The sequence below is a fragment of the Sminthopsis crassicaudata genome, chromosome 3 (assembly GCF_048593235.1).
Source record: "Sminthopsis crassicaudata isolate SCR6 chromosome 3, ASM4859323v1, whole genome shotgun sequence".
Taxonomy (NCBI): Eukaryota; Metazoa; Chordata; class Mammalia; order Dasyuromorphia; family Dasyuridae; genus Sminthopsis; species Sminthopsis crassicaudata.
In genome coordinates, this window is record NC_133619.1 from 293288 (window position 1) to 430567 (window position 137280).

The 137280-nt window shown below is 54.7% G+C and overlaps 8 protein-coding genes across 9 annotated transcripts; 3 read left to right on the forward strand and 5 right to left on the reverse strand.

Moving 5' to 3' along the window:
• Window positions 1-23065: 23065 nt before the first annotated feature.
• On the forward strand, window positions 23066-54931 carry RABEP1 (rabaptin, RAB GTPase binding effector protein 1). The gene is made up of 18 exons (XM_074297697.1): window positions 23066-23305; window positions 37157-37285; window positions 42607-42810; window positions 46574-46734; window positions 48380-48499; window positions 48660-48795; window positions 49425-49603; window positions 49682-49807; window positions 50383-50850; window positions 51424-51528; window positions 51728-51844; window positions 52117-52215; window positions 52561-52701; window positions 52810-52999; window positions 53106-53161; window positions 53241-53339; window positions 53595-53711; window positions 53797-54931. The coding sequence occupies exons 1-18, from the start codon at window positions 23263-23265 to the stop codon at window positions 53896-53898; spliced, it is 2592 nt and encodes an 863-aa protein (XP_074153798.1). The 5' UTR covers window positions 23066-23262; the 3' UTR covers window positions 53899-54931.
• Window positions 54932-55066: 135 nt separating this feature from the next.
• NUP88 (nucleoporin 88) lies at window positions 55067-67479 on the reverse strand. The gene is given in 18 exon segments (XM_074297701.1): window positions 55067-55234; window positions 55305-55423; window positions 55505-55631; window positions 55715-55795; window positions 55917-55982; window positions 56072-56174; window positions 56177-56196; window positions 56417-56575; window positions 56648-56749; window positions 57094-57184; window positions 57283-57381; window positions 58026-58179; window positions 58360-58546; window positions 60324-60500; window positions 61852-61938; window positions 65034-65159; window positions 65435-65604; window positions 66822-67479. Coding segments are annotated over 18 exon segments (2409 nt in total). The 5' UTR covers window positions 67299-67479; the 3' UTR covers window positions 55067-55170.
• Window positions 67480-67554: 75 nt separating this feature from the next.
• On the forward strand, window positions 67555-77459 carry RPAIN (RPA interacting protein). Its single transcript, XM_074297706.1, has 7 exons — window positions 67555-67972; window positions 72436-72609; window positions 72874-72934; window positions 76367-76478; window positions 76563-76626; window positions 76755-76895; window positions 77235-77459. Exons 1-7 carry the CDS (start codon window positions 67895-67897, stop codon window positions 77262-77264), a joined length of 660 nt encoding a protein of 219 aa, XP_074153807.1. The 5' UTR covers window positions 67555-67894; the 3' UTR covers window positions 77265-77459.
• C1QBP (complement C1q binding protein) lies at window positions 77357-81369 on the reverse strand. The gene is made up of 6 exons (XM_074297704.1): window positions 81072-81369; window positions 78902-79052; window positions 78569-78659; window positions 78171-78266; window positions 77887-78009; window positions 77357-77693 (listed from the first exon to the last, which is right to left on the reverse strand). Exons 1-6 carry the CDS (start codon window positions 81274-81276, stop codon window positions 77544-77546), a joined length of 816 nt encoding a protein of 271 aa, XP_074153805.1. The 5' UTR covers window positions 81277-81369; the 3' UTR covers window positions 77357-77543.
• A 2483-nt stretch (window positions 81370-83852) lies between these two features.
• On the reverse strand, window positions 83853-91431 carry DHX33 (DEAH-box helicase 33). Of its 2 annotated transcripts, XR_012487621.1 has the most exons (13): window positions 91160-91420; window positions 88757-88917; window positions 88291-88518; window positions 88045-88215; window positions 87724-87909; window positions 87315-87426; window positions 87001-87160; window positions 86812-86900; window positions 86590-86720; window positions 86295-86498; window positions 85799-85885; window positions 84732-84893; window positions 84157-84290 (listed from the first exon to the last, which is right to left on the reverse strand). XR_012487621.1 is itself a non-coding variant. In XM_074297702.1 (12 exons), exons 1-12 carry the CDS (start codon window positions 91365-91367, stop codon window positions 83982-83984), a joined length of 2046 nt encoding a protein of 681 aa, XP_074153803.1. In that variant the 5' UTR covers window positions 91368-91431; the 3' UTR covers window positions 83853-83981. The 2 variants fall into 2 exon arrangements, 1 of the variants encoding a protein (XP_074153803.1); XM_074297702.1 differs by lacking the exon at window positions 84732-84893 and having other exon boundaries at window positions 83853-84290; window positions 91160-91431.
• A 1335-nt stretch (window positions 91432-92766) lies between these two features.
• Window positions 92767-100109, reverse strand: LOC141560064 (uncharacterized). The gene is made up of 3 exons (XM_074297707.1): window positions 99574-100109; window positions 93601-93688; window positions 92767-92869 (listed from the first exon to the last, which is right to left on the reverse strand). Exons 1-3 carry the CDS (start codon window positions 100107-100109, stop codon window positions 92837-92839), a joined length of 657 nt encoding a protein of 218 aa, XP_074153808.1. The 3' UTR covers window positions 92767-92836.
• Window positions 99845-102808, reverse strand: DERL2 (derlin 2). Its single transcript, XM_074297705.1, has 7 exons — window positions 102651-102808; window positions 102430-102495; window positions 102133-102206; window positions 101706-101799; window positions 101267-101462; window positions 101063-101153; window positions 99845-100347 (listed from the first exon to the last, which is right to left on the reverse strand). The coding sequence occupies exons 1-7, from the start codon at window positions 102741-102743 to the stop codon at window positions 100242-100244; spliced, it is 720 nt and encodes a 239-aa protein (XP_074153806.1). The 5' UTR covers window positions 102744-102808; the 3' UTR covers window positions 99845-100241.
• A 384-nt stretch (window positions 102809-103192) lies between these two features.
• On the forward strand, window positions 103193-106106 carry MIS12 (MIS12 kinetochore complex component). Its single transcript, XM_074297708.1, has 2 exons — window positions 103193-103396; window positions 104923-106106. The coding sequence occupies exon 2, from the start codon at window positions 104956-104958 to the stop codon at window positions 105550-105552; it is 597 nt and encodes a 198-aa protein (XP_074153809.1). The 5' UTR covers window positions 103193-103396; window positions 104923-104955; the 3' UTR covers window positions 105553-106106.
• The last annotated feature ends 31174 nt before the right edge of the window (window positions 106107-137280 follow it).

Consider the following 137280-nt stretch of genomic DNA (forward strand, 5'->3'; position numbering starts at 1 on the left):
GGCCTACTTCTGACACTCCACACCGGCTGGGGGCGGGGTGCTCAGGGGAAGAAAGGGCCCATGAAGCTTGACACTGCCCATTTAGATTGGGGCCCAGAGAGGGACAGGTGTGGGGGATGCCTTCCTGGTTCTAACAAAGGGTTGAGGTAGAGTGCAGGCCCAAGAGACAAGAGGGGCAAGAGTTGGGTGTGTGAGAGAGGAAGGACCAGGTCCTATGTTCCTTTAATTGTTCAAAATCCCCATTTCCCTTTCCCATTGTGCTCCCTGCTCACATTCTGGAAGGGGACAATTCAAGAAACATCTCTCTGGGAGGGTGGCTCAGTTCAAGGGCTAGTGTTCTGTCCAGTAGGTGCTGACTGCTTCTTCTCTGGGCCTTCTCATGAGGGGTGAAGTCTAAAATAACTGAAGAAAAGAAGGTTCGAGCTTCTAACCCTATGGATGCAGTAAGCAATGCCTGCTGATTGCCTGACACAGGGGAGCAGGCCCCCTCCACTGTTCACTACAACCCAAATATGGGGGAGAGGGAGACAGAATGTCATGTATTAAAAGAAAACAACAGGTTATAAACCAGAAAATGGGATTATATTATCTGATTTTTAATTGGAGAAAAGATGACATATTCTCCAATTTGGCAGGAGTAAGAGGGAGTCTGAGTCATGTTGGAAGGTTAGCACCGGGTTTTGAGGTCTTTCTTTACCCAGATTTGGGAGATGCTGATCACTTATGAAACAATAGATAACTTATATCATCTAGTTTCCCATAAGTGAATAGTTTCCAGAGAAACAAGACAGAGGATAATACATATTGCAGCACAAGATGGAGCCGCATAGGATAGAATCTGATTGTTCTCTTGATTCCCACATCAAACCAACTCCATTTTAGAACTGATCTTCATGCAATCTCATCAATTCCTCACTTTGATTAATGGAGTTAGCCTACTTCCAACCCACTTTCCCATGAATCACTTCTCTATAAGCCAGCGTATCTTCACATATTCATAATCAGTATTATATACCAAGAAAAGACCATTGGAAAGTATCTTCTCACAAGGCCTGGTACAACAGCTAACACAGCACCGAAAACCTTTGCTAAACAGACCCTAGAGGCAAACGAAATCAGGCTACAGGGCAAACTACTCAGAGGGTTACAGTGGACTAGTTTTGAAAGAAGAGTCACATGTCACCAATAAAAATAAGAAAACTCAGCAAATACCAATCAGACTCCCAAGAAACTATTTTAATAACCTAGAAAAAATAACAACAAAATGCATATGGAAGAACAAAAGTTCGAGAATTTCAAGGGAACTAATAAAAAAAAAAATCAAATGAAGGTGGCCTAGCTGTACCTGATCTAAAACTATATTATAAAGCAGTGGTTTCCAAAACCATTTGGTATTGGCTAAGAAACAGAGCATGCAAGCAGTGGAATACATTAAGTTCACAGGACAAAATAGTCAATAACTATAGCAGGGGTTCTCAAAGTACGGCCTGCAGGCCAGATGCTCCCCCTGAGGACATTTATGCGGCCTGCCAGGTTATGGCAAATGGGCTGAGGGGCGGAGACGAGTGTGAGCTTTTGTTTTTACTATAGTCTGGCCCTCCAACAGTCTGTTTGAGGACCACTGAATTATAGCAATCTAGTATTTGATAAACCCAAAGACCCCAAATTTTGGAATAATGTGTGGAATAGAGAGATAAGGTAAAGAACTTACAGGAATGTATGAATTCTTTTTCTGTATTTTATTTTCATTATTTCTGTGTTTCTCCTATGACCTGTATAATATGTGTAGGTCCATATTTAGTTGAGCCTTGGTCAGCTATAAACATATTTAATTAACCTGAGTTGAAACATTTATCAGTATTTGACATTTATAGATATTTAGTCTATTAACTTGACCACTATCTGCTTGATTAAGCCTGAAGGCTAGATTTTCTGTTTCCTAGAAATCAGGAAATTTCAAGGAAACAGAAAGCTTCCATTCCAATCTCTCCAAATAGCAACAATTAGATGCCGCCCCCTCCCCTTCTCAATGCTCTCTTATATGTGATGTAATCTCTTGTATAAAAGCTTTTACTACTTCTTTAACCCTCCTGCCACTAGCTTTCTCTTTCTTATCTCGTGATGGGATGGCTCATCTTCAGGAGGTTTTTTTTTTTTTTTAATTTTATAATTATAACATTTTTTGACAGTACATAAGCATAGGTATTTTTTTAACAGCATTATGTTTTGTATTCCCTTCTGTTCCGAATTTTCCCCCTCCTTCCCTCCACCCCCTCCCCTAGATGGCAGGCATTCCCATACATATTAATATGTTATTGTATATCCTAGGTACTATATATGTGCAGAACCGAATTTTGTTGTTGTTGTTGTTGTTGCAAAGGAAGGATTGGATTCGGAAGGTAAAAATAACCTGGGAAGAAAAAAACAATGCTCACAGTTTACACTCATTTCCCAGTGTCCCTTCTCTGGGTGTAGCTGATTCTGTCCATCCTTGATCAATTGGAATTGGATTAGCTCTTCTCCATGTTGAAGATTTCCACTTCCATCAGCATACATCCTCATACAGTATCGTTGTTGAAGCATATAATGATCTCCTAGTTCTGCTCATTTCACTCAGCAGCAGTTGATGAGGAGGTTTTCAATAAACAACTTTTCTGCTTTTTACTGAATGATCTCTGAGTGGTCATTTTGAGTAAGTCTTCTACATCCCTCACAGTTGGGGTCTCGTCCAGGATGGGGGTTTTGGGGGGAGATGGATGTGTACCCTGAACAGGGACAGGCACTCACAGAGTACTTTTTTCCATGATCTCTAGCTCTGGGTGAGCAGCCTCCCTCCCCTCTTAGACAATGACCTGAGGCAGGGATACTCAGTGGAAGCAGAACTGAAGATTGAAGGAAGTAGAGTCTTGATGCCCAGTATATGCAGCCTGAAAGATATGTACACATGTAAACTCAAGGTAACGCTCTCAAGAGTCTGAGGGTCCATTTGCTAGGTCAAGGGAGACCCTGAAGGATTAGCCCTCCAAATTTGTTTCTGGTATGGACTGCTGTCGACCCCAATGATAAAGGACTTTTCCCAAAGAGGCTCTCGGATGGTGAGGGTAATGAAGGGCCTCACGCCAACACCTGGACTGGGTCCAAGGTGGTAAAATGGGATAGAAGCAGTCCAAGAATTTGTATCAGGATGTTAGCTAGGGAATTCAAGACTGGGATGAACTTCCCAGATATAAAAGGGAAGAAAACTGGGAGGATGTATATCACAGGACTATTTGAGTATATCAGACTTAAATCTGTATATAAAAGATGAAAATAGAGTTTTGCGTTTGTCTATGTGTGTATGTCTGCTTTGTATTACTTTTGCTCTGTGTTAAAAGTTAGCAAGCTCATAAGAGATAAGAATTCAGCCTCTGTATTACAGGCTTAGAAAAATATTAGGCTGAATTGTGGGAATTGGAATTCATTCAGAGTGGCTCAGAATATATTGGTAATTTAGGACATAGTTTTGGGCTTCTCAAAAAAAGAAAATCTTTTTCTCTCTCTCTGTCTCTGGCAAATAGCAACAACCAATTAGAAGCCTCCCCCTCCCCATCTCAATGTTCTTTTACTTGTGATGTAATCTCTTGTATAAAAGCTATGTATCTTTACTACTTCTTTAGCCCTCCTACCATGAGCTTTCTCTTTCTTATCTGGTGATGGGACTGCTCATCCTCTGGAGGTTTTCAATAAACAACTTTTCTGCTTTTTACTGAATGATCTCTCAGTAGTCATTTTGGGTAAGGGTCTTCTACATCTCACACAATAAGAATTTACCATTTGACAAAAACTGCTGGGAAAATTGGAAATGAGTATGGCCGAAACTAGGTATGGACCCACACAACACCATACACCAAGATAAGATCAAAATGGGTTCATGATCTAGGCATAAAGAGTGAGATTATAAATAAATTAGAAGAACATAGGATTGTTTACCTCTCAGACTTGTGGAGGAGGAAGGAATTTGTGATTAAAGAAGAATTAGAGATCATTATCACAAAATAGAAAATTTTGATTATATTAATTTTAAAAAGTTTTTGTACAAATAAAATGAATGCAGATAGGATTAGAAGGGAAGCAATAAATAATGGGAAAAATTTTTTACAGCTAAAGCTGATAAAGGCCTCATCTCCAAAATATATAGAGAATTTATTCTAATTTATAAGAAATCAAGCCATTCTCCAATTGATAAATGGTCAAAGGATATGAACAGACAGTTTTCAAATGAAATTGAAACTATTTCTACTCATATGAAAGAGTGTTCCAAATCATTACTGATCAGAGAAATACAAATTAATACAACTCTGAGGTACCACTGCACACCTATAAGATTGGCTAGAATGACAGGAAAAGATAATGATGAATGTTGGAGGGGATGTGGGAAAACTTGGACATTGATCCATTGTTGGGGGAGTTGTGAAAGAATCCAACCATTCTGGAGAGCAATCTGGAACTATGCGCAAAAAATTATGAAACTGTGCATACCCTTTGACCCAGCAGTTCTACTCCTGGGCTTATATCCCAAAAAAATACTAAAGAAGGGAAAGGGACCCGTATGTGCCAAAATGTTTGTGGCAGCCCTTTTTGTAGTGGCTAAAAACTGGAAATTGAATGGATGTCCATCAATTGGAGAATGGCTGAATAAATTACGGAATATTATTAAATGAGTAGGATCAGGAGATCATTATACACTTCAACAACAATACCACATAATCAGAATTGATGGAAGTAGCTATCTTTGGCAATGAGAGGATCCAATTAAATTCCAATTGATCAGTAATGAACAGAACCAGCTACACCCAGCAAAAGAATTCTGGAAAATGAGTGTAGACCACAACATAGTGTTAGGTTCTTACTAAGTGCTAATGAGATAATGAGATATTTCCACTCTTTATGTTGTTGTTTGCTTGCATTTTTGTTTTTTTTCTCAGGTTATTTTTACCTTTCTAAATCCGATTTTTCTTATGCAACAAGAGAACTGTATAAATATATACACATATATTGTATTTAAGATGTACTTTAACATGTTTAACATATATGAGATTACCATCTAGAGGAGGGGGTGGAAGAAAGGAAGGGAAAAGTTGGAACAGAAGTTTGTAAGGGTCAATGTTGAAAAATTACCCTTAAGTGGATATCTTCGACAAAGAGAAGATCTAATTAAGTTCCAATTGATCAGTGATGGACAGAATCAGCTACACCCAAAGAATGAACATTGGGAAATAAGCGTTTGCATATTTTTTTCCTTCCCAGGTTATTTTTACCTTCTGAGTCCAATTCTCCCTGTGCAACAAGAGAACTATTCGGTTCTGCACACATATATTGTATCTAGGATATACTATAACATATTTAACCTGTATAAGCCATCTAGGGGAGTGGGTGGAGGGAGGGAAGGGAACAGAAAGGAGTGCAAGGGATAATGTTGTAAAAAATTACCCAGGATATGTTCTTTCAATAAAAATTTATAATAAAAAAATGAAAAAAAAAAGAAAGAAAAATTACTCTTGCATATGTTCTGTCAATAAAAAGCTATTTAAAAAAACCTCAGCAAACATAAACACCATGAAAAGGCTACAGCTGTTACAATGATTATCATCAATATTAAATGAAGTCTCTGTGTATTCTAGAAACTCATTCTCTATATCCATTTAATTAGCAAATTTGGAGATCCAAATATTCTGCATGTTCATCTGAATCCTAGAAATATCTTTTTTTGGACATATGATTCATTCTGGGGCAGCTCTAAAGATTCAAAAACACTTGTTGAGATTCCAAATCTACTAAGACTTAAGACAATTTAATATAACTTACTATATTTGGTTTTCCAGAAATTACTTCATGTGGTAAAAAACAAAAGAAACAAACAAACAAAAAAAAAACCTAGCTCAAGTCTTCTGGAGCTGGTCCTACTAACAACAGAACTGTAATAACACCAAATTAGGAACCCATAATTCATATGGAGACTTTGGAGAATTCCAGTTTTTATATACCACTTGCTGTTTCTATCTTGATCTAAACCTTGTACTTGATATTAGAATTAAAAAATTTTAAAAATCATAAGGGTGTAACTTGTCGAATGAACCCTTCTGTTTCTTAAAACTAGCAGATAAATATTTTAAATGAGAAAATAATTTCACTTTCTTTACAGTTATCAATATAATACTATATGTAAAATCCTTAAAACAATTTTGAGAACTTATTAGTAAAATATAATCAAAGACTGAATCTGCATACTTGATTCATTTGGAAGTTAATCATATACATATATGTATATAGTTCTTAGAGAAAATAGTCTAATCCTGTGGCTTTCTCAAAATTTACTATTCCATTTAGTTAGGAAACCTTTACATTATATCTTTGTCTCATTACTTTGTCTAATTTGACTTCCCAAGTCAAAGGAAGGATGTCATCTCTATATTATAATTTCATCAAAAATACAGATAAAAACTGAAGGATTTCTCATACTTGCATCTTAGAGTAACCCAGAAATGCTGTAGTATCAATATAGTAATTAACATATTTAGTATAGTACTTACAAAACTTTTACTACTTACCTGTCCTGATGGTAGAACTTTGTTATAAAAAGAAAAGGAAGGATGTAGTTATATAGTCATAATTAGATAACATTATATAATAATGGGGGGAAGGAAAAGGGAATTTCCTAAAATTTGTTATATCTGAGTCATAGCTAAAAGTCAATTATAGCCTCACATTTTACACAGGATATTAAAAGCCAGGTTCATGATACATGAAGGGAAATATTCTATTTATTGAAGAAATAGCACAATGAAGAAACTGAGGCATGAGGATCCTAATTTAGACCATAACAAAGTGCTCTCTCAAATTTTCCCAGAAACAGACAGGCACTTATATCAGTTCTCAGACAGCAGTCATGACATTTTCTACTATTGGCTTCATTATAAATCAGACAACCATCCCTATAATCAAAACTCAAAATAATATTAAATTATAATCCCATGAGTTATTACTTCAAATAGAAAATATTCACTCGTTAGAGTTTAGGGCTTGAATATTATTATTAATTTTCTCATGTTTCCCTAACAGTTACATTTCATTTATCTTTTACTTATAAAATAAAACTAATCATATCCTGGGATTTCAGACATATAGCAAATACCTGATAGTTGATTCATTAATATATTTAAATTATATCTTTAAACCATCCTACACATTTTCATCATTTTTATAAATGAGAGCCAAAATTTTTCAAATGAAAACTCACTCTTTATTTTTGCAAACTTGTAATCCTTCTTCCCCATTTGACAAGGAGTGAGAAAGGGAATACTATTTTCTCAGTTTTAGGTTCTTAAACTTAATTACTTTAGATTTTTATAACATTCAGTTAATAGGTTAAATAAGATGTTATAATCCAGTCTGAATACAAAGTTTCAAGGGTCCTCACAGATAAGGATATATTAAGGGATCTGTGCAACTTTTCCTACCCCCAACAGCAATGAATTATTGTTGTTGTTATGTATTTTAAAACAAAATATACCTCATTAAATATTTGTTGTTTAGTCACTTTGTGACTCATGATAAAAATTCTAGAGTGGCTTTCCATTTCCTTTTTCAGCTCATTTTACTACTGAGAAGACTGAGGTCAAGTGGGTTTAGTGACTTGCCCACAGTCACATAACTAGTAAGTATCTAAGGCTGGATTTGAAGTCAGCAAGATGAACCTTCCTGACTCCAAGCCCATCCCTCTATCCACTGTGCTGCTTGGCTTCCCATTAAAGATTAACAGTTTCAAATTATCTATTTTTATCATATTCTTTTAACCACTAAATTCACATTTTAACTGCATCCAGATAAAAAGAGAAGTTATTTGCCTAACAGCATTTCTGATACAATCTGAAATTTCACAATATAAGAAAACAAGCTAGCAATACAAAGATAACATTTACAATGCTTTTTACATTTTACATTTACAAAGCCTTTACAATATAAACAACAAATTTATGCATTTAAAATTTAAAAACAAAACTTATCTGTCAGATGTTAGCGATTCAGCCAAATGCATTTCCAAATTATCTTATATAGAAAATCATTTAATTTTTATCACTTAGCATTTTATACTAATCACCTCTAAAATCACATTTATTGAATACTAGAAGAAAACCAAGAGATGGAATTAGAATTAGATAAGTCAAATCTAAAATTGGAACTAATAAAATCTGGCATAGAGTTAGCAAGTAAGAAACAATTACATCAAGTAGAAGAAATAATAATAATAATAGTAGAGATTTATATGGTACAGCAGGATGAATACAGAGAGGCTTGGAGAAACTTACATGAACTGATACTGAGTGAAATGAGCAGAACCAGGAGATCATTATATACTTCAACAGCAATTCTGTACGAGGATGTATTCTGATGGAAGTGGATATCTTCGACAAAGAGAAGATATAATTCAGTTCCAATTGATCAATGGTGGACAGAATCAGCTACACCCAGAGAAAGAACACTGGGAAATGAGTGTAAACTGTTTGCATTTTTGTTTTTCTACCCAGATTATTTTTACCAACAAAAAATTTGGTTCTGCACACATATATTGTATCTAGGATATAATATTGCATATTTGACATGTATGGGACTGCCTGCCATCTAGGGGAGAGGGTGGAGGGAAGGAGAGGAAAATTTTGTTACAGGAGTGCAAGGGATAATGTTGTAAAAAATTATCCATGCATATGTACTGTCAAAAAAAAGTTATAATTATAAAATTAATAACAAAAAAAGAAAATAGGGAAATACTATTAAAAAAAAAAGATTTATATGGTACTTATCTTATACTTTATGTCTTAAGCTCCTCGTAAGCACTCTATCCTTAGATCCTCACAATAACCCTGGGAAGTGGGAGGCAAACAGAGATAGATAACTTGCTTAAAATCACACAACTATCAACACCATGTCTGTGTCATAAAAGGAATTTGGTAGGACTTCTTCTTTCCCTATTTTTTCAAATAGTTTATATAGTATTGGAATTAATTGTCCTTTGAATGTTTGGTAGAATTCACATGTAAATCCATCCGGCCCTGGATATTTTTTCTTAGGGAGCTGATTAATAGCTTGTTCTATTTCTTTTTCAAAAATGGGACTATTTAAATAATTGATTTCCTCTTCTGTTAACCTGGGCAATCTATATTTTTGGAGATATTCCTCTATTTCATTTAGATTATCAAATTTATTGGCCTATAGTTAGGCAAAATAACTCCTAATTATTGCTCTAATTTCCTCTTCATTAATGGAGAGTTCTCCCTTTTCATTTTTGAGACGAACAATTCAATTTTCTTCTTTACTTTTTCTTTTACTTTAAACTAAAAGTTTATCTATCTTGTTGGGTTTTTTCATAAAACTAACTCTTAGTTTCATTTATTAATTCAATAGTTTTCTTATTTTCAATTTTACTAATCTCTCCTTTTATTTTCAGAATTTCAAATTTGGTATTTAATTGAGGGTTTTTAATTTATTCTTTTTCTATCTTTTTTAGTTGTAACCCCAATTTATAGATCTTCTCTTTCTCTATTTTATGCAATTAAGCATCTAGAGATATAAAATTTCCCCTTATAACCACTTTGGCTGCATCCCATAAATTTTGGTATGTTGTCTCATTATTGTCATTCACTTGGATTAAATTATTAATTGTGCCTATGATTTGCTGTTTCACCCATTCATTCTTTAGGACTAGATTATTTAATTTCCAAATAATTTTTGCTTTATTTTCTCCTGGTCTTATATTGCATGTGATTTTTATTGCATCATGATCTGGAAAGAATGAATTTACTATTTCTGCCTTTCTGCATTTGATGTTGAAGTTTTTATATCCTAATACATGGTAAATTTTTGCATAAGTTCCATGAACCACTGAGAAAAAAGTAAACTTTCTATCTCCATTCAGTTTTCTCCAAAGATCTATAATGACTAACTTTTCTAACATTTTGTTTACTTCCTTAACTTTTCTTATTTATTTTGTGGTTCAATTTATCTAGTTCTGAGAGAACAAGATTGAGATCCTCCACTAGTATAATTTTGCTGTTTATTTTTTTCTTCTTCTTATATCTCTCTTAAATCCTCTTCTAGGAATTTGGATGCTATACCACTTGGTGCATATATGTTTAGTATTGATATTGTTTTATTATCTATGGTACCCTTTAGTAAAATATAGTTTCCTCCCTTATCTCTTTTAATTAGATCTATCTTTGCTTTTACTTGATCTGAGATCAGGATTGCTACCCCTGCTTTATTTTTTTTTTTTAATTAACTCCAAACCAGGTAGGGTGAAAACAGAAAAAGAAAATTATAGCCCTAATGAATATTGATGCAAAAATCTTAAATAAAATATTAGCAACAAGATTACAGAAATTCATCCTCAGGATATACCCTATAACCAAGTAGTATTTATACCAGGAATGCAAGAATAGAGGGCTGGTTCAATATTAGGAAAACTATTAGCATAATCAACTATATCAATAACCAAACTAAGAAAAATCATATGATTATCTCAATAGATGCATAAAAAGCATTTGATAAAATCCAATACCCATTCCTATTAAAAACACTAGGAAGTATAGGAATAAGTGGACTTTTCCTTAAAATGATGACTAGCATCTATTTAAAACCATCAGCAAGCATCACATGTAATGGAGACAACCTAGAACCATTCCCAATAAGATCAATAGTGAACCAAGGCTGCTCACTATCACCATTACTATTCAGTATTGTAATGTTTGACAATAGTCAAACATTTCTGACAATAGTAGAAGAAAATACAATATACAATATACAAATACAAATACAAAATACAAAAATACAATATAGAAGAAAATACAAATTTCTGACAATAGTAGAAGAAAAAAAGATTAAAGGAATTAGAGTATGTAATGAGGAAACCAAATTATCACTCTTTGCAGATGATATGATGATATTCTTAGAGAACCTTAGAGAATCAACTCTATTAGAAACAATTCACAACTTTAGCAAAGTCGCAGGATACAAAATAAATCCATATAAATCATCAGCTTTTTTATATATTACCAAGAAAATCCAGCAGTAAGAGATACAGAAAGAAATTCCATTCTAAATAACTGTCCATAGTATAAAATACTTAAGAATCTATCTACCAATGGAAAGTCAGGAACTATATGAGCAAAACTACAAAACATTTTCCACACAATTAAAGTTAGATCTAATCAGTTAGAAAAATATCAAGTGCTCATGGATAAGCTGAGCAAATATAATAAAAATGGCAATACTACCTAAATCAATCTACTTATTTAGTGCCATACCAATCAAACTCTCAAGAAATTATTTCATAGATCTAGAAAAAATAGTAACAAAATTCATTTTTGACCCAGCAGTGTTTCTAGCGGGCCTATATCCCAAAGAGATCTTAAAGGAGGGAAAGGGATCCACATGTGCAAAAACGTTTGTGGCAGTCCTTTTTGTAGTGGCAAGAAACTGGAAAATGAGGAGATACCCATCAGTTGGAGAATAGCTGAATAAATTATGGCATACTAATATTATGGAATATTATTGTTCTATAAGAAATGATCAGAAGGATGGTTTCAGACAATAAGTCTCTGGAGAGACTTACAGAAACTGATGTTAAGTGAAATGAGCAGAACCAGGAGATCATGGTACATGGCAACATCAATATTATAAGATGATCAATTCTGATGAACATGACTCTTTCCAGCAATGAGATGATTGATGCCAATTCCAACGATCTTGTGATAAAGAGAGCCATCTACACCTAGTGAGAGGATTGTGGGAACTGAATGTGGATCCCAACATAACCTTCTCACTCTTTTTGTTGTTGTTTGCTTGCATTTTGTTTTCTTACTCATTTACTTTCTTTTTTTGATCTGATTTCTCTTGTGCAACAAGAGAATTGTATAAATGTTTATACATATTAGATTTAACATATATTTTAACATGTTTAATATGCACTGGATTGCCTGCCATCTCAGGAATGGGGTGAGGGGGGGGGAAGGAGAAAATCTGAAACACAAGGCTATGCAAGAGTCAATGTTGTTAAGTTATCCATGTATGTGTTTTGAAAATAAAAAGCTTGGGGCAGTTAGGTGGCACAGTGGATAGAGTACCAGCCCTGAATTCAGGAGGACCTGAGTTCAAATCTGGTCTCAGACACTTAATACTTCCTAACTGTGTGACCCTGGGCAAGTCATTTAACCTCAGAATGTTAGTTCTCAGAAAAGCCTCAGAAAAAGAAAAAAAATGAATGAAAATAAAAAGCTTTATTGAAAAGAAAATCAGACAACTAATACATTTCCAAGCCTGAAGTGTAACTCAGATTTCCCCACATTTTTTAAATAATTGTTTATTTAATTTTTATTTTATTTTATAATTATAACTTTTTTTTTTGACAGTACATATACATGGGTAATTTTTTACAACATTATCCCTTGCACTTACTTCTGTTCAGATGTTTTCCCTTCCTCCCCCAACCCCCTCCCCCAGATGGCAGGCAGTCTTATATATGTTAAATATATTACAATATATTCTAGATACAAATTATGTGTGTAGAACCGAATTTCTTGTTGCACAGGAAGAATTGGATTCAGAAGGTAAAAATAACAGTTTACACTCATTTCCCAGTGTTCCTTTTCTGGATGTAGCTGATTCTGTCCATCATTAATCAATTGGAATTGGATTAGCTCTTTTCTATGTTGAAGATATCCACTTCCATCATAATACATCCTCGTACAGTATCATTGTTGAAGTGTATAATGATCTTTTGGTTCTGCTCCTTTCACTCAGCATCAGTTGATGTAAGTCTCTCCAAGCCTTTCTGTATTTCTCCTGTTGGTCATTTCTTATAGAACAATAATATTCCATAACATTCATATACCATAATTTACCCAACCATTCTCCAATTGATGGACATCCATTCATGTTCCAGCTTCTAGCCACTATGAAAAGGGCTGCCACAAACATTTTGGCACATACAGGTCCCTTTCCCTTCTTTAGTATTTCCTTGGGATATAAGCCCAGTAGTAGTATGGCTGTGTCAGAGGGTATGCACATTTTGATAACTTTTTGGGCAAAATTCCAGATTGCTCTCCAGAATGGTTGGATTCTTTCACAACTCCACCAACAATGCATCAGTGTCCCAGTTTTCCCACAGCTCCTCCAACATTCATCGTTATTTGTTCCTGTCATCTTAGCCAATCTGACAGGTGTGTAATGATACCTCAGAGTTGTCTTAATTTGCATTTCTCTGATCAATAGTGATTTGGAATCCCCACATTTTTTAAGAACAATTTTTTTTTTTTGCATTTGATGCCACAATTAATAGAATTGCCCATTTCACCCCATCATAATATAGTTACAGAACAAGTCTCAACCAAACCAAATCTGGATTTGTAACCACAAAAATCAAAACCTCCATTTTCCAGAGCTGTCATTTACCTACACTTTAAAAATTTAAAGCCCAGAATTAATCATTATTTCCAAAGGTTTGAGGTAATGCTTTCTATATTCCATAAGCTTTTTATTTATTTTTTTTTCAAACATCACCCAAGAGTCAAATCGTTTTCTGTTCACAATCTAACTACACCTCCTCTTTCCCAAAGGCTTTTCAGTTTTAACTCCATTGAAATGATAGGAAGAGATTCCAAGTAGTAGTCTCAAATTCCTATCCCCTTGGTTTGGAACTCAGGAGGTTCTAAAGCCTGGGGAATATGCTTCCAGAACAGTTTTTCAGGGGCAGAATACTGTATTTTCTAATCACATCCAAACTATCTAAACAACTAAACTTTCTTCCAAAGAATTTTTCTTCTGAAAATTAGCTTAAAATTTTACACAACCACAATTAGTCATAATAATTTTACTTTTTTGAGTTCCTAAAAGCTTTTAAGATTTAAGAATCTATCTACCAATGAAAAGTCAGGAGCTATATGAGCAAAACTACAAAACATTTTCCACACAAATAAAGTTAGATTTAATCAGTTGGAAAAATATCAAATGCTCTTGGATATATGCATAGTTTCTTTCTCTTTTTGTTTTGTTTTTTGGTGATTTTGCTTTCAATTTACATAAAGAATTGGTTCTGAAAAAAACAAAAAACAAACAACCAAAAAAAGAATTGGTTCTGCTATTTTAATGACCTAGAAAAAATAACAACAAAGTTCATATGGAAAAACAAAAGGTCAAGAATTTCAAGGGAATTAATGAAAGAAAAAAATCTAATGAAGGTGGCCTAGCTATACCGGATCTAAAATTATATTATAAATCTGCAGTTACCAAAACCATTTGATACTGGCTAAGAAATAGACTAGCTGATCAGTGGAATAGGTTAGGTTCAAAGGAAAAAACAGCCAATAACTTAAATAATCTAGGGTTTGAAAAACCCAAAGACCTCAGCTTTTGGGATAAGAACTCACCATCTGACAAAAATTTCTGGGAAAATTAGAAATTAGTATGGCAGAAACTAGGCATTGACCCACACTTAACATGGTACAACAAGCTCAGGTCAAAATGGGTTCATGATTTAGGCATAATGAATGAGATTATAAATAAATTAGCGGAAGATAGGATAGTTTACCTCTCAGGTAAGAAGGAATGAATTTATGTCCAAAGAAGAACTAGAGATCATTACTGATCCACAATAGAAAACTTTGATTATATCAAATTGAAAAGTTTTTGTACAAACAAAACTAATGCAGATAAAATTAGAAGGGAAACAATAAACTGGGAAAACATTTTTTTAGTCAAAGGTTCCGATAAAAGCCTCATTTCCAAAATATGTAGAGAATTGACTCTAATTTATAAGAAATCAAATCATTCTCCAATTGATAAATGGTCAAAGGATATGAACAGACACTTCTCAGATGAAGAAATTGAAACTATTTCTAGCCATATGAAAAGATGCTCCAAATCATTATTAATCAGAGAAATGCAAATTAAGACAATTCTGAATACCACTACACACCTGTCAGATTGGCTAGAATGACAGGGAAAGATAATGTGCAATGTTGGAGGGGATGTGGGAAAACAGGGACACTGATACATTGTTGATGGAATTGTGAATACATGCAGCCATTCTGGAGAACGATTTGGAACTATGCTCAAAAAGTTATCAAACTGTGTATACCCTTTGACCCAGCAGTGAGTCATACTGGGCTTATACCCCAAAGAGATCTTAAAGAAGGGAAAGGGACCTGTATGTGCAAGAATGTTTGTGGCAGCCCTCTTTGTAGTGGCCAGAAACTGGAAACTCTGTTGATGTCCATCAATTGGAGAATGGCTAAATAAACAATCATATTCTTTTTGTACAGCAAAACAACTGTTTGGACATGTATACGTATATTGTACTTAATTTATACTTTAACATATTTAACGTGTATTGGTCAACCTGCCATCTGGGGGGGGGGAGGAGGGGAAAAATTGGAACAAAAGGTTTGGCAATAGTCAATGCTGTAAAATTACCCATGCATATATCTGGTAAATAAAAACTATAATTAAAAAATAAAAATAAAAAAGAATTGGTTCTGTTATATAAAGCTTTTTCTACTTCAACCTTCCCAAAAGAAATCCTAGTTCTTGATCATCTTTCCATTCCTTAATTAAATTTCACTTATTTTAAAATTGTTCCCTGATTTAAACACATATTTCTCTTTTTATGTTCATGAAAGGGTTATAAGAGGCAATGATTTAATTTTCAGAAAAATTTTAAAATGCAAACTATACAGTTATTTTTTTTCCTTTCTGGGTTACTTTCAAACTGGTTATGTTCTTTCATTACAATAAAATGGTTGTTGTCCTTTATTTATTTTTTCTGAGGCAATTGGGGTTAAGTGACTTGCTCAGGGCCACATAGCTAAGCTTTAAGTGTCTAAGGCCAGATTTGAGCTCAGGTCCTCCTGACTTCAGGTCTGGTGCTCTATCCACTGCATCAACTAACTGCCCCCTGTTCTTTTTTCTTGAAGAAGACGTAAATGACATCAGTATAATAGAGTGCAATTACATTATGTCTAACTGTGGCTGATCAGACCAAGAGGAGCTTGGAGTGCTCTGCCACAGGTTGGACACAGATAGTCCCTGTGAACATTTGGGGCGCTTTTCTAACTTTGTGCATCTTGCATTTCTTCCAATCTAGTTCCATTCTGCATGTCCCCATTTACCATGCTGGGCGGTCCTGTGCCAGTGTCTCCCATGTCATACAAGTGATTCTAAAATTCATAAGTGAGACCTTGAGAGTGTCCCTGTATTTCTTTTTCTGACCCCTTGTGAGGATTTTCTCTGTGTGAGTGCTCCAAAAAAGTCTTTTTAGCAAGTATATATTTGGCCAGCCCAACAAAACTGTGCTCTCTGCAGTAGAGTTGAAATGCTCAGTAGTTCAGTTGGAGAACGAGCTCAGTGTCTCATCCCTTCTCCTGCTGGGTTTGCCTCAGAATCTGCCCTAAGACAGTTCAAATGGAAGCACTTCAGGGCCTGGTGCTGGCAGACTGTCTATTTTTCACAGGCACACAATAGTGAGGCCGCCACAACGGCTCTGTAGACCTTTAATTTGGTAGTTGGTCTGATAACTTTCCTCTCCCTCACTTTCCTTTGGAGCATTCCAGACATTGGGCTAGCTCTGGCAATGTGTGTGCCAGGTTCATTATCAATGTGAACATCACTGGAAAGTATCCTGCTGAGTTAAGTGAACTTATACAAGCATTCAGAATTTCACCATTTGCTGTAACTGATGTGTCCACATGTGAATGGTGTAGTGCTAACTGATAGAGCACCTATGTTTTCTTGCTGTTAATTGTTAGGCCAAAATTAGCACACTAAAATAATAGCTCTCACTTAGTCTCTAAGGGATGAGGGATCTGTTTTTGTCTCCTGAATCTTTAACGGAATTTCTTTTTCCCCTTTTTTCCTACAGAGTGATAAGTACTCCAAAAACTCAAAAAGATATTCAACTTCTGCTAAGTGTCTTTTCATACAGGACAAAGAAAAAGGGGTGAGTTCCTAGAAGTCCTCAGAGTCCCAGTTCTCCTCACATTCTTAAAATGATTAATGATTAATCTTCAATGATCTCCTTAATCTCCAAACCTCCAAAATCCAAGATTTTTTTATTTTTTAATCAGTTATCATTTGATAGTCTAAGGGGGGAGTTAGTCCTGCATCCTGGGACACAGACTTTAGTATCAGATTGCAGAAAGTTTGGAGACTTGCTTCAGTTATGAAACTTCCTTAAAATCCCCCAGTGTACTAAACTCTTTGGCTGCATTTCTTCTGCAGTCTATCTGGCTGGCTACATTTTCTCCTCAGAAATCTTCCAAGATATGAGAATTTAAAAGTAGCAAAAAACACTACACAAGATAAAGACTCTCCTGCATTTTACAAAGACATAAAAACACATACTTGTTAGTCTCCTCTGTTATTCTGTTAGCCTTCTACTGAAAGTGGAATCTTAAAGCATTTCATTTGTACCAAATTTGGAACCCATTTAGCATCATTGGGGAACTCTACCTTTTAGTTACATCCTCCTGAATATCCTGTATAGGACATTGCAGGCCAATAAGAGAGGTCAATTGGACCATAAATTCTTCTCTTAGTCTCATTAAAAAAGAAACTATTTTCCAGGGGGAATCTTCAATATTTTACTATAATCGGAACCTATCATTCCATTAAAGGAAGTATCTCTAACCCCCTAAAGGGAGTATCTTTCTCCTGCCCCCTTTCCTTCCCCCCAGGGATAAACCTTACCCTTACCTCAGGGTAACCTGAAATTGAGGGTGTGTGTGTGTGCCCAGGAGCAGTCTTCCACAAAAAAATTCCTGTAGAGAAAACTTAGGGTTTTTCTGAAAGGCTACCATGAGGAAGGTGAGGGGGTCGCAACGCTGACTAACCTGAAAACTGAAGCGTGAGATCTGATATAGCTGAGGAAACCAAGGTTCGAGTTTCTGAGCACACTGATATATTAAGCAATGTTTGCCAATTGCATAACAAATTGAGAGCAGATCTCACCTGCGCATTTGAACACAAATGCAGGGGGAGACAGATTTTGATGCATTAAAAAAAAAATAATTATATATATATATATATATATATATATATATTAACGGGATCTAAACCGGAATACGTGATTAGGTAATCTGATTTTTAATTGAAGGAAAGATGATGGATTTTCCAGTGGGGGGATGGAGAATGAGTTTCAGTCATGTTGGAAAGGGTGCACCGGGTCTTTGCGTTGCCAGATTTGCAGATTAATGGCATTCACCTGTATTTATGGAACAATAGACAACTTACAAGATCTGCCTTTCCATGAAGATTGCAGAAAAACAACAAGATGGAGCATAATACATGTGGCAGCTTTGTGGGAGTAAGCCAGACTGGGAATGTGGCCTGTGACATCACAGGAAAATATAAACTACCTGGAGTAAATGTAGCCAGCGAAAGAAACTCCAACTGTCCCCTGGGAAAAGTTGCGCGTGACCCTGGGGCCTCCCTGGGAATGTCCCCTCTCCGTTTTATTTCTGTTCCATCTGGCGCGCCTGGAGTCGCTGCGGAGATCCCTCCGTCCTGCTGCCCCCCGTGAGAATTACCTCTGGTGAGGGCCCCAGCAAGATCTCTTGCTTCTGCGAGGGTAGCTTACCTGGCACAGCTGGCAGGAGCGGAGAGTCTGGCTCCTGCGGGCTGGAGGGGTGTTCAGAAAACAGCGTCTGGCCGGCTCTCAGTCCCTCCCGTCCTTCGCCACCCATCGCCCTCTTACCGGCGGCCAGTCCACACGCCTGTCACACACCTGCGGAGATCGGGACGCTCGGCCAGGGCCAGTCCACACGCCTGTCAGTCACACACCTGCGGAGATCGGGACGCTCGGCCAGGGCCAGTCCACACGCCTGTCAGTCACACACCTGCGGAGATCAGGACGCTCGGCCAGGGCCAGTCCACACGCCTGTCAGTCACACACCTGCGGAGATCGGGGACGCTCGGCCAGGGCCAGTCCACACGCCTGTCAGTCACACACCTGCGGAGATCGGGGACGCTCGGCCAGGGCCAGTGCACACGCCTGTCACACACCTGCGGAGATCGGGACGCTCGGCCAGGGCCGGTCCACACGCCTGTCACACACCTGCGGAGATCGGGACGCTCGGCCAGGGCCGGTCCACACGCCTGTCAGTCACACACCTGCGGAGATCGGGACGCTCGGCCAGGGCCAGTCCACACGCCTGTCAGTCACACACCTGCGGAGATCGGGACGCTCGGCCAGGGCCAGTCCACACGCCTGTCAGTCACACACCTGCGGAGATCGGGGACGCTCGGCGAGGGCCAGTCCACACGCCTGTCAGTCACACACCTGCGGAGATCGGGACGCTCGGCCAGGGCCGGTCCACACGCCTGTCAGTCACACACCTGCGGAGATTGGGACGCTCGGCCAGGGCCGGTCCACACGCCTGTCAGTCACACACCTGCGGAGATCGGGACGCTCGGCCAGGGCCAGTCCACACGCCTGTCACACACCTGCGGAGATCGGGACGCTCGGCCAGGGCCGGTCCACACGCCTGTCAGTCACACACCTGCGGAGATCGGGGACGCTCGGCCAGGGCCGGTCCACACGCCTGTCAGTCACACACCTGCGGAGATCGGGGACGCTCGGCCAGGGCCGGTCCACACGCCTGTCAGTCACACACCTGCGGAGATCGGGACGCTCGGCCAGGGCCGGTCCACACGCCTGTCAGTCACACACCTGCGGAGATCGGGACGCTCGGCCAGGGCCAGTCCATACGCCTGTCAGTCACACACCTGCGGAGATCGGGACGCTCGGCCAGGGCCGGTCCACACGCCTGTCAGTCACACACCTGCGGAGATCGGGGACGCTCGGCCAGGGCCAGTGCACACGCCTGTCACACACCTGCGGAGATCGGGACGCTCGGCCAGGGCCGGTCCACACACCTGTCACACACCTGCGGAGATCGGGACGCTCGGCCAGGGCCGGTCCACACGCCTGTCAGTCACACACCTGCGGAGATCGGGACGCTCGGCCAGGGCCAGTCCACACGCCTGTCAGTCACACACCTGCGGAGATCGGGGACGCTCGGCCAGGGCCAGTCCACACGCCTGTCAGTCACACACCTGCGGAGATCGGGGACGCTCGGCCAGGGCCAGTCCATACGCCTGTCAGTCACACACCTGCGGAGATCGGGACGCTCGGCCAGGGCCAGTGCACACACCTGTCACACACCTGCGGAGATCGGGACGCTCGGCCAGGGCCGGTCCACACGCCTGTCAGTCACACACCTGCGGAGATCGGGGACGCTCGGCCAGGGCCGGTCCACACGCCTGTCAGTCACACACCTGCGGAGATCGGGGACGCTCGGCCAGGGCCGGTCCACACGCCTGTCAGTCACACACCTGCGGAGATCGGGACGCTCGGCCAGGGCCAGTGCACACACCTGTCACACACCTGCGGAGATCGGGACGCTCGGCCAGGGCCGGTCCACACGCCTGTCAGTCACACACCTGCGGAGATCGGGGACGCTCGGCCAGGGCCGGTCCACACGCCTGTCAGTCACACACCTGCGGAGATCGGGACGCTCGGCCAGGGCCGGTCCACACGCCTGTCAGTCACACACCTGCGGAGATCGGGACGCTCGGCCAGGGCCAGTCCACACGCCTGTCAGTCACACACCTGCGGAGATCGGGGACGCTCGGCCAGGGCCAGTGCACACACCTGTCACACACCTGCGGAGATCGGGACGCTCGGCCAGGGCCGGTCCACACGCCTGTCAGTCACACACCTGCGGAGATCGGGGACGCTCGGCCAGGGCCGGTCCACACGCCTGTCAGTCACACACCTGCGGAGATCGGGACGCTCGGCCAGGGCCGGTCCACACGCCTGTCAGTCACACACCTGCGGAGATCGGGACGCTCGGCCAGGGCCAGTCCACACGCCTGTCAGTCACACACCTGCGGAGATCGGGACGCTCGGCCAGGGCCGGTCCACACGCCTGTCAGTCACACACCTGCGGAGATCGGGACGCTCGGCCAGGGCCAGTCCACACGCCTGTCAGTCACACTCGGCCAGCACCGAGGAGACTGCGCGCCGCAGCCCCGGGCGGAGATCCAGGTGCGCGCAGCACAGCCGGCTGGAGCTGTCCAGCACAGGGGAAGGTCTGGGACTGGGATCCGCACAGAGCAGAGAATCCAGTGCAAATAAGTTCGCCTTTCCGAGGAGGCGGGAGCCCCGCAGGTGTTCCGAACTGCACGTCACGTGGGCTGCTTCCGGGCTCGGGCTTGGTGGGCTCCTCCCCCTCCCCCACCCCTTTGACTTCCCCTTGGGGGTTGAGCCCTCCGAAATGTTTTATCCGATAGCTCTCTGGGCTGTGGAGCAATGGACAGGAAACTGGTGGTGACGAAAACAGAAGACCCCGTAAGAAGTCTTTATTAAAAAGTCCCTGATGTGGCGCTGCGTCAAGGACTTAGGAGGAACTTTCTTTTCCAAGGCTCGGGTAGACGCGGCTGCAGCCCTCCGGGTCGTCTCCTAGGGTGATGCCGGAGGGCCCTGGGCCGGACCCGCTCTGGTCCGGCTTCTGGCTGCAGAGCTCGGGCCGGCGCCTGCAGAGCAGCCTGGGGGCGGGGGTCTGACCGTCTGACTCGTGCGGCCCCCGGCGGCGGGCTTGGCGAGGTCACAGAGACCCGCGCGAAGGGCTTGGAGGAACGTGGCGGACCCTTCCCCCCCTTCGGGGACCCCCATTTCCATTTCTTGGGTTCAGGCCCCTAGGCTGCCTCCAGCAGGGTCCGAAGGAAACGGACCCGCCCCGCCCGAGTGAATGACGCTTGTCCGGACGCCCCTTTCCCCATAGGGAACCTTTCCTCCTAGATCTGGACTGTCTGGAGCGACACCGTTCTCAGTCCCCGGGAATGGGAAAACAAGAGCGGGAAGACCGTCCTCCAAGAAGTCTCAGAGGGGAAGGGAAGAAGACCGGAGAACACCCAGTGAGCAAGAAGAGAGTGCTTCCGCGAGCTCCCCACCGAGCCCTCAGAGGCTCCTCCTCTCAACCCCTTACCCCTGCCCCATCCTTCCTAGCCCTGCCCTCACCCCGCCCATCTCCTTAGCCCCGCCCCCAGTAGCCCCGTCCCATATCCCTCCCCATTCCTCTTTTAGCCCCGCCTTCTTTAATAGTCCCACTCTCACTCCCGCCCCATTCTTCTATCAGGCACCTTTCCTTCCTCTCCCTCTCTGAGCCCTGCCTTCCCTCCCTCCCCATCCTTCTGGGTCCCGCTCTCTCCCACAGCCTCGCCTTCACACGCCCCCTCTCTTTTTTTCCATTTGCCCCGCCCATTCCCGTAGCCCCACCCTCACCCCTATTAGCCACGCCCCTGTCCCAATAGCCCCGCCACAGCTCTCCCGCCGCCGTACAAGCCCCGCCTTTCCCCTCATCTGTCCCCGCCCTCCCCCCAGTTTGCCTTCTCCTAGCGTCCCTCCCCTCTAGCCCCGCCTCTTTTTCTCCCATTTGTCCCTCTCTTCAATCCCCGCCCCCTCTCCCTTTCTGGTCTTGGATCCCGTGACGCGGCCTCTAGGCTGTTCCATGAACCAGAGCCTCCTGTCGGTTCGCAGGCTTGGAACGCTCTCCCTCCTCATCTCCTCCTACGTCCGTGCCCAGCTTCTACAGCTTCTCTTCCCTCTGCCCATTGTCCGCTGTGGGAAAGCGCTTGCTTTGAAAATATAGGCTTGCATGTTATTCCCCCGTGAGAGGGCGGGGGCCACGTTTTGCCTCTTTTTTTGGCGCCTAGCACCCTGCCCGGCACATACCGTAATAGACGCCTAATGAATGGTTACTGATTCTTGACTCTTGTGGTTCTTTATCCCCGCCCCCTCCATCTTAACCCCGCCTTCTCTCCGCCCCCTCTGACTTTCTATCCCGCCCCTTCTGCTCCCACTTTCCCTCCCAGCCGTCTGTCTTGTATTCCCGCCTCCATTTCCTCGCCCACTTTGCCTCTTCCAGCTGTCGCTCGCCTTTCTCCCCGCCTCCAGGGCGCTAGTCTTTGCCTCCCTTCTCCCCGCCCCCCCTCCGCCCCGTGGGGCTGGGTCACGTGCTCTGGCGGCGGCGCCTGCGCAGGGCGCGCTCCGGCGGCTGTCAGGATGAGGAGGCGGCGGCGGCCGGCGGCCTGGCCCCACGGTTCCCGCGGCGGCCTCGGCACCCGCTGAGGCCGCACCTGTCCCGGCCTCGGCCTCGCTGTCCGCTCGGGCCGCTCATGGCGCAGCCGGGCCCCGGAGGAGGAGAGGCCGCGTCCGATGGTGAGAGCGGAGGCGGCGACGGCGGTCGGGCCGGGAGGGCGGAGGGAGGCCCGGGCCGGGCCCGAGCTGAGCCGGAGGCTGGGTGGGGCGGGGCCCGAGCCCCGGGATTCCCTCGGTCAGTGCGGGCAGCGTTCAGGGCCCCACTCGGGGAGGGGGCGGGGGGAGGGAGGCCGCGCGGCTCGGCGCTTCCCGCCCCTTGGCCCGTGACCTTGCGGCCGCCGCCGGAGCCGTCTGCGCGGCCCCTGGAGCTGCCCCTTCCCTCGGTCGGGCGGCTCCGGAACGAGCGGGCCAACCCCCCAGTCCCCTGGAAATCCCCCGCCCCGGCGGAGCGCGGGACCCTCCGCCTCTGGGAAGCCTTCCCGGACTGCCCCGCGCAGCGCACGTGCGGGGCTCGGCGGGGTGCCCGGGGCTGCTGCTGCCGCCCTGGGAGGTCGCTGTCCGGTGGGCAGCCCGCTCCCCGCTGGAGCCCGGGGGCTCGCACTCTGGAGCGCGGTTTCCGTCCCTAGGTTTCGTCCCTAGGCGTGGGGGCGGCCGCAGGTCACTTTGTTCCTGCTTCTGGGGCTGGAAACAATGTTATCAGATCCTCGGGCTGGGCCCCTGGGGGGGGGCCCTGAGGGAGCAGCTGCCACCTCCCATCCCGCAGGAGGGGGCGGGGGTCTGCTGGGAGGGCCGCCGGGGTTCCAAATAGATGGAGAACTGGACGGCCACTCATTTCTGGCTCAGCGTTCCGCCTCTGGGCCACGGCAGCGGGCGGAGTGACCTGCTCGGGCCGCCTGCCCTGGGATGGAACCTTGGCCCGGATCTGTGGCCACCTGGAACTCAGCGGAGCTTTTTTAAAGCTCTCCTGGGCCCTCGATTTCTCAGGCTTGTTGTGGGGAGTCCCGCTTTCTTCTGCCCAGGCCCGGGTTCTGGTGCCGGGTCCGGCAGAAGCGCTTCGGCGGCCCCGTTTTGTGATTTTGAGTTCTTCCCCAACTTGCCATTTCGGCCCATTCACGTTGGCCTCCGTCTGGACTCTCGGTTCTTCAGATATGGCCTTTCGCGATGTGCCGGTGCTTCTTCTCCGTTAGGAAATCCGGGGCTGTTCCCATCTCTAAGCCCTATTTTCTTTCCAACACACACGTATGTGCGCATTCCCACGGGCACTGAATTGATGTAATCCATGAGGTTTTCTGTGAGTCCCCTGCAGATGATGGCGAACCCATGGCCCTTGTTTCCCTGCTGAGGGAGGGCCTCAGGAAATGATATTCCTCCTTTCAAACAGAAGTGCCTTTTTCAGGTGGGCGGGGAGGGCGGTGGGAGACCTGGCCAAGCAAAGACCTTCTGAGGCCTCAGGCCGAGACCCAAGGACCGAAGGGGGTCATTCACCGGAACGCGGTGTCGCCAGCGTCTTGGGGCGGACTCAAGCCTTAGTAGCTTAGACCTCTGCTATGATTAGTGATGACCGCTAACATTCCTGGAGCACTCTGGCTGTGATCTCCCTGATCTCCAGGCAGCTGCATTTTGTTAACCGGAGTTAGCGGTTAAGTGACTTGTCCAGGACCACGCAGCTCAGGTCCAGATGGAATGCCCTGGGCTCGGGGCCGCACCGCTTTTCACGCTCAAGGACAGGTACCTGCTACCTTTGGACTCTCCCTCTGGTCTTTTTAGTGCTTAGCCGGAAAACTGATGAAAAAAGCAGCTCCAGACCAAAGGTTACCAAGAGGAGTTAGGTGCCAGAAGCAGCAATTGGAGAACCGTGAGAGGTTGTTTCTGGGCTGTCCAGAGAACCAGCTGCAGTGTGTTGGCAGCCCCCGGCTTTGCTCATTGCATGAGATATTCTAAAGGTCCCGCCTCCCTGACTGTGGCTCCTCTGGGATCATCTCTCCAAGATGTGCCCTCAGGTTCCCGTTCTGGGCTTTCTCCCTCCCCAGAAGGAATCTTACCTCTACATATCTGTCTCACTTGGGGACCTTTGGATGTAACGACATCCCTCTGCTGATTCTCGAATGTAACTTTCCTACCCCAGTTTTCCTGCTGACCTCCCAAGACTTTTTCCCCAAAACCTTTTCCCATCGTTCGACCAGCCAATGCCATCTTCCCAATCCCCCAGGCTTGAAATCTGGGAGTTATCCTTGATATCCTTGTTCTGGGTCCCATCTTTGCAGCATTTCTTCCGATTCTGCCTCCATCCGGGTGAGCACCCCCACCTCATCACCCCTGCACCCTTACGGGAGCTACGTCTGCCTGCCTCCAGTGCACCCTCGACCAGTCACCGGAGTGATTTTCCTGATGTGCAGGTCTGTCCGTATAGTGTCCTCTGAAAAGACTCCGCTGGCTCCGCATTGCCTCCTGCATCAAATCGGAAATGCCTTCTTTGGAGCTCAAAGACCTTCATCATCCAGCCTGCTCAGTTTTCTTATTCCTCATTCCCTCACATGTGTACTCTGATCCAGTGACTCGGCCTCCTGGCTGTTCCACAAACAAGACCCTCCATTTGTGGGTCCCGGACACTCTCCCTGGGAACGTCCTCCACCTTCTCTGACTTCCTTTAAGCGCCAGCTAAACTCCCCTCCGGCAGAGGAGGCTTTCCCCAACTCCTCTCTTACTTACGACTTGTTGGCCCGCGTCTGCTTGCTGTCTTTCCCATTATATTGTAAACTTGAGGACAGGGACTGTTTTTTCCTCTTGTAACTCCAGTGCCTGGAGTATAGTAGACACTGAATAGTTGCTTATGGACTGCCTGACTAAGCTCCCTTTAAGAGCTTACAATTTAATGATGGAGCAAACAAATATGTTCAGGAGAAATAATAAATAATTAAGAGAACATTCACTAGAATGGGAAAGGCTTCTCATAAAGATTTTTAGCTAAAGTCAGGAAAGCCGAGGCGTAGAGATATTTAGCAGATGTTGTTTATCTTCAGAGAGAAGCTCATCCTAGGTTCTGGTCATTAATAATCTGTGTGGCATAAAACTGGGAGATAGGAGCTCACCAAAGGTTTTGTTCCTCCCCTAAGATCTAGTCCATTGTCCAAGTCAAGGCAGGATTTCCTATTGCGATGGGCTGTTCCTCCTTCAGGGGCTGGAGGAGCTCCCGATCATTCTAAGTAGTTGAGCCTGACCATCTAAAAGGAAAAACCAGCTGGATGAAGAAATGCCAGTAGTCTTGGTTACCACATACAGTTAGATGGGTAATCCATGTGGGTGTGGGGGTGCATCCAGCATGTACAAAATTCCAGTTACCCCGTGGCAATCAGACCCACACACATACAAACACACATGCTGGATTGCCTTGGGAAACTGCACCCCAACAAAAGCCCAACCCTTTTAATGCTGGTCTTCTGATGAATATGGTTAAGAGTCCTGGGATATTAAGCTTCCTGCTGAGACAACTTAGGACCTAAAGCCCAAGAGGGGTAGCACTATCCATGAGACCATCTGTTCTACTTTGACCCCCACGGAGGGGACTCGACCAGCTGTCATTGATGCACAGGTTAGCCCAAGACTCTCCCAATCACAATTCTGCTTTCAGCTTACCCGTCGTCCAGGGGAGGGACCCTTGTGCTGCCTCGTCTGCCAGATGTTTGTGTTTGAGCTGTCCCACCCAATTTAACAGGGTTGTCACCAGGGTTCAGTTCAAGTGGTAGATTAAATACCCGTGGGTTCCCGGGCACCCTGGTGAAAAGCTGCTTGCAGGCTTGGAAGGAAAGTAACCTGAGCATCTTTGTCACGTGCTTTGCCAAAAAGTGTAGGCCAGGGATTCCTCTGAGATTCCCCCATTGACTGATAGAGCAATTGTCTTCCGGACCGTGGAGTTCGGTGTCCAGTGCTTAGCTTATTTAGCTGCTGGTTCTGGTTTCTCCCCAACATTTAGAGTTTGGACCTCGTCATCCCCCCTCCTCCCCCCTCCCAGCCCTGCTTCTCATGATCCAGTGGGTTGATGGTGCTATTGGTATCCTGGGGGAAAAGATTCCAGACACAATGTCTGGGAGGTGACTTCTTAGGCCACACCCAAGAAAGGGAAACACCTGGAAAACATCTGGCTCTGCCCTCCTTTCCCCTTCTCTAGGACTTTGGCATAAAGTGCCTCCTTCGGGGCAGCGCTGCTCCTACTAGCCCTTATCTTGGGTATCAACTCCTCCTTAGTCACTTTGGTCCTGACCCTCAGAGTCCAAAGGCCATTCTCTGGCAGAGCAAACAAGCACAGTGACGGGGTCAGCGGCTCTCCCTTCCTGCAGCCTCTGAGTTTGTCTCCCAGGGGGGGTTTCCTTCCCTTGGCCTGAGAGCTCAGCTCCTCTGGGGCCTTAGAGCTACCAGTCTTTTCCTGGGTATGAGGGGAAGAAGCAAATTCACTCTCCTTTAATTTGTTTGTGGTGTGGTTGATCCCAACTACTTCCAGTACTCTCTTGTAGCTTATTACGGGCTCTCCACCTGGGCTCTGCCCAGCTCCACAACGGTGCTCAGTTGTTCTGGGTCTTCCCTCTCTCTAGCCCAGCCCAGACTACTTTGAGGATTGTTTGCAGCCTACTTTGGGCTCTGGTTCAAGGAGAACAGTTCTCTGCTTTTATTTTTTCATGGTTTCCCTTGAGATTCTCTACCTTTGTCTCCTCCAAGATTTTGTCGTAATTTTGTTCATGACATTATCCTTTTTTTGGTGGGCCGTTGATGATATGCCTTAATTGAGGTATTATTGTCACAGGCCGCACAATGAATTCCTCTCATCTTAGACATGGCTGGAAACCCCGGAAGTTCCAGCAAGGACCTCCCACTACGGAGTGTAGAATAAAGGCTAAATGAAGAATAGAGTGTTGTTTGTTTTTTTAAATGGAAGGAGAAAACAAGATGCCGCAATTTGTGCTGTTAGGTCCTAATAGAAGCATCCGGCTTTGTGGGCTTCCTGGATGAATTGAGGATATTCAGGGTCATGGAAATTCCAACAATAGTCATCTTGTGCTAACAGGGCTTCTTTTATCTTGCCCCATAAAACGGTTGAGGAGCTCTTCTGGTATGTGCCCCCATTTGTTAGAAGAGTGTAAGCTAGAGAGGTCTTGTAAAGCTTTTGCTTTCCCTGTGGCAGCTTGGCGGCACTAACGGTTGGGAAGACCCGAGGGTGAAACCTTTCTCACACTCTCAGGAGTTCTGTGCCCTTGGGTTAGTTATTTAACCTGAGCTTCCATGGGATAACGGAAAATGGGATAATAGCCCATATGTCAAGATTGGTGAGGTTCCAAAGACATAAGAAAGGTACAGAGCTTCGAAAACTTATTATTGGTAATATTATCCTTGTTTATTTTAGCAGTAATTGTAATGTCACTACTATTTCAAATATTATTATGATTAGCTAAATCTTTTTCATTACATAATTCCAGTTGCCTATAAATTTGAGAGCCCCATATTTTGCTTCCACAAGAGCTTCCTGTCCTTCACAGGCTTACCCGCCCAATTAGATAATTAGCTCATGGCACCCTACCTCAGATTTCTCTGAACTCTTTGAAGTTTATTTTTCCAAAATTGGGATGTATATCCGATTGTGCCTAGACCTCTTTCCTCTATTACAAATTCTGAGATGGAATGGCTGCTTCTCAATGAGCTGTTGACTGTTTACACAAGACCGGTTACCTTTCGGATCAGAACCTTACGGATGTTTCTCTCATTGACTCTTGAAAGATGGAATTATCATGATGACAGGATGTTAGCATCAAAGTCTAACCCCAACCCATTTTTTGTGAATTTGATTGACATCTGGGGCTTTGCTATTTATTATTTCAATCTTGGTTTTTACATCTTTTAAAATTGAGCACCTTTACTGTTATTCTGTATTTGCCAGCTCTCTATGGTTTCTTATTTTTATGGATTAGAATAGAGAATTCCCTCTCCTCTTATTTTTTCAATTTAAAACCCTTTTGCTTAGATTTGTTGGATTTGAGGCATATTCAGTCTTTTAAAAATATTATTTTTATTAATGTCTTTTGCTGTTACATTCACTTCTAAACATATCCTTCTTTCTGCTAAACTCACAATCCCTCCCTTATCTTAAAGGACTTAAGATTTTGAAAAGGTGTTTTTTTTTCCCCCGGCTCAGCAAAGCCAATTTATCTGTGTTTCATAGTATGTGTGTGTGTATATATATTCTATACACCTAGCCCTTCCCCCTCCACCTGTAGAGAGGGAAGGGACAAGCACTTTCACAGTTCTCTGGGGTCAAACTTCTTAGAGGCCATAAAAGCATTCACATTTTTTTTTTTCATTCTTGTTCTTTCCAATCATTTTTGGTTTTGTGTGAATTACTTTTCTGATTCTGTTCACTCTATTTCGGCATTTATGTCCTTGCATCTTTCTCTTAAGTTAATATATTCATTGACTGCGCTCATTCTTGTACCATGATGGCAGATTTCTTATGAGCCATTGTTAGGGGAACTCCATTCTAGGACAGCAATGCGTCGTGTCTGTGTGGGGTTTTTGTTTTTTGTTTTTGTTTTTTTTTTTTTTTGATTTAAAACACCTTTTAGTTTCCTGCTACCTTCCCCCCTTCTCCCCCTCCTCTCCCCCACTCATTGAGAAGGCAAAAAATATACTACCCGTTTTCCAATACCAAGAAAAATAAAGGAAATATTCCTGTGGAGTCCAGCAGTTCTATATGGAAGTGGATAACATTTTATGTCACGAGTCCTTTGGCGTTCTGGTAGAACATTGTATTGAACAGAGACTCAATGTTTTCATAGATGATTTTCCTTACAATGTTGCGGTTACTCCGTAGATTATTCTCTTGGTTCTACTCATTTTACTTCAGTTCATATAACTCCTTTACATATCATAAGTTATTCAGCCATTCCCCATTGAAGGGCATCCTTTCCATTTCTAATTTCTTTAGAAACTAGAACTAGAGTACAAAAGGGGCAGTGAAATATTTTTGTATATACAGATTCTTTTTCTCCAATGTCTTAGGGGTAAAGATCTAGTAGCAGTGTTCCTGGGTCAAAGAGAATCCCCACTTTGATAGTCCTTTGGGCATAGTTTCATATTATTCTCTAGAACGTTTGGACCGTTTCACAGTTCTACTAACAGTGGAATATTTTCCCACATCATCTTCAGCATTTGTCATTTCATATGTTACAATACTGTGTTGTATTATAGAACATAATATATTTATTTATATAAACTAATTGTTTGGTAGGCTGATTGGCATGTCACTGTATGTTAAATTAATTAGCATAGCATTGTTATTATATTATATATGTTATTATATTATATAACATATATATGTTATTATATTATTTATATACATATATATTTATGATGGCTTACAATATGATTTTTATTAATGTATTTTGCTATTATACTCACTTCTAAACATATCCTTCTCTCTGCTAAACCCTTGTTTCCCTCCCTTATTTTAAAGGACTTAAGATTTTTAAAAAGTGTGTTGTTGTTTTTTCCCAGCTCAACAAAACCAGTCTGTGTTTCATAGCATATATAATACACATGTGAACATTTATTATTTCCACAGTTGTGTAGATCTGTCTTTGTGTGAAAATTTTTGTAATTGTGTAATTGTGTTCACATAGTTCTTGGTTGTATGTTGGCAGGTAGACTCCCAAGTATTTAATATTGTCTGCAGTAATTTTAAATGGAATTTCTCTTTTTGTCTCTTCCTGCTGGTTTTCGCCGTTAATCAGAAATGAATTTGTAGATTTACTTTGCATCCTACAACTTTGCTAAAGTTGTTAATTGTTTAGACAGTTATTTTAGGTGACTAGTTTAGCTAGTTGATAGTTTAGGAAACTTCCCACAATCTATACTTATTTCCTCAATTTATTTTTCATGTCTTGTTAGTATAATTAGCATTGCTAATATACTATTGAATTATAGTGGTGATAATGGACATCTTTGTTTCATTCCTGATGTCACTTTATTCCCATTACAAATAATGTGTCTTTGGTTTTAGATAGATAGGACTCATTTTTTTTTTTAAAGCTCCATTTATTCACAATTATATTTTCTGTTGTTTGTATAATTTTGCTTCGATATTCATTAGGAAAGTTGGTTTATAGTTTCTTGTTTGTTTGTTTTGGCTCTTCCTGGTTTAGATAACAAAATTATATTTGTGGTGGGCAGCTAGGTGGCGCAGTGGATAGAGCACCAGCCTTGAATTCAGGAGGACCCAAATTCAAATCTGGTCTCAGACACTTAACACTTCCTACCTGTGTGACCCTGGGCAAGTCACTTAACCCCAGCCTCAAAAAAAAAAAAAAAAATTATATTTGTGTCATAGAAGATATTTGGTAGAACTCCTTTTCTTCCAGTAGTTTATATAATATTGGATTAATTGTTCTCTAAGTCTTTGATTTTAAATTCCTATGGGCCGAGGTTTGTTTTGTTTTGTTTTTTCCTTCTGGAGCTTGTTTATGGCTTTAAATTCTTTTTCTAAAACAAGATTATTTAGGTATTCTTTTGCTTCTGTTAATCTGGGCAATTTATATTTTTATGAAAATCCTCTGTTTGAAATGTGACCCAGAAAATCAGATCCTTTTCTTAGATATCATTTGTGATTTGAACTTCAGTCTTCTCCAGGCCCAGTGCTCAATCCACTGTGGCACCATGCAGACAGACCCCAGCTTCTTCGACTTTTGGGAGTAGCAAAATTATGATTTGATTTTTATACCTACATACATGGGATGATGTAAAAATTTCTCAGCAAAAAGGGGTCACAAGTGGAAAAAGTTATAAGAAGCCGTGATCTAGAGAATGAAAGGGGAGTGGAGGGTCTAGAGGAAAGGGATTGGAATGAATGTAGTAATTGTGAGCATGGTTTTGAAGACCTCAGAGCTAGGAGGGGCCCTCCCACAAAATGGAGACTCCTGAAGGAACCCACCAGTGTGGGAAGGTTGGCCTTTCAGAGGCATTCTGGTAAGAAATGTTCTGGGATGAGGGAAGTTCCAGAATGAGAAGGCAGTGGAAGCATGATTTTGAAGTCAGAAAGTCTGCCTCAGAGCTGGGAAGGGAATATAATTTGCTTTTATCCTTTCCTCACTCGACTGGCATCTATTTTGTCTCAGCTCTTTCCGGCTACAGAAAGTCCTGCTTCTATAGGTTTTGGCGTATGTGGGGCAAAAGCTGCATTTGCAAAAGTCTGATGCTCGGCGTGATTTCCACCGAGATCCCGACTGAGATCTCCAGCTGGCCGATTTACTTTGTGCTGCGGTCAGACCTTCATCTGGCACCTCAGACAGGATTTTCATGTGCCAAGGCAGAACTTGGTCTCGGAGGGCTAGCTTCTTCCCCTAAAGCAGGGACACAGACCACTGCCACAGGTTTTGGCAGAGGGTTCGAGTTCCTTTCTGCATGTGAATGCCCTCGCCAAAGTGAAAAGTTTTGCCCCTTGCTTTGCTCTCTGAGCAAAGTAGGAGAAACTTTTCCCCAGATTGTGAGATCTGGCAGATAAGCCTTGAGGTGCGTGGGTCCCGACAGTTTCCATAGCTTCGCTTCCGGTACGTCAGCGAGGGATGAGGAGGGAAGTCCATCCAGTTGCCATTCAGACTGTGCCTTCTTCCCTCCTCGGGTTCTTGCACTTCTCTGGAAGTGGGCTCCATTGGCTTCCAGCCGAGGAATCATCCTGGACTTCTCACTCTCTCTTACCCACCCCATGTCCTGTCCATTTCTGACAGCTGTCCTCTGTGCCCTGGGGCAGGCCCTCATCCCCTCACTTCTCCCATTTGGCCACTACAAGGATTTCCTAAAGTGCAGATCAGACCGTGTCAAGCCGCCCTCCAACCCGGTAAACTCTAGTGACTCTTCATTGCCTCCAGGAGCAAATACAAAATGCTGTTTGACATTCAGAGCCCATTCTCTCCTTTCCAGTCTTCTTACATCTCATTCCCTCCATGTACTCTTCAGTCCAGTGACCCTGGCCTCCTGCCTGCTCCACGCCGAGGACCCTCCATCTCTGCTGCGTTCTCAGCCTCTGCTGGAATGCTCTCCCTCCCCTGCTCTGGGGAATCCTGCCTTCTGGAGGAAGGTGTTGAGTAAATGTTTATTGATTATTCCAAACTGCCCGAGAAGCAGGCCCTGATTGGATGTGGACAACATGGATGTGAAGCAGAGACTGATCCCCACGTGGTCCAGCCTTGGAACTTGGAAATTCCGGAGGAATCTTGGGAAAGTGGCAATTGTTGATCAGGGATGTCTTTTGCTGAGCAAAAAATGGGGGGGATGGGATGAGAAGGCCATCAAGCTCTGGACTTTCTTTGATGGTGTGTCCTTGGGTCAATTGGATTTGGGTTCCTGAAATTCTTTTTCTTTGCCATGTGTTTGTAAATCAGCGCCCATAGGCTTGAGTTGCATTCTGGGAATTTTGCTGAACCTTTCTTCTACCATTGGGAAGTTTCTGGCTTGGATCAGCATTTTTCCCCATCTGCTTTCAGCCCTCTGTCTCAAGGCACCCTCTGTGTTTTCGACTTAGCTGCTTTTCTTGTGTTCTTCACATTTTCCAAATGATGTCATGATCGATCCTCCCGAGTTGCATCATTTCCCGCTGATGTTCTTTTTTTTAAACTTCTATCACTTCTGTGCTTCCTCCCAGCACCATCAGGTTTCCCTGGTTGTTTGTTCCCAGTGTTTTCTACTGGCTCTGATTACTCACTTTGAAGGTTTGTTGGGTTTTTGTTTTTTTTTTTTTGTTTTTTTTGTTTGTTTGTTTGTTTGTTTGTTTTTTATTGTACTTTAGCTCCTCTTCAGTTTTATTGATTCTATTGAGTATTTTCTTGGAAGAATTTTTGGCAATTTTGTTCTTTTTTTGGGTATTTCTCTTCTCACCTTTCCTTCCCTACAGTCTCACCTTTCGAGCTGCCTCTCGGATACTTCAAATTGGATGTCTACTAGACATCTTAAACTCAGCATGCCAAAAAAGAACTCTCCCTCCCCTCTTGCTGTCAGGAGCACTCCCATCGTCCTTAGGAGGCATCCTGGATTCCTCACTACCACTCCCCATCTCTTCCAGACCACCCCCCAAGCCTGCGGCCCTGCAGCAGCTTAGGAGCATCCCTTTTTCCTTCTGCCGCTGCGAATTTAGGGTTAGGGTTAGGGTGCGAATTTCGCTGCCGCTACCCTGGGGCACGTTCTTATCAGCTCCCAGCTGGACTATTACCAGTCGTCTGCCTCCAATCTGTCCTTGATGCTTTTCCTAGAGGGCAGATCCGGCTCCCTTCTGCTCACCTGAGACTCTTTGTGCCCCAGCCTCAGGACCTGGCCAAGCCCAAGTCGCCAGGCGTTTGGTGTTCCCCCGTGGGGTCCGGATATTTGGGGAGGTCTGGCTCTCCAGAGGGACAGCTGAGGCAGGAAAGTGAGTCCTTGGTTTTGTGCTCTGGCTGGCACCCCTAGATCACTGTTGGTCCTGTTGTTCCATTAGATAGCTTGTGGGCTTAAGTGTGAAAGATAAAAAATGGTTCTGTACCCATACCAAGAGTTCAACTTGAAGGGAGAGCCCGCCCCCATCCCGCACTCGCTCTCAAGGAGTTTCTCTTAGCGGCTTTCTTTTGCTTCCAGAATAAAGCTTCTCTCCTCTCCCCCTTTCCACTCTGGGGTCGCCTCTTGTCCTTCACGGTTAACGCTGTTATCTGGTTCGTTCTCTCCGTTCCCCTCAAGCTTCGCGTTTAAATTCCTCCTGGTTAGCTTGACTCACCTGCTGTTCAGCAGTGTTCCCCAGCCTTCATGAGGTACTTTTCTCTCATTACCAGCCAGTATCCAGCAGCCCTCCCACCCACACAGCCCCCCTGAAAGTGGCTAAGAGATTTAGAGGAACTGCCCCCAAATGCCAGGAGTACTTTTTGTTGTGGCAAAGAGTCACATCCGTGACTCCATTTGGGGTTTTCTTGGCAGAGATACTGGGCAGTCTGCCATGCCCTTCTCCAGCTCATTTGACAGATGAAGAAACGGAGGCAAATGATTATATGACTTGTCCAGGAACACACAATCGGTGTCTGTGGATCCACCTGGGCTTGGGCCCTGGGCCGCCTGGTGCTCCCTGCGGGCACGAAGTAAATAACCATCTAGGGAAAGAAACAACTTCCTCTCAACGAGTTCAAAGGAAGGAAAGAAAGAAAGAAAGCAAGGTCTGATGGCCAGACTTTCTCAGCGGGATCCAAAGTCTACAAGAACAATCCCACCTGACCGTTTTCTCTCCCCGCTCTGCACCCTGCAGCCGAAGTGTCAGCTTCTGGGGATTTGAAGAGATTTCTCTTGACCACAAATCCCTAAGTCTGCTTGTCCTTATACTTTAGTGATAACGCCTTTCCAGAGGAAATGGGGTGCTGACCCCATGTGAGAGGGGTTGGACGTGCTTCAGGGACACTTTGCGGGTCGGGAGTCGGCAGGCCCTCCCCCCCCCCCAGGGAGTGTGCCTTGTTCAGGGTCATAATCTGACTTCAGGTCTTCCTGAGGCCAGGCCCTGCCTCCTCTGTCCATTGCACCACCTAGCTGCCCCTAAAATATGGGAACCGATGAGCTTACTGTAGAGAGGATATAGAGGAACAAGGAGAGGAGGAGGAAGGGGGCGCAGGGGATTATGAGCTGGCTGTGGGAATCTAGAGAGAAGAGAGCCTTCAGGAGCCAAGAAGGTGGCCACCTGGGTCAGAGGCAGCCGGAGAGGGCGGATTTCCCAAGGAAGAGACTTGTGCGGCAGGGGAGTGGGAGGGCAGCCTGCGGCGGGCTGAGGATGCGGGGTGGCTTTCGGGAGGAATTCTGCTGCTCGAGGAGGCGCTTGTAAGAAGAGCTCAGGAGAGAAAGGCCCAGGGACTTTTTAAGGGATGGTTTGAAGGCGGCAAAGAAGGAACCTTTTGATAGGGCGGAGGGTGGGTGTGCTCCACTGGAGAAGATGGAAGGGGACAGGGTCAAGGACACACACACCTTTATCACTTCTGTTTCTGAGCCTCAGGTCTTCCTTCTGTGGGGGATTCCCTTCTGGGGGCCTGACTTTTTCATCCCTTGTAGAACCAGAGGGGGTTTGGCTGCGCGCCCCCGCCCTCCCCCTCGCCACGAGAGTCAGAGCTTGTGGTTTCCCGAATGCCCGTCAGTGCGGGGCATGGTCTGGCCAGGGGAGTCAGTTGGGGGTGATGCCCTGTGGTCCTGGCCTCCGAGATGAGGAGGCAACGACAGAGCTGCAGCCGCCGCCGCCGGGAGGGCCACGTGGGCTTGGTGAGGCCGGGTTCTGCCCTCCCTAGATAACTGAACGAAGCAGGTGTTTTGAAGGAGAGTGGAATGTTCTTAAGTAGTCTTGGGAGCAAAGCAGATTCGATCAGAGCAGTAATGGATCTGCCTCTTGTGTCATGGAGGCGGGATCAAAGAGAAAGATTTTGATCTGACCCGAGAATAAAAAGCAGAAGTAAACGATATTGGGGAGGTGACTTCTGCAACAGTGGAGCTGTTAGGGGCTGCCTGTGCAGTTCCCCTGGGAGGACCCTCAGTTGGCCTTCCAGGCGAACTGCACAGCCAGCCCCTAACGTGGATCGAGGCTTTGGGTTTTGCTTTAAACTTGATTTAATTTTTCTTCAATAGACAATCATTTCTTTCTCTGCCTCTTCTCCCCCCTCAAAAAAAAAAAAAAAAAAAAAAGACAAACAAAACCTTTGTGACAAATGTGCAGAATCAAGCAAACAGCTTCGCCCATTGAGAGTCCAGTTTGGACAAATGGAAGGTTTCTTTGGGGCCCGATCCTGTGTGCACAATTGCCCTCTGGGTAAAGGGCTGTATTCCCGTTGGAAGTCTGCAGATGGAATCGATCAGAGGCGGCCTCCGGGTGGGGATGGTGGCGGACTTTGCTCCGCGCGTGGACAAGTTGGGGTTCATTTAAAGCAGCGAGATTCTTCTTTTGTTTTGTTTTAGTTTCTCTCCAGCAGCGGGTGGCAGAGCTGGAAAAAGTCAACGCAGAATTTTTACGCACAAGGCAGCAGCTCGAGCAAGAATTTAATCAAAAGAGAGCCAAATTTAAAGAGCTGTACTTGGCCAAAGAAGGTAAGTCCCCGAGCGAGGTCTCCGGTTCCCGGGCAGCTCCTTGCCCCTTCTTGGAGGGAGCCTGGTGGAACCCCCAGCTGTAGGTCTCTGGGCCTCAGAGCTCTGAAGCAAGGGCGGGGAGCCCCATCCCCACCCCATGCGGAATAGAACGCCTTTCTTTGCATCAGCACTTGAGTATTTTTTTTCTTAAAAGACATTGATAGCATTTGTTTTTATATCACCTTCCTTTCTCAGCATAGCCCTTCCCCCTCCCCAGACCGGACCTTCTAACAAAAAATAAAAACGGAAGAGAAAAACCCAGCGCTTCATCAGAACCAAGCAGGGAAGACCCACAGTGTGTGCGTGGGGAAGAAGGGCCAAGCTTAGGAGCACTTGGGGATATCTTCTGATTCCTGGATGAGTTCATGTCTTCCTGTACCTTTCTTCCGACCTCCCCTTTCCCCCTTCGCCAGCTACCCAAGGGGAGAAGCACAGCAAGGCCACCTGCCCCGTCCCCGGCCGTCCCAGAGCCAGACTTGGCGGAAGCCCAAGGGGAGGCTGCATCTGCCACCATCCCTCAGCCCCTGACCTCTGTGGAGTGCCCTTGGGACCCTGGTCCTTCAGGGTTCCTCCTCTCTCCTCTCTCTAATGGCCCTTTGGGCTCTCCTTTCTTGACCCCCCTCCCTTCCACCTGACCCTGCCAGCTTCTTCCTCCAGAACCCAATCTGTCCTTCGCCCTGGGCCTGCTCCCAAACTTTCCATCTCTCAGCCTCACAGCCCCATCGCCCTCTCTGGGCCCAGAGCCTCTCCAGCTTTTTTTCTTTAACTTTTTATCGCTTATAGGACCGGAGGGGTCTTGGCTGCCTCCCTCCCCCTCCCCCCCAGCTCTGGAGTCAGCCCCATCTTGCCTTGCAAGTCTTTCTCAGGATATTTTCTGCCTTTGGAGTCGGCTCTGTTAAAAGTTCTTCCCCAATCCAAATTGTGGGGCGGCCTTTCTTGGCCTTTTTTCTAGGCAGATCCCCTTCCTCTGCTCAGTTCCTGTCCTTAGGCTGCAGGAATTTACTATCCATACGCTTCTCAGCCTCCTTGCACCTGCCTGGGACTGAGACCTTCACTCCCTCCCAGCCAAATGGAGGGGAGCTTGGCATTGCCCCCACGGGTGCCCTCCCCCACTTAGAAATGCCCTCCTTCCCCTCTCTGAGCACAGCCTGCCATCCTGAGCTCTCCCCATTCTGGAGGCTTTTCCCTTCGCCTCCCTCCCTCCCCTTCTTGTCTCTCAGGCCTGGAACCCCTTGCCCTCTTGTCCTCCAACAGTCACCCCTGACCCAGGCTCGGTCTTCACCAGATGCCCAGCAGAGCGGCTGGGTAAGCTCTGTGTGGGCTTGCCGATCCCCCGAAGAGACCCAGGGAACCTTCCAAGCGTGACAGCAGTGAGCACGGCAAAGAGCCCTCCCGCCATCCCACCCACCCCCAACTCGCACCCTCTTCTCGGGCACATGCCCTCTCTGTTGTCCTCATCTTCAGTCCTTCCCATTCTCAGAAGCCCTTCCTCAATCGGTCTGTCTGTCCATAGTGTTCACAGTGCTAAGTCTGGAGTCAAGAAGAGCTGAGTTCAAATCTCATCTGAGACTTTTCCTGTGAGACCCTATGATCGTCTCCTGTCTGCCTCAGTTTCCTTGAATGTAAAATAGGAATCATAAGAGCCCCTGCCTTCCGGGGCAGATCAGATAGTACTTGTAAAGTGCTTAGCCCATTTCTTGGCACATTAATAAATCCTGGTTACCTCTCCCCTTTCCCTGTCTCTCATGCTTTGTTCTCCAGTGACAGTGAGTCTCCTCCACGCCTGGAATACATTCCTTCCTTTCTGCTTTTTGGTTTTCCTGCTTTGTTCTGTTCAAATCAAAGCGGCACCATCTCCTCTCGGGCCCCCAAACACCCCGTGCCTCTGGCCCAGCCCTCAACTGGGGAACTAATTCCTATAATTGAAGCCACCAAAATCCTTGTTCTCATTCAGTGCTTCTGATAGGATTTTATCAGGAGAAATGACATAGGAGAAAAAGTGGAACTGCCTGCTTGGCTACCATCCTTATTAGGACCTGAAACCTTCCCATTGTATAGTCTCCCCATTAAACTGGGAACCCCTTGAGAGCAGAGCTGCCTGCCTTTTCTCTGAGTCTCCAGGGTTTACTGGGCACACTGTGGGTGCTTCCTCCATTCCTCCATAAATAAAGGCATTGTCAAACAAATAAGACTGGGAGGGAGAACACTGGTGATGAGAGCCTCGGGGAAAACCTCCTTCCCTCCCTTTCAGCCTTCCTCTTTGTGAAAAGGAGCTAAGAGGGAAGGACAACTGGCAATCATAATTAAACAGTCACCGTGCCCCTAAAATGGAGGGGGACACAGGAATATGGCCTTTGCATGTCTTCCCTGTGTTTCTGTTTATATAGTCTTGTATTAGACTGTGTGTTGCTTTTAAGAAACACATTTGAAACACAAAGATTCACTTATAATTAAAGACAAGATAACAAGATAATTAGGGAAATCACATCTTGCCTAAAAACACCAGAGATAGCTAATCACCATCAGTGTTTTTATATGTATATATTCCTAATAACCTAGCATTTACATAGAAAAAGTCAATCCCAGGGGTAGAAATCATCACAGCAATCTACCCTTTCCAGACCTAGACAAATCTAAACAGACCTTATGAAAGATTAGAGATTTTCAATCTTTGGCAATTTTTAAATGGGAATAGAAGGAAATTTACATTTGTTTTGACTATACCATGATTGTAACTTGGCTTTATAAAAATTAACCATGTAAAGGTATGGAAAGACCTAATCAAAAAAAAGTAGGAAAAACAAATACAGGGGTGGGGTGGGGGGGGGTGGGGGGTGGGGGTAGGGCAGCTAGGTGGCGCAGTGGATAGAGCACCAGCCCTGAATTCAGGAGGACCCGAGTTCTAATGTGGGCTCGGACACTAACACTTCCTAGCTGTGTGACCCTGGGCAAGTCACTTAACCCCAGCCTCAGAAAAACCCAAAAAAAACCACCAAATACTGAACACATCATTTATTGGTCACAATGCGATAAAAATGTATTCTATAAAGGACATTTGAAGAACTAGAAAGTAATTGGAAGCTAAATAATTTAATGCTGCAGAAGTGGTAGATCAAAGAACAAATTATTTAAATAACGGAAAATTTCATGAAAGAAAATGACAGACAACATACCAAAATTTGGGATACATCTGAAGGGGTTTTCTTCCAAAATTTTGTATTTTTAAACATTTTCATCAACAAAAGAGAACAAATCAGTAAATTGGACACAATGGAAAATGAAAAAAAAAAAAAAAAAAAGTCTTGAATGGCAATACAAAACCTCCAACTCCAAAGCAGAAATTATGAAATTTAAAAGAGATTAGTTATGGTGTGGTATATTAAAAGAGCAGGATAATAAACATGATTTCAAACAAAGTTAAAATTAAAAGACTTAATCAGAAGTGAAAAATAGAGAAACTACTCTGTTAGCACTATAGGAATATAAACATAAAACCCTTTTTACACAAATATACTCAGATCTAAATAATTGAAGTAATATTTGTGGCTATATAAGCTATTATTCATCACTCTTTGGTCATTTTTCAGTCAGGTCAGATTCTTCATAACTCTATTTGGGGTTTTCTTGACAAAGATACTACAGCAATTTGCTGCTTCTTCATAATTTTAAAATGAGAAGGCAAGAGTCTTGTTGAAGTGTAAAAAAGGATAATTTTGATTATTTGAATTAATATTTTCTTGTATCAGTAAGACCTATGTAGCCAAGGACAGATAGCAGAAAAGTGAGTAAAAACTTTCATAGACCATCTCTCAGGTAGGATGTAATTCAGTTGAAATACTGCTGTGGGGCAGGAAATGATGATCTGGTTGATGTAGAAAAACATGGAGAGACTTGGACCTATATATGAAGGAAGATGTTGTCTAGCTACAAAATGTATGATTTATTATTTATTTTTACTTTTACTCATTATTTATTTATTATTTTCTTGAAATGGAATTTCATTGATTTATTTTGAATCTTCTCATGTGGTCTGCTGTGTACATGGCAATTTTTTTTCTTTTTTCATTTTGTATTTATGTTTAAATTTTTTAAAAAGTTAGCAGAAAAAATTCATAAAGTTGAAATCAAAAGGAACTATTGAATTGATTAAAACTAGGTTACAATTAAAAAACACAAAATGGTTATGTTATCTGATTTTTAAAAGGAGAAGAAAATTAAATTTTTTCTTATCAAGAAATTCACTACAATTGAAGGGGAAATAAAGGGTTGGATCCGAAAGTTTTTTGTCTAATTATATGCTAACAAAATCAATCACTTAAAAGAATTAGATTAATTCTTTAAAAATTTAAAGTGCTCAGATAAAAAAGTAAAAAGAAGTAGTCCATTTGAATAACCCAGTATCAGAAAGCAATTAACTAAGCCCTAAATGAACTTTTTTTTTTTTTTTCCCCCTGAGGCTGGGGTTAAGTGACTTGCCCAGGGTCACACAGCCAGGAAGTGTTAAGTGTCTAAGACTAGATTTGAACTCGGGTCCTCCTGAATTCAAGGCTGGTGCTCTACCCACTGCGTCACCTAGCTGCCCCCTAAATGAACTCTTAAAGAAAAAATCTCGAGTATTTGAAATTACAATTGAAATCTAGCATACATAAAAAGAACACTTAATTCCAGTTATTTAAACTGTTACAATAAAAGGAAAGTAAAGCACCTTCTAGATCTCTGAATCTGATACAACCATGGTCTTGATATCTGAACCACAGAAAAAGTAAGGAAAGAAAAATGGTAAGAAATATTGCTACAGAACATTGATGCAAAAATTTTAAGTAAAATGTTATTGAATCAGCTACAACTGTACAGAGAAAGGTTACACACTGACAAAGTTGTATCTAGGCCAGAAATGCAAAGGGGGGGGGGGGTTGTAAACATAATAAAGTACCTGAGACCAGAGCTGGGCAGTGGAGAGCGAATCACTTGGGCTCTCTCAGCCTTCGTCCTTGTCTGTAAAAGGGAGAGAACTCCTGGACTGCCTCCTGTAAAGCGGAGGGGCTGGGCTCCCTCTGGACGTGCTCCTCATTTGCTTCTCTGCCCACTTGGTACTTAACTCGGCTCTGGAGGGTGTGAGCCCCCTGCCTCCTGCTAGAACGTGGGGCTTCCTGTGGGACAGCGTCCTGCCAGGTCTTGGGCATTTCGTCCGCAGCTGCTGCCAAGCCCTTGGAGACTTTGGTGCTGTCCCCCCCTTTAGACGCAGACCCGCTGCTCGCTAACAGAGTCTTTCCTCTTTTCAGAGGATCTGAAGAGACAAAATGCAGTTCTGCAGGCGGCCCAAGATGACCTGGGGCACCTCCGGACGCAGCTGTGGGAAGCGCAGGCTGAGATGGAGAACATCAAGGCCATTGCCACAGTGTCAGAGAACACCAAACAGGAAGCCATCGATGAGGTGAAGAGGCAGTGGCAAGAAGAAGTTGCCTCCCTGCAGGCCGTCATGAAAGGTATACTGAGGAAGGGGGCCAGCCCTTCTCTGGAAGCTCTATGGAGCTGCTGACCTTTGGTCCCGGGGGGGGGGGTGCTCCGCAGGAGGGGAGGGGCGCTGCTGACCTTTGGTCCGGGGGGGGGGGTGCTCCGCAGGAGGGGAGAGGCGCTGCTGACCTTTGGTCCCAGGGGCCGCTCCATAGAGATTAAGGGTGGTTTGGCGCCCCAGCTTTGAGAACATCACAAGACTTGAGGATGACTCCAGGCCCAAAACACTCTTTACAGAAATAATCTCAACAGAGGATTGGAGGAGCTAGATTGGTCCTGACTAGGCCAGGTTACTAGAAGAAAAATAATAGCAGCACCCATGACTTACAGGCTCATACCAATCTACCACAGGGTTTCCTTATGGAGCTAGAAAAAATAAGGACCAAACTCCAAAGGAAGAGCAAAATCTCAAGAGAAACGATGAAAAGGATGGGGGGAGGGGTGGCTCAGAAGCCCCAGCTCTCTATACTACAAAGCAGTAATCCTGAAAACCATTTGGGGTTGGTGTGGAGCAGATGTCACTCGGGGGATAGATGAATAAAAGCAAGTGAACCCAGTAGCCAAGTGCTGAAGAAGCCCCCAAACAGCTGGGAACGCCGGATAGGCCGGCATCTTATCCTGTATGTTAAGCTAAGGTCCAAAGGGACACACGGCATAAAGGGTGAGGAGCCTGGAAATTACCGGGCAGATCTAGGATGACCAAGTGGGCTTAGGGAGGCTCACAGGAGATAAAGTGGATCCTTGGGTCGTATAAAATTTAGAGTTTTCGCAGAAATGAAACCGATGTGGCTACAATCAGAAGGGAAGCCCGTAATCTGCAGCAAGTTTATTTGCTCAAGAGCTCATTTGGAAGATATTGTTAGGAGGTGGTTCTGATTTTGTAAGAATTAGACTAATTTGTAGTTTTCTAGGGAAGAAATGCGCCCTCTCCACAGCCATGGAAAGATGCTCTAAAGCACTAGTTACTAGAGAAATGCTGCCATTTCACCTCGCTCCTATTAAGTTAGCGAAGATTACGAGCAGGGAAATAGCCATGGCAGTGCCCCGGGAGTAGAGTTGTGACTTGGTCCAGATGTTTTGGAAAGCGCCAGGGAGCCCTCTCCCCAAAGTTCTTAAGCCCCTCTGAAGACTGCACTGGGAAGGCAAAGGCCCTATGGGCCCGAAATGTTTGTGGCAGCTTTTTTGGGGGAATGGTTGAACAGATCGTGATGGATGGTACTCATAATAAAAATAGGAACATTGATGTCAAGCTTACTGTGGGCTGGTACTGGACTGAATAATGTCTTGTTGATTCTCACAACCACCATTGGAGGTAGATGCTGTTATTATCCCATTTCATAGCTGAGGAAACTGAGGCAGAAGGATTCAGTGACGAGGCTAGGGAATGCCTGGTCTTCTGGGCTTGCGCCCGGGTGGCCCCTCTTGCTGTGTGGGTTTGCTTGCACCCAGCTGGTTTCATGCTCCCATGCTCCACTTTGGACCCTGTGGGTCCTCGGATGTCTGTTCCCATTTGTTCCAGGGTCCCATTGGGCTGCCTGGGACCGAGCAGGACCAGGCTCTCCCGGCTTTGCAGTCTCTGCAAGTTCTTTTCTCCTCAAGTTCTTCCTCTGGCATGAATGCAGTGTCTGCTGGGTGGTGAGAAAGGAAAGGCCATGGTGTAATTCCCACCATGGGCCAGTGGTCCACCCAGACCTCCAGAGTGGTTTCAGATGAGCGTGACCTGCTGGTTCTGTCTCCTCTGCTCTTACTGCACGGTTGCATTCCCTTGGCCAGAGACCACAGTTGATTGAACTAGTTTGAGCGGAGGTCTCTGGGCCCAGAGGGGCAGGTTCTCAGGGTTTTGAGGTTTCGGTCTCTTCTCGGTATGACCCGGGAAGAGGGATGTGATGATGAGCCCCAGGGTGGGACCTGCCCACGACAGTCCTGGCTGCTTCCCTAAGGCCCTTGGAGCCCATTCCGAAGGACCTCTTCTCCGCCTCTCGGATTCGGCCAGTTTGTGCCCGTGATGCAAGTCGTCCTTCTGTTAGCGGTTTCCACGTCTCAGAGCGACGACCCTTCTGGGTGCCAGGGACAGTATTAAATTTTGTAGATCACAGACAGGACCCAAGCAGCCCGGGGAGACCGAGGACGGGCTTGGCTGGCTGGGTTCCTCTTGGGTCCAACAGTAGAGGACCACACATGGGCGTGGATGCCACAGAGGGCAGTGGCAGAGGAGAGTCGGGGCCTTGGGATGGGATTGTGGGGAGTGGGAGGCACGATGGGAGAGAGTCCAAGGTGACCCCCAGCCTGAGGGGTTCAGCTCCTCGCCAGCGCTCGTGTACCTTGACGGTGACGGGGAAGTGAGCAGGAAAAAGGGAAAAAAATGTCACATTGGACACAAGGAGCTAAGGGTGGTTTCAGAAGATCCATTTGGAGAGATGAGGGACTTTGGGGCAAGCTGGGTAAATGTGATGGATGAGCCGAGGTGAGAATCGAAGCGGGTCCCGGGCTCAAGTTTGAGCAAGACCCTGGAACGCAGGAGACAGACAGGAGCTGATAGACAGGGGGGAGGAGGAGGAGAACCAGGAGAGAGAGAGGAATTGAGGCCATTGGAAGGTGGAAGGCAGAGGGGATGAGAAAAGCAGGAGGGGCCGTCTGTTGGGGAGGCCTTTCTGCAGGCAGAAAAGTCAGAGGAGGACATTTCGTAGGGATTCAAGGGTCACGGAGGGCCTTTTCGGCATGGGGGAGATGCGGGAAGCATCCCGAGGCAGGGAGGGGTTGAAGATAACCAGAAGAGTGGAGGTGACAGAGAGGGGTGGTCCACAGGAGATGGGCTGGCAAGGGATCACTTGGGCAAGCAGAGGCAATGGAGCGCTTCCTGTTTGCCTGTCCCTGCCCTGCAGGAGCTGAACGGATGTAAAGGAGAGTTGGAAGGAGTCGGGAGGGATTAGGGCTGCAGGTGTGGGAACGGAGCAGAGAAAGCCTGCCCAGGTTCTGGAAGGCGGTCTAGCTGGGAGAGCAAAGTCCAGGACACAAGGAAACGGGAGGTGATCAGAGGAGACCGAGAGAGGGGGTGGCTGGTGAGCAGGGCAAGAGACGCCCCGGCTGACCGAGCCTGGAAGGACAAGCAGGGGAGACCCAGGAGTTGGCGGCGTCTGTTTTGTGTTTTCTTGGTCAGCAAATGACTACACTTTTGCAAGAAAAATTCTTCTGTGTTTTCTGAGACCTCTGACCCTTGTCAGTAACTGCATTGATCGGATTCCCCATTTGGCGCCCTTCCCGGGGTCTCGGAAGGCGCTGTGGTCATCATCATCTTCATTTAGCATCATCAGGATCTTTATTTAGGGTTTTTAAATGAAATTAAATCAAAATCTCCGCCAAAAGGAGATGATACTTGATCGAGCCTTTCTAGACATCTATTATTTTAGGCCACAGTGTTGGATTTGAACGGGCTAAAAATGTGTCTGCTCTCACATACTTCTGACGCTGAGCTTGATCATACCATAGGCCTTTGCGTTCTTAGTGGCAACTCTTCCCTCCCTCGAAACTGGGCGTCAGTCCTTAAACGGCAATCCGTGTGCCAGCGCTGCTAGACAAAATGCTTAGAAGGGTTTCTCTCCTCCCTCCTTCCCTCCCTTCCCCTTTTCTCCCTCCCTCTTCTTCTCTCTTTCCTTCCCCCCTCTCTCCTCTTCCCCTCTTCCTTTGTCTCTGTCTCTCCCCCCCCCCCGCCCCTTTCTCTTCCGTGACATTTTGTAGAGACGGTCCGTGACTATGAACACCAGTTTCACCACAGGCTGGAGCAGGAGCGAACGCAGTGGGCTCAGTACCGAGAAGCTGCAGAGAGGGAGATCGCGGACCTACGCAGGAGGCTGTCGGAAGAGCAGGAGGAGGAAAACCTGGAGAACGAGATGAAAAAGGTATCCCGTCCTTTGTGTGTTGGTGGGCGTGTGGTCCTACGGGGGAGCACGGAGTCCCTTCCCCAAAGTCCTGACTCCCCCATTGTAGATTGGGTTGTGAGAAGAGAGCCGGAGCTCCTCCCAAGCCACACAGTTGGCTGCCCGACTGCCCCTCGACCATGAGATGTTATCGGAGGGGCCAGAGAAGGCAATTCGCTGGTTGGCGGGACGTTTGCCCGGACACCTTGCTCCAGGAAGCAGCCATGTTTGGCCCTCTGAGGGCTGTTGTGGGGCAAAGCCTCCGGGTTCGGGCCGAGGCCGATGGGGAGAAGGACTCCCCGAAGGGGCCAGGTCCTTCCACTGCCCCTGCGGCGGGGGAGCACTGAAGGGATGAAGGGGACATCCCCAAGCAGCAGCTTGCGACAGACGGTGGCTTTTGTGCTGGGGAGAAGCGTGATCGTTCTAAAGTTTCCGGCCTGGGGTGAAGTTGGTGGCTGGTGGAAGATGGGAAGAGGAACACCCCAACATGATGAGCCCAGGGCCTGCTCCCCCAAAGACCGAAGGGTCCTGATGCTAAAACTTGAGCGTGGCTGGAAGGAAGGCAAGGGCCCGTGCTCCCGAGCCAGTCCTTGGTAGAGGCGCCCGTGGCGCACCTTCTCAGGCCTTTCCAAAGAATCGGTCTCTGCTACTGATGCTTTCCCTCCTGTTTTCTGCTTTAATGAGGGATTGCTCTCTGGGAAGGGAAAAGGGCAGGGATTTTTTTTTTTTTTTTGAATAGAGTTTTCAAAAACAGATCAAAAATGTTATCCAGAAGACTTTAGGACCCAAGAAAATCAAGTCATTTTCTTTTCCCATTTTTATAAAGATTCTTGGCCAAGGATTTTTCTCTCCCCCTAAGAAGTAAAGCATGCTGTTTTCACCACATGACGGAAGTGCTGCTCCTCCAGATAACCCTTGTCAAAAGATGCATTCTGTTGCAATTGTTTCTGGTTCCACCCCATCTCCCTAAATTGTTCGTGGAAATAGTTGGGGAAATGAAGTTTTTCTTTGTGCCTCGGTGGAGGGCAGAGAAATCCAGGGTCCTCCAGCCAGAGGGGGATGGGAAGCATTCCCAGATATTCTGAGAATTTTTCTCCCTTCCTGCTTAGAGCTGCAGCCCAACGGCGCTGCTCCTTGAGGTAATGCGGGAGGAGAAGCTGGCTTGGGGACAGTGAGTTTTGTGGGGTCACCGATTCTTGTCATGATGCCGTCTCTGTTCCTCCCCCCTTTGGGAAATCTCCTTAGTGCCAAGTTTTACACACCCGAAGAGCCTCATATAAAACAGCGTTTTGTATTCTGGACTGGACCAATAAGTGATGCGAGGTGTCTGCCTGATTAAAGGCGCCGGCCTTGTCTTTCCCTTCAGTCACTCCGGACTCTCTGCCAGGCCCTGGAGGCGTAAACACTCCAGCACGACTCAGTCTCCTACTCCAGAGTTACACTCCCATGGGCGAGAGCCACCCAAAGGGAGGAAGGGTCCCTACAGGCAGACACGAGACTTCTGTCTAGTCCCGTGGTGACCTTTCTGAGAAATAGGTGTCGAGACCGGGCAGTGGGCTTTAATATGTGATTTTAAAGTCTTTGGGAGTAGCCAGAACACAGACTTCTTACCTTCTGTTCACCTCAGGCCCAAGAGGATGCGGAGAAACTACGTTCTGTGGTGATGCCGATGGAGAAGGAGATAGCGGCTCTGAAGGACAAACTGACCGAGGCCGAGGAGAAGATCAAGGAGCTGGAGGCCTCCAAGGTGGGCTCTCGGCCTGCTCGGGTCCGTTCCTTCTGCTACGGTCCATGCCAGCCTTGGGCCTGCGAGGATGAGTCAGTGCCACGAAACATAATATTGTCTTTGGCCCCCCCGGGGGTGGGCGCAGCGCAGCCCTTGGGACCGACCGCTGGGCTTCTTTCAGGTGAGAGAGCTGAATCACTACCTGGAGGCGGAGAAGTCCTGTCGCACCGACCTGGAGATGTACGTGGCCGTGCTGAATACCCAGAAGTCCGTGTTACAGGAAGACGCCGAGAAGCTGCGGAAAGAACTGCACGAAGGTGAGCGCAGGCACTGTGCCCCCCGACCGGGGCCCCCGGGTGGGCTCCGGTGCCGCCTCCTGGTCCGGAATGCCTTTTGGGAGTTCTGTCATTCCTCCTTGCCCAGATTCAGAGGGGTCGGGGGGTGCTCCCCCAGCTGGGCCCTGGGCCCGCCTCCAGCCCTGGCCGCCTCTCCTTTGGGGGTGGTCGGCAGATGGGGCCAGGCCCTCTGCGGGCCTTGCTCGAGAGTCTGTCCGGGACTCCTGACGGGGGAGGAAGGGCCTGAGGCCTCCTTGTTGCCACTGGGCCGTGAGCCCGGCAGGGGGCCTCGTGCTTCCTTGGGGACCCACAGGTGGGGGGCCGCCCTGTCAGCCGTGTGTGGGCTTTCCTGCTCTGGCCGGATCTTCTGCCCTTTTCACAAAGGGATTCCCTTCTCGTCTTGCTCTGGGGGGGCCAAGTGGGGAGGAGCTCCAGGTCTCCAGTTTGTGCCCTGAGTGTGCACACGTGAGGGTGGGGGTATCTGTGAGGGAGTCTGTGTGTGCGAGAGCGCACCCCTACCAGCCCCCAGCCCCCACCGGCCCAGGCTTCCGGGATGGGGGGCGGCCTCCGGGCCCCTGGCAGGGCGCTCACGCCTGGCATCGCTCGCCCAGTGTGCCGCCTGCTGGAGCAGGAGCGCCAGCAGCACAACCAGCTCAAGCACACGTGGCAGAGGGCCAACGACCAGTTCCTGGAGTCGCAGCGGCTGCTCATGAGGGACATGCAGCGGCTGGAGGTGGTGCTGACCTCGGAGCAGTTGCGGCAGGTGGAGGAGCGCAAGAAGAGGGATCAGGTGGGACCCCGTGCCCCAGGGGAAGGGGGGCTGGCCGAGGGGGGCCGGGGCGCGGGCCTGAGCTCTGGTTGGCTTCAGGAGGAAGATGAGCAGGAAAGAGTCAGCAAGAGGAAGGAGCCCGAGAAGACGGAGGCCGACGAGGAGGCCAGAGTCCCCATGGTCTTTGCTCCGGTACAGGACGAGGCCTGCCCTCACTCGGAGGAGGTAAAGGCCGGCGCCCACCCTCGTCCTGCTCGGGGGTCAGAGATGGGGATAGAGAGGGATACAGAGACAGAGAGACAAGAGAGATGGAGATAGAGAGAAAGAGAAGGGAGGAAGGAGAGGTGGGGGCTGAAGTGGGTCCCCAAATCACCACTGACTCCCTGGCTGTTCCAAGGGTTCGTTGCCCACCGTAGGGGTCCCCAGGCTTCAGTCCCATTGCCTCCTCCTTCCGTGCCCCCTCACCTCCAGCGCTTCCCCTACCGGGTTCTGGGTCTCTGCCACACGGGTGAGGTTGCCCCGGCCCTCGGCCTCAGGCCTCCGAGGGGACGCGGTTCCCTCGCCGCCAGCGTCACCAGTTGTCTCTGACGGCGATGCCCCGGACACCCTTTAAGAGGGTACGAGGTGCCAGGAGCCGTCCCCCTTCTCGGGACGTGCCGCCGGCCCGGCTCCTCGTCCCGCTCTGTCGCCCGGGCGAATCCTGGGGCGAGCCGGCGCAGACGACGTGCTGCTCCCGGCCTCGGCCCAGGGCTTGTGCAGCTCAGGAAAGGGGCTTCCCGTTGCCGTTTTGGGGTTTTCAGGAGCATCTGGACAGCGCCCACGGCTCGGTCCACTCGCTGGATGCCGACCTGCTGCTGCCGTCGGGCGATCCCTTCGGCAAAGCGGACAGTGACGTGTTCAAGGACGGCCTTCGCAGGGCGCAGTCCACGGACAGCCTGGGAACCTCGGGGTCCTTGCAGTCCAAAAGCCTGGGCTACAACAACAAGGCAAAGTCGGCCGGGAACCTCGACGAGTCCGACTTTGGCCCGCTGGTGGGCGCCGACTCCGTGAGCGAGAACTTCGACACGGCCTCGCTGGGGTCCCTGCAGATGCCCAGTGGCTTTATGTTGACCAAAGATCAGGAAAAGGCCATCAAGGCCATGACTCCTGAGCAGGAGGAGACCGCTTCCCTCCTCTCCAGCGTGACCCAGGGGGTGGAGAGCGCCTACGTCTCTCCCAGCGGCTACCGCCTGGTCAGTGAGACCGAGTGGAATCTGCTGCAGAAGGAGGTGAGCGCCCTCCCGGGCTCGGGCCGGCAGCCCTCGGCCGTCCCGGGCCGTCCCGGGCCTGGGTTTACGGTCCCTGGGTGTCCTCCCCCACGACGCCAGGCAGGCTGAGTTCTGTCGGGGTTCTACGAGCGCCTGCCCTAGCTCCGCCTCCCCCAGGTCCGAAGAGAGCGGCAGCGCCCCCGAGAAGGCAGGGGCTCGCTTGGTCCTGGCCCTCAGCTCTTCCTTCCAAAGCTGCCCCCCACGCGGGGGAAAGCAGCCTCCTCATGACTTTTTAAGGGGGCTGCTAAGGTGGGAGGGGGCCCAGCCAGCTGGGCCTAAGGGGAAGGCTCTCCGGCCTCTGCCCCCCTGGGAGGAGACTGCCTGGCTGCCCTGCTTCCAGCCTGAGGCCCAGGGCCCATCCGGCATCCACGTCTCTGTGGCGTCAGCGGGCGGTCACGGCTGTCTTCCCATCAGTCTCTGTTAGTGTTTCCTGCCTGTTTCCCTTGAAGAATTAGGGTGAGGGTCTCCCTGGAGCATTTTGGCTTTGGGGCCTCCCCCCGTCCCCTGCCTCTGACCGGTGGTCGTGCTCCTTAGGTGCAGAACGCTGGGAACAAGCTTGGCCGGCGCTGTGACATGTGTTCCAACTACGAGAAGCAGCTCCAGGGCATCCAGACCCAGGAGGCAGAGACACGCGACCAGGTGAGCGCCTCCAAAGCCGCCACGGGGGGCGCCCTCGCCCGACTAGCTGGGGAGGCAAGCACAGGAGCCGGGTATTTATTAAGCACCTACTGTGTGCTCTAGGCACTGTGCCTTCCCCCCCAGAGCTAGAGCCTAAAAGCACCCCCCCCCCCACCAAGGCCTCAAGCGGCCTTAGAGCCTCCCCTGCCACCCGCTACAGGTGAAGAAGCTTCAGGGGATGCTCAGGCAGGTGAACGACCAGCTGGAGAAGATGGCAAAGGACAAGCAAGAGCTGGAAGAGCTGATGAGGCAGAGCTCGGAGGAGTCGGCCCAGCAGGTGCGAGGCCCACATCCTCCCCCGGGGTCACCAGGCCTCCAGGCCGTGGCCCACATCCTCCGGGGCCTCCAGGCCGTGGCCCACATCCTCCCGGGGCCTCCGGGCCGTGGCTCACATCCTCCAGGCCGTGGCCCAGTCCTCCCCCAGGGTCGGGGCTCCCTGGGCCTCGGGCCCTGCTCTGCCGCACTGGGCCTGGGTGGGGTGGGGTCAGACGCGGTCCCTGCGTGACCGGGGGAGGCCCCTGAGCCGAGGGTCTGTCCTTGCTGCCCCAGATCTCGGCCCTGGCGCTCCAGACCCGCGCCTCGGAGCTGGCACTGAGCGAGCTTCAGCAAGCCTTCTCACAGGCCCAGAGGAACGCCCAAGAGCAGATGGTAATTGGGGGCTCCTGCCTGCAAGGTTGGGCTGGGCTGGGGCCCCCGTGCTGCCTCGGTTTCCCCAGGGTTGGGGCGGGGATCGGAGAGGTGCCAAGGACCACGGGCAGCACACACGAGGCGCTGCCCGTAGGGACTCCTCCCACTTCTGGCCTTTGCCCGGCTCCTGCCCAGATCCCAGGCCCGGCCCACTCGGTGCCATCTTTGGGGGCTCTCTTCAGCCTGAGGCTTTGCCCCCAACCCTACTCCCCAGACTCAGCTGCAGTCCCACAGTGGGGGGGGTGCAGGGAGGGGTGAAGGGGGCGGGGCAGGAGAGAAGGGAGAAAGGTGCGTCCTCCGTCCCAGGGCGTGCTCATGCAGTCGCGGGAGCAGGTCTCGGAGGAGCTGGCCCGGCTGCAGAAGGAGAACGAGAGCTTGCTGGGGAAGCACGGCCTGCACCTGGCCTTGCAGCAGGCCGAGGACTTCGTCCTGCCGGAGGCTGCCGAGGTATCGGCCCCGGGGTACGGGGGAGGCGCCCCCGGGTAACGGGGCGGGCCCAGCGGCCCCCCCGCCCCCGTGCGGCCCCTCCCGCCTGAGCCCGCCCTCCTCTCCCAGGAGCTGCGGGAGCTGGTGCTGAGGTATCGCGAGAGCATGGTGAGCGCCCGCACGGCGGCCGACCACGCGGAGGAGAAGCTCAAGGCCGAGATCCTCTTCCTGAAGGAGCAGATCCAGGCCGAGCAGTGTCTGAAGGAGAACCTGGAGGAGACGCTGCAGCTGGAGATCGAGACCTGCAAGGAGGAGATCGGTACGGGCGCGGGGGAGGGGGAGGGGGAAAGTCGGGGAGCGGTGGGGGGGGGTGGGGGCGGGGAGGAGCCCGGACCACAAGCCAAACTTCCGAAATGCCCTTCCAGCGTCCATCTCTAGCCTGAAAGCCGAGCTGGAGAGACTGAAAGCTGACAAGGAGCAGGTGGGTGCTTCTTGGGGAGGGGGCGGGGGAGCCGTGGCCACCCCCGGGGCCTGCTCCTCACACTCTTCTCCCCCCGCAGTTGGAGTCCGGCCTCCGAGAGCGGACGGAGCAGCTGGAGAGCCTGCGGCAGGCCGAGATGACGCTGGAGGAACAGCTCAAGAGGGAGACGGCGGCCAAGGTGGCTGGGCGGCCTCCCTCTCTCCGGGCTCGGTTTGCTCATCTCTAGGATGGGCCGAGGGGCCGGGGGCGGCCCCCCCCCATCCTGTCGGCATCGCCCTAAAGGGCCTTAGGGGCGGACTCCGGGCCGGCAGGGCCCGCGCCTGTCCCAGGGGAGGTCTGCCCTTGGGGCCCCATCTGGGAGGGGGATCATCGCTGGGCCCGGGCTCGTTTGGGACCCCTGGCAGAGCGCCCCCCGACCCCGCGTCTTTTGCAGACCAACGTGGAGCAGCTGATGTTTGAGGAGAAGAACAAAGCCCAGCGTCTGCAGACGGAGCTGGACGTCAGTGAGCAGGTGCAGAGAGACTTCGTCAAACTGTCGCAGACGCTGCAGGTGAGGGCGGGCCCTGGGGGGGCGGGGCGGGGGCGGCACCTCCCCCTCCTCCGCCGCTGACCGCCGTCCCCCCCCGGCCCCCCAGGTCCAGCTGGAGCGGATCCGGCAGGCGGACTCCCTGGAGAGAATCCGGGCCATCCTGAACGACACCAAGCTGACGGACATTAACCAGCTCCCCGAGACATGACGGCCCGAGCCGCGGACGCCCAGACTGCACTTGGGGTTTTTAACTCATCTTTATAGCGATGTTAATTATTATTTAACTCTTAACGGAAGGATCTGAAGAGAACAGGGAAGGAGCAAAGACTTGGTTGGGCCGGCCGGCCGCGGGAGAGGACGTCTTGGCGGGAGCTCGGCGGCCCTCCCGCGCTTGGCGTCCGGCCTCCCCCGGGGGCCCCGGCCGCCGCCCGACGCGGTCCAGGGCTTTTGGAACTATACTGACGGGCCGAGGAGGGCGGCGGCCGGACGGCAGCGCCCTCGCTTTCCGCCGGGCCGGACCGCCACAGGGTTCGGCTAGGAGACGGGGCGGGTCTGCCGGAGGAATATTTTATATTAAAATACGACTTGGCGAGCAGGTGGTCGGGCGGCGAGGGCAGCGCCAGGCCAGCACAAAGCCGCCGTCTCGCCCGGGGCCCCGCCAACTTCCCCAAGTGAACCCGCTTAGGTCGGAGTGGACGCGAGGCTCCGGGGGCGCCAGAGGTGGGAGAAAAGCACAAACACGTGACCCGGAAGCCCTTGTCCACCCAGAGCCGCCGCCTCGGGAGGACCCCGCCCGTGGCGGCCAGCCTCCCTCCCTCCCCCCTCAACTTCTCTGTAGGAAGACTGAAAGCGCCCGGACCCCGCCTGGGGAAAACGGCCGGCTGCTTAATAACTGCCGGAGGGCTTTCTTGTGGGTAGCTTTAGTGATAGCTGCATTAATTGGGGGGGGTCACCTCTAAGCCCCGCCCTGGAGGAAGCACCCCGCTGAGGCTGCTGGAGTGACCTTGGGGGCCGCAGATGGATCCAAAGGGAAGGGACGCCGAGGTCCCCGGCATCTGTTCCGACAGCTGAAGCAGCCCCCCCTTCCCCGTTCTGTACCCCCGCTCCCCAGAGACAGAGTAGCGGCCAAGCGCCGTCAGCGTCTTGTGCGATTGTGGCTGTCAATCAACTGTAACCATTGTTAACTGTACTGAAGGTGTGTCCTGAAGCGTGTGCGCATTAAAAACAAAAGCTGCTGCCCACTGGGGCGTGTGTGTGTGCGCGCGCGGGAGCCCCCGCCGGGGCGTGGGGGGGGCCCGTGTGGGTGTGTGCGCGCGCAGCCCCCCTCCCTCCTCTCACCCCCTCAGTGCCCACAAGAAGCCCAGCCCCCTCACGGCTTCATTACAAAAAGTATTTATTTGCTATCTATCGTTACAAAACCAAATGGGTGGAGCCCCCCACCGGCTCCGGCGAGCAGGGCAGTGCGGTGGGCAGCGCCGGGTCAGAAGTTCACGTGGTTCCGGATGTCGTTTATCTGCTTCACCATCTCCCGGATGTGCTCGCCCCTGAAAAAGCGGCGCGGGTGAGGCTTCCGGCCCGGCCGCGGCCCCGCCCCCCGGCCCGGCCGGCACTCACTCTTCCTTCAGCACGGTCCGGATGCACTTGCGCTGGTAGGCGCTGAGCGTGATGGTGGGCTTCTGCGGGCTCGTGCCCCTCTCCATCTTCCTCTGCTGGTAGTCCTTCTTCATGGTGACCTGGGCGGGGCAAGCCTGGTTCGGGCCGTCCCCGGGCCCCGCCCCGCCGCCCCGCCCCTCCCGGCCGCCCCGCCCCCGCACCTGCTTGATGGCGTTGCCCAGGTGCCGCAGCTGGTCCGGGATCAGCTGGAGCTCCTTCTTCATCTCCCTCTCGCTGTCCGAGAGCACGGGGAGCTGCGAGTGGAAGCTGCGCAGCAGCTGCTTCATCCTTCCTCCGAAAGAAGGCCCAGGCTTGCCTCGGGCGGCCCCGGCCCCGCCCCCAGCCCGCCCGCCCCGGCGCCCCGCCCCCACCTGTTCATGAGGTCCTCCTGGCGCTCCTTGGCCTCCTCGTACTTGTCCGCCAGGCGCTCGGCCGTCTCCCGGAGGCTCTTCCTGGGGAGGGACGGGAAGGAGGCCGCTGGGCGCGCGCCCCGCCGGGCTCCGCCCCGCCGCTCTGGGCTCCGCCCCCTAGGCCCCGCCCTCCCCGCCCCCACCTCTCCTCCCCCGCCCCCACCTCTCCTCCCGACAGTAGCTCAGGTCTTCCAGTTGCTTCTTCTTCTGGCTACATAACAACTTCACCCTTTAAGAAGGAGGCAAAGGTCATGGGGGTCGTCGTCGTTCCCTCCCCCCTCCCCCCGGCCGTGCCCCCCCTCCGGCGCCCGGTCCCACCTGCGCTGGATCTCCTCCTTGGCCAGGTCCTGCTTCAGGATGTACTCGTCCCGGAACACCTGGGTGGCCCGGCTGAGCAGCTGGAGGCACTCTTCCGGAGGGGCGCCACGTCCTTGTCCGCGGATCTTGGAGGGGAAGGGGGGAGCCCATTAGGCCCGCCGCCCCCCGCCAGGGCCGCGCCAGCCCGCCCTTCCAACACGCTCCCGCGCGGGGAGAGCCCTGGAGTCGACAGGCGGAGTCCGCCGGGTCCGAGGCCGGATCCCTGTGTTCCTGGGGCACGGGCGCCGGCCTCCTGCCCGCCAGGGCCGGCCTCGCCCGTCTCCACGGCCCCACTTCCCGCCGTACTTGAGAAAGACCGGGTTGGCGGCGCTGCGCTGCAGGGTGCTCCGGATGTGTTTCTCAAAGGAGTCCTGGGTTTCCGCCAGGATGCGCAGGGGAGACTGGGCCACGCCGACGTCCTCGCGGGCGCACAGCAGAGGAGGGGAGGTGGGGTGCACCGTGCTCCTGGGGGGGGCACACGGTCGGTGGAGATGCCGGACCGGGGGTCTCCCCGCCCCTCCCCGGGCAGATACTTACAGCAGAGGCCGGGTGAGGCACTCGTAGGTGTTGGTGATGCACACCATGGTGGGCCCCAGGACGTCGGACACGATCCAGAAGCCTCGGATGGGCGCCGGCCGCCTGGGGAGACAACGGGTATGAGCCCGCCGGGCGCTTACCCGCAGGGCAGGGCCTTACCCGCAGGTCAGGGCCTTGGGGCAGAGGCCGGCCCCGCCTGGCGCTTACCCACAGGCCGGGCGCTTACCCGCAGGCCGGGCGCTTACCCGCAGGTCAGGGGATTGGGGCAGAGGCCGGCCCCGCCTGGCGCTTACCCGCAGGCCGGGCGCTTACCCGCAGGCCAGGGCCTTACCCGCAGGTCAGGGGCTTGGGGCAGAGGCCGGCCCCGCCGGGCACTTACCCACAGGCCGGGCGCTTACCCGCAGGTCAGGGGATTGGGGCAGAGGCCGGCCCCGCCGGGCACTTACCTGCAGGGCAGGGGCTTGGTGCAGAGGATGTGCTCCACGTAGCACTTCTGCTCGGCGGCGAGTTCCTGCAAACTGTCTTTATCTTCCTCATCTGCCAAGAGACAAGTGGCGTCCAGGGGCCCGCCCCTCCCCCTCCCCGGCCACAGCGCTCGGGGCTCCCTCCCTCACGGCCGCCCTTGCGGAACTCACCGGAGCCGAGGAACTTGTGAAGTTTGTGGATCCAGGTCAGCCCCACGCTGTGGACGCCGGCCTCATGGGTGCAGTGGTACCGGGAAGGACATTTGGGGTCTGCAGGGAGAGGGGAGGTGCTCCTGAGGCAGCCCCGGTGCCCGACAGGTCCACAGGGCCCCCTCAAGCCCCGATTGTGTGGGCAGTACCCCGGTCTGATCTCTTCCGCCTGCATTCCTCCCAGATTTCAGTCAGAGGAGGGCTCCCAGCCCATGACCCTCAACCACGTGACCCCCTCCCAAACCAACCAGCTCCCTTTCCTCCTCTCAAAGTGGGCACTGGCGCTCGCCTTCCTGGCACTGTAGGGGCAGGGCAGGAGCCGGAAGCATGTTTGGGTTCCCTCTGACCACCCTCAAGCCACAGCTGGCCCCGGGTGACCCCATCACGGATTCAATGACCTCGTGCCAGACTCTCGGATCTCCCTAAATGCCCCGAGCTCTAGTGGAGTCCAATGTGTCCAGGACTCCTCGCCCCCCCCCCCTTCCCCCACCCCTGCAATCCAATATGGCGCCAAGGCCCACCAACTCCGCCTCCATGCCTCTCTCCGATATGGCCCCTCCACTCCTCGAACCCTTGTCCGCCTCCCCCAACCTCCACACGCCCCCTGGGCCACAACCTCCAATGGCTCTGAGGCCTTGAGGGTTCATACAAAAAGCCAGTTGGCATTTGGAGCCCTTCCTCCCGGCCTCTGGGGGGACCCTCACCTCTGTGCAGCTTAATGGGGCAGGAGAAGTCGGCCTCGAAGGGGTCGTCCTCCTCCTCCCCGGAGGCCAGCTTCAGGGCCAGCTCCAGCTCCACACACTCGAACACGTAGAGGGAAGGGATGAGGTCGGCCCGCGAGTCCCAGGACTTCTCTGACTGCGGAGGGGCGAGTGCGTGTCCTCGGAGGACCCGAAACCCCCCTTCATTCAAGAATTCCCCGAGCCCCTCGGAAAGGGTGTTTCCTGCGGGCCCCCCATCCCCGGGGTCCTTGACCTGTCCCTGCTGTGACCCGAGAATGCCGCACCCGGGAGGCCAGCCCTGCCCGAGGGCACTCACGTGCTGCTCGTCCTCCTCCTCCCCCTCGAGCACCACGCAGTGGTACAGCATGCCCGACTCGGTGGCGATGACCAGGATGTTGGGCACGCAGGGCAGGCAGAGGATGGCGCAGGCGTCGTAGCCATAGTTGTCCTCGGCGGCCGGGTGCATGGGCAGGGGCCCCAAGAGCTTTCCCAGGGTCCCGAGGCTGGGGAAACAAAAGCGGGCTGTGGGGACGGTCGCCCTCGGGGCATCTCCAGGACCATGGCGGACCGGGACCCAGTGACCTGGTGTTCGCCTGTCTTTCCAGCCGGACTGCCCCATCTTTCCAGGCCTCTGTGCCCGTAAGAGAGCTGTCTGTGGGCACGGGGCTGGGCACAAAGTAGGCATTTCACAAAGTCTGAACTAAACTAGCCATCATCCAACGTACCCACGTTACTCCTCTGCCCTCGATCCAAGAGCGTGGGCTTTAGGCTCCCCCTCCCCAAGGCTGGGGGCGCATGCCCCAGTCTCCTCAGAAATCTCAGTAGTGACCCCGCCCCCCCTCGGCGTTTGTCAGGGAGCTGTCCCTTGTACCGAAGAGAAACGCTCAAACCCGGCCAGTCAAGAGCGCTTCTCCTGGGTTTTGCAGCGGGTCCCTGGGCCAGAGAGCCGAGGCGGAATCGGGTGAGTGGGAGTTGCCAACGGGCTGCCCACCGTCACCCCCTTGGACACCGGTACACCCCAATGATAAATATCAACGAAGCTCCACTGTGCAAAGCACCTTCCATCTGACTCTTTCAACCACAGCCACTGTCCCCACTTTACAGATGAGGAAACGGAGGCAGGCACCAGGGGGAGCCGAGTCTTCTGGGCCTGCCGGGACAGCACGGGGCAGTCGGGAGGATCCGAGTTCCCATCCGGTCTCAGGGACGCTGGGCAAGTCATTCCAACGTGCGCCTCTGTCGAACGAGCTGGGGAAGGTGACCCAAAGGGGTCCCAGAGTCCAGCGAGCTTCGGATCGCTGCGGGACGCGCCTGCCTGTCTCCAACCCCCTCGGATACGGTCACGAAAGGTCAGTCGTCTTGGACAAGATGCAGTGGGTCCCAGTAAAAAACGGAGTGAAAGGCTTCCGTGCACACTCAGCCCCTCAGGTCTCTCGGAGGCTGACGGCCCTTGGGGACGGTCTGGGGGCCGCGTCCCGCCGGCCCTGCCGCAGCGGGTCCCAATCTGCCACCATTGCCGGTCCCAGCTTGGGGTCCCCGGGTGGGCGCTCCTCCGATTTCCCTTTCTCAGACACCGCAGAGAGAGCTGCCATATGATCGTGGGACAAAGGTCCTCCGGGCACAGGCCCGAGTTGCTCTCCAGCTCTGTTCCCAACAGTCAGTTGGCCACCCCTTGGTCCCCATCACAGGCCGCTTGTGCACTTCCTGGACCTTGCCTCGCACAGGCGGGAAGCCCGCTTTCTGAGACCTCCTGGTCGGCACCAGGGGGAGTGGGACCCCCCTTCTGCAGTCAGTCGACCCTCAGCGTTCATGACTCGACGCCTTTATCTCATTTTATCGATCCCTTTGCTTTCACTCAGTGTCGGCAACTTCCATCTTTCTAATAAAAGATCAGTCCTGGGCAGTGGTGGGAGTCTAACTTCCTACTCTCCACAGGTTCAATGACCCCTGCATCTCTGACCTTTGCACTACCCTGTCACCAGCGGGGGAACCACAGAAGGCAGTGGGCCAGCAGGGACATTGGGCAAGTGGATGCTCAACCCGCAGCCTTCTTCCCTGCCCTCTAGGCTGGCTCCTTGGTGCAGAAGGGCTGTGCTTCAAAGCGGATGGTGGGTCCTACACGTGACCTTTCCAGTCCTTCCCCATCCTGTCTGCCGCCTCCTGGCGCTCTCCAGGATTTCCACGTGCTTCCTCGGCTGGAATCTCCCCACCCCCATCTTTTTCTGGTAAGGCTCCCTGGTGGACCCCCGGCCTCCCCCTAGGGAGGCCAGCCCAGCTTACCTTTGCATCAGACTCACATAGGTAAGGAAGGTCTCCCCGTTCTCGTACAGGATGTACAGCGGGTAAGCCAGCACCTCCTCCTGGCTGCGCTGCCCAAAGACGTTTTTGGGCACTGTGGCCAGAGGTCCGAAGTCAAAGGCGACGGCCGTCTCCCCGAGGGACGCCGTGTACGCCCTCCTAGAAGGCGGACAGACAAGAGAGAGCATCTCAGGGAGAGACCGTGGGCCCGGCCGGGTTCTGGGGCCGTTCAGAGCAGAGGGGAGGGACGAGGGATGAGGAGCGGCCAGAGGCTGGTCTGGCAGGGAGCCACCTCACAAATGGCCTTCCATGACAGGCAGGAGAGTTTCTGTCGATTTTAGCTGGGCAGGAGGTTTATCAAGGAAGGGAGGACGTGGCCCACCATGAGCTTTAGAAAAAGCCCTTGGAGGGGGAAGAAAAAAGAACTTATGAATACAGAAAACCCAGCATAGAGGGAAAGAAATCTGCCCCACTCCCCATCCCCTGCAGACAAACACAATCTCCAATGACCAACCACTACTGCCAGGAGAAAGACCCTCCCCTCCAAGGGCAGGAGAGCCCAGCACGGGGGGCAGGCAGGGCAAAGGCCGAGAGACTGGAGAAGCAGCAGAGGAGCAGACAGCGGGTGGGTGAAAGGGAGATGAAGGCTGACAGGGAATCTGATCCCGAAGAGATTCGAGATGCACAGTCAGTCAGTCGGCCACAGTCCGCTGGGCGCCACTGGCCACAGCCAGGACCGAGTGAGACAGCAACGTGGTCGGGCTGGGCTGCAGAGGACCACGGAGGGTCTCTGATGCGATTCTGCTACTGCTGGGCAGGGGGACGCCCTCAGAGCCGCAAGCTTACAGCCACACGCTACAGCCCAGAACAGGTGAAGGCCGCTCCCTCCTCTCAAGTCACCGGTCACATAAGCATCCACGACAAAAACTGATCCCCGAAACCCTGCCAGCTCCCGATGGCTCAAGTCTTTAAGCACAGATGACCTTGAGCTCAAGGGGGCCAAACCCCACCCACCCCCATCAGGCCCTCAGCCAGATCCGCTCAGTCCCAAGGAGGAGCCGGAACCCAGGGACCCACAGGGGGTGTGAGAGTGGAGCCTCAGTCTCCTCACCAGTAAAATGGGGCAGGCCTCAAGGGTCTAGAAGGGGAGGGAAGAGTTCTTTTTACAGGTATTATCTCATTCAAAGTTCTCTCTAGGGTGCCCCCCCCCCACAATGGACAGTGGTTGGCTTCCATTGAACTCCTCCAGTCTTTGGCCCCTGAGCCCACAGACACACAAAAGGAAATGGGGTCTCAGCCCTTGGGATCACAAGTTGTCCTGTGGGGTTGAGGGGGTGAAGTGAATCTGTCACATTCGAGAGTCAGACCCCAGACCTGGGGGGCCTCTCAGCTCCTACCCAGAAGACAAGGATGAGCCTGGGAAGGCAGCTGACTGTTCCCCTTCCTCTGGCCTTGACCCGGGGGTCCTGATGTAGACATTCATGGCCGGTGCCCCACCTCTCAGACTCACCCTTTGTTAAGGATCAAACTTTCCTCCTCAGCATCAGACAGAGGGATCACCTTCACTGGGATCTGGGGCTCTCGCAGACAATAGATTCTGGAATTAGTGCCCAAGGAGAGAAACCAAGCACAAACATGAGATCCCATATTCCCTCCCCCCTCCCTCCCCCGATATAACAGCACTCCATCGTCTCCCAACATCTTCCAGTCTCACCAACTCCCCCACCCCAGTCTTCTGTCCAGAGCCCTTCCTGCTCTAGAAGGATGGTGTGGGGATGGGGAACCTCCCTCCTGTGCCCTTTATCTGCAGTCACTTGCCCACACCTCAGAGACTAGGACTTTGGGCAAACAAAATGATCTCCACCCCTAGGAGTCCCTTCTCTCCTCACCTTCTCTACGGGGATCTCTTCCATCCCCTAAAAACAGACTCAGGCTCATCCAAGCCTTTTAAAAAAATAAGAAATCCCTAATCTCTTCCACTCATGAAAAGTAGTCTCTTTCCTTTCACAATGAAACTCAATTTTGCAAAAATTGCATAGAAATTGTCCCCCCACTACCATCAGTTCTATTCCCTCTTGCATCATTCCCTCTTCCATTATGACAAAGAATAAATGGAACCGTTCAGGACATGCGGCACTCTTTGCCATCATCCCCCACATTGGCAAAGCAGGGAAAGACAAGACCATGCGTCATCCGTCCTACTTAGCCAAACACAGTGCCCACTGAACTCCTGGTGGCCAGTCTGAAGTTTCCCTGGTGCTACATCTTCAACCCTCCCAAGTTTCATCCTGGCTTCTTCTGTCTCTGGGTGATCACTGTCCTCCTTAAGCTCCCTCCCCCCATCCCTCCCTGATGAGAGTGACTCTAACCTTGATACTTTAGGGAAATCATCTTGGCAGCTCAATAGAGGATAAAAAAGAGGGGAAAGCCTGCAGGGAGGAACAATGGTCCAGATGACACCACAGTTGTGAGCCTAAAGGAGGAGGAGAACAGTGCGGCCCTTCCCAGTAACTGGGAAGACGAGGAGGAAATGTTTGGGGAGGGTGAGGGGGGTGAGGGAGGAGATGAACTTAAAATGCTTCAGTTGATTATCACTTTTCTATCCATGTCTTGTTTGTAGAAAATAGGATTTTAGCCAAGACTTGAAAGAATCCAGGAGGCAGAGATAAGGAACCATACTCCAAGCATCCGAGAGCCAATGAGAGAAGAAGAAAAGCCAGGAGGCCAGGGTAGCTGGGTCAAAGTGAGTGTGTCAAGAAGTAAAGCCCAAGGACACTGGAAAGGGAGGAAGAAGTGAGATTATGCAGGGCTTTGAAAGTCAGAGGATTTTAGGGAAAGGGTTATTTAACTCCTAGAGACAGGGCGTCCATGGAGGTTACTGAATAAAGGAAGGCAGACTCCCCTTTCCCCCCAAGCTGCTAAGGTGACAGGAGCCTGCACCTACAGAGATGATGAGATGGGTAAAAAGGTGAAATCGATTAAGAGATCCTCAGAGGAAATGACAAGAGATGCTGCCAGGGGTGAAACTGACAAAAGATTCCACAGAGGTGAAATTGATCAGAAATTTGGAAGAGTTGAACTGACAAGAGATGTTGCAAGGGTGAAACTGACAAAAGATCCCCGAAAAGGTGAAATCCACAAGCCTTAAAACCATTTTAGATATTGGGGAAGGGAAGATTTGAGAGAGATGATTCCAAAGGTGGGGAACCTGGGGACTATGAGGGTGGGGCTGAACAGTAATGGGGAAGGTAGTAGGGAGGATGTCTGTTGGACATCAAGTTCAAGATGTCTGAAAAGCAGTTGAAGATGCGATTAGAAGACAGCAGATTTCGCTTTTGTTGTTTATTTTTTTCTTTCAAGGATTATCCCCCTTTTTCTGACTTTTCTCTCCCAACATGATTCATGAAAAACGTTTATTTAAAAAAAGTCAACATACACATATAATCAGAAAAAAGACTAATTAAGAAAAAAAAAAGTCAGAAGAGAGATTGGGGCAGAAAATGTAAATTGGAAACTTTCAGCAGAGCTGATGAGATCACCCAGTAAAGAGGAGAGAAGGTTAAGAGGCTTAGATCCAGTGAAGGAGTGGTCCAAGGAGGATGAGAACCAAGAGCATATCAAGGAGGAAAAAGTTCCCGGTAGCAGCCTTCAAGGCCACTTCTCTGTCAAGGACAGTAAGGATCGCTCACTGATGACTTTGGAAAGAGCATCCTCCAAGAAACAACAGCACAAAGACTCCAATGGAGAGCTCCAGGACTATATGCTCACTGCTGTGTGGTTTTTCACATTTTTACTAAAGTCTTGGGCAAAAGTGTATGACCTGCAGGCGACTCAAAGCCAGGAAGAGAACTCTTGCCCTGAAGAACAAATTAGGACTTTGGGTCAACTCAAATACAAAGAAAGTTGACAGGAAGAGTCTGGCCACATATGAACCCCCTAACAAAAAGGCCAGCAAACCTTCAAGGCCCACAAAGGCCTTGTCCGAGTCTCCCTGTGGTCTGGAGACATACCTGGCTAGAGAAGCCCGAGCTCCAGAAGGTTCGACCAGGCTGGAAAAACTAGGGAACCCCATGGTCAGACTCCCAAGAGGCCTGTGCCCTTCTCCTCCGACAGGCCTGGTGTAGGCCATCTGTAAGCCTAGCTCTAGGTCCTCCACATAGGAGATCCTCGCCTGCCAGCCAATCTCTGAAGGCCTCACCCTCCCAGTTTCAGCTGAACAGTCCCGGGCTGGATCACAGGCAGCTTCTAATCTCCTTCCAGAGGGTTTATCCATGTCCCTTCAAGTCAGAGCCTCAGCCAGTGCTCTGAGGGCCCTCCCTGAAGGAGGGATCCAACTCTACAATGCCGATTCTCTCACTACCAGTGAAACCCAGAGACAAAGGAGCGGGAGGGGTAGGGGAAGGCCAGCTCATGCCTCGGCGAGGCAAATGCTGAATGCAAAGGCAACAGCAAGGAACATCACGTCATGGTTTGGGGAGGGGGAGGGAGGTTGCATGGACACAACCATCCTCTTCTCTCCTAACTCTCTTCATCTCCCAGGCTCCTGGGAGGCTCCAGAAATGCTCAGTTCTCCCATGGCTCCTGACCAGAGGTCTTCTGAAGGAAGCCCTTCTCTTCCCTTCCCTCTATAGCTGGCTCCCCCTGAGGAGATCCAAGCTGCGGCATTTTTCAGCCATCAGGACCAGCCCTTACCGGATCACGTTGTCTGACGTCAGCAGTACCACGTGGGGGTCTAGCACTTCACTTGGGTACCAGGCGGCGTGCTTCAGGCTCAAGGAGGGGGAGCTGCTGAAGAACCTCTCAGCTATAGGAGTGGTGCTATAAGACAAGAAACATCATTGACCCTCCCAAAACAACAGGCCAAAAACTTTGCTTTTGACGGGTATCCAAAGACAAGATATCAGACTTTAAAGAACAAAACATCACTGCTGTGTTTAAATCACGAATTCTGCCAAAAACACAAGCAAAAGCTTTCCCACCATCAACAAAACTGCCCCTGCCCACACGCAGCCTGCACGACCCCTGCCTTAAAACACTCACCTACATGTGCCAGAAATGACCCAGATCAAAACCTGATGGAAGATCCAACTTACCTACAATTTACCGTTGATTTCCCACCTTCAAATTCAGAATTCTTCCCCCATCGTTTAGGCAGCTCTAAGACGGTGAGTCCCTTGGTTCCAATAAGTGCCACATGATGGTGAGTTGGACTTAACAGGACTTGGTAGACTTCAAACAGGGGCGGATTTATACAAAGCAATCTCTGGAAATTAGAACAAGCTAGAATTAACGTTGATGGGAAAATGTTAGTTATTTGGTAGTGGAGAAAGACCCATACGTGTGGTCCCAGAGGACTGGCGTGCTGGGTGCTAACTCAATAAAACTCTCTCCCGTTTATTAGTCAAGAGAAGGCAGAGAAGTTGCTCTTAGTTGGTGCAAGGAGGGCAAAGCTGCTGTTGCAGCCTGGCCAGGCCGGAGCGCTCTGTGTTCTGGCCTCCCCTCCCCTTCTGCCCTTGGCCAGCAGCAGCTCCTCCTCGGTTACCCAAAGGAGTTCCGCCTACAAGTCCTTGGCCTCGGCAGTGGGTCGGACTGATCTCCGGGAGGAGAAGCAGCAGAACAAGTGCTGCGATCCCGGTGACTGCACAGACCCGGCCCGGACACCAAATCCCTTCCTCTCCGGACCTTTTCTCCTCAACAGAGCGCGGGCTGAGGCGGCCTCCAAAGTGCCAGATCTCCTATGGCAATGGTTTAAAAAAAAGTTCAAATTCTCTCCCTCCCAGCCCAGACCGTTACTGATCCAATTGCAGGCACGAATCTTCACCTGGCGCGAGAACCCCCTGCTTCAGCCTGGCTCGGCGCTCCCTCTGCAGCTCCGCACAGCCCGCTTTCCCGTCCCCTCCCCCGGGGGCGCCATGGGAAAGGAGGAAGGCGGGGACTAGGAGAGCGCTGCCCGCCTCGCCCGTAATCTCCAAACTGAGGGGGCAGAAAAGCCCACCGGAGGGCCGGGAGTCCCCGCCACTAGGCCGGCGTCACCAGCCCCGGAGGTCCCGGATGGGAGAGCCCGCGACAAGAAGCTACCCCAGGCCCAGGGGCCGCAGGCTGCTTTCCCGGCGTCAAACTGTGCGTCTGCGCGCTAAAGCCTGGGGCAGGGGAGAAAGCTCTGGGCCCTGATTTTCTGGCCGAGTGACCTTGGCCAGGTCACTTCACCCCGTCTGCCTCAGTTTTCCCATCTGCAAAATGAGCTGGAGAAGAAGAAGCAACCCCCCTCAGGGTCTCTGCCAGGAAAACCCCAAACCGGGTCACTGACTCGACAGAAACAGAGGGGCGGGAGGCCGGACAGAAGGGCCTCTGGAAGAGCTTTTCATGCAGGTTCCGTGCAGGCGCACTCCAGCTCCGGTAAAAGCCTAGTTCCTACTAGTGCCTAGCAACAAGCCCCGCCTGGCGCACTCTCCCGCAGGCGCAGTCCGGCACCGCCGTTACCTGGTAGCGACTCAGGGCGGGGCCCTCGCCTCCGCCTCCAACTACTCCTCCACTGCTGCCTCCGCCTCCACCGCTGCCGCTGCCTCCGCCTCCACCGCTCCCTCCGCCTCCGCCTCCGCCGCTGCCTCCGCCTACGACGCTGCTCCCGCCACCTCCGCTCCCGTCGCTGGGGGCGGGACCTGGGCCGCGCAGGCGCACTGCCAAGAAAGCGCCGGCTGCACCATCCCACAGGAAGAGTTCAGCACCGAGCCCAAAGAGAAGGTTCCGAGTAAGGGTAGGTGGGCTCGGCTGCTCGGCACTCGGCGCAGGAGGGCTCTGGTCCCGCAGGCCCTCGCGTAGCCGCACGAACACTACGTGCTGGGGTAACCACAGCCGCCACTGCTCACCGTCTCCGCTGGCCTCCTCGGCCGCCGCCATCTTTCCCCGCGCTGCTCTACTGAGCCCCGCCTCCCATGTTATCCAACCAGCACTCGTCATCCTCTGCTCCAGCCTATAAGCGCCCCGTCGTGTGCTTGTCCAATCGGCGTTCCCTCCTCTCTGTCCAATCAGCGACCTCCTCTCTACTGCCCAATCAGAACCGGAGGCGACCGTGGCGGAGTCACTGCCTGACACACCGCCTGGGTCGCTCACCAATCTCCAGCGTGGCTGGGAACTCTGACTTGGCTAGCATCGCTATGGAGGCGTGGCCGCTCCGGTTGGCTCCTCCCCTCCCATCTCTGGGTAGCCGCTTCCCGGATTTGCGGAACCTTCTCAGAACCTGCAGTCCGCCAAGATCCCCGCGTCTATTTCCGGGGATCCTCGTGATGTCGCCCTTATGGAGCCGGGACAGGCAGAACCTGCTATGGAAGGAAGCCTTCGCGCTTTTGGTTTCGGTCTCCCTCTGGACGGGGCTCTGAGGGGGAGGGGAAAAGGGCGAAAAGGTTGCGGACCACCGTTCCCAGCATGCACCGGACCCATTTACGCACGCGCAGTCCGTGATAGGACTATCCCGGTATGATCGGTGGGGAGGGAGGCCCGGAGGCGGAAGCGGCGGATTCGGGCTCCCTACGGGGCTCCTAGGGAGCCGGGCCTTTATGGAGGAGACGGTGCAGGGACGACGCGCATTTCACAAGCGTCCTCGGGGCCCGGTCTGGAAGGAGACGTACCGGCAGGTGAGTCCTCGGCCCGGGTACTTTGCCCTTCCAGTCAGGCCCCTTGCTCCCCTTTCTCCCCATCCCGAGCCCCGCCCCTTCCTGCCGCCGCTCCTTGGGACCGCCCTGCACTTAGGCGTAGTTGGTGGAACCGTGGCGGGTCTAAACCTGGGAAAACCGTTGGGAACCTCTCCCAGGACCTCTCCCAGCTGGCCTGGGCGGGGAGGGGGGGAGGAGGGCAGACTGACCGGGGAGGGGGGGAGGAGGGGGGGGCAGACTGACCGGGGAGGGGGGGGGTGTGGGGGGGCAGACTGACCGGGGAGGGATGTGGAGGGGGGGGCAGACTGACCGGGGAGGGGTGTGGGGGGGCAGACTGACCGGGGAGGGATGTGGAGGGGGGGGCAGACTGACCGGGGAGGGGGGGTGTGGGGGGGCAGACTGACCGGGGAGGGGGGGTGTGGGGGGGGGCAGACTGACCGGGGAGGGATGTGGAGGGGGGGGCAGACTGACCGGGGAGGGGGGGGTGTGGGGGGGCAGACTGACCGGGGAGGGGGGGTGTGTGGGGGGGCAGACTGACCGGGGAGGGGGGTGTGGGGGGGCAGACTGACCGGGGAGGGGGGGGTGTGGGGGGGCAGACTGACCGGGGAGGGATGTGGAGGGGGGGGCAGACTGACCGGGGAGGGGGGGTGTGGGGGGGCAGACTGACCGGGGAGGGGGGGGTGTGTGGGGGGGCAGACTGACCGGGGAGGGATGTGGAGGGGGGGGCAGACTGACCGGGGAGGGGTGTGGGGGGGCAGACTGACCGGGGAGGGATGTGGAGGGGGGGGCAGACTGACCGGGGAGGGGGGGTGTGGGGGGGCAGACTGACCGGGGAGGGGGGGTGTGTGGGGGGGCAGACTGACCGGGGAGGGATGTGGAGGGGGGGGCAGACTGACCGGGGAGGGGGGGTGTGGGGGGGCAGACTGACCGGGGAGGGGGGGTGTGTGGGGGGGCAGACTGACCGGGGAGGGGGGTGTGGGGGGGCAGACTGACCGGGGAGGGGGGGGTGTGGGGGGGCAGACTGACCGGGGAGGGATGTGGAGGGGGGGGCAGACTGACCGGGGAGGGGGGGTGTGGGGGGGCAGACTGACCGGGGAGGGGGGGTGTGTGGGGGGGCAGACTGACCGGGGAGGGGGGGTGTGTGGGGGGGCAGACTGACCGGGGAGGGATGTGGAGGGGGGGGCAGACTGACCGGGGAGGGATGTGGAGGGGGGGGCAGACTGACCGGGGAGGGGGGGTGTGGGGGGGCAGACTGACCGGGGAGGGGGGGTGTGGGGGGGCAGACTGACCGGGGAGGGGGGGTGTGTGGGGGGGCAGACTGACCGGGGAGGGATGTGGAGGGGGGGCAGACTGACCGGGGAGGGGGGGGTGTGGGGGGGCAGACTGACCGGGGAGGGATGTGGAGGGGGGGGCAGACTGACCGGGGAGGGGGGGGGTTTGTGGGGGGGCAGACTGACCGGGGAGGGGGGTGTGTGGGGGGGCAGACTGACCGGGGAGGGGGGGTGTGGGGGGGCAGACTGACCGGGGAGGGGGGGTGTGGGGGGGCAGACTGACCAGGGAGGGGGGGGTGTGGGGGGGCAGACTGACCGGGGAGGGGGGGGTGTGGGGGGGCAGACTGACCGGGGAGGGGGGGGTGTGGGGGGGCAGACTGACCGGGGAGGGGGGGGTGTGGGGGGGCAGACTGACCGGGGAGGGGTGTGGGGGGGCAGACTGACCGGGGAGGGATGTGGAGGGGGGGGCAGACTGACCGGGGAGGGATGTGGAGGGGGGGGCAGACTGACCGGGGAGGGATGTGGAGGGGGGGGCAGACTGACCGGGGAGGGGGGGTGTGGGGGGGCAGACTGACCGGGGAGGGGTGTGTGGGGGGGCAGACTGACCGGGGAGGGGGGGTGTGGGGGGGCAGACTGACCGGGGAGGGGGGGGTGTGGGGGGGCAGACTGACCGGGGAGGGATGTGGAGGGGGGGGCAGACTGACCGGGGAGGGGGGGTGTGTGGGGGGGCAGACTGACCGGGGAGGGGGGGGTGTGGGGGGGCAGACTGACCGGGGAGGGGGGGGGTGTGTGGGGGGGCAGACTGACCGGGGAGGGGGGGTGTGTGGGGGGGCAGACTGACCGGGGAGGGGTGTGGAGGGGGGGCAGACTGACCGGGGAGGGGGGGTGTGGGGGGGCAGACTGACCGGGGGGAGGGATGTGGGGGGGCAGACTGACCGGGGGGAGGGATGTGGAGGGGGGGGCAGACTGACTGGGGAGGGGGGGTGTGGGGGGGGGCAGACTGACGGGGGGGGGTGTGTGTGGGGGGGCAGACTGACTGGGGAGGGGGTGTGGGGGGGGGCAGACTGACCGGGGAGGGGGGGGGCAGACTGACCGGGGAGGGGGGGTGTGGGGGGGCAGACTGACCGGGGAGGGGGGGTGTGGGGGGGCAGACTGACCGGGGAGGGGGGGGTGTGGAGGGGCAGACTGACCGGGGAGGGGTGTGGGGGGGGGGCAGACTGACCGGGGAGGGGGGGTGTGTGGAGGGGGGGCAGACTGACCGGGGAGGGGGTGTGTGGGGGGGCAGACTGACCGGGGAGGGGGGGGTGTGGGGGGGCAGACTGACCAGGGGGGGGCAGACTGACGGGGGGGGGTGTGGGGGGGCAGACTGACCGGGGAGGGGTGTGGAGGGGGGGCAGACTGACCGGGGAGGGGGGGTGTGGGGGGGCAGACTGACCGGGGGGAGGGATGTGGGGGGGCAGACTGACCGGGGGGAGGGATGTGGAGGGGGGGGCAGACTGACGGGGGGGGTGTGGGGGGGCAGAGTGACCGGGGAGGGGGGGGTGTGGGGGGGGCAGACTGACCGGGGGGGGGGTGTGTGGAGGGGGGGGCAGACTGACCGGGGAGGGGGTGTGTGTGGGGGCAGACTGACCGGGGGGGGGGGTGTGTGGAGGGGGGGGCAGACTGACCGGGGAGGGGGGGTGTGTGGGGGGGCAGACTGACCGGGGAGGGATGTGGAGGGGGGGGGCAGACTGACTGGGGAGGGGGGGTGTGGGGGGGCAGACTGACCGGGGAGGGGGGGTGTGTGGGGGGGCAGACTGACGGGGGAGGGATGTGGAGGGGGGGGGCAGACTGACCGGGGAGGGGGGGTGTGTGGGGGGGCAGACTGACCGGGGGGGGATGTGGAGGGGGGGGCAGACTGACTGGGGAGGGGGGGTGTGGGGGGGCAGACTGACCGGGGAGGGGGTGTGTGTGGGGGGGCAGACTGACCGGGGAGGGATGTGGAGGGGGGGGGCAGACTGACGGGGGGGGGGTGTGGAGGGGGGGGCAGACTGACCGGGGAGGGGGAGTGTGGGGGGGCAGACTGACCGGGGAGGGGGAGTGTGGGGGGGGCAGACTGACCGGGGAGGGATGTGGAGGGGGGGGGCAGACTGACCGGGGAGGGGTGTGGAGGGGGGGGCAGACTGACCGGGGAGGGGGTGTGTGTGGGGGGGCAGACTGACCGGGGAGGGGGAGTGTGGGGGGGCAGACTGACCGGGGAGGGATGTGGAGGGGGGCTGACTGACCGGGGAGGGGGGGTGTGTGGGGGGGCAGACTGACCGGGGAGGGGGAGTGTGGGGGGGCAGACTGACCGGGGAGGGGGAGTGTGGGGGGGCAGACTGACCGGGGAGGGATGTGGAGGGGGGCTGACTGACCGGAGCCGGCCGGGGTCAGACCGGACTGTGTTTTGGCTTTTAGGGAGTAGAGAGGCTTGACCACCTTTGACTGTGATTCCACATGTAGCTCATTCCCCCCCCTCCTCCTGGGCACTCTGGGAGCAGCCATGGCTGGGCTGTAGGAGTTCGCCCCCCCTTTGGATCATGAAGTTAGGACAGCCCCCCCATGTGGTCGGGAGGCGCACAGGTCTTGGGCAGCTCCCCCGTTTAGGGACTTGGGGTTCTTGGACGGGCCTCTTCCTCCTGCCTCCTTTTTTCCTTTTCCAGGCTGTGCCGCTCGGTTAGCCCACTCCCTTGCCTTGTGTCTTTGGATTTAATCCAATTGTTAGTTGGTTTGTCGTAAATGAGTTTAGTTTTCTATTTGTTCACCTTCTTTGGAGACTTTTGTTTTTCCTACGCCTAAGTAAATATCTCCAAAGAACTCTTTTCCTTTGCTTCCTTCTCACTGTTTCCTTTCTCCTTCAATCTAAGTGTATTCTGAGTTTTATTTTCGAAAGATGCTTTATCTTTATCGTCCCTGGTCAGAGCCCTTCCTCCTCCCGGTCTCTGTGCCCCACTCTTACAAATGTCCTTCCGTGAAGGACAAACCAGCTCCCTGGAAGGAGCGTTGTATGGGAAGGGTTATCTCTGCCTCCTCCCCCGGAGGCCAGGCCATCTGGCCCCTTCCCACAGTTCCCCTTGGTTCTCCCACTTTGGGGGCTCGGGGCCACCACTCGGCAACGGTTTCCGATTTTAAGCTCATCCCTCTCTTTCCTGCCAGCGATGCCTTCAGAGAATGAAGAGCAGCCGGGCCCGGCTCCTGGACAAGTATCGCCGAGTGGGAGGGGTCCACTGTGGCCTCATGGCCCAGGAGGTGATGGAGACAGAGTGGCTGGCTCTGCGGTCCGCACACGGGAGCCTGGAGGCCCAGAGGCGCAGCGAGAGTTTTGCACAGGTCTGTCTGGCCGTGTTGGGGAGCGAGGGGAGCGAGGGCATCTCCCGGCCTTCGGGAGATTTGGGCTGCTTTCCAGGGCTGAGGGCCCGGAGCTCAGGTGCCTTTCTTTGGGGCAGCAGGGGCTGGGAAAAGGCTGTCCTGAGGCTTCTCCCTCCCTCCCGCTCCCTCCAGGGTGGAAGCCCAAGAGCCGTAACCACGCGCTAGGCTGCGGGTGGGGAGCCTTTGGAGAACAGTACCAACCCAGGGGCTTCCTCTGCTCTGTAGGTGGCGGATCCCGCGGAACTCGAGGTCTTGGAAGAAATTCAGCAGGAGCTGATGAGTCAAGGTAACTGGAAGCGGCGGAGAGGGGAGAACGGGGGGGAGGGGGGCTTTGGATGCTCAGCCTCCCTGGAGACGAGCTAGCCACAGACCTGCCCTGTGTGCCCACAGCTCCCCCCGTGCCTCAGTGTTCTTCCGTCACCAGCCTAGGCTTCATGAGCCTTGGGTCCTAGGACAGACCTGGCCGGCAGTCTTGGGCAGATCCCTCCTCTCTGAGAATCTGTGGCCAGACTCTCCCTGGAGTGATAAATGTGGATTACAAATGAGGAAACTGAGTCTGGGGCTAGAAGTTACCCCACATCCATGTGTTGTCTGGGGGCGGAGCAGACTTTGTACCACCATCCTATATGCGGGGGCTTTTCAAAGGGCCAGAGCCAGGAAACCTTGGGTTCAGATCTTGTGACCCTGGGCAAGCCCCTTCAGTTTCCTCATCTATAAAGTGGGGATAACAGTGGCTGCCACCCTGTAGGACTGGCGAACAGCTCTCTAATGAGATTCCATCCCAGTATTAAGAAGAATACGGACATCCAGCGTTTGGCAGACTCGGATGCTTCACCCGTGCTCGTCCACGTGTTCTAGGATTCCCTCACAGCCCTCGGGCCAGCTGTGGGATGGGGTGTGACTTCAAGGAGCACCGTCCTTGGCACTCTCCTAACTGTCCTGTGTTTTTATGAATCTCCCCTTTCTGTGTCTGTGTGTGTAAGAACGGGGCGGGGGGGGGGGGGAAGAATACACACACACACACACACACACACACACACATACACACACACACACACATACACCCTCTGCCGTTCTGTGTAATGCTCATCTTCTGTTCTTGCCCTGTGGACCTTTGATGTAGGAAAAGGTCCAGGCAGCAAAGGGTGTGGGCAGTGTCTTAGTGGGATCCAGCCTGTTTTCTTCTTCAAACCTGAACCCAGCTCATGGTCCCAGAAGTGCATGTGATGGTGCAGTCCAGCTCCTTAGGATGCCCTTCAAGTGCAGGATGAAACTTGTTCCATAGCCACTCTTGATCCATTTGGTCTTCCTTGTGTGGATGGAAAATCTGAACTCCTTCAAGCAACTCCGGATCTCTTCCAGGTTCTATAATACCTTGGAGCTTCGTGCAACCCTCCCAGGGCCGTCAGCACACAGGAACATCTCTGGATCCCTGGGAAGCCATTCTTCTTTGACCTGCACCGAGAGCTGGATGGTGATAAGCACCTTTGAGGAGAGTTCTCTTCCCCTTTTTGCCCTTCATGGGCGGGGGGGAAGGGTGTCAAGAGGCAGATTTGTTTCCTTGTTCCTTCATCCAAGAAGTCCTGAGTGATCTGGGGGTGCGGCTGGGAGTACCTTGGTACGAGAGCCATTGAGCAAGCCCAGGTGAGCTTGTTTTTACTCCATCTCTCAGGTCACTGTGAGAGATAGAAGTCATCTGTCGTGGACCGGCGCTTTGCCGAAGCCTCTGACCCATGCCTTCGGTCACTTGGCTCCAGATGACAGCTTTCCATGCTCTTCCTCGCTCTCTCGTGTCCAGGTCTGCTTCACACCGGGTGTATCCTGCTGCAAGAATCTGCTCTTAGACCCACCTTTGCCCCATTTGGGCAGTGAAGAGTGATTAGGCTCCAACAGCCCTGGGTGCAGAAAGCAGGGTTTTCTCCATCTTTTCCTTTGTTTTTTGTGCTTGAGCTCCCACGGGATGATCTCACTAACCCGCTTCACAAGCTGACACTCCTCAGAGTCCCTAACTGATAAGTAGTCAAAGGAGAGGAACAAGCAGTTCTTGAGAGAAGAGACCCACGCTTCGAGCAGCCACGTGAAGAAATGCCCCCGCTCACTCAGAGGGATGTAAATGAAAGCAAGCAGTAAAGGAGAATGGCTAATGCTGAAGAATTGTGGGGAAACGGGCCTACACACACTCCCACACACTCACTCACAGATACAGAAATGAGCAGAATCAGGATAAACAGCCTTTGGCATTCTGACGGATACAGTGCTTAGCCAGGTTCCTGTGAGAGGATTGGAGATCCAGCAAGCCCCCCGCTCAAGATGTAGGATATGATCTGACAGTGGGGTATATGAGAAGGATTTGGGGGCACCCTATCCCACTAAAGTGTTCTGATGAGTTTGTCTGGTTCAGTTTGCCAGAAGCACTCTGGGCTGTTTTCCTCAGTTCTGGCCGAGTTCACTAGCTGCCAACATCCACGGTTCGGGTTTTGAAGGACATTTTCATTTGGGTCTTGGGTGTTTGCTGTGTGGCCTTCCTAGTCTCATCTTGCACTCAAAGTCTGTGTCCTCGCTAGCAATGATGCTCTTCTGGGTTTGGCATGGGACGTCCTGACAAATGCCTCGGGCGGGAGACCTTGGGAAGTTTCTGCTGTGGTTTCCTCTCTAGCCAGGCCTGGGCCAGCAGGATGTTGGCTTGCTCATCTGTAGCAGTGTTAGGGGTCCAGGAAACAGTCCCTTTCCCTAATGCAGATCATCTAGTATGATGCACGGAACCGGACTTGCCGTGACTTATCCAGCCAGCCAGGGTGGTTCAAATGCCAAATAAATCCCTGTGCTGCCCTGCTGCTTGGCTTGGGGCTTCTGGGATGGCCAAGTGATCTCAGTCCCACCTTAGAGAAGCCCCTGGACTGCCTTTAAAGTGGCTGCCTTCAGCCTTTCCCTTCCATCCCTTCAAGTAGTCTTCTCAACTGACTCTGTTCACCTGCTCCACCTGCCTTGCTGTTACAATTGTTCCACTTCCCGGTTCTAGTCGTCCTCCCGTCCCATCCTCTCCTGCCCCCAGGATGACATGGTTTTGCAGGGTCTCTCCCCAGCCTCTTGGCAGCCTCCTTTCCCCGCAGCTGCCTTGTGAAGTGGAACTTTCTACCTGTTCATCCCCACAAATCAGCAAGGCAAAGACACTGGCCAAGGTTCCTGGCCCTACTTCATGTGTCAGGAGCATTTCGGTGATCAGACAAGCCGTTTGGGGAGGTCGACTAGGGACACGATCCCATTCTATAAAAACTCCCATACAGTTAGATGTGATCCACTTTGCTATCCTTGAGACTACATTGCCATGGCCTCGTACAGAGCCCGGTATTGGCACTGTTCTTGGTGATGGCAATAGCCTTTCTCTTGGCAAGAACTCAATTACAGGAAAATCAACCTTTTCAGACCAGTAAAATACTATTAAGAACGTTCTGTCATGTGATTTATGACAGAAGAACTAGCTGGCTTCAGTGGCTGTCAGAAAACCTAAAAAACCAAGTTGTCTTAATGCCGAACACCAAATACAGCTAATTAGTTGAATTTGATTATTTTTAACATTTCAGTTGTCTCCAAATTAATAATTTAGGCTCCACGCCTTGTGCCTGGTTGGCGTTTTGCGCTTCTGCATTCCCCCCTTAACCATCAGCACAGAAAGCTTTCTGTGACCAGGACAGTGTCGGAGCTTTCCCTTCCCTTGCAGAACAGGCCTTCATTGAGGAGTATGAGAGGGGTCTGCAGTTTGATGACACGTGTCTCTGGGCCCTGCTGGAGGGGCTTCAGGCGGATGGGGTCATCTGCCCCGTGTGTTCCAGGTAAGAGCTTGCCTGGGGAGGGCAGCAGGCTTGGGCCTGGCCCTTAAGCGGCTGCAAGGCTTCTGAAAGTGGCTCTGTTTCCAGGCACAATCTGAGTGTGGTGAGAGGCAGGGTCCTGTGTCAGTGTGGTCTCCACCTCTTCTCCCAGGTGAGCCTCTCCCTCCAAGTCACTAGTGAGGGTTGGAGAGATTGTGGGTCAGTACCTAAAAGTCCCCTCTCCCCCACGGCAAGGGATCTCTGCGGGAGGGAGGGCTTTCTTGACCACTTCCTTCTCAGGCTCCAGAACTGACAGAGCAGACCTTCCGAGCCCTCTTAGAGGAAAGTGTGAACAGACACAGCGAGACATGTGCCCACAGGCCTGAGTTTTCTGTCACCAGTGGAACAGAAGAAAGTGCCAATCTCTTCCTGAGCTGTGCGGTACGCACCCTAAATGTGCCTTCCGGGGAGCCCTCTGACCCTGATCCCTTCATTGTGAGATGAACCCAAAGGGAAGCAAGGCCAGGACAGCCTAGAGCTGGAGTTTGTAGTGGACCACCAGCTGACCCACACTGACAAGTTCTGAGCGTCAGGACCTCAGGTTGAGGCCTTGAGTCTCCCCCACCCCCTAAATCAGGGAGGTTTCTTAGGACAGGGCGGCACCCCTGGATGATGCTGACTAGATAGGCAGGCTAGGCGCTCCCCCCTCCCACTCTCCCCCAGTCTAGGTGCAGGGCCAGCCGCAGGCCCTTCTAACCCCAGATTCTTCTTCGTGGACAGGCTTGCGATACTCTGACCGTGCTGCTCTGACTGCCTTTCTCCCGAGCCAAGGGCGCGGTTCTGTGGACAATGCTACTCATTGGTTTATTCCTAGGTGTGGGGAGGGCGCTGAGGAGCTGGGCTGAAGTGGCCACAGGAGGGTCCCAGCGGTTTTATTTCTCATTTTGTGGGGATGTACGAAAATGCCAGCAGAGCAAGGAAATAAAAGTGGGTTAGGAAACATAATTTATGTCTGACAATATTTTACCAAACTTTCTCCATGATAAGCTTCTGGGGAACTGTTCTCTCTGGGTCCGCAGTAGGCTTTCCCTACTGACACTTGACAAACCCTTTCAGATCCTCCAGGAAGTTGATGTATTCCTGGTGTTCTAAAGCCGTGCTGAGCTCGATCAGTTCGTCCGCAAATGTATTGTCCACCCCTCGGTCAGCCAGGAAGTCCATCAAGTGGTCGTACAGGGCCTGGAAGGAGAGAACTGTTGGCCCGCGGCTCCTTCTGCAAGGGGTCACGGCCCGACTCTGCACACACTGAGCTTGGGACCTGGAGCAGAACCTCCCTGCCTTGGCCCATGTTCTCAGCCGGGGGGCTCAGATCTAAACAGAAAGATACCGGGGGACGTGACGCCAAGGGCTTTCCCAAGGAGGAGCCACCTACCCAGTCCAGGGAGTCCGTGTTCAGTGTGTAGTTTGTGTCCTTCCAGTCCGATTCGCTGGTGGGCTGAAAGCTAACCTCCCGGATGGAGAAAATGTCACTCTCCTCCTCCTCTTCCTGTCCGACCTAATGTGTGCAGAACAGAACGAGACCTGAGCCGTCAATTCACTGACCTCTGAGCCTCGCCTTCCCCACCATGACATGGGGCCAGTATCGCCAGCCGGCCCCTGGTGACTGCAGTGTTTCCCTCCCACCCTATAGCCCGCAGAGGTGCCCACGGCCACTACCTCGTCCTCGGGATAGTGGCAGTCCAACACAAGCGCCTTCTGGGTATCGTTCTTCACAACTTCCACCACAAAGTTCGGGGTTGACGTAAGTTCAGGCTGCACCCAAAGAAAAGCCAGCCAGGGTTTTAGAGAGCAAGGTCCCGGCCCCTCCAAAGCATAACTTCCAATAGGGCTCCCCATCTCCTGCCCACACCGTGGATCCCTGGAAGTATGTTCCCCCGGACTGGGGCTCAGCCACCTCCAGGAAGCCCACCGATGTTTCAGAAGCTGGGGGCCTCTTTTCCCAACTAAGCTACATGGCTCCATTTTGGGGAGCTCTGCTCCCAGCCCACCTCTGCCCAGCGTGCGGCTCCCACGGCCCCTTAAGGCCTATGCCTGGAGCTCCAGGCAGAGCTCACCTCTTGTTCTTCTTGGCCTTTCTGCCCCTCTGATGGTTCGTCATCAAATGTGGGTGGGATACTGTTGTTAATGTTGAAGGTGACTGTGATCCTGGAGCAGGAAAAGGAGAACAAGGGAGTGGGGGGGGGGGGGGGAAGGTGAGGTCAGAAGGGATGCGGCTGCATGAAGGACCTCTAGGGCCCCACTCCCACCCCCAGGGCTGTCGTGCTTCTAGGAGTTCCTCTTTGGCCACTTTTCTCCGTAACTCCCCTCAGAGACACCCCTAGAGAACCATCTGAGAAACAGCAAGGTCCCGGCCCAGCCCCTCCCTGGTCCCCAGCAGCCCGACTCACTTCTCGCCAGCTAATTTCCGGGTCAGCTTGGCTTCTGTGCCTTGCACAGCCAGTTCCCAATCCCCCGACATCTTGGGGAGGGATTTGTGCTTCTGGATCTTCCTCTCCTCTTTGATCTCATCCGTCAGGAATTCCGCAAAGGCCTTGTCCCCTGAAACACCAATATGGGGGCACGCTCCTTTCAGAACTCTCATGGGCCTGGGGTGGGGGGGCGCCCCGCCAGCCTTGCCTAAAAACTCACCCGGGGGCCTGGGACCACCCTACAAAATTTTGCATCAGGGATGCCAGGTCCCCTCCCCCTCTAACACAGGGGGCTGGGTTCCCCCTTCACAGCAGCTGTGAAGATGAATCGGGACCTAAGGCAGCCAGGATCAAGTGGCAGACGAGGAGCAGAGGTCCCCAAAGACTCCTTCCTGACCCAAACACCCAAATCAGGGACAAGATGAAAAAGTCCCTGGGCTGGAGGGGCGTCCCATGAGATGGGGGCACCCAGAGGGACACAGGTGTGAGGCAGCTGTTATGGCGTGATGAGGGGGGGGACCCCCCAAGGCAGACAGTGAAAGGAATTGTGGGAAATAGACTGAAATCAGTCCCTGTAAGGGCCCTTTAAATGGGCGGACACAGTGCATCGGGAGATTGAGTGGTCCAGAAGTAATTTCTGTGGATATTAGGACTGCTTTGTAGGTGGGATCCTGTCCATGATGAGATAGCTTCGTAATGGGTGACTCTCTCGCTGATTGGCTGTGTGTGTGACCTCACAGGCCCTATGTAAGCCCACTGCAGGCAGCAAGCGCTCTCTTTAACCTGGCGTTCTTCACCTTGGCTCCCCAGCCTGGGTGGCCAAGCCAAGATGGGTAGCCAAAAGAGGTAAGGATTTTGGTAGTGAACACATGGGTCTTCTGACCAGGTGTTCACTCGGGAACCAACAAGTCAGGGCATCAGTCAGGGCATGATGTGAGTAGGTATAATAAAGGCTTTTAAGATTACACGTGGCTGTTCTTGAGCGCACTACCGGTTATTAAGCTATAGATTCAAGAGATTGTGGCCAGAGACCTTAGAAGGCCTCGGAGGAGGCGAGCCGGGTAGAGTTCACACTGCAGAGGTCAGTAGTCAAAGGTGCTCTGGTGGGTCTAGGACAGACTAGTAATTGTAACTGCCAGGAGAGCACGCTACAAGTCCCTTTGTGCAATCTGGGTCCAGTGCAGATAGAGGGGAGCTGCAAAGACCCATATCGCAGGTCAAAAGGATTTCTCTCTCTGCACTAATGCTGGGGGGGAGGGGGAGCAGCAGAGGACATAGCCAGTTTTTTTTTAACTGTTAACACTGAGGACCCGGACCAGGACCATTATTGGCTGTTTTGCCATGTGACCCATTTCCTTTGGGTCCCAGTCTGGGGAGGGAGGCTTTTATAAAGTCATCCACATCACAAGGGGGGAGGAGAGCAGCTGGCGGCCTCATTTAAGAGAGGGGGAAAGGCAGACTTTGGTTGGTCAGGGGGCTCAGCCCTAATGCACGGGTGCCCCCGGACAAAAGTCCCTCTGCACCTGGAGAGGGGCCCTTAAGGAATAGGCTTCTTCCTCCCTCCCTCCCCTGTTCTTTACCCCATGGGGGGATCCGCCTTCCAGAAAGGTGCCCCTCGGTCTCTTGGGGGGGGCAGGGCAGGAGTCTTTACCATTTTTCTTATTCAGTGGGAATCCCTGACTTCTGCATGCTGAAGTTCTCTCTCTCACGCGCGCGCGCATGCACGCGCGCGGTCACAGTGTAACAAAACAAACTGCGAACATAACAATGTATCGGGATGCGCAGGGGAAAGCGGCCCCCAGGAGGGGTTTCCCCAACGTTTCGCTGCCAGAGTCCATTTACGAAAGGGGCTCAGTCTCCTTTCTGTCGCCTTCGTGCCGCCCCCCAATCCCAAAGGCAGAAGGGGCCGCGAGGAAAGCCCCGGGGGCGGGCCGCTCCAGTGCTCTGGGTCCAAACACCCGAGGGAGCCAAGCCTCGGAAGCCGGCCGAGTGCGCCGTGGACCGACTGGGATGGGCGAGAAGCGGGGGAGGGGGTGGACTGCGGGAAGCGCCGAGAACCCCCGCGGAGCAGGAGCTGGAACTCGCAGGGGGCGGGGCCACGTGGCTCCCCCCGGGTTGCCTGCCCCCTCCGCCCCGGGCGCACGCTTACCTTCGGTGTGGAGCCCGCCGCACGTGCACGAGCACAGGCCGGGCGCGCGGCGCAGCGGCTGCAGGAGGCTGGGGCGCACGGGCCCCGGCTGGCCGTGGATTCCTCCCCCCAGGAGGCCTCCGAAGGCGCGGGTGGCGGCGGTCACGGCGGGGCGCAGGGCCCGAGCCGCGGGGCGCAGCAGCAGGGGAAGCAACAGCGGGGCCATGACCGAGACACGCGGAGGGGGTGGGAGCGACGAAGAAGACCGGAAAGACAGCGGAGGGCGCGAGGCACTTTGGGAAATGTCCGGGCCGGAAGGGCACGAGGTCGCCCCGCCTCGGAACTTCCTGCGTCCCCTCGGAGGGTCAGAGCGTCCTGCGCTTGCGCGGAAGGGGCCCGCGCAATGATTGGACGTTACCGATGAAGTCACTTCCGGCTCTAAAACGGGGATTGCCCGGAATTCCCCGGAGGGCGGAGGAGCGGAGCGGGGTTCCCGGGTCTTCCCGGCCCCGCGCAGCCACGCATGCGCAGAGCTGGTGTACTTCCCTCCTGCGCTTCCCCCGCCCGTTTTCTGCTAGCGCTTCAGGGGTGCTTTTCTGCGAGCCTCCTCCGGAGGAGGCCGGCCCCGCTTCGGACGGTTTCCTTTCCGCGCCCGCCCGCCCGCCCTCCCTCGCCGGCTCTGCCCCTGAGAGCGAGCGCCCGGGTTACGTTGTTTCCCAGCTGCTCCGAGGTTACTTTGTATCCCAGCCTTTCCCGTGCCCGAGGCTACTTTGTGTCCCGCCCGAGGCTACTTTGTTTCCCGGCGGGCCGAGGCGGGACCCGCTCGCCCCGGTGCCCAGAGCAGCCTTAGGGGCCGCGGTTCGTCCTTTGGCTCTCAGCAAGGAAGGGAAGGGGGGAGGGAGAGGATTTGGATGTAAAAACAAAAGCTGCACGCGACTCCCGGCGAGCTCGCTGGGTAAAAGTAATAAAGCAGCAGAAATACCCGGGGACGTGTCCTCCCACGCACGCCGGGCAGCGCCGTGGCCCTCGTTACAGGTGAGGAAACTGAGGTAGCCGAGGGAATCCCGGGAGTGTCTGCGGCCCTCGCGCCCCGATTTCACCCCCCCCCCCATAGATCCCACAGGCGCGGGGTGATTGGAACAAGATTAAGGACCAAGAAAGGCTTCCGAAGGCTTCTAGCTGGGACTCGAGGCAGGAGACGGGGCAGAGGAAGGGCTTCCCAGTGCCCAGGCCTGGGAGATGGAGCAGGGGCCCAGGGCAGGTGATGTAGGGCTCTGAGCCCCAAAGGGAGGCGCTTCCAGGGAGCCCCGGACTCTACTAGAAGTGGGGGGGGCACAGTCAAACCCGCTGCGCTTTAGGAAAGCTGGCCGAGGGGAGGGTGGCCCCGAGGGACAGATGCCCTCCCCAAACTGGAACTTCCTGCGGCAGGGCAGGGGGCCACGAGGGCCCGCACAACAAAGACCGGTTTCCTGGGGAGGTCATGACTGGAGAGTGCTCAGTGTGGGCCCCTGAGGAGGAGCTCTCGGGGACAGAAGGACAAGCGCCCGGAGGCTCTCGGGGCTGAGACAGATTCGTCCCATCGGCCACAAACCTTTGGAGTGGGGAGATTCAGAGGCAGAGGAGGAGGCGGGAGCTCAGGCTCTCAGAACCAAGGAGAGAGAGGCTCTAAGAAAGCTAGTGGGGCCCCAAGCGAAGGAAACAATGAAGGATCTGGACTTTAACCCCCCGCTGCACTTGTGGTGATTACTGAACTGAACGAAGGCTGCTCCCAGAGGCCCCAAGAAAACCCCAACAGAGAACATTGCATTTTAGAGAGAACATTAACTGGACGTGTGGCTCGAGATGGCCCGGAGGAAGCTGGGATGTGAAGGTGGAGGGCGGCAGGGGCCGGGCCAGGCGAGGGGAGGTCAGCACAGAGACGCTCATTCGACGGATGGGGCAGCTGAGGGCAGACAGCGAGGACAGAGGGGACGGGGGCACCCAGGGTCAGCAGGCGCGGCCCGGAGGGAGCGGTGCCGGGAAAACCCGGCATCCAGACGGGACCGATGGAGCGAGCTCGAGGAGAGGACGCTGGGATTCACCTGGACTCTCGGTCACTTTGGAGACAGCGGTTTTGGGCGCCCCAGACTAGAAGCACTTTTGTGGGCACCTGTTCTCCAAGTTTAGCTACAACAGGCACACGACGGCTAGGGTGATGGTTAGCAGGGGCAGCAGGGATGGAGCCGGAGAGGCTGAAGTCAGAGTGGGGATCACGAGGGAGACCCTCAGGATGGAGGGGGACTGGGCTAGGTCGGGGCCAGACCCGTTCACCACGGGGGAAGGGGAGGACGGGGCGGGGGATTGGGGGGGTAAGTGGAGAGGCACAGAACTGCCAAGCAGCGGGAGGGCCCGGGGAGGTTGCAGGGGCAGCAGGGGGGGCAGCGTCCAGCTGCACAGGTGGCGGGACCAAGGTGATGGGCGAGAGCAGCAGCTGCCAGGGACCACGGAGTCTGGGGAAGTCTGTGTGCAAGGGGCCGAGTGAGGCGGCGAATGCATCCCTGACTCTTGGGACACCCGAGCAAGAATGACCGCCGGCATCATCCGAAGTGTCAGACCGTGAGCCAGGAAGGCGGCTTTGACACCTGCCTCTGCCCCGGGAAAGTCTCATCTGCTCGGCCGGCCTCAGTTCCCACAGCACAGAAATGGGCACGACAGCCCTAGCCCAGGGATCCAAGGATCAAAGGAGATGAGAAGGCAGGTGAGGTTCTCTGCCGACGCTGGAGCAATGCCCGCTGGACGAGCTCAGGCCAAACGGATCATCTCTTTCGTACAAATTTTACAAAAGTAAATTTATTGCGTTTTTAATTGAAAAACTGTATACGGATAAAAACTCAAGCCAAGCAAGACAGACTGCTGCCCACCAACCAGTGATGAGCCTGGCCCCTCACCCGCTCAGCTCCGGGCGGCCCTCATCTTCTTCCGAAAGTAGTCAGGGGCCGCATCGTAGAGCCAGTCTGCGTCGACCACGCAGAGGTCCCTCATGTAGCACTTGTTGGTGGACAGCAGCTCGTTGTAGGTGACGCAAGCCGGTTTGCAGTGGAAGAGCACAGAGGACGGGTGGATGGACACCGGCTGGCGGGTGTCCACGGTGACGTAGCTGCCGTCGGGCTGAAGCTCGGCCGTGTTCATGAAAAGGCCGTGAGCCAGACATCGGCGGATGTTCCCCGTGTCGGCCCGTGAAGACTCGATGGGCATTGCCATCTGTCCAGGAAGAGGAGAAAGACGGCCCGTGATCCCCCGATTCTCCCCGAGACCGAGGTTCTGGGCGGGCCCCGGGTCCCAGCCGCCTGGTCCTCCTCGGGCCCTCCTGTCAAAGGGAGGGGAGCAGGAAGCCGCTCCCACTGTGCTGCTTCTGGGACCCACGTCCCACCGGGAAGCTGCAAATTCAGCTGAGGGCAAAGACCTTGGGCGTTGGAGCCAAGGGCCTGAGGTTCCCTACAGACAGTCAAGCTGCAAAAAGAGAGTGCGGACCAGGAGGAAAAGGCTACAAAGATCCAGAACAACAGATGGGGACAGGAGGCGGCAAGGAGGGGAGGCCAGCCGGAGGCTCAAGCTCGGGGAGGCTTGCAGGGGAAGGGGGAAGGTTGCCGACAAAAAGGGGAAGAGAGCTGCTGCTCAGGAGGAGGCAGGGGCCGGTCTCACCGCAGAGCCGGCACAGGTGGCAGGGCAGGCCATGGTCAGTGATCCCCCAAAGATGCCAAACGGAAGGCCCTACCGCCTTGTTCTGTCGGGGTCCCTCGGCCAGTCCTGCAGACTCGGTTTTCTCAAGGTTTTCCCAACAAGAAAGGGAAACCTAGGCCCGGCCTGGAGGTACAAGGGATGAGCCGGCTCGCTCTTCATCCCCAGGACGAGGCGCCCGGTGCGTCTGCACGGGGCAGGAACTCCGTGGAAGACGCGCTCCCGTGCCCGGGGTCTCTCCGGGACAGATTACTTGGGAGCTATTACAGGTGCCGCCGCTGCCGGAGACCGCCTGGGGCAGCCTGCCTCACCCACATTCACACACACACCCGGCTAAGTCTGACCCTACGGAAACGGGCTGGAGGTGACGACAGTTCCTGATGGGCCAGAGCCCCAAAGAGGGGGGGCCTTAGGGCCCCGATGGTCTGCTTGAAAGGATTCCCCTCGAGTCCCACCGGACTTGAGGGACTCTCACCCCCTTTAGCCTAAAGCACAGACAAGACTCGGGGCAGAGCTGGATTGAAGCGAGGGCAGCCCGCATGAGGTCACCGGCCGGACCTCCTCCTTGGGAGGCATCGGGGCCCAGTGGCCAGACATGCAGGACCAAAAACAGCCCTGGCCACAATGGGAAACGCACAGAACTAGGAAGTCGGCCTCTCTGCTCAGAGGGGGGCCCACGGTTTAGGAGGAGCAGCTGGGACTGGGGAAGGGGCTGGAAGAATCGGCCAGATGATCCGGCGTGGCTGCCTGCCCGAAGCATTTAAAGATGTGGGCCTCGATGGGCTCCCTAGCAGTGGGGAGCACCGGGGGGAGGGGGAGATGTGAGCAAACCTGCTGACTCTCAGCTAACCCTGATTGCCCAAGACCACGATGGCCCCTGTGGTCCTGAGACCTGAAGAATGGCCACTGGGGAAGGAGCCAAGGCGAAGGCGGGAGGGAGCTCGGGCCGGGGCAGAGGGGCCAAGGCTTGGTCCCCGGGGCGCTCAGAGGCTCTGCTGTGGGGGTGCCACCCTACCCCCACCCAGCGTTACCTTGATGCAGATGTCCCGGAGCTGGGCTCGGACTTCTGCCCCGAGCGTCATGTTCTTGCCGTTGACAAAATTCTCTCGGCACCATTCCTGGGGACAAGCGAGCGAGCTCAGAGCCCCTCCCAGGCCCAGGAGGACGCCAGGCAAGCCTCGGCTTCTCCGGCCTGCTCCGGGGGCCGTCCTGGCTCCCCCCTCACCACCCTCCCCTTGGCCAGGGCAGAGGCGGCCAATCCTGCGGCGCATCCCGAATGGCGCCGGTCAGTGATCAGCCTCGGTCCAGAGCCCGGCAGCCCCGATAATCGGGCTTGTTGCCGGCCTGGATGGCCGTGTGCGCTGTGGGTGGGAGCCTTCCCCGCCCAGCAGAGAGGCGCTGGGCTAGCGGGGCAGAGCACGGCCTGCACCGCCACAACCCGGGCTCGCCAAGCATCGAGGGGACCGGGGGCCGGCGGGCCGGCTTCTAGTCCCAGATCTCAGGCTGGGGGTCCAAGGAAGGGCCTACCTTGTTCCCGCCCACGTTTCGGAAGGCTCGGTACACATTGAGCAGGGTCAGGTGGTCCCCCTCACTGGAGACGAACTTCTTCCTGGCGCACTGCACCTCATCGCGCCGCGAAGGGGGGTTGTGCAGGACACTGTCCACAGACAGCAGGGAAACAATGGTCAGTATCTCTTCTGTGCAGTGGAATTTGGGGGAGAGAAGGATGGTCTGCAAAGGACAAACGGGGAGCTGCTGAGGCCCGGACCTTTGGAGAGGAAGGACCCACAGAAGCGGGCCCGTGGCCCCAGCAGGGATTTACTTTGGCAAACTTGGGCTCCAAAGGGAAGGCTGCCATCTTTCTTCCAATCGGGGTCAGCCCCAGTGGCTCGTCCTTCTTCCGCTGGATGGCCCCCAGCAGCTCCAGCTGCTCCAGCGCGGCCTGGAGATGATCTGAGGGGACAGAGCACAGGGAGGAGCCCGGGGCCTCCGGAGATCCGGCCCCTGTCCGGCCCAGGGCCTCCCGCAAAGGCCCCGCACTCACCTGGGGACGGTTTAGACATGAAGTCAAAAGTGAGGACGTTGGGGACGCGCAGGGCCAGGAGCTGCAGGAGGACGCTGGCCAGGTTACACCTAGGAAGAAGCCCAGTCACCGTGAGGCCGGCGGTCTGCAGGGAGGGGCGCCAACCCGAACCAAGGAAAGGGCGCCGGAGCAGCGGGGGGCCCTTCGCACCTCTGGATCTCCGGAATCGTCATCTTGTCGAACTTGTCAAACTCGCCCTCCGTGTAGAGGCGGTAGCAGGACCCGCTGTCCTCGCGGCCGGCCCGCCCCGTCCGCTGCCAGGCCTGCGTCTTAGACACCCGCTGGACAGCCAACACCTCGAGGCCGCTCTCTGGGAAGAATGGAGTCGGCGCCATCACAACCTCTGGCGCGGCCCTGGGTGGCCTGGCGGGCTCCGTGAGGAAGGACGTGGGGGAGGGAGGGCCTGAGGGAACCAGCCTGGAGAGGTTCTATGTGTGTGTCTCCCCCCCCCCCCCCCCACTCACCGGGATTAAACCTCTTGGCCTTGACCATCCCCGTGTCGATCACGTGCTTTATGCCGGTGATGGTGATGGAGGTTTCCGCGATGTTGGTGGAAACGATCACTTTGCGAGAGCCCTGAAGGATGAAGAGCGATTTGGGGCCCGTGAGGGATGGCCGGAACGTGGGTCATCGTCCCTCTGGGTCGGCCCGGTCTCCCCCCGTCCGGGTCTATGGCAGGCGGGCACAAGCCTGAAGCGCCGATGCTTGTAAGGAAGGGGTCGTGGGGAACGGGGGATGAACCCTCTGGCCGCCTCAGACCACAGCTCTAGGAAGTCAAGGGGCAGGAGAGCAGGAGCCGAGCTGTGGGGAAGCCCCCCTCGGCCAGGAGACGTCCCGCGAACGAGCGTCGAGGCTGCCTTCTGCTGCACTGACCTTGGGGGTCCCCTGGAAGACCCTGAGCTGCTGGGAGCTGGGGAGGGAGGCGTACAGCGGCAGCACCAGCAGCGGCGGGCAGCCCTCGGGCAGGTGCCGTGCTATGTCTCGGCAGGCCTTGCAAAGGGCCTCGATCTCTTCCTGACCCGTGAGGAACACCAGGATATCCTGAGAAGAAGGTGCTTCCTGTGTGGAGGTGGGGTCAGGGTTAGGAGGCCCCTGCCTGCTTCCAGGGCCAGCCGCGGGGCAGGGAGGGAGCACCCTGACCCAGTCTATCTCTCCTCAGCCCGCTGGGCCCTCTCTGCCCCCTGGGAACCTCACCTGGTGAATCTGGAAGATGGACACCAGGGCGGCGTGGAGGTAATCGCTCTGGGGCTGTTTGGTGTAGTAAACCTGGATGGGAAACTGCCGCCCCTCCACGTAGAGGACGGGGGCGCCATCGAAGTAGCGCGAGAACAGGTCCACGTCCATGGTGGCCGACATGACGAGGACCTAGGGGACGAGGCGGCTCAGGGGAGGCGGGGAGGCGGCGCGCGGCCCGACCCGAGGCCCGGCCGCCCCACTCACTCTGAGCGGAGGCTTCCTCAGCTCCTTCCTGCGGCGCTGGGCGGACTTCACCACGCCCAGGAGCACGTCCGTGTGGATGGTCCGCTCGTGAGCCTCATCCAGAATGACAAAGCTGTACTTGCGCAGCAGAGCATCGGCCATGGCTTCCCGAAGCAGCATCCCATCCGTGAGGAAGAGGATTCTGGTGTCCTCAGAAGTGACGTCATCAAAGCGGACAGAGTAGCCCACCTGCAAGGAGGGAAGCTGAGCCAGAGGCCAACGGCCGGCCCCCGGAAGCCACAGGCTTTGACTTCCGGCTCCGCTGACGGTCGAGCCTCGGTTTCCACATCTGTAACGGGAAGGGCGGTGACTTCGGAGCGACCGGCCCGGAGGAGCCAGAGCCGCCCCAGCTGGAGTCCGGGCCCAGGAGGCCAACCCGTCTAAAGAGAAACCCAGCTCAGGCCCCCGTTCCAGACAAACTACCCACCAGCTTGCCCAGTTCTGTCCTCTTTTCCTCGGAGACTCTGGCGGCCAGGGAGATGGCGGCAACTCGGCGAGGCTGAGTCACGGCGATGACCCCTTGGCGGCCCAGGCCCGCCTCGTAAAGGTACTGGGGGATCTGCGTGGTCTTCCCCGAACCGGTTTCCCCTGGAGAAGGGAACAGGAGAACGCCTTTCATCACGAGAAGCTCATCTGGGGACCCCGCTGGGGTTGCAGAGTCAGGGCGACGTCCCCAACGGGCCAGAGAACGGAGGGGGGGGAGAGGGGCCGGCCCTGGCCCTCGAGCTCAGGGGCCAGAGCTTGCTCCAGGGTATCACACACACGTGATGGAAGAAACGAGCTCTCTAAGCACTCGGGCCCCCCAGGACGACTCCCAGGAGGAAACACGAACTACTTTTTTGGCTTTTAAATCCCTTCGTGGCCATTTTCAGTTGGCTCATACTTGACCTGCCCCCACTCAGCCCAGGGACCGGGTGGCCCCCTGGAGTCAGGGAGACTGGCCTCCTTGAGTTCAAATGTGGCCTCAGACACTTCCCAGCTGGGTGATCCCGGGCAGGTCACGGAACCACTCTGCCTCGGTTCCTCATCAGTTACGTGAGCCGGAGGAGACGACGGAGCCCTCCGCGGTCTTTGCCAAGAAGAGTCAGAAACAAAAGCCACGCTGCCAGCTCGCTGCCCCACCCCCGCAGCCCAGCTTCTCAGAGCCCCTGGTTTCCTTCAAGATACAGACCCCCAGGCCGGGGGCAAAAGGAAGGATGCCTCTTCTCGTCCCACCAGAATCCCTCGTGTGACTGGAGCTTCTATAGGATCAACGACGGAGCCTGGGACGGTCCCAGAAGCACCCCGAGCTGAGAACCTCAGGGCGAGATTTCCAGAAGGGTTTGGCCCCACTCAGTCTCCCGGCCCCCCCGGCCCTGACCCCACATCGGAAAGACAATCAGTGAACTCCCTTGTGCCCAAACCTAAACTGAGTTCTCTCCCCTCCTCTCCGCTGGTCAACCGAGCCAGCTCTTCTCACCCTTGTCTGAGCTGTGCGCTCCCCCCCCCCCATCCTGTCCCAGAGCCCCCTCCCCCCCCAGGAGCCTGATCTTCTCCCATCCTGTCCCAGAGCCCCCTCCCCCCCCAGGAGCCTGACCTTCTCCCATCCTGTCCCAGAGCCCCCTCCCCCCCCAGGAGCCTGATCTTCTCCCATCCTGTCCCAGAGCCCCCTCCCCCCCCAGGAGCCTGATCTTCTCCCATCCTGTCCCAGAGCCCCCTCCCCCCCCAGGAGCCTGATCTTCTCCCATCCTGTCCCAGAGCCCCCTCCCCCCCCAGGAGCCTGATCTTCTCCCATCCTGTCCCAGAGCCCCCTCCCCCCCCAGGAGCCTGATCTTCTCCCATCCTGTCCCAGAGCCCCCTCCCCCCCCAGGAGCCTGATCTTCTCCCATCCTGTCCCAGAGCCCCCTCCCCCCCTACGATTTCCCATCTCTCCTGGGACTGCAAAGGCGCCCGCTGCTACCTCAGGCCCCTTTCTGAGCCAGGCCTCGGAAAAAGCCCCCCAACTTCGCCCCTCTCCCAGGGGGCCCCTGGCCCCTTAAAAACCAAGAACCTCTTCCGTTTTTCCTCCAGCTTCCTCTTTCTCGTTCTCCGGCTCCTCGGACACCGCGCGGGCTCATGGCTGCATGGCCCCTAACGGGGAGTGGGCCCCGAGGCCCCCCCGGGTCCCCTGAGGCGAGGAGGCCGCGAGGATTCTGGGTCAGGGAGGCCCCACACTCACAGCTGCGTGACCTGGGCCCCCCCAGCTCCCGGGTCACAACGCCTACTTCACAGCGCGAGCCTTAAGTCAATGACAGTAATTCTCTGCTCGCGCTCCCCGGGGCCTCCCCTGCGCGGGGAGTCCCGGCCTCCCGTCCAAGGCACGACGATCTTTCCTGCAGTCCCCGCGCATCCCCTCCCCCCTCACACCCCAACGTGCCCCACAGGGTGCCAGGTCAATTTCACCGGGGTGAATGACCTCTGGTCAGTTTCACGAGCACCGCTCTGCTTACTTTCACCTCCGCACTAGCCCCCTTCTCTCCCTGGCCTGGTCACTCGGAGATCACCGCAGGAACAGCGGATGGGGGTCCTCCTGCTCCAATCCATTCCGCGACCACTGCGGCGATCTTCCTGCAGGTTTCCCCCCATCCCAAACCCCGATAAACTCCAGCGGCTCCCTAAGGCTGCCCAAATCTGACACAAAAAGGCTGTTCGGCATTCCAAGCCCTTCATAACAAGCTCCCCCCACACACCCCCGGACTTCCGCCGGCCCGAGTCTCAGAGATCTCACTGCGCACGCGCACTCTCCTCCTCAAGTCTACCTTCCCCAGCACATCTCCCTTTCCTCCGCCCTCCCGCCAGCAGGGGGCCTCACCAATGAGCACGGCGCACTCGACGCTCCGCAGACGAGCCAGCAGCGGCCCGCGCGCCGTGAAGATGGGCAGACTCCGACGCTGACGCTCCAGGGCCTCGGCTCCCAGTGGCGGCCGGCGGCCCCCGGGCAGCATAGCGCCGCGGCTCCCGGGGAACCCGGGGCCGGCCCGGAAGCGCTTGGCCGGAGGAGGGCCGTGCTCCTCCGGCATCGCTGGGGAGCAGCGCGCGGGGTGGTGACGCGCCTGCGCACGAGGGCTGGTTCCCGAAATGCTCCTGGGCAAGAGGACCCGGGGAGGCGGGGGCGGGGCGACGAGGTCTGGGGGGGGTGGCTGAGAGCGGAAAGAGGAGCGCGATGCTTGCCGGGATTTGTAGTCCTGGGATTTTCGCGCTGCTCTCCAGTCCTGAGAACCTCGAATCACGGCCGGTGGGCGGGGCCATTGTCCAGCCTGGCAATCTGGCAGCCTCTTAAAAATCCAGCATCTCTTCAATTTTTAAATCTTTCCTCCAATCCCCAGGACCTGCTAGGGAGCAGCACCACGTGGCGTCCGGAAAGGGTCTGCCCCAGGATTCCCCACGAGAAGCGCCTACTGTGTGCTAGGCCCTTTGCCGGGTCCCGTTTGAGCCGGGCCCCGCCTGCGGCCGCAGGAGGGGAGGGGAGGGGAGAGTCCAGCAGCGGCGCCCCCGGGAGCCGAGGGGCGGGGGTCGCCCCGCAGGATGAGCCGGGGAGGGCCAGGGAGCGGCACCACCGCAGGAGCCCCGCCATAGGGCAGTGAGAGCGAGGCTGGGGCCGGTGCCCCAGTGTGGGGGAGGAGCCCCGCCCGAGCGCCTTCTCCGCGGGAGACGCCCTCCAAGTGCCGGGGGGCTGGGAGAAGAGAAAGACAGCTGTGGGAGCAGGACGGGAGAGCGGCCCTCCGGCGGTGACGGGGATCCCCCTCCCCGCCCCCCCTCCCCCCCCCCCCCCCCCCTGCGGGGCCGGAGCGGCGGGGAGGGCCCCAGCGCTCTCTCCCCAGGCTACACGGCAGACTCCCGGAGGGCAGAGGGAGGCTTGGGGACGATCCATGAGCGCTCTAGGTCAAAAAATAAAAAGGACGAACCGGTCCAGAGACCGCGTGGACGGCCCGTGGTTTCTGCCCCCTGGCCCTCCTCCTGGCGGGACACCCTCTCCCCGGCCACACTTCGGCCGGATCTGAGATCTTGGGGTGTCTGGGAGCGTCCCCGCACTGGTCCCGGCGGGGCGGGGCACGTGGGCCACACCCGGACTTGTGGGCCGCGCCCAGGGCCCGAGCTCACTTAGGACAGTCCGCGGGAGACGATGGGCTCCAAACAAAGGCCTTTACTAAAACGACAGGGGGAGCGCTGGGTATCGGTGCCACAAGAGTCAGGCAGGAGGGGAGCCGGGCCGCGAGACCGTGCTCCTGCCCGCGACCTCCCGAGAGCCTTTTCAGTCCCAGAGCCAGGACTGGGCGAGCCGTCCGTCTGAGATGACTGATGGCGGCGAGAAGCCAGAAATCCAGCCCGGGCTCAAGTTCCCTGCAAGGGCCAGGGGAGGAGGCCCTGTGTCCAGCAATGGCCAGCCCTTCGCCCGGCCGCCGGAGACCCTGCAAAGCCGCTGCCGCCCGGGCCGTTTCCCCAGGTCAGCTCTCTGATGCTGTTTTTGCTCCAAGACTCGGGCTGGAGCTCAATAAATCCAAATGCAGTGGCTCCCTAGTGCCTGCAGGAGCACATACAAAATGGTCTTTCGTTTCCAGAGCCCTCCGTGACCACCCTGACCCTCCATCCCGCGCCCCCAGCCTCCGGCCATTCTCTGGCCACCCACCGGGCCCGGAGCCTCGGTCTCCTGGCTCCCCGGGAGCCCCGGCCAGAACCCCACTTCCACCTTTCGTTACTTCTTATTTATCCTGTCCATTCTCCCCCCTTGGACTGGGAGCTCCTGGAGGGCAGTGACTGTAGCCCCAGGGCCCGGCACTTACTGAGGGGCCAGATAAACCGAGGCACCCTCCCCTCATGCTTCCACAAGCCTTCCTCTGCTTCTCTCTGTCCGTGCTTCGCAGCCGCCTCTGCTCACCCAACTGCTTCCACTTTTACTTTCGTTGGGGGCCTCCCTTGGGCCCGGCCCCCGATTCCTGGCTCGTCTCCCTTGAGCACAGCTTTTTAATCTAAGCTAAGGATGTCTTCTCCCCGCCCCAGCAGCTCTCTGCCCCCATTTTAAATCCCCAACAGAATCTGCTTCCAACTGGGATATCAAATTTACCCGGGCTCAGACTTGGGCTATTTGCAAATGCAAGGTGGAGGCCCTCCGGCTTCTGGGAAATGAAGCCGGGACACTTGCTCTCCTGGCCCCTTCCCGCATCCCTGCGGGGCCCCAAGCAGGGGTCTCCTTGCCCAGCTTCTCCCTTTGCCATCTGCTCCGCTCACAGCCTTTGCAAAGAGAGGCATCCTTACCGGTCCGGTGCATCCCGTCCCTGGCCAGCGCCTCCGTGCTCGGACGCCATCTTTGACTTGCTGTTCACCCCCATAGCCCTGGGAGAAGCTGTGGAGAGGTCAGAGAAGCGGGGCTGAACCGGCCGTCAGAGGCAGTGCCGGAGACCCGGGGCTGGTCCCCGGCCAGGACGGGGCCCAATAGGAGCGGGCAGTGAGACGAGGCAGAATATGGCGCAGCATTCCCAGGACTTGAACGGCGGGGGGGAGGAGCCAGTCGAGCCACGAGGCAAGACCCAGGTGTACCGGAGGGTGGAGGGAGGGAAGGGGAGGAAGCCAGTCTCACGGGGAAGGGATGACGGACAGAAGGGGAAGACCAGAAGGGAGGAGCTGGCCGGTGCCGAGAGGAAGGGGGCAGAGGCTCCTGCGGCCGACCTCCCTTTGTCGATACAGTGGGAGAAGAGGGGATTGAGGAGCGAATTCACGCTGGGCCAAACTGGCAAAAGTGCAAGTGAAGAGGCTGGGGAAGGTTTCGGTAGAGACCTGGGAGGGCATGGGATGAGGGCGCATTTCTACGGGCGTGGCCGCACCCAGGACACAAATACAAGGACGAGCCCCCATAGTCAGAAATACCTAATGAGGAGAGAGGGCAGCTCCAACCCCAGGCCTGGTTCTACCCAAGGGCACTCGGGAGGCTGGCCAGCCTGGAAATAGCCAAGGAGGGAAAACCAGGCACATTTGGGGCAGGACCAGGGGATTTTGGCAGACAAACAGACCCAGAGAGGGGCAGGGGCCCTTGGTTGGCACTGGGTGTCAGGCTTGTGGCAGGCTGAGCTTCCCTAGGGCCTTCACCCAGGGCTCCATGCCAGCTCGGAGCTGATTCTCGGGTGCCCTGGCAGAGGAGAGAACGTCTCAGGCCACATGGGGAGGAGTAGGAGGGAGGCGTCTTGGGGCCATGCTTTTCACCAGGCTTCCGCTTGGCACCTTCCTCCAGCGCCTCCTTGGGACATGGACCCGGGCTCCAAGGGCCTGCCAGCAAGGATTCCTCCAGCAGCTTCCCCAGTGAGCGGACAAATCCCCGGAGGAACGGCCGCCCCACACCAGAAAGGGGGAGGCGGGAAAGAGCCGACACGGCAGGACCGACTGCAGCCACCGAGGGTGGCCAGCGACGGGGGCCGTGGCCGCTCCTGGGCCATCCGCTGGAGCAGGACACCCGGGACTCGGCGCGAAGGGCCACCTCCAGAGCCGGGAGCCCACGTCCCAGGAGGGCTGGTCCAGTGGCCGTGCCCAAGCCTCGGGCGGCCCTTCACACAGAAAAGATGCTCAGTGCATGCCCTTGGGCGCCAGAGGCAGGCCCGGGAGCACCGGGTCTCAGCTGCCAGGAGGTCTGTTCGTGCTTCCCCAAAATAAATCCTTCAGCTTCCTGCTGAAGGCCAGACCGTGAGAACAGCTGATGGGGGGCTGCTGAGCTGAATTGTGGCCCGGCTGGATGGGGTGGGGGCTCCCCATGGAGCACTTCTGGAAAGACAAGAAGGCTCGGTCCCTGGCAATCCCCTTGCAATCCCCCTGGAAGCCCAGTGGGTCCGCCCGTAGTGGGTCTGTGAGGCCGTCAGATAGCCCTGCTCCGGTGTGACCGAGGCGGCCTTCCAGAACCTTGCAGGTCCAACCGGGACCCTGAGAACGGAACCAAGTGAGGGGAAGGTAAGTGGGTCCCAGGGCCGGCACAGGGAAGGGGGGCTCGGTGTCCAGTTCTAGAGCTCCGCCAGCACTGCCCAGCGGAGATGCAGTTGGAAATGGGACGGCCGAGGACCCGGCAACTGCCGGCCATTAACCCAGACCCAAAGCATCGCTGCCATGTTCTGGGGCACTGCCGTCTCAGCAGGGGTCCTGAGTCAAGGGGCAGCGGTTCCCTCCAACCAGTGCTGAGTCTCTGCAGAAAGACCACTGAAACCCAACTGTACACACCAAGAACCAACATTAAATCTTGTCACTTCCCCAAAACCAAAAGCCAACGAGAAAACGTGAAACAATAACCTGAATTAGCGTGTGAGGACCCCGGAAGGACGTTCGCGGCCTCCCACACGCATCGTCGGGCGCGTGGCTGACCTGGGACTTGGCAGAGCGCGCGGCCCCCTGGGAACAATGTCCTCCAAAGGCTGTGCGCCTTTGCTCTTTCCCGGGTCTTCTTAACAGTGAGAAAGATCAGAAAGGGAAAGGTGGACAGCGGGGAGCCCTCCGGCCACCCAGGGTGTTCCCTGCCCTCGGTGGGGGGGAGGGGGAGACCCTGTGTAGCCGCGCGCCCAGATCACCCACAGGCAAGGAGGCAGAAGAGAATTGCCCACGGCCAGCAAACTGGACGGCCTAGGCCCCTTTTTGGCTTCATGGAGCCTCAGGCAGGCAGGGGACATCTATGGGCCTCTTCCCAGAATCATTTTTAAATGCAGGAAATAAAATACAAAGGGTTAGTAACATGGAGATAGTTATTACATATTAAAAGAACTTTTCACAGAACTTGGACAATGAGCTGGGACAAAAATTAAGACTGAAAAGACGGGGGATTGCCCACAAGTGTGGGGAAGGGAAAGGGTCCTCGAGTGACCCCAGACAACTTGAAAGTCGGAGTCCTCTTTTTCATATGAACGTTCTTTGGGCTACGTTTAATTTCCGAGTCTGGAGTTCGCCGACAACGGCTGTCAAGGCGCACCGGGGCTTAGTCGTGGACACCATCTGAGGCCTGGGGAACATGGGCACCGCCACGGCGATGTGGGAGGAGCTGGAGCGGGGGGGGGGGGGGGGAGGGAGGGGTGTGTGACGGGATGGACGTGCCCCGAACCCTGAGGTCGGGAAAGCAGCAAGAGGGTTCGGCAGGATCTGACACCACCTAACGAAGGGAATCTTTCCAGGTCTCTTTAAAGACCAGACCGCCAGGGAGGAAGCCGGCTTCCTCAATCAGCACCAAGGACAGAACTCTGAACAAAACATGGGGTAGAGGAGATGGCAAAGACAAGATGAAACTCTGGCGGGGACGGCGTCCACCTCAAGCACGAGAAAGAGGAGAGGCACCTCGGGCGAAGGGCTCATCCCCACAAAAAGGAGCCCAAGAGCGGCTCTCCAAACCCCAGCAGCTAAAAGCGATGGAACTACGGACAGCCCCGAGAAGGAAGGCCCTAACCAAAGAAACGGCAAAGTGAGGAACCTTCGGTTTTCATCGCGCGGAGTAGCCCCCTCCCCGGGGGATCAGCGACAGGGTAAAGGCTACGGCTATCGTTACGCTGCAAGAAACGACACACGGGGGACTCAGAGGCCTGAGGAGATTTCTGGGACCCCAAGCAGCAGCCACCAGCAAGCAGAAGCCCCGGCCACGAGAGCAATGACAGCGCTGCCCACGGAAAGGATGGACGAGCCCACCTAACCGCTGCCTCCCTCACTGGCCTGAAGGAACGGGCAGCTGGGAGGGGACGCTACGCTCACAAGGGGCGCAGGCGCTCACGGCGGGACGGGGTCGGCGTGCCTCTTGCTCGGCCCGACTGGTTCTGCTTCATCTTTGGAGGTAGAAGGGGTAGACTTGGAAGGGGACTTCAGTTTTATTGAGACTGTCTCAATTATCACAATTTGTAAAATTCTTTCCATCCTTCTCTCCCTTTCTCCTTCCTCCCTCTCTCTCTTCCCTCCTTTCTTTCCCTTCATCTCTTACCTTCTGTCCTTCCATCCTCCCTTCTCCCGCTCCCTTTCTCCTTCCTCTCTCCCTCCATTCCTTCCTTCCTGCAAGTCTTTAAACTAAGGCCAGACCCTGCCCACTTGTCAGACAGACACAGGACGGACTGGGTATCCTAGGAATCGTGGCTCTGGTCGGGCTCTGAATGGGGCCGAGGCGCAGACCCCTTGCGTGCCAAGCACTTGCACGTGCCCCTAATCTGCTGGGCAGATTCTGAGCCCACAGTGCCATGACGGAGAAGGGGACAGAAACGAAACACTTTACATGGTGAAGGAGCGCTGGGGACGTCCCAAGCCTTGGCGAGGGAGGGCGGCGGCTTTGCAGCAAACCAGTCATTTCTACGCCGTTGAGAAAAGGTGGCGTGGAGCCCAAGACCCTTCCTGCAGCCGGAGGCTCGGCAGCCAGCCTCGCCTCCCCCAGGCCTCCTGGTGGGAAGGCCTGAAGACGTGGAACAGAGAAGAACAGAGACAGTGTGTCAGACAGACCAAGCCGCCCGCCCCGGCCGCAGCCGACCACCCCGAGACGCAGGAGCTCGGGAAAGGCCCCGGGGCCTCCCGCAGGGGGGGTCGGATCTCGAGGTACCCAGGGCTTCGGCCTTCCGTCGGGGTCTGCCCCCATGCGGGCAGGAGGCCTCGCTGAGACACGCTCTGAAGACTGGGGTCCGAGGGGGAAGAAGCAGGAGGCAGAATGAAGACCAGCTCGAGAAGCTTGGCTGCTGTCGCTCCTAGGCAGCAAAAGGACTGAGGAGGATGGGGGGCACCCAGAGCAACAGTGCCGAGGAGGGGGTCCTTCCCGCGCCAGACCCCCGTCCCCCCAATCGGTGAGGAGATGAGGGGCAAGACGAGTCCTTTACAGGCTCTCAAAGGAAAGGGAAGACCCCCGGCCCCAGAGGCGAGAACTGCCCTTGAAGAATCCCAGTTCAAGCCCAGGGCTCACACCTGTCTCCCGGCTAAGGACAAGGGCAGGAGGCCACTGCTGAGAAGTGCAGGGGCCACAGGGGTGCAATCCTAGGCTTCTCCCATAAAAGGCCAGAGCCCAGGCCTGCGGACAAACACGGAGACGGATTCTCGTGAGCAAGGCCTGAAGCCCGCCTCCATGGAGGTCCTCGGGGATTTTAGCGAACCTACAAGGCGGGGAGGGGGCTGACCAAGTCAGGGTCCAAGGAGTGCTCTTTGAGGCAATCTTGCAGAATGCTGTACCCCTGCCCCCCAATCAGGTGAGGAGATGAGGGTCAAGACGAGCCCTTTACAGGCTCTGAAAGGCAACCTCTTCCCTGATATCAACAGTCAGTGACTGCTCTAGGGCTAGCCTGGGTAGGGGTGGGGGAGATCAAGCCCACCGGACCAGCCGGTGCATGGCCCCACATCCTGAGGTCAGCAGGGGACCGGTTGAACACAACGGATTCCATCTCTCCACAACCCAAGTTCTTTTCAGCCCATATTTGATCGGTTCCTGGGGACAGGAAGAAATCCCTCATTTCAGTAAAACCCAGAACCCTCCTTGGCTTTACGTGGAGGCAGCAAAGATCCGAGTCCCTGAATGTGGAAGCGGCGCCGAGAAGCCGGCCCCAAGAGCTGAGCCTTCTCCCCTTGCCCCCTTCCCCGCAGCGGCTCCGAGTACACGAGCGCACTGGGGATCCAAATCCTGTCCGAATACTGAGAACCATCTGTCAGATTTACCCGTTTCAGGCCTCTACCCAATTTCTAACGAGCTCCGGACTGGAACAAACGGGAAACGTCGGGAAAGCACAGAAACGTTTGGAACAGGCCACAGCCGTCACCGGCCCAGTCAGGGGTCTCCCAACACTCCCAACGTCAACCGGAGGGGGGAGGGGGGTCTTTCTAAGCCACCTCCCAGGTATCGAGAGAGATGTCATCTATCGTTCCTAAGGTCCTCTCCGAGGCCTTCTGGGAAAGGGATCCCACGGCTGCCCGAGCGCATGGCAAACACGGAAGCCGCCCCCGCCACGAGTCTGTCGCTCCCCGGGAGACCTACACCCCTGCAGGGTAACGTGGGCTCTAGAGCCTCCGCCACGATCCTATGGGGAACGGCAGGTGCCAAAAGACGCGGCCGGTCGCGGCCCCCAGGCCTGGGCCTCCGAGCATGAGTCCAAAAGGTCCTGGAAGCTACGGGCTGGCGCCTGACCCGGAAAGAGGTCAAAGGCTCCACGGGCGCATGGGAGACGTCACCTCCAGCAATGTCGCAGAGGCACAAGGGGTGGTGGGGACAGCGAGACACGAAGGGGTCCCTTGAGGGGACATTCTTCTCAGAAGTGAACTTACCCAGAAAGACCTGAGGGAGAAGAGAAGGGGTCCTTAGAAGCACACTCCCACAGGGGACCAGGACCACGGAGGAGCGAAGACAGAGGAGGAGGAGTCAGGCAGGACCAGGGAGGAGAGAGGCTAGCCGTGAGGGGGGCCCGGCCCCTCCTCCCCCCAGAGCCGAGCTCTCCACTGGGCGGCGGGGCTGCGCTCCGGACGGTCCACCACAGCCGGCTCGGGGGAGCACCGCAACGCGCACTCCACCCTAAAAGACCACACACAGAGGCTGGAGTCCAGGGAGAGAGAATGAATTCAGTTTTATTGGGGTCCTCTCGGAACCGTCCACGCACGGCGGCTCTCCCACCAAGGAGCGCGAGGGGAGAGAGTTCGGCCTCCTCCTGCGCGTCAGCGGGTACGGGGTCCGGAACCGGCTGCGCGCGGCTCCTCCGAGGCTCTGGCTCCGCAGGTGACGCTTCGGGACCAGTGTAAACAGAGCGGAGGGACACGGGCGGCCACCGGAGGGGTCTCCCGGGCGGGCCACGGACCGGCCGCCGCATAAAGTGCTTCTGGACTTAAAACTGGAGGCCGCTGAGAGTGTCCGCACGTCCGAAACACAGAGTGAAAGCATCCCCAGGAGATCTCCGTGGAGTCCTTCCTGCCCGGGGGATCTCGCCCTCGGCGCCGCCCTCCTAGCCTCCGAGGCGCTGCCCTTCGCCCCAGGCGAAGCCTCCCGGCCGCTCCTCAGGTAAGGGGTTGTAGTTCGGATCCTCCTCCGGCGTATCAAAAATTGCCTTCCTAAAAACAGACGACAGAAGTGACCCATCTGGCGCTCCGGCCCGCGGCCTCGGGGCCCAGCCGGCAGCGGCACTGGACGGGCAGGGCGAGGTGCCTTTAGGAAGGGAGGCAGCCACGCTTCTCACCCATCCCCCAAGGTCACCAGCCTGTCTGGCCGGCTCCCGGCCCCAATGTCCCCGGCTGACAGACCCCCCCAAGCCCGGCCCCGGAGCACCGCTCCCGGCTCTGTCCTCCACGGTCTCCCCCCAGCCTGTGCGGGCCCGTCCCCGCTCTGGCCGCTGACTGGCTCAGAACATACCTCGGGACAAATGGGGCTGGAACAAGGCGGGGATCAGCCCCTCCCACAGCGGCCCCTAACCCAGGTTAGCGTTTGGCCTGCTCTCCTCCCCCCACCTCATCCTTGGGACCCCAGCCCAGGGGCCAAGTTCTGAGCAGGGCCCTCCTGTCCCCTCCCCTCCCCTGGCTGCCAGTGCCCCCAGACTCCACCTGCCCAGTCCAGCATCACGGGTGACATTTGCTCTCTGGGAAATCTATCTTCCCCCATCCAGTGACTTCAGTGGTGCAGAAGCCCCACCCCTGGGCTACGGGCCTCCCAGCCAGCGTCTCTTAGAAGGAGGGAGGCCGTGGCTCTTGCCCCACGCCACTTTCCCACGCCCTGTCCCCCTCCTCCGGTCACGTGACACAAGGAACCCCAATGCAGCGCAAGAGCACTCACAGAAGAGCAGGTGTTTTCAGAATTCTCGCTCCCCCTGGCTGATTGGGAAATACATCTTCCAAAAAAAAATATATGTGTCCAACCGCGATTCCTAGAGTCAACCACGAAACAAAGGGAGAACAAGAGGGGAGAGGTCAAGCTCCGGGCCTGCGGACCGGCCGAGGGAGAGCGGACGCTGGGGGGAGCCCGGCCTGGGTCTCTTACCCAGGAGGTCCACGATGATGGAGTTGCCCAGTAACAAGGAAAAGCCCATAAGCACCCAGGGCAGGAAGGGAGCCTGGAAGTTGAGAAGACCAAAGAAGTTCATGCGAACATATGGATTCCTCCGGCTCCACACGTAGACGAGCATGATGGTAAAGGCCTGGCCCAAGAAAACTAAACTCACGAACAGACCGAAAAGCTAGCGGCTCGCGTCAAGGAAAACCAGGCGCGGAGGATCCAGGGGGCAAGGGGACTTTGGGGGAGAGTCCGGAGGTCCCGCTCCGGTCCCGCCCCCCTCCCGGCCCCGGGGGCCTTCTCCCCCGGCAAGGCCCTTCCAGGAGCAGACTTCTCCCGGGCTGGCCCCCGGGGTCCCCCCCAAGCCTGGAAGGGCCACGAGAGGGGCTGCCGGGTTCCCAGGGCTCCTTCCGCTGCTGAAGGATACGGTCATTAAGAATCCCCCAAAAAGGAACATAAACACAAAGTCCGCTGTCCGGCCTCGGAAAGAGCCTTCTTCCAGCATTCGGCAGTACCGGTATCTGGAGGTGGAGTCAGGAAAAAGAAACCTCCCAGAGCGCAGACGGAGGAGAGAGCCAGAGGGCTGCGGCGGCCCAGGGCCGGGAGGCGGTGCGGCGCCCTGCCCCAGCCCAACCTCCTATCCAGGGGAAGGCGGGCTCCAGCCCCGCCCCCGGCCGGCCGCCCCGCCCCCCTCCGGGCTCAGCCTCCCCCCGCCTCCCTACAAACAGCCGCGCCGGCTCCGCTCAGGAAGCTCCAGGGCCCCCGGCGGCTGCAGGCCCAGCGCTGCCTGCCCCCCCCATCCCCCGGGGACCCGCGGCAGCTGGGCCCGACGCTGGCTTTCCGGCAAAGGATACAAGAAAATCATGTTAAACAGAAAGTTGAATCCAACCGGTCCGAAGAACAAGAAGTTGGTGATTAATCTCCATATCTGCAGGCGGGAAAAGAGAGACCCTGGGCTACAGCAGCGGGAGGGCGGCCCCTCCCCGCCTCCCCGCGGTCCGGACACAAAGTAACCGCGGGAGAACCCCGCCCCCAAGCACGCGGCCCCGCCCGGGGCAAAGACCGGGGCTCGCCCGGCACGCAGCAGGCGCTTAATAAGTGCAAGTCTGCCAGAGCGGAACCATGGCAACCGCGCCGCCCCCCGGGCTCACCTGGAAGTGCCGGAAGATGAGCTCGGGGTTGAAGTAGAGCTGGAAGGGCGTGATCAACTCTAGTTGCTAGAGAAGAAGAGACAGCCGGTCAGGCAGACACCCCATCTCGGTGGGCCCGGCCCCCGCCGCCTTCAGAACCGGCCCGGCCCGGTCCGGCCCCCGTCCGTCCTCCCCTTCCAGGCCCCGACCCCGCCCCGCCCTCCGCCGGGCCTCCCCCTCACCACGGCGGCCGTGGTGAGCACGCAGGCCGTGGTGTACGCGCGGCTCACGGGCGGGATCTGCAGGTACTCCAGCCTCAGGCTCTGGTACGCCATCTTCCCCGCCCGCCCCGCCCCGCGCGCCCGCGGCGCTGCCGCCGCCGCCGCCACCGCCGCCGCCGCCGCCGCCGCTTCCGCTTCCGCCGCCGGGGGCGGGACACAGAAGCCTCCTTCCGGGCCTAGAGCTTCCGAGCGCCGCCAATGGGAGGCCTCGGATGGGCAGCAATCCCAAAATGCCTCGCGGACCACGCCGAGCGTCGCTTGGATGAGCCAATCAATGGTCGCCGCCGCTCGTCGTCCCGCCTCGACTCTGCAGGTCACCCATCACCGTGTCCCAACTGGAACACAATCTCGGCCAACCAGCGGATCCGTTCGCCTCTCGCCCGGGTCTTATTGGCGGAATAAAGGGTCCGTCCGGAATGGCTCTCGTTCATTGGTCTCTGCAGGATGCCGATCTCGAGGGGGCGAGGCAAAGCCGTGCGCGGGGAAAGTTTGAAGGCAGCTGCGGGCGCAAAGGCGCGCGCTCTCCGGATGGGGCGGGTCCGGATTTGCACCTGCTGAGTCGGCGTCGCCGCGTTCGGGCTGTCACGGTAGGGTGAGAGCGCTGGCCCAGGGGCGCCAGAGGGGCCGGGACTGCGGCGTTTCGGTGGTCCCGGACTTGGAGTCCGCCTCGACCCTTCCCCGAAGAGGGAGCCCTTCCCCAAGGACCGGTGAGGAAACCGCTGTGGGGGAGGGGCGGGCGGGGCATTTAGGGTTAGTGAGGGCTTAGTGGGGCCCCCACCTCGTATTGGGGCGGGGTCTGCGTGATTCAGAGTGGGTGGGGCCGAGGGGGGGAAGGGGAAGGAGTCGGCCCGAGATCTGGCGCCCCCCCAGTGGGGCAGGGCCGCTTTCCCGGTCCTTTGTCTGCCCCACCCCAGGTGCCTCAGGGCCCTCTTGTGCCCGGGAGGAGTCAGTGCCCGGTGCCAGGGAGGAGTCAGTGCCCGGTGCCAGGGAGGAGTCAGTGCCCAGTGCCGGGGAGGAGTCAGTACCCTCTTGTGCCCGGGAGGAGTCAGTGCCCGGTGCCAGGGAGGAGTCAGTGCTCTCTTGTGCCCGGGAGGAGTCAGTGCCCGGTGCCAGGGAGGAGTCAGTACCCTCTTGTGCCCGGGAGGAGTCAGTGCCCGGTGCCAGGGAGGAGCCGGTGCCCGGGAGGAGTCAGTGCCCGGTGCCAGGGAGGAGTCAGTACCCTCTTGTGCCCGGGAGGAGTCAGTGCCTGGTGCCAGGGAGGAGCCGGTGCCCGGGAGGAGTCAGTGCCCGGTGCCCGGGAGGAGTCAGTGCTCTCTTGTGCCCGGGAGGAGTCAGTGCCCGGTGCCAGGGAGGAGTCAGTGCTCTCTTGTGCCCGGGAAGAGTCAGTGCCCAGGGAGGAGCCAGTGCCCGGTGCCAGGGAGGAGTCAGTGCCCGAAGCCCAGGAGGAGTCAGTGCCCGGGAGGAGTCAGTGTTCTCTTGTGCCCGGGAGGAGTCAGTACCCGGTGCCCGGGAGGAGTCAGTGCCCAGTGCCAGGGAGGAGTCAGTGCTCTCTTGTGCCCGGGAAGAGTCAGTGCCCAGGGAGGAGCCAGTGCCCTCTTGTGCCAGGGAGGAGTCAGGGCCTGGTGCCAGGGAGGAGTCAGTACCCTTTTGTGCCCGGGAGGAGTCAGTGCCCGGTGCCAGGGAGGAGTCAGTGCTCTCTTGTGCCCGGGAGGAGTCAGTGCCCGGTGCCAGGGAGGAGTCAGTGCTCTCTTGTGCCCGGGAAGAGTCAGTGACCAGGGAGGAGCCAGTGCCAGGTGCCAGGGAGGAGTCAGTGCCCGAAGCCCGGGAGGAGTCAGTGCCCGGGAGGAGTCAGTGTTCTCTTGTGCCCGGGAGGAGTCAGTACCCGGTGCCCGGGAGGAGTCAGTGCCCAGTGCCAGGGAGGAGTCAGTGCTCTCTTGTGCCCGGGAAGAGTCAGTGCCCAGGGAGGAGCCAGTGCCCTCTTGTGCCAGGGAGGAGTCAGGGCCCGGTGCCAGGGAGGAGTCAGTACCCTTTTGTGCCCGGGAGGAGTCAGTGCCCGGTGCCAGGGAGGAGTCAGTGCTCTCTTGTGCCCGGGAGGAGTCAGTGCCCGGTGCCAGGGAGGAGTCAGTACCCTCTTGTGCCCGGGAGGAGTCAGTGCCCGGTGCCAGCCTTCACCCTCGGTCTGCTGCAGCTTGTTCCCTGGCGCTACCTCACGCCCATCCCTCTGCCCCCCCAGATCGGCGTGTGCCCCGCGAGCTGCGCAGCCGAGATGCCCATCGACCCGATGCTGTACGAGACCCAGTTCTTCGGGTTCACGCCGCAGACGTGCATGCTCCGGATCTACATCGCCTTCCAGGACTACCTGTTCGAGGTCATGGTGGCCGTGGAGAAGGTCATCCTGAAGAAGGCGGGCGCGCTGAGCGCCGTGCAGGTCCGCGGCAGCACCGAGGCCTTCCTCCGCTTCATGAAGCAGCGCTTCGACCGCCTCTTCGTCAAGATGGAGCGGGCGCTGCTGCGGCTGGTGCTGAGCGTGCCCCCCACCGTCCTCCTCCCCGAAGACCGGAGCCACGAGAGGCACCCCCAGAGCAGGGAGGACTTCCGGCTTCTGCAGCAGGACGTGGAGCGGCTGCAGGGCCGGTACAAGGCGGAGCTCGGCGCCAGGCGCGCCCTGCTGGCCGAGCTCGAGGTCCAGAAGGCGGTTCGGGCCCAGCTGAGAAAGACGCTGCGCTGGCTCGATGGGCTCGGAGATGCCCACGGGCCCCCGGGCCTGGGGGAGATGATGAGCCTCCTGATCCAGCACTCAGGCCGGCTGCGCAGCATCACCGAGGACGTGGCGCAGAAAAGCTCTGGGGGGGGCATGGAGTGACTGGCGGCCCCCGCCTGTGGGCGCCCTCTCCTCCCTGTCTTCTGCAGAAACTACGGGCCCCGACAGCCCCCACCACCACCACCACTCCCCTCCCCCCCCCCCCCCCGCCAGAGGGCTCAGGGCTTCTCCAGGCAGCGCCCGCTTTGAGCTTTGGGCCAGAGCAGGGAGGGCCAGCGTGGGGGTCTCTCCCAGACTGTAAGAGCCCAGAGCTGCTCGGAGGCCCCCGCGTGTGCGGGCCAGGGTGGTTAACAGGCAGAGGCACGGAGACGCGAAAGGAGGGCTCGGCTGGCTCTGTGTGAGCAAGCAGTGAGGCCCCGCGTCGGGCAGAGCGGGAATTATGCCGAGTTTCCACTCAAGCCGAGCGACGGGACGGAGGCTGCCAGGTCCAAGGCCACATCGGCCTGATTTTTGCCCGTTTCTAAACGCTCTGTTGAGAGGGTCCCAGTGAATCGCACGTGTGAAAGACCTGACGGTTTCTGTGCCGTTCAAGTAGAAATGTCATCGGCACGCCCAGGAGTGCTCGGGAGCGGTTGTAATAAAGTGTGTGCAACGGAGTGGGGTCGGCCGCCTTTGGGAAGTAAATAAATAAGGCGTCGCGAGAAGGGGGGGCCCGTGGGCCAGCCTGTGCCTGCAGTTCCGGGGCACGTGGTCTCGTCTGCCCAGGAGCTGCGTGGAAGGGGAGGGGAGGGGCCCTTTTGGCGTCTGAGAGGCGAGCCGGCTTCCTAACTCGCTGCAGGGGGTCACCGATTAAGAGCCCTAGAAAATGGGGGGGATTTAGGCCGCCTGCGAGCCACGACACACGTAGGGGTTGAAAGAAAGAAGACATCCTCGTCCTCCAGGCGTGCGTGCGCGCACACACACACGCTTTGTGGGGGCAGCTCAGGAGCAAAGGCAGCAGGGCTGGGGCTGGGCCTTCTCTGCCCGGGCAGGAAGGAGCAGAGGGCGTCCCAAGGAGTCGTCGCAGTCACACAAAGGTATGGAAAAGGCTGACGCAGCTGTAGGAAAACGAGTAACCACGAAGAAGGCAGAGGAAAAGTCTGATGGGGTAAGTCAGCTGTGGCAGGGAATCCTCGGAGCGGAGACGAAACAGGAATGTGGGGGCATTTGAGGAAGGGCCAAGGGGGGAACCCGCCAAGAGGAGGCGCTGAATTAGCCGTGCTGCTCCCAGTGAAGGGGAAGTGCCTCAAAGAAGGCCCGCGGCCTCCAACTTGTTGGGGAGAGAGAGGAAAGAGATGAGACGAGGGGCGCCAGGGGGGTGGAGAGTGGCGAAGGGCGGCAGTGGGCTGGATGGAGTGAGGAGGAAGCTGCTTGTCTCGAGATCTGAGCTCGCCTGGTAAAGGGCAGTCTGGCGAGCATTCCTTGGTGCAGCCTTTGACCTGTCCATGATACAAGACCAGTGTCCGAGACACGGTCCCTCCACAGCTGCCCCTTGCAGGTGAACCCAGAAGGCACCCCGGCATTGCCAGGGATTGAGAGGTTGCGCGTGTCCACGCCGCTGTCCCCCGAGGTTGAGGAATGCGTGAGACAAATAGCTGGCTGGGGGCGCGCTGTCTGAGAAGGGGAGTGGGAGGGACAAGTTCCGGGTCAGAGATTAGAGCAGACCAATTTAAAATGGGTTGGGGCGGCTCTTGGGTCTTGCACATCCAACAAAAGAGGCTTTGTGAAGAATGAGGGGATTGGGACGGGGGCCTGCTTTTGTGTGTTTCCTGTTGGACGCTGGAGAGAGTAATGATGGAGGAAAACTGGCCTCTGAAACAGAATTTGCAGGAAACAAGATCCAAGAGAGGAACACTAGCAACATTCAAAGTTTCTTGCACCTAGATGCAAATGCTCAAATTGTGGGCAGCAAACTAGTCCTAGTGCATGGGGACATTTTGGCCTCCAAGGATCACGGAACAGTGGGGGTCCTTGATTCGGATGAAACGGGAGAAGGGAAGCGGTAGCTTAGCCCCGACTCTCTTATACTTTGGACTTGGGGGAGCAGGGGGGAATGAAAGGTGATAGAGGGCAGTTAGGATGGGAGGGGCTGGTCCGGAGGTACAAAAACGTTTGGGGAACTCTCCGTATAGTTGTGATCGCTGCCCTGCTGGGCTTGGGCACCATAAGGCACGAGGATGGAGAGCTGTTAGTTAAGTGAGCGAACCGAGAATGTGCAACTCCCAGCTGGGAGGCTTTATATACGGAACACTAATAGAGACTGGAATAAAATAGGGGTTCAGAATGAATGGCTTCTTCCCACGTGGGGGTGTCAACAGTGACTTAACAGGTTGGGGACAGCTTGGCGGCTGAGTGGGCAGAGCACCGGCCCTGCAGTCGGGAGGACCAGCAACCAAAGCCATCTAAGTCTAATTAACAGGCTGGGTTTTTTCTTTCCTTTGCTGCTAACCTCTCTATTCTTCCCTCGAGTCCTGTATTGGAAGATCAGGTTCTAGCTTTTTCATCAGAAGTGACAGTCACTTCTTCACTGAAGACCCCTCTTTCCCCCTGAAAGATTCAGCTCAGTCTTGGGGGAGAGGCGCACAGGGGGGCTGCTGGTGCCTCTGTTCTTCCCACTCGAGCCGCCTATCTTCCTCCTCAGGCCTAGATCCCGGTGGGCACCAGGGCTGCTGCTGCTGATTTAGCATGGGCAGGCAGCTACTGTGCCAAGTGCCTGTGTCCCCTTCCTTTGCCCGGGTCACCCGCCTCCTGAACTGTTCTGAAGGTAGCTCAAGGTTAACCACAAAATGACCCAACAGAGAATGTCCTGAGGAAGATGCTTGAGTCTCCCTCCTGATTTTGGGCAAGGGGACGATGGCTGCAAGCCTGCACAAATGGGGCGTCTCCTTACAGCTCGGTTCCTTGTTGACTCAATGAGTTTGGCTGCACTGGGGAGGGGGTGACTCCTGCCTTAGTGTCACGGAGCCAGTCATCTCTGGCTGGCATTGGACTCCCCAGCGCCATCCTGAAGCCCCCTCTTCTCCAGTTTACTGCCTGGAGTATCCACAGGAGGTGAGCACGCATTGCTGAGGGTCTTGCCAGGCTGGATGACCCCCTGTGGAGGATGCTCTTAAGTCTTGACATAATGCCCATTCTTGGACCTGGCGAAGCTCCCCTGGGCCTCTTCAACTTCTTCCATTTGCCACCTCTTTTTGCCTGAGACCCTGGCCACGTAGGTACATAACATAGATATACAAAACAAACATTTACGATAAGTCATAAAGAAACCTGGGCATCGGGAGGCAGGAGGTCGGACTGTGGACCTGGATTACACAGACCCTGTGCCGGGACATGGAGCCAGACCAGATCTGGACAGGAGGATGGACAATCAGGAAGTCACAGATGACACTTAATAAAATAAAAGGGCCCCATGGTGGTGAGTCATGTCTGACTCTTTGTTATCCCGTTTGGGGTTTTCCTGGCAGAGATATTAGGGGGTTCATATTCCCTTCTCCAGCTCATTTTCCAGAAGAAACAGGCATGTGGGGGAAGGGTCTTCCCCAGGGTGGCAGCACTAGTATTTTTCTGATTTTAACTCCAGACCTCTCGACACCCGGGCACTCTCCACTGTACCACTCAACTGCCCACATCACCACATTTTAACACAAATTAAAAAAAAAAAACTTACTATTTTAGAGACTGTCATCTTTCCATCCTCCTTCCTCAGGTATTTTTGATATAGATTATATGTGTACAATCATATGAAACATATTTCTCCTTAGTCATGCTGTGAAAGAAGAGTCAGAACCAAAGAGAAGAGAGAAAACAACAAAGGAGTCAGTGGCCCTGTCTATGCTGGCTATTCTCAATCCACCTTTCTTGCCTCAGGTCGTGTTCGGTCTGATGTGAAGATGAGTCCTTTTGTTACCCTGTTGGGGAGGAGTATGGTGTGTTTGGATGCACCAGCCTGGAGCTCGTATGCTCTTTCTCTTCTCTGGGCTGAGGTGCCCCCCACCTGTGACCCAGGAAGCGGTCCTCTGCAGCTGGTGTGGATCCCTGGTGCTTTATGTTTTGTATGTACGTTTTATTGTTTTAGCTTTGATCTTTTTATAACCTTTCTTTCCTGTTTCTACCCGGCTTTCCCTCTGCCCGGAGTTCACAAAGCCTTTGCACTCCCTTGGTTCTGATGAGCTCCTGGGACTTTTGTACGACGTCTCAACCTCTTCATTTTCTGAGATGTCATGTTTTCAGAAAAGTCACAACTGTTGATCATCAGAGGAAGAGAAGACGTGGATGTGTTGCTATCTACACTGGTGGAGGGTGTGCCCGCACTTGGGAAATCACAGATCCACCTGGGACCCAGGTCCCCACAGGGATGTTGGAAATCTCTGCTCCTGGCCCTCACCCTGGTGATTCAGTGTCAGAATGGACTTGGTGTTCCTCCATTGGCGTAGACGGGCATCCATCCATTCCTCCAAATCCTGTGCGAGCTTTGCCCCACTTTTCCCACAGGTTCTCCGGAGGAGCTTCATCCCCTGAACCGGAGCCTTTCTCGAGCTGTCCGTCCTTTGCTCGTCCCACCTTATTTTCTGATCACGGTTTCTTGCCCATTGCTCGTTGGTTGGCTAGGGGTCTGCCCACCAGGGCCTGTGTGTTGGGCTGCTCTGCAGCCGGGCAACATTGCCAAGAGAACATTATTTTCTCGGTGTGTTGGTTGGAATCCCTGAAAATCCAGGACTGTTTGCGGAATTCAGCCCAGCCCGCTCTCTGGCCTGGCCCTTCCTGGGTCTCCATATTGATTGGAGACGAGGCTTTCGGCAGCTTTCTGTGCCCTTCTGGAGACGTCCTTGCTGTTTGGGAGCTGCCCGGCCTCTCCTTCCCTTCGGAGCCCGCCTCCCTTCCCCATCCTCGTCTTACCACTTGGCTTATTATCGTGTATCGGCTTCTCCTCCTCCCCTCCTCTCAGGATTCTCCTCTTGCTCTCTCTCCCCCAGCATCCTCTCTTGGAAGCGTGAGGTCTAATTTCCATAGCGCCCCAGAAGGCCAGAAAAGCCGCTTTCCTTTCCCTCTGTCCTTGGCTACGCGGGGCTGAGATTCCGCAGAGTACAGAGTCGCCTCCTCCAGCACAGAGTGTTGCGATGCTCTGAACGCCACATCCTAATGGGGAGGCAGCAGGGGGCTAGGAGGTAGATGCTTGCAGTATAGACAGCAGGGGGGCTAAGAGACAGATGCTTGTAGTGTAGACTGCAAGGAGTTAGGAGGTAGATGCTTACAGTGTAGACAGTGGGGGAGCCAGGAGGTAGACCCTTGCAGTGTAGGTGAGTGGCTGGCGGGCAGAAGGTCAGCCAGGTCTCCACACTCCCACAGGGGGAGGGGGTGGGTGCCCGACATATTTGGGTCTCGATGGTCTCCCCACTTGTCCAGAATGACTGGGACCACGGAGGGGGGTGGGTACAGGTTTGTGATAGAAGCAGGTGGTAGATAGACAGCTAGGAAGTGAAGCAGCCCTCCCTTCCCCCAGGAGAGCTTGTGCCTTGGAGGTAAATAGATGTTTGCTGCGTAGACCAGAGGACGCAGACATTTAGCAAATGAAGCAGAAAGGAAGACGGCTGATATCTAGGTGGGGGTATTTGCGGTGTAGACAGGTGCTTGGGGACGTTTTAGAAAGTCGCCCAGCTCCTTGCCCAGCCGGGACTCAGTGCAGCTCAGCCGGGGGTTCACAGACCAAGGGCGCCCAGATTTGGGGTCGGTCCCCACTCCCAGGAAGGCCACGCTGTATTCAGTGGGTCCCAGCTTCCTCCGGGATCTTCAGGCAGGAATTAGGCAGCCCAGGCTGGAGCCTCCTTCTGGAGAGAGGGAGGAGAGAGGACTGAAAGCCCCGGGGGACACCGGCTTTTCCTGGGGCAGCCCTGGCTGGAGGGAGACAGCAGAGTTCAGGAGCTGTCCAGCTTCAGGAGAGCCAAGAGGCAAAGTCAGGGGCGCTCCCAGTCCCTAAGCCCCGAGAGAGCGGCCACACCTGCCGGGAGGTGGGCTACCTCCTCTTCCCTTCTGCCCCCACAGACTCTGCACGCTCACGGGGAGTCTCTGGGCAAGCAGAGGACGGCCCCGTCGCAATGAGGCCGACCAGGAGCCCCCATCTTCCCGGGGAGATCCAGGCTTGGGAAGAGCAGGCCGGGCGCCTGCGGCTAACGGGGTGGGCGGGGCCGGTCGCCGCCCAGAGTTTGGACTCGGTCCGGCAGACAGTTCTGTCCGTTTGGACTGGGCCGTGACTTTCCTGCCTTGGCCTCAGGAGCCCAGGTCGCCAGGGTCACAAGCCATCTGGCAGCTCTGCAGGAACAAAATATTGCCAGAGGGGGTGGGGAGGGCAGAGTAAACCAGGCTGGGTCAGGGCTAGAATTATACTGGTGTGCCCTTGGGGCAGCCAAGCCTTGATTTCTCCACCTGTAAAATGGGACCACAGGGTTTGGAGGGCCTTGAGGTAATGCGGAGGCTGCGTGCTGGCAACCAATGAGGAAGGAGAGGAGGCGCTGAGGCCCAACCCGTTCCCTGGAAAGATCCCAAGTTACTGCCCCCAGGGGGTGGCATCCCCATTCGCCTGCAGAGCTGCCCGCTGTCCTGCGCCCTAAGGCCAGGGCAGGGGGCCAGGGGACACAGTTCTGGATCCGGGCTTTCATCCTGCTTTCACCACCTCGGGGGCCACGGCACTGACCTCTGAGCCTCCCATTCCCTATCTGGAGAGTGAACCTTGCCAGCTGCAGCCTCCCTTATGGGGCCGAGCGGCTTCGCCCCACTCTGGAAGACGGCTGCGGACAGATGGGGAGCAGTGTGGAGGGAAGGAAGGCTGCTGGCACTTTCCAACTGCACTGAGGCTTCCCAGCTCTCTGGGGCCAGGAGGGGCCGGAGGGGCTGAAGGGGCCTTGGAAGCCAGCTCTGCCGGCCCGAGTCCTGCCCCCGTGCCCCGCTTCCCGCGCCGGCCGATGCTTGCCCCAAACAGCCACTGCTGTTTATCTGATGAGAGCATGTGGGAAGCTCGGATGGAGAAGATGGGTAGGAATGGGAAGAGACTCGGGGTGGGGCGGGAGGGGACGTGTGCTGGGAGTGTCCCAAAAGAAAAGGGGCCCGATCCCAGCCCTCCAGAAGCTCCCTGACTGGGGCAGTTGTGCCAGGGCTTGGCTGAGCAGCAAGGAGAGGCAGCTAGATGGCACACAAAGACCAGAGTTCAAGTCCGACCTCGGACAAAGACAAGCTGAAGTCTGTCTGCCCGTTTCCTCAGGCACGGAGCAATGATAACAGCAGCTGCCTCCCCGTGCGGATCAAATGAGAGAAATGTTTGGATAAATGGGTATGTGCAAAGCACTTAGACAAGCAAAGACACTATCTTGTTGTTAGTGGTTATTTTTCTACCGCACAAACACAGCTCGCTCCGAATCCCCGTAGCCGGTCCCCCCTTCTCATGCCCCAGCCCCAGAAGCTGACTCACCGGGCAGTGGCCATCCTCCTGGAGGAAGAGGTCTCAGGGGGCTTTAGAAAGTGCACGAGGTCCGGCAGGACTCATGGAACACAGGCCTCACGATCGGTTCTGGGAGCACGGTCCAGTTCGCGGCACATGAAGGGTTATCTGTGACCGGCCGTCCGACCCACAGCTCTGCATTTCGCTTGTATTAGAAACACTGGCAGAGAATTTTGGCCATCGTTGCTTTGTGATGTAGCTTCGGAGCCCCCCTTCATTCTTGTTTTTTCTGGTCATTTTCTTGAGACTCCCAATTACTTTTGGTTTGGTCTGGTCTGCTTCTCTAAAGTCTCTCAGTGCACTGAGCAAAAGAGAGACCTTTTTGCTTCTCTAAGGCTTGCTTGCCCTGGGCCATTAGAGGCTAATGCAGAGTAGCGCGGACAACTTCCAGAGGTCCAAGTTTGCCAGTGTTGTTCACAAGCCCTCATCCGTGTCCTCCTCGGTGTCCATCCACCAGCGGGCATTGATTGGGTTTGGGGAGAAGGCATTTATTGAGCGAGGATATCATGACTATTCCCTACGAAGCCGCCCCCTCACGTTTTCCCCTGGCACACACACACAGTCAGCCATGGGGGGGCCTTTTATCCATTTACCCGAGCGGGGCAGAGCCGGCTCTTTCAGATTGCCGCAGCTGCCGCCCGCCGGCTTCTCCTCGGCTCCGAGAGCCGTCACATCGTCCAGTTGCTAGAGACTCCAGCTGGTCCTTTAGACTTTGGGAGTTGAGGAGATGATGACCTCATCTAGAGACTCAGTCACCTGAGTTCAGGGAGTTCAAGGAGACATCCGGTGTTCAAGGACAGGTGGAAGTTGGGAGGGATATCTGGGGCAGGGCTGCCCCTCCACGCCGGCCGCTCGGGGAAGTTCTCCCCGTTTGTGGCGGGAAGGGCCAAAGACAGCCCTATTTTCTGCCTGGATGTAAACCCAGTTCTGACTCCGCAGCTGGTGGCTCACCCATTCCTCTGGATCTGCGTCAGTCAGAGAGCGCATCCCCCCGCAGCAGCACCTGGCGGCCTTCCTTGTTGTTCCCGTTCTCGGTTCTGGGCCCACTGTACGTGCCTCCCTTCCTCCCTCCATCTGCCTCCTAGAGGGCCAGCCCGCCACCGATGCCGGGGCACTGTCTCCCTCCGTCTGCCACTTGTAGCACGTGCCTGACACAGGGCGGGCACGTGGAAATGCCTCTTGTCTCAGAGAAGCGTCTCCTGCTGACTCTGGTTTCATCAGGTCCCACATCCTTCTCACATGAGCCTCTTCTCTTGGCTGCCCCGGGAAGGAGAAGCACCCCCAAATCCCTGGAGATCTGGGAGACGGCCTCGGGCCCTGGGGAAGCTGGAAGGCCATGGTTGTAAAGGAGATGCCAATTCCGGGAGAGCTCCGCCTGGAGGCAGGGAGGCAGACATTTGTGCTCGGACCCAGCCTCTGGCCTGATCTAGCCACGTGACTGATCACTTCATTTAATCTTTCTGTCTGTCCGTGCCAAACCACCCCGGGAGGTCTCATCTAGGCCCCCGACAGCTGGCAGCTTCCAAAGGCAGCCGGAGAGCCCCGTGCTGACACCCCACCATGTTCCATGGCTCCCTAGAGCTTCTGTCCTCGTGTTCAAGAGCCATGGGGGGCTGTGGAGGAGCAGAGGCTGGGAGGATCCCAGCTGGCCCGAGCCTGCCCCTCCTTTGGGCAGTGGGCCATAAGAGGTCAGAGGCTCCCAGAGCTGCAGGCCCCTCCTCTGGGACAGAGACTCGCGCTCCTGGGACCGTCTCCCTCTTAGGGGTCCTGTGAGGAATCAGCGTTTGGGGAGTTCCGTGGGCGAGCCACCACTGTGCCCAGCTCATCTTCACTTCCTCCTCTTCTCCTCCTCGAGTGCCCAGTTCGCCCAAGCCCGTAGTCCCTGTGCATCCCTCCCTCCCCCAAAACCTGTCTTGCCAGGGAATCATCTCACGGTCTGGTGGGAGCTGTTGGGCCCGGCCTAGAGCTCGAGCTCTCTCCAGTGCCAGGACACTTTCCACCCAGCTTGCTGTGTGTGTGGCCGGGGGACACGGGGCCCGGCTACCGTGGGTACCCAGCCCACTTCCACGTCGTCAGCAGCACGTAATCCCGAGTCCTCCTCCCTCCCGCTTGCTGCCCCACGCCTGGGAGCTGACTTCCTCAAAGAAATGTCCTCTTTTTGTCCCTCTCCCACGAAATGTGCTAGCAAGAAGCTGTCATTGCATCTGGTCCCCAGATAGGGGTGCCCTCTCCCCACTGCTCGGAGGGTCCCTAATACTGGGGCTGCTGAGGGATGCACAGAATCTCCAGGCTGGAGGGGCTTTGGATGTCCCTGTTCCACCCAGTCCCGGACCCGAGGAAGGGGAACCGCCGGCTGCCAAAGCCACGCTGGGACACTCACCCCGAGACTCCCGGCTTCGACCCACTCCTGGGGCCAAGCAGCTGGCGGGGCCCTCCTCATCACCAGCCCACGCCCGGGCTCGGCCCCTGCTCCATCCTTGTTTGTAGGATTTGTAAGGGGAGCCTCTCGTGTGCCAGGCCCAGCCGCCCCTGCCGCGCAGGGTCACTGAGGGACCCTGAGCCCGCCTTGATTTGGGGCCTTGTAAGGGGAAAGCTGGCCGCCGACCAGCTGATTTCCCAGCCTCACAATGTCATCGTCGAGGTGTCCCAGCCAAGTGGCAGATGGGGATGTTAACAAGGTCTCAGCACTTGGCTGCGGGAGGTGGGGGCCGTTCCCTGGGGCCTTTGGGAAGCTGCCCTTCTGAGCGGCTCTGGGCCCCTGAGCCTGCCAGCCTCTTCGGCCTCCCCGGCCCCTCCTGGGCGCTGCTGGCCAGCTCTGAGACGGGGAACCTGAACCCGGGGCTTCATGTTAGGAGCCTCCTGTGTCCTAGGGGCTGGACGTGTCCCTGCCCTCCCAGAGTCTCGGGCTTTGGGGCAGAGAGGGACCCCCGGGGGTGCTGGCGTCGAGCCCGGCCCCATTCCACTGGAATGCAGCCCGGCGTTTAAGCTCACGCTCTGGGCTGGGCAGTGGGGCCCCGAGGCTGGGGGTCCGGAGCCCTCAGAGCCCAGTCTGCGCCGGAGCTTGCTCTCTACCGGCTGTGTGGCCTGGACCGGGCATTTAAACCGTGTGTACTCCCCTCCCGGATAACGACGGGGATGGAGCCGCTAAGCCTCAGCTTGGCTCAACATGTGTTTGGTTAAGCACCTACTATGTGCCACGCAGCGGAAGTGGAAAGTGTTCCCAGAGCTGAGAAAAGTGCAATTCCGGGGCAAAAACCCAAGGAGCCTCGAGTGACGTCAGAAAGGGGAGAAGGGCTTCCTGGAGGAAGATGCCATCGGAGCAGGTGAGGAAGGAGGGCCGTGGAGGCCGTGGGAGCTGCGGAGGCTGTGGGAAAAGTGGAGGCCGCTTAGACCAGAGAGATGAAGGGCAAGCAAATCAGTGTGACCACCACAGAGACCCCGCAGAGGGGGACGTGCAATGGGACTGAGAAGGGAGTGGAAGCCAGACTGGGCGAGGCCTGGGCGGGCCAAGAGCTTTAGTTCTTTTTAAAAATGTTTACTTTTCCCATTCATTTTAAGAAGTCTGAGTCCCAAACTCTCCCCCCCCCTGCAATTGTTCCCTCAGCCGTAGAGAAGGTAAGCGACGGGATCTCGGCTATTCCTGGGAAGTCACGCAGAGCTTATTCCACACAGCCCCGTAGGGAACAAAAGCCGACTGACCGGCTCGCAGAGCGCCCCGCGCTTTCTCTGAGCACTCCAGCGTGGGTCTTTGGAAGTGTCTGGGCCGGGGCTTGGATCAGAGCGGGCAGGCAGTCCGGGACACCCCCCGCCCTGGGGCCGCTGCGCCGCCCTTCTCCTGGTTCTGCTCCCTCCTCTGCCTCACTTCACCCAAGTCCTCCCCGGCTCCTGCACGTCATTCCTTAGGGCCCAGCAGCGTTCCCTCACTACCCTACGCCACAGCTGGCTCTGCCACCCCCCACTCGACGGGCTTCTCCTCCGCTTCCAGCTCTTTGCCCCCCCAGAGAGCAGCGGAACGCCGGGCGCAGGAGGAGGGGCACTTTCACAGCCCCCTTCACAGCCCCCTCCACAGCGGTCGGACCGTTCTCACTCCACCACGGAGCATTTGTGTCCGATTTTTGATACCGAAATGTTGACTCAGGGTGGGGGGGTTGTGATCCTGAAAGGAACAGGGAGGCCGCGAAGATCCTCGGGCTGACTGACACATGAGGTTTGTGTTCTCTCTTCCTCCTCCTCCTCCTCCTCCTCCTCCTGTGGTCACCTGTGCGAGGGTGGGCTCGGGAAGACCACGGGAGGCCATTGCAACATCAAAGCCAGACGACCCAACCCGGGTGAAGTGCTCACAGATAGAGGACGGGAAACAGACGCTGCAGCAGAGTGGCCGACACGTCCGTTTTGCAGCTAACAGGATCTGGGGAGCTGGGCGACAGGAAGAGTGAGCGTCTGAGCCTCTGCCTCCAACAGCCCGCCGACGTGGGCGCTCTGGGGGCCCTGTGCTGGAATGCAGATGTTGCGATTTTGGTCATTAATAACTTGCCAAGCACCCCCAATGCCGATTTGGGCCTTGGATCTGGGGGTTCCTCCTCAGGCTAGAGTTGAAGGCAAGAAGCCCTTGGGGGCCGGCCAGGGTGCACCTCACTTTGCCTTTCTTCTTGATCCTGTCCGCCAGGGAAAGGCAGTGCCCGGGGAGCTGCTGGTCCTTGTGGGAGGACAAAGTCTTCATTTGAGAGGAGAGGACGCACCTCAGACCCCAGAGGGGGTCTCAGGGGAGGGAGTATTCCTCTCTGATTTCCCAGGAAATGGTGGCAGGTGGCAGTGCCAGGCTCTTGGCACAGTGACAGGTGGCACCCTCTGATCCACAGATCGGGCCCTCTAAGCTCCTTGAGTCTGTTCCTCTGGGCACGTTTTGTGCCTCTGTTGAATGTTACATCCCTCGAGGGCAGGGATTGCCGGACCAGGCCATGGAGGGCACCATGAAAACCTGCCTGAGTTGAATTGAGCTGCAATGGGCTTAGGCCAGGCTTCCCCCTGAGGAGGAGGAGGAGGAGGAGCGGCCATCTTGGGCTTATTTGGCCAAATTACATAGTCAGGAATTCAACCCCATTCTTTCACCGGAGAGAATCTCCAGATCAGAAGCTGAAGCAGGAAGCTAGTTAAAGGTGGCCCAGAGGATGGGCGGATGGAGGAGTCAAGAAGACCGAGTCCAGATCCAGATGCAGACCCCTGGCTACTGGCGATCCTGCTGTTCCCGGAGCCCACGAGATCCCGTCTGGGCTTCACAAACCTTCGAGTGTTGGCTATTAGCACAGCATCTGCTCTTTAAAACCACCTGTGACTTAGATGCTATCACTATCCCCATTCTACACACGAAGACACGGAGGCAGACCGAGGGCACGCAGCCTGGGAGCCCACAGCTAGTGGGTGTCTGAGGAGGATTTGAATCCATGGCCTCACCCTTACTACCATTGTCATTGCTGTCTCTGGGCCCAGCCTCTCAACCAAGTCAGGTGGTCGGGGGAAGGTCCTACAGCTCGGGCGTGTCGGGGATTCTCCCAGAGAAGAGTCCCAGAGCCCCCAGCTCCCCGTAGGATGGTGGCGGGACCAGAGGCTTGGAACAGGAGGAGGCATCTCGTTTAATACGGGTCTCCGACAGGCTGATTCAAGGCTTTTGCCTGGGGTGGGTTGGACAGAGGCCCAGAGGAGGCTTTCAACCAGCCTCAGAACTGGGGTGAGGATTGGTACACCCTTAACCGCTCCCCTAGCAGGGCGCTCCCTCCCTCCAGAAGCTGTGGCAGAAACTGAATCCCCCTCCGGGACATGGTCCCTCAGAAACTCCCTCTCAGCAATCACGTCTCCGGAGTCTTGTCTTCTCTGGGCTGAACGCCGCGCTTCTTTGGCCAGCTCTCGGGGGCATGGACCCCAAGGCGGGTGGTCCGACCCTTGGGCTCCAGACCTCCCTCAGGGCTGGAAAGATGCCCTTCCTCCCGGCAGGTCCCCCACCCGATTCGTTGTAGTTCCAGACAAGGGCAGAGAAATAGGACAGGCAGAAAAATATGACCTCCTAGTCATTACAGAGTCATTGCATTTTTCATGATTAACTTTGAGCCTGAGGATTGAACGCAGGAGCCGTGAGCAGAACATTTCCATTCTGTACCTGACATGAGCAATGGGAATATTCGTTCTGCCTGGGAGGATTACACCTCCCATTAATCTGAGTTTTATGGAAAGTTTAAATAACAGACAGGCGCAGTGCGATCAATTAACGGGCCAATTCCACCGAGGTGTCCCGCCAAATTGGATCGGGAGCCCGTGGCAGGCAGAGATGCTCCCAGGCCCCACCAGCTTCCCTTCCCAGCGAGGGCTTTGGGTACCCGGCCCGTGCGGCTTCTCCCGGAGCAGCATTTCACAGCCTCGTGGAGAGCCCAGGGGAGGCCGGGCACCTCCGGCCCGCCCGGCCCGACTAGGAAAGGAGCCAGGAGAACCCTGGGATGAGAAGGCTGCAGAGGGATAGGAGCCCTATTCAAGGACAGCACCCCCCCCCAGAAGGAAGCAAGCGTGTATGTAGCACCTACTGTGTGCCAGGCACTTTTGCCCCTTACTCTCCCCAACTCGACAGTGCCCCCTCTCGTCCACCTCCTCCTTCCCTCCTCCCGTGGCTCTGTCCATCCCGCATCTGGAGGCCGCAGCAGCTGCCCCCAGCTTCGCCAGCCCCTTCCTCCGCCCCTGCCCTCCTGGTGCCCTGTCCTCGGATCCTTTCCCGGCTTTTCTTCTTCCTCCTTGTTCCTTCTCAGTTCTCCCAGTTATCTGGAAAGTGGTCCCCTTGTTCCCCTCTCACCTGCCCCCCCGTGCCCTCCCCTGCGCCAGTTGCAGCCGGGCTCCTTTCTGGCCAGGACAGAATGACCGGGAGAGGAGAAGAGCTTTTTCTAAAAAGCTCCCGGTGGCTGACCGAATGCAGGCCCCAACCCACTTTCTGGCGCTGGTCCCAGGGCGGTGGAGGAGGGCAGGAGGCATGAGTCGCTGCTCTCTGGACCTCCCTGGTCCAAATGGAGACAAAGACAGTAGGAAGGAAGGGAGATGGCGACAATGCCAAGGATGAGGGCGGCCGGCTCTCTGCACTGGGGAGGCAAGGACCCCCTCCTGGCTCCCGGGGTGCCTCCCATTGCAGCATGGGAAGCAAGCATCCAATAAGAGGGGTGGGGCCCTCCGGCAGGGTCCCGACTCAGCGGGAGACGAAAGTCCCGGACCCGTCCTGCCGTGGCCCCAGCTTTAGCCCGAGGAGGGAAAGCGGCGCGAGGGGCTTGGCTCGGGGAAGGTGCGCTGGAGAGCTGTGATCCTGGAGCGGAGGCAGAACTTGGAGCCATGGCTTCTCCGCAAGGAGACCCTCTCGGAGCAGCCTCTTCCCTCCCGGTAGGAGGAGGCACCCCTGGGGCCAGTATTGCTGGACAGCCCTTGTCCCGATGTCTGTCCGGAGGAGAGCCGTTCCTGCGGAGATGCCCTTGCGAAACCTTCTAAGGGAGACCCACAGTTCAGTTCACTTCAGTAGATATGCTAAGTGCCCGTCGTGTGCCAGGTGCTGAGCCCAGTGCTGAACCCTACCTGCCCCGAAAGGTTTGGCGCATCCATTCGCCCAGGAAATCCCAAGGGAAGCAGAAGGCCAGACTGACTGTGCTCAGAGGGACGGCCGAGAGGGCTGGCTGGGGAGCCGCATCGAGGTGGGGATGGGGACAGATGCTGCGGCCACTCCGGGGACTGGGCCCAGAGTCCAGCAGGAGGGGGACACAGGCCCGATCGCCTTCGGCAGCACTGTTTGCAGAAATAACTTGTCAGAGCGCATGAAGCCGGCGACCCCGAGCGCAGTGTAAGTGGGGGTCTCAGAGAGGCAGCCACCCAGCGAGGAAGCGTCCCTGACAGCGTTCGGGTCCAGGCAGAGAGTTTCTCCAAAGCTCTGCGCGATCCCTGCGCCATCCTCAGTGCTGGCTCGCCACAGAATCCCCCTCCTCCATTACTGATGAGTCTGGCCCGGCTGTTCTTTTTTTGTTTTTTCAGGAAGGAAATAAACATTTAAAAAATTAATACACATTACGAATCATGATGGGAAACAAAAATCAGATCAAAAGGAAAAAACCACACAAACAGAAAAGAGGAGTGGCCATAGTATGCAGTGATTGCATTCAGTCCCCACAGTTCTCTCTGGAGGCAGACGGAGCTTTCTGTCCGGAGTCTGTCGGGACGGCCTGGGATCACGGACCCGTCGAGAAGAGTCCGCGCCTTGCTGTCTCGGGGAGCAGAGTGTCCTGGTTCTGTGCGCTTCGTTCACCATAGGTTTGTGTAAGTCTTTCCATGGCCTGGCCTTGTCAAAATCCAGCTGGACCTTGCTCATCACTGCAGGGAATTCTTCCAGAATGTTCCTGAAGGTCAAGGTCAGGCTCACCGGCCTGTGGGTTTCTGACTTGTTCTCCCTTTCCTTTTCGAAAATCAGAATGACGTCCGTCCTTCCATTATTTGGGCTTCACCATAGAGCTTCTGAGGAAGGCAGTCCTTCAGTCAGTCAGCAAGCACTTATTAAGTGTCCACTGTGTACCAGGTACTCTACTATGTTCTGGAGAATTCACAGGTAAAAGCTATGGGGACAGGAGGCTGGGCCATAAGCCCTTGAGCATGCTCAGAGGATGCAGCCCGTGGGGGAGGAGAGCTCTGTTGACGGTTTCCGGCCATTGTTCATCCCTTACACGTTTTCTGCCATGTTTTGCACCCCTTTCCATCACCTGCACGTTTCGTGGCATGAAAGCCCCCCAAGGGATCTTGGGAGCGGCTCCCTGCTTAGGGGAGATAGGTCTCAGCTTCCTTTGGTTCCTTGGGGGCCACAAAGCCTGGTTGAGGTCTGTGTGACCTTAAGGAATAATCCTGTGTGAGGAACAGTTTTCCAGATCTGACTGGTCCATGCAAGGGCAGAGAGAGAAATGAGGGACCTGCAAAGTCCCAGCTTTGGAGTGGACAGTCCCGGGGAACGGAGCACCCCTTTCTGGTTAAATCCTGCTTGTCCTGGACTTCCCGGGCTTGGAGGTATGGACAATCACCTTCTTTTGGATGGGAGGCACATGGCTCCCCACGCCTGCAGTGGCTGGCCCCGGGAGCCTGTGCCAGCCCCATAGATACAGGGGAAGCCCCGGCTCGGAGTCGAGGATTCCAGGCACCCTCTTGGTACAAACCGCATGCGGCCTTAGGCAAGCGTGCCCTCCAGCCTCGGGAGACACCGAGCATGAGGGCTGGGAGGAGGGGGTTCCAGCAGCACTCTTGGCTCTGATGCCCCCTGTCCTGGGTGACTTTGAAGTTTAGAGCAACGAGCCAGAGAGGAGCCCGGGGGGGGGGGGGATGGAGCTCGCTGGAGCGGAATCCCACTGGGTGCTTGTATTAATAACTGATATCTAAGGGGAACGGAAGAGAAGGCAGGAGGAGATTGATGGAGTCTCCAAGCATCCAGTCGAAATTAAATGTGGTGAGAAAAGTGGGTTTCCACGTTTAATTGTCTTCTCCACAGTAACCGTGTGTCAGCCTCCCCTAAAAGCCTATTAATGCCGTAATTTAGTGCCGGCGGCAGGTGAGGGATGGACAGGGCCGGGGCTGCTTCTCCTCCCTTCATTGACGAGCTGTCAGCAAGTGTCAGGATTAGCGTTGCTCTCTCCTTGAACACTCCAAACACCCCGAATTAAGGAGGTTTTATAGTCGATTTAATAAAAACCTGCTTGCACATCAGTTAGCAAAAATGGATTCGGTGACATTGCACGTAAGGATTTTAATTGCAGCCAAAAATAACCTGACACGTTGGGGGGAGGCTGGTGAGAGATGGATGGCCCGGGTGGCTCGGGCGGCACGGCTGCCAACGGTTACGGAGAGTGATGGATGAGCCCGGGGCCCCAAGCCGCCAGGCTGAGCCCGAGCACCCCTCGGGGGCCCCGAGGACCCGTGCGCCTTCCCCCACCTGCAGATCTCCCCAGCTGTGATGCAGGGAGATGTCCGAGGAGGACGGGCCGGGGGGAGATGCAGCTCTGCCCGACGGACTCCTCTTCCTTCAGGAAGAGAGATGGAAACAGGGGTCCTGGTGGGCGCAAGGATGGCAGCAAAGGGCAGGGCTGGCAGACAGAATCAGACTCTGAGGGGGGCAAGGTGCCGCAAAGAACACCTGGCCCAAAGCACGTGTCAGAGGCCGCCATACGCCGCCCCCTTACACACCTCCACACACACGCATGACACGCTGACCCCGCCACATACACACACAAGCCAATGGTCAGCCAGCCTCCAGCAGAAGCCTTCCGAGGACCAGCCGCTCAACACGTAGCAGGCTCCACGATCCAGAGCCCCTTTGCTGCTTCCCTGCTCACGGCTCTTGATTCCAGACCACATGAAGCAGGGCTCTCCTGGACAGACCTTCAGGTGCCTGAGCAGAGCTGGGTCTCCTGCAGACTGGACTGCAGGCTTCTTCAGCGGAGTCTCACACAATATGGACTCTTGCTCTCTGCCTCTTTGGCTGCCCTCCTCTGCATACATGTTAGCATATCTATTCCTTCTTCTACCCCTCCAAATGGGGCTCGACGAGGGCAGAGTAAGGGTACCCTCTGATTTCCCTCTTCCTGGAAGTTCTGTGCCTCCTCGTGCAGCCCCACATGGCCTGGGCCAGACTCTTGGGACCTAGAGGGCAGCTGGGTCAGGCCCCCAAAGGGCAGCCAGGTCAGGTCCCCAAGGGACTCCCCTCTTCTCCCAGCAGGCTTCCTCCTTCCCATCTCTTCCTCTCCAAGTTACCTTGTGATGACCCATGTGTATCCATGCCGTGTTCCCACCTTGTGTCCCGAGCCTGGCACAGAGTGGGCAGCCGGTATTAGTGCTTATAGAATCTAGAGGAACTGCCCCGGGGGAGCCACTCCTGAGCACCATGCTCCTTTGGGAGCTGGGTATCTCGGTGTCTTTACATCCTTCTGTCCGGACCTGCTCACTGGAGGATTTCCGTACTGGCTCGAACCCTGATCATGGGAGAGGAGTGAAGGAGTGGAGCTCTCGAAGATGGTCAGAACAGGAGGAGTTCATTTATTCCAAATTCCCTCAGCCTCATATGGCCTAATACCCTTATATTATATAGTATAGTATAGCACACCGCGTATTCGGATCACGTGAACAGCTTGCTATTATATGCAGATGTCTCCTTGCCACTTTAGTCGCACTCTGCTTGAATTACAACACAGGCTGTGAGCCCCCGACTTCTCAGGAAAGCCCAGAAGCTCCCGGGGCGATGGGGAGCCAAACCAGACGCATCAGCAGGGTTCCTTTTACTGGATCTCACCCAGTGTTCCCCATGCTCTGTGACCCTCTACTTTTGGGCTCAGCCAGTCCCAGCTGCACTCCCCAACCCCCAAGTTTAGGTGAGCTCTCTGTACCCCACCTTCCCAGTATCCCTCGGCCCTGGAGCTTCCTTGGGGTCTCCCTGTGTTCTGAACCCTGGGGCTTTTGGGAATTCCACTGAGGTGTTTTTATCCTTGGTCTCGAAGAGGACTGAGGTCCTGGCTTAGCTCCTTTGTGAGCTGGACATCGGCCTCACTGGTTCTTCCAGAATCATCAAAGTCCAGGGGCAAGACAAGGCTCAGGACACCGACCAGTGGCCCAGAAGGCAGTGGACGGCCTTGGTCTTCCACGACCAGGCTCGAAGTGTGGCCGTTGGAATACATTGCTGTCACCCCCTTCCACCAGGGAAATCCTCATGTGCTTGGGGCAGGCACTAACTCACTCCTGGGCGACCCTCATCCTGGCTTAGCCATCTGCCAAAATGGTTTCCAGTGTGTGATCTCCACACACGTTCCTATTTCTCGGAGCCACAGGTGAGAGCTGAGAGCCAGGTAGTTGCCCAAAGTGGGAGAGCAGCCTTCACCCCAGCGGTGAAGTCTTCCCGGAATGCTCCACCTTGCAGTTTAATGTTGAATGCTGCCCTGGGAAAGGAACACGAAGCAATTCAGCAAGTGGGCTTTGGTCTCCTCGTGGCACCCCTGAGTACCTAGCCCTGCGCCAGCCCCACGGGGAGGAACCGTGCAGAAACAGCCGCCGTCCCGGGACCTGGCAGCCCCTCTCCCCTCAGAACGAGGCCCGAAGTCCCTTCCTTGGCCCGAAACGGGCAGAGCCCCTCGGAGCATCGAGAAAATAAAGTAGCCCGATTCTTTGCGGCACCTTCAATAACCAACGTGACATTGGGAAGGACGCGCCAATGTTTGTAATCTCCCCAGACGACTTGTTAAGTATTTATAGAACATTGTTTCTGGCCCCGCTTAAAGGAGGGCCGGATCTAATTTCCTCTGGAGACGGCGCTGGGAGGAATCAGAAAGGTCTCTCCTCACAAGCAGCAATAAAGAACTCCTCCCGCCCCAGCTTCTGCGCAAAGTTGGGGACCGGGAACAGCTTCTCTTCCAGAAGTTCAGCTTTCAGCCAAGGGGCCAGAGCCGGGATTCCTTGCCCAAGTGAGGCTGAGCGGCAGCAGCAAGGTGAAGGGCGAGTGCAGGGGGAGAGGAGGGCGAGGGTTGCCCCCCGGGACCTGGGAGGTGTCCGAAGAGGGGCTCCCCAGTTCCGGGAGGACAAGCTGCTTTAGGAGAAGAAAGTTCCCTGAGAAGCACGGGTCCTGGACTGGCCGGGGGGAGGCCGCAAGCTCCCTGGGGCTCCAGCCGGGCCCGCCAGAGAGGATGGCGGCCCTTCCACTTTTCTCCTGCCTTTGGCCTCACGAATGGTTTTTGTGTTAGATGTGAAAGAGCAAACTCTTATCTCCCTTCCAGGACTGAGAGATGAACGAAAGAACCCCCAGACGCCTCAGCCTTGACCCATTGTGCCGGCTTCGCTCCAAGCTCCTTTGAGGGCAGTAGGGAGTCCGAGGGAGGTGCAGGCCCGCCTCCCACCTGTCCCGGGCGAATCCGGACGGCATGACATCGAGGGCCGGCAGATCTGGCTTCAGATTCTAACAGAACCGCAGTGGGAGCCCTGGGGCCGCAGAGGTCACTTGGTCAGCCTCTGCAGATGAGGAAGGAGAAGCAGGGACCTGGCTGGAGGGACAGAGAGGCCATTTCCATCCGCCCGGGAAGAATCTGGATTTTGAGCGCCGACCCCTCTCCCCCCCCATGAAGGATGAGAGGCAGAATGCGGGACTAGAAAGGCGGAGCTCTCCGCTTGGTACCCTTGTGGCACTGGGCTGGCAGATCAACCGCAGCCGCTCTCCACTCCCCTCCTTTCCATTTAGAGCCCTCGTCATCAGATTTACAAGACTCCGGGCAAATCCATTTTAGTGGCTCTTGTTAAGTGCACTTCAAGTCTGGCTTGGAGCCCATCATCTCTATATTTCAAGTTGTGGTCCAGAAAATTTAATTCTTTTCTCCCCCGGATTTCCCCGGCCAGCCATTCACTCGCAAAAGGCACCTTTGCCTTGCAAAGTCCTTGCCTTTTATTGACCACAGTGAAGAAAATGCCACCTGAGATCTCCTGGGCCAAAGCATCATCGCCGTCTTCTGCGGTTCTCTCCGGGGACTCCTGAGGCCGGGGTTCCGGTCACACGGGAGTTGGGGACTCGGTGGCTGGTCGTCGGCCCCGGTAATTCCCACGTAACTCTCTGGGACGTCCTGGAATCATCCCAGAAAGATGGACGGGGCTATCACAGTCTCCTGGCTTCTGCTCTGAGCCATGAGCAAACACTCCTCGAGCACCTCCTCTGCAGCAGGTGCTGGGCTGGGCACCAGGGAGAGCCCAGCTGTGGCCTTTTCTTCCTCTGAGCTTTCGTGGGCAATTTCTGACCTGGTCCAGCAGGGAAGCTGCCTACTCATTTTCTGGAGCAGAAGAAGCGGCGTTATCTTGAGCTGGGTCTGGGGCCCTCTGCCAGCCACCAGTCTGAATCCCACGATCGGTGCCCACCTCCCCGCCTTCACCCGTCTTTCTTCCCTCCCTCGTCTGCCCCCATGCTCCTCTGTTCTCCAATCCTGCTCCCAGGCTGAGCTTCCCTGCCGCCTCTCACATCCCTCTTTTCTTCTGGTTCCTCCTCGAATCCTCTCACCAACTTCCGGACAAGCCGGAGAGCAGAGAGCATTCCCCGAGCCACCTTCTCTTCCAGAAAGGAGGCACTCTGTGAACCCAGGGCTGCTCTGTCACTGGCAGAAACCCACATGGCACGTCCTTGGTCCAGGCCATCAGGATCTCCTTGCAGGAAGAGAGATCCACTCTCCTTTGCCCCCTTCCACAGGACATATTCCCCACTGTTGTGCTGAGCTTTGTCACTGAGTTTCCTCAAGCACATTGATTCTTCCTCCTCCCTCCCTTCCTTCTTCCTTCTTTCCTTCATCTTTCCTATATCTATCATCTATCTCTCGTGATCTATTGTCCTTCAGCTCTATCATCTGTCTTCATCTCTCTATTCCTATCCACCTCTTCATCTACCCAGGGCTTTTGAAATCTCCTTCCACAATATTCTGTGAGTTCAGCTGCTTTTGATCAATTATTGAGAGAATCCTGACAAAGCCCCACCACAACATTAATAGGCTAATGTCAACAAGGGGCTCTCCACCCCACCTGCCACTTAGATCACCTATTTTCCCGCTTCTTGCCTCTTTCCTTGGATGAGACACTGACTAACTTCATAAGAAAATTATGGGTCCTTCTCTGCTTGGGACGAGTTTGAGTCACCTGATCCAGATGAACTACATCCCTGAAGACTGAAAGAAAGATGGAGCTGCGACTGCCGACAGGAATTTGGAAAATGTAGTAGGAGACTCCAGAAGCCTGGAAAAAGGAAAACCCTGTCCTGATGTCCGGAATAAGGAAGAGAATTGCCTATCTTGCAATCAGCCAAGGGGTCTCACTTAGCTTCCTTGCAGATTCTGTCCCACAAAAGGGATGGCCAGAGGATATCCAGAAAAGGGAGCACTGATCACCCGGAGACCACTAGGCTTCATCAAGAGCCGGTCGCACCAAGCCGATCTTATTTCCTTTTCGTGCGGGCTCCCTAAACTAAATCAGATGAAAGCTGTGAAGAATAAAGCATTTGACAAAGTGCCCCCAAGACGGAGAGAAGTGGGCTAGACAACAGAAAAATGACGTTTAGAGCTGGCTGAAAGGACAGTCCAGAAACATGGTTTGAGCTTGAAATAAGGTCTCCAGTGGGAATAATTCTAATGCTTCTCCCTTGCAATTTCTTTTTGCCTTAGCTCAAGGTAGTTGTTTGTTTGCATTTTAGCTGTGTTGGGGGGAAATCCTAGAGGAAATTATTTTTCTGGTACAGTTGGGACCATGTGGCTTCAGAGGTCCCTTCCAGCTATGGAGATCTGTCTTTCTGCTTCTGGATATTGCATCCTGGAGCCACACAGGCTCCTTGAGGCAGCGAGATGGTGTAGTGCACATTTAGGGTTAGAGACCTGGAGTCATGGAGGTCTGAATTCAAATCCAACCATAGACACTCCTGCATGACCCGTTAACTCTGTTTGCCTCCGTTTCCTCACCTGTGAAATGAGGATCACGACAGTACCTCCCTCTGAGCACTTAGCACCGTGCTGTAGAACAGCTAGTTATTATTATCACGGCTCCTCATTGACATTTATTTTTCCCCTTCAGACTCTCTGCCGTGGATGCGTCCTATCTCTTCCTGAACTGACTCCCTTTGTCAAGTTGGGATATTTTTTATGTCTTTGAAACCTTCCGACTGCAAGTCTAGAGCACTAAAGCCCATCATTCCTCTGGGATGGACTCCATCCATCTTGAACTCTAAGATCAGCATCACTTCCCGACAAGGAGCCTTTTACTTCGGTTTCCATTTAGCAAAAAGGATTTCCCAAGAGCCCCTTGTGTTACGCTGAATGTGTATGGGTGGGATATTGATTTACTCACCCCCACCCCACTTAAAGTAAGTGATAAGATGCTTAATCAATTCCTCTCCCTTAGAGGCTTTAAGTGAAGGGTAGAAAAAGTCAGTCCTTCAAACTGGAGTGGGGGAGGAAATTCAGCCCCGTCCGGGTGGGGCTCTTCTATAAAGAACCAAATGGATAGAACCCCATTCATCCAGAGGCTGGAACAAAGGCAGCATCCCAGCACGCTCCTGAGGAGGAACCCAACTATGCACAGAAATATGGAGGCGGGTCATTGGCTCTACTGCCCTTGCAGAGCCTCTCTAGCAGCGGACACACTCACAGGCTGATTTCTCACCCAAAGGTTTCCAGCAAAGTGTCAGGAACTTTCCGAACTGGGGGCTCGAGGATTGAACTTAAAAATAAAGCCTAGAGGAGGAGGAACCGGGTAGAGCTTTACAAGCTTCCTATAGGTTAAAGAGATAATAACGATTGGAAGTGAGTGAGATGATCTCAGCTTGCAGAGACTTTACATCCTGGGGAAGGGTCAGAACATGGAAACCATGAAACATTACACAAGGGAAATAAGGGGGGAGGGAGAGGAAGATTAGGGAAGGCTTCACAAAGGAAGCGGTCCCCGAGCGAAGCCTTAAAGAGGGAAGAAAAAGCTTCTGAAAACTACCCAACATCCCCTTTCTCTTCTGTACTGAGCAGCTCTCCCTCAGGACCCATGACACTCACAGAGGGATCCCTCATGCTGGGACAGACCGTCTCTTCAGACTGATCTTTAATCCCCCCATCCCAGAAGCAGACTGCCCTCCAAGCAACCATACACTGACCCCCCGTCTTTGGCCCATGACGCCCCACCTCTGACTAGAGACAAGATTCTTGGCCAACCTCTACTCGGTCATCAGCCCCGGCGTCATTGTCTCAGACCTCGGGGTCTGAGAGCTGGGACCCTGCCAGGCTTGGAGCAGCACTGGGCGTGGGCAAGAAGCCCCCTGGGGAGTCTTGTAGGCAGCTGCAGAGCCACCCTGGACCCACAGCAGAGAACGGAGCGGGTCAGCGCTTACTGAGAGAGACGACCCAGCATCCCTCCTAAAGCCTCGCCCTGCGCGGTGCCAGGCTGCCAACAGGAGGCTCTGCATTGGGTGGGCCAGGAGAAAAACAAACTCCAGCGGGCGGGAGGAGGGGGTGTTGGCCAGTGTGGGTGATGCCGAGGATGAGATGAGGGACCTTCATTCCACCCGAATGTCACTATTATGACACGATGCTGCACACACTCACCCCCCCCACGCACGTGTATGTGCACACGCAGTGCACGCCAGGCTGGGCACACACAGTCACACACACACTCTCACACACACTCAGACACACACAGACACAGTCACAAACACACATTCACACTCTCACACACATTCACACACACACTCATACACATTCACACTCACACTCTCACACACATTCACACACTCTCACACACACACGGTCACACACATTCACACACACACACACTCAGACACACACAGACACAGTCACAAACACACATTCACACTCTCACACACACATTCACACACACACTCACATACACACTCTCACACACTCAGACACACACATTCACACACACACTCACATACACACTCTCACACACACTCAGACACACACATTCACACACACACTCAGACACACAGTCACACACTCACACACACACTCAGACACACACAGTCACACACAGACACAGTCACAAACACACATTCACACTCTCACACACACATTCACACACACACTCAGACACACACATTCACACTCTCACACACACAGTCACACACATTCACACTTTCACACACACACTCAGACACACAGTCACACACACACATTCACACACACACTCACATACACACTCTCACACACACACTCTCACTCACACATTCACACTCTCACACACACTCAGTCACACACACAGACACACTCACACACACATTCACACTCACACACATTCACACTCACACACACTCACACAACACACACTCGGACACTCACACACTCTCACACTCACACACACATTCACACTCAGACACACAGTCACACAGACATACTCACACATATTCACACTCACACACACTCTCACTCACATACATTCACACACACACACTCACATACACACTCTCACACACATTCACACTCTCACACACACATTCATACTCTCACACACATTCACACACACACTCAGACACACACACAGTCACAAACACACATTCACACTCACACACTCACACACAGTCACACACACACACACACACACACTCACACACCCCTCCACATCTGTCCTGTTTTCACCTCCCAGGGCTTCCCTGACTTCCTTCAAATCCCCACGAATTTAGGGTCAGGGTCAGGCCACAGGAAGCCCCTCCCGGTCATGGGTGAGCCGGGTTGAAAAGCAGCAGCGCCGCCCAAAGCTGCCGCCCTCGCTCATCTTCCAGGGTTGTCACAGCCAGCAGACACAAGCCCGTGGGGCTCAGGATGCGGTGGACGACCTTGTGTCTTCGGTGTCTGACCGAGCTCGGAGGGCTCCTGGCGCCTGCTTCTGCCGCCCTCACGGCTGTTGGAACAGCTTGTTCTCACCTGCTCATCCTGACGGGGAAGTCTTCCCCCGCTCTCCCCACCCCCAACTCAGCCGCAGATTCGAGGTCCATTGGTTACCCTCAGCCTGGTTCAGCCCGCCGGCCAAAACGGTTTGCCGGGGGTGCTGCTGAGCATGCCGGGACTTCTTGGAGCTGGAGGTGGGCACCAGAGGTGGATGAGCCACCTGGAGAGTGTTGGTGAGTCCTCCCGCCAGGGGTGCCAGGCCTCCCTCACCTGCTGCAGCATAACGCCCCCTAACACCCAGCACGGTGCCGGATCCGTTCCCAGTCCAGTGGCTCCCCCCAGAGTCGGCTGTCAGCCACGGCTCCATTGAGATGCTCTCCTGACAAAGATGCTGTTTCCGCTGTGGCTTATGAGCCCCCAGAGAAGGGACGACCCAGAGCCGAGGCACAATAATGTGCTGTGAGGCGGAGAGGGCTTGCAAGGGTGGAGGAAGGTGTCGTGCCAGGGAGGGCAAGTCCTTAAAAATGGCAGAAGGGACACAAGGACCAAGAGGAGAGGAGGGGTTAAGGGGGACTGCGCCTGTGGGAAGCCCTCACAGAACGTCCAGGACGTACGGCCTAGGGACCCACAGACGGACTGACTTTTTGCGAGCACACGAAGAGCTTTGTAGATGCTCTATGAAGTGCCTATGTGTGTGATAGTTTCGTAAGGGCCGCTAGTCAATCTCTGCTTTGCCTTTATCCTGGATTGAAGATTCTTTTGTTGGCTCTGCCCCCACCCTCAGGATATCACCTCCAGATCACTTGTACTTGGATTTCGTGCCACAAAACTTGTGTAAAGCACAGGAACTTTTCAAATGGCAAATGTATGGCCAAGGAATGATCTGCCACAACATCTGTGCTCCTGAGCAAACAGTCTCCTAGAAACAGAGGGTTGTAATGCCAGTGGCTCCCGTTTTATCCCTGGACAGCCTTGCACTTGAGAAGGGTAAATTAGAAGTGGAGCAGCTTTCCCATCTCTCCTCCCAGTGGGGCGGTTGGAGTAGGGCTAAGGTGAGGCTCAGAGTTGGGAGAGGAGGAGTATTCCAATCCCTCATGGCCGGATAATAGCATGGGAGCTGAAGCTTCATGCAGGGAGCTGAAGTACATTTGCTAGACAGTGTTTCCCCATTTCTCATCGTGGAAGGGCCATGTTTGAGAAAGCCGCCAGATCCCACTAGAGGAATGGGGGTGAGAGGACCCTCAGGTGCCTAGCTTAGGCCGGAGAAGGCGTGATCAGTGGTGGTGAGTTAGTCTCTCACAGCCAGTGGGTACTCTACTCTTTTTCAAATTTAGTGCCATGCACCTTCTTCTGCCAACCAAGCCAAGCTGATCGGGCGCTGGAGCCACGTCGGTCAGATCCCAGGGTTGGAAGGAGCTGAAGGAACATCCTCTGGAGACTGAAGATGCTCCTGTGCTGACGTACCCCATATCTAGAAGGCACCGAGGCTCTGCCATTGAATGCAAGGGTGAGAAGGCATGGGTTACTGGTCGGAGTCCTTCCACACCACTCACAGCACACAGCTCGTGTTTTGTTCTTGAGGGGAGAAGGCAGAGAAAGCCCACAGGCAGAACGACGGATCGCTCCAATGTAGAGAGAATTGAATACAAGTCATTTTCCGATTGGCAAGTGGTCAAAAGTTACCAACAGGCAGTTTTCAGAGGAACAAATCAAAGCTACCTGTGGTCACATAAGAAATGCTCTAAATCACTATTGATTAGAGAAATACACATTCAAACCACCTCACAACGATCAGATTGGCCAAGGCGACAGAAAAGGAGAATGATAAATGTGGAGGCGATGCGGGGCAATTGTTGGGAGAGTTGTGAACTGATTCAACCATTCCGGAGAGCAATTTGGAACTAAGCCCCAAAGACTCTAAAATTGTGCACATCCTTTAATCCAACAATATCTCTACTAGCTTTGTATCCCAAGATATTTTAAAAAGGGGGGAGGGGAGAAGAACCTATTTGTACAAAAATACAGCAATTCTTATTGTCATGGTTAAGAGTGGAAATTGCCCATCAGTCAGAGAACGGCTGACAAGTTATCCTGTAGGATTGAAGCGGAATGCTATTGTGCGATGAGAAACAATGAGCAGTGACCAGAAAAACCTGGAAAGACTTGCACAAATTGATTCATATGAAGTGAACAAAACCAGGAGGACTTTGTATACGGTAGCAGCAATATTGTACAAGGATCAGCCGTGAATCACTTAGCTATTCTCAGTAATACAATGATCCAGAGCAATTCCAAATGAAAAATACCATCTGCCTCCAGGGAAAGAATCGATGCTGTTCGAATACAGACCAAAGCATAGTATTTTTCATTTTTATTTCTTTTTTTGTTTCAGTTTTCCTTCACAAAATGACTAATTTAGAAATGTTTTACATGACTGTACATGTATAGCCTAGAGCAAATTGTTTCACGAAGGAGGGAGGTAAAGAAGCAAGTGAGGAATAGAAATTGGCACCCAAAGCTTAAAAAAAAAAAAAAAAAAACAAATATTAAATGTGGTTTTTACATGTAACTGGGAAGAAATAAAATAGATTTTTTACAAAGCCAGGATGAATGGGAGCGGAACAGCCTAGCTTTCTCACAGCTTCTGTGCGAAGGATGAAGAAAGAACCGCAGATTAAGTAACGGTCGATCAATGGAAGGAGAAACTGCAGGAAGTGCCTTTCCCAGCCCAAACCCATGTAGAGAAGGCCAAATGCCTGTGGATATTAAAAAAGAGTCTGCATAGAAAAGTTAAGGCTCAGCATACAACTTGAGAAGCCTTCCAGTCTGGGGGCAGGTGGGGGGGCCGTGGCCACGTACAAGGCAGGGACACAGGAGCCTGTGCCAGCGGTCAGCCCAGCACACCGACACACGGCCAAGGTGCCTCCAAGCCGGGCGACTCCTGTCTAATCGGCTGGCCGATGGAGTCACTGAGAGCCCCAGGTAGGAGGTGAGCCCTGGAATGGGAGAGTTTGGGGCTATGGAGCATCTCCACCACTCTGACTGTGAGCTAAATTTCAGGCGTCTGCAAGGCTCAGACAAGGAGGAGAATATCTGGGAATGCTTTGAATCAGACGGCCATGTACAGACTACTGCGGCGCAGTGCACTGGCCAGAAGTTCTCCTGAGGTCTCTGAAAGACCGTGTTCCCAAGTCCGGAGTACACCCCAGTGATCCCTGCTCCTCGGGGGAGACTGAGGATGGGGGGGGTCACCGGAGCTAGAGTGGAAAAAAGCTGAGTGGGTGCCTTCGCTAAGTTTGGTACCACTGGGATGAAGCCCTAGAGGGAAGCCTGAGCACTATGGAGATATCTAAGGAGGAGTGAACTAATCCAGACTGGGAAAAGAGCAAGGGAAGAAAAAGGGAAAGAGACTTTCTCTCCCAGTTAACAGTGGGATTAACCTGAAGAATGACTGCGGTACTTCCATCTGGAACAAGAAAGGAGAGAGAGACCTAGAGCACAGAGAGAAAGAGAGACGAGGGGGAAGGGGGGAAGAGATGGGGAGAGGGAGAAGTCAAGGACAAATAATGTAAAAATCATTGAGCTATGGAATAGCAGGACATATTGGAAAGTAAAAAATTGAAGGCAGTTCAACCAACTGTTCAATATTCTTTAACAAAAAAAGATTGACAAAAAGTAAAATAAAAAGGATGGAATAAAACATATCATGGTGCAGGCGAACTAAAAAGAGAGAATAGTAATTGTATCTCAGACAGAAGAACAATAAAAATAAAATTGATTTAAAAGCATAAACAAAGGAAACTACAATATGTTTAAAATCACCAATATCAACACAGTTTATGCACTGAATGTCATAACTCTTAAATACTTAAAGGAAAAATCAATCAATTTACAGGAATAGACAATAAAACAGAGATAGTTGAGGGGGTCACGGCTAGCGTGTCCTTATTGTATTTCCTGAGGATGGGAGTGCATAATTTAAAAATCACATTAAAGACTCATGATTTATTAGTAACTCATTTCAAGTAACTTTTAAACTACGTTCATCACAACAGCCTGCACCGAGAGAAAGCACCGAAGTTTGTGAGAATTGTGAGCTCAGCAGCAGGCAGAGATGAGGCTTGTGGGCTTCGCAGGTGTGCAGGACCCTCCATCCCTGACCACAGGGGAGCCCCGTGATGGCCCCCTGACCACAGGGGAGCCCCGTGATCGCCCCCTGACCGCAGGGGAGCCCCGTAATTGTCCCTGACCGCAGTAATTTTGAATAAGATGGCTAATCAGGTGAAAGATGGTGACAACTTTGGAAACTGAGTGTGGAAAGCTTAATAATTGTGTATGTGGAGTTTGACAAGTCTCCATGACCCGTGTGATCTGTAAGGGATGGTGCTGCTGGGATGGTCTGGAGGGCACATCTCTATGTCAGCGGGGCCTGGTTGATTCAGTGACGAGTTCCGAGCGTCCCATCCTGTGACCTCTGAGCACAAGGTCTGGCTTGCTTTTCTTTGAATCTCTGGTTCTTAGCCCAGTATCTGGCATGTAGTAGGTGCTTAATAAGTGTTTATTGACTGATTGGCTTGGCAAAATTGGAAATTACATTGGCTCAGTTCTGAAGCCCTGATCAGTCCATTAGAGATTCATGAAGAATCTATCTACTCTGTGCAAAAAACACCCCAAGCAGAACCTCTAGAACATGGAGGGAGGTTGTGGAAAAGTCCAGTTTTGCAGGGTTGCTGGCTGGGCTATTGGCCCACCTCCTTGAGGGATTAATGAGATCACAGAGCAGTCCCTGCTGCATGCTGTGACCCGAGAGACAAAAGGACCACCTGAAGGAGTGCTTGGGTCATATAGGAGAGAGATGGAGAAAGGGGGCAAACGGGAAAAAGTCTGCTTCATATTTAAACAGGAACAGACCACAAAACGTTGCCTCAGGGAGAAGATGCCAGTGGACCCAGAACCTGGACACGAATGAATGTAGCTCCTCACTGCATTGTCACCCTGCTTATCACACAGGTGAGGAAGCTAGGGCTCCATGAATATAAGCCACGCCCCGGATTAGGAAATTTGGCCACATTCTGGATTAGGAAGTTTCTGGGGCTCACAGGGTCCCCTGCCACTTAGCAGAAAATGCTCTCTCAATGGTGGTTTTGAGGAGGGGAAAGAATGGAATTATTCCCCAAACTTGTGTGTCTGAATCTGTTCCTTGGAATAAGATCTTGCCATGACGTTGGCTGGCCTCGGTCTCAGAGCAGCAGTTCTGTCAGGGCCGCGGAGTCTCTGGCTCGATGAGAGACCCAACACTGAAGGACAGGAGCACGAGGGAGCTGTAGCCCAAAGGGAGAAAGCCCTGGTGCTATCCCACGTGCCCGTGGTCCTCAGATGGTGTTCTTCGTGGCTCTTCCCACTATAGCTCAACGTTCCCAAGGCCGCAGCTGGGAAACACTCAAAGTCTTGGAGACTCCAAATACTTTAAGCGCATGTCCCCAGTTCTTGGGGTTTTGCCCTCCCTCTAGATGACCATCGATCACCCTGCAGTTTGGAGAGGGGCCTTTGCTACTCCAATATGCAAAATAAGCAAAAGCAAAAAGTGAAATGAAAAGGCCCAAAGCAAATAGGAGCTTTCCTTTCCTCGGCCTAAACTTGTGACGTGAGCCTGAATTCCCCCAAATCTACTCCAATTTCTTGTTCAGGCCGCACGACTGCAGCTTCCAGGCAGCCAGTCTCAAGGCCCTTCCCCATTCTGGTCCTTTTCCTTTGGACACTCCCCGGCCGGTCTTTGTCCCCAGATGGAACAGGATGCTCCAGGTGTGGACTGGGGAGGGGATGCCCCCTTCTGCCGGGCTTGGGATGGCTGCCTTGACAGAGGCCTGATTTGCG

What these genes read in the sequence shown, in the direction of transcription:
- RPAIN (XM_074297706.1), top strand. Translation starts at nt 67,895, where the DNA reads ATGGAGGAGACGGTGCAGGGACGACGCGCATTTCACAAGCGTCCTCGG. An exon ending in GTCTCCACCTCTTCTCCCAG is followed by an intron (nt 76,627 to 76,754) that starts GTGAGCCTCTCC and finishes CTTCCTTCTCAG; the next exon opens with GCTCCAGAACTGACAGAGCA. An exon ending in ATCTCTTCCTGAGCTGTGCG is followed by an intron (nt 76,896 to 77,234) that starts GTACGCACCCTA and finishes CTTCGTGGACAG; the next exon opens with GCTTGCGATACTCTGACCGT.
- C1QBP (XM_074297704.1), bottom strand. Translation starts at nt 81,276, where the DNA reads ATGGCCCCGCTGTTGCTTCCCCTGCTGCTGCGCCCCGCGGCTCGGGCC. An exon ending in CGGAAATTAGCTGGCGAGAA is followed by an intron (nt 78,660 to 78,901) that starts GTGAGTCGGGCT and finishes TTCCTGCTCCAG; the next exon opens with GATCACAGTCACCTTCAACA. An exon ending in ACACGGACTCCCTGGACTGG is followed by an intron (nt 77,694 to 77,886) that starts GTAGGTGGCTCC and finishes CTCTCCTTCCAG; the next exon opens with GCCCTGTACGACCACTTGAT.
- RABEP1 (XM_074297697.1), top strand. Translation starts at nt 23,263, where the DNA reads ATGGCGCAGCCGGGCCCCGGAGGAGGAGAGGCCGCGTCCGATG. An exon ending in AGGAGAGGCCGCGTCCGATG is followed by an intron (nt 23,306 to 37,156) that starts GTGAGAGCGGAG and finishes GTTTTGTTTTAG; the next exon opens with TTTCTCTCCAGCAGCGGGTG. An exon ending in GGAATCTGCTGCAGAAGGAG is followed by an intron (nt 50,851 to 51,423) that starts GTGAGCGCCCTC and finishes CGTGCTCCTTAG; the next exon opens with GTGCAGAACGCTGGGAACAA.
- DERL2 (XM_074297705.1), bottom strand. Translation starts at nt 102,743, where the DNA reads ATGGCGTACCAGAGCCTGAGGCTGGAGTACCTGCAGATCCCGCCCGTG. An exon ending in TCATCTTCCGGCACTTCCAG is followed by an intron (nt 102,207 to 102,429) that starts GTGAGCCCGGGG and finishes TCCCGCCTGCAG; the next exon opens with ATATGGAGATTAATCACCAA. An exon ending in CTGTTTAACATGATTTTCTT is followed by an intron (nt 101,800 to 102,132) that starts GTATCCTTTGCC and finishes CTCCACCTCCAG; the next exon opens with ATACCGGTACTGCCGAATGC.
- DHX33 (XM_074297702.1), bottom strand. Translation starts at nt 91,367, where the DNA reads ATGCCGGAGGAGCACGGCCCTCCTCCGGCCAAGCGCTTCCGGGCCGGC. An exon ending in TCTTCCAGGGGACCCCCAAG is followed by an intron (nt 87,427 to 87,723) that starts GTCAGTGCAGCA and finishes TTCATCCTTCAG; the next exon opens with GGCTCTCGCAAAGTGATCGT. An exon ending in GAAACGTGGGCGGGAACAAG is followed by an intron (nt 85,886 to 86,294) that starts GTAGGCCCTTCC and finishes GCTTGTCCCCAG; the next exon opens with GAATGGTGCCGAGAGAATTT.
- LOC141560064 (XM_074297707.1), bottom strand. Translation starts at nt 100,109, where the DNA reads ATGCGGCGGCCGGTCCGTGGCCCGCCCGGGAGACCCCTCCGGTGGCCG. An exon ending in TCTCCCTCAGGTCTTTCTGG is followed by an intron (nt 93,689 to 99,573) that starts GTAAGTTCACTT and finishes ACCTCTCCACAG; the next exon opens with CTTCTCCCAGGGCTATGGGG. An exon ending in GGACGGGATGCACCGGACCG is followed by an intron (nt 92,870 to 93,600) that starts GTAAGGATGCCT and finishes GTGCTCCTGCAG; the next exon opens with GCACTAGGGAGCCACTGCAT.
- MIS12 (XM_074297708.1), top strand. Translation starts at nt 104,956, where the DNA reads ATGCCCATCGACCCGATGCTGTACGAGACCCAGTTCTTCGGGTTCACG.